At 42.4% G+C, this 144,179-nt stretch overlaps 5 protein-coding genes across 6 annotated transcripts; 2 read left to right on the top strand and 3 right to left on the bottom strand.

Moving 5' to 3' along the window:
- Positions 1–3,115: 3,115 nt before the first annotated feature.
- MACO1 (macoilin 1) lies at positions 3,116–53,278 on the bottom strand. The gene is made up of 11 exons (XM_054011882.1): positions 53,085–53,278; positions 38,617–38,758; positions 36,388–36,514; positions 33,801–33,924; positions 32,320–32,498; positions 28,450–28,948; positions 13,770–13,928; positions 12,195–12,377; positions 8,826–8,946; positions 6,489–6,663; positions 3,116–5,024 (listed from the first exon to the last, which is right to left on the bottom strand). Exons 1-11 carry the CDS (start codon positions 53,162–53,164, stop codon positions 4,822–4,824), a joined length of 1,992 nt encoding a protein of 663 aa, XP_053867857.1. The 5' UTR covers positions 53,165–53,278; the 3' UTR covers positions 3,116–4,821.
- Positions 53,279–60,538: 7,260 nt separating this feature from the next.
- On the top strand, positions 60,539–85,224 carry LOC128827651 (RH-like protein). 2 transcript variants are annotated; one of them, XM_054011614.1, is made up of 11 exons: positions 60,539–60,821; positions 64,498–64,684; positions 65,965–66,093; positions 68,475–68,625; positions 69,525–69,672; positions 74,402–74,568; positions 74,922–75,059; positions 75,287–75,417; positions 76,566–76,645; positions 78,472–78,545; positions 79,120–85,224. In XM_054011614.1, the coding sequence occupies exons 1-11, from the start codon at positions 60,680–60,682 to the stop codon at positions 79,144–79,146; spliced, it is 1,374 nt and encodes a 457-aa protein (XP_053867589.1). In that variant the 5' UTR covers positions 60,539–60,679; the 3' UTR covers positions 79,147–85,224. The 2 variants fall into 2 exon arrangements, with proteins under 2 accessions (XP_053867589.1, XP_053867590.1); XM_054011615.1 differs by lacking the exon at positions 65,965–66,093.
- TMEM50A (transmembrane protein 50A) lies at positions 84,793–92,828 on the bottom strand. Its single transcript, XM_054011617.1, has 7 exons — positions 92,624–92,828; positions 91,214–91,325; positions 90,303–90,415; positions 89,660–89,727; positions 88,048–88,140; positions 86,076–86,136; positions 84,793–85,222 (listed from the first exon to the last, which is right to left on the bottom strand). Exons 2-7 carry the CDS (start codon positions 91,304–91,306, stop codon positions 85,177–85,179), a joined length of 474 nt encoding a protein of 157 aa, XP_053867592.1. The 5' UTR covers positions 91,307–91,325; positions 92,624–92,828; the 3' UTR covers positions 84,793–85,176.
- Positions 92,829–93,099: 271 nt separating this feature from the next.
- Positions 93,100–99,711, top strand: RSRP1 (arginine and serine rich protein 1). The gene is made up of 6 exons (XM_054011618.1): positions 93,100–93,464; positions 93,739–93,797; positions 95,074–95,715; positions 96,090–96,244; positions 97,483–97,566; positions 98,437–99,711. Exons 1-6 carry the CDS (start codon positions 93,376–93,378, stop codon positions 98,611–98,613), a joined length of 1,206 nt encoding a protein of 401 aa, XP_053867593.1. The 5' UTR covers positions 93,100–93,375; the 3' UTR covers positions 98,614–99,711.
- Positions 99,712–102,343: 2,632 nt separating this feature from the next.
- Positions 102,344–106,959, bottom strand: SYF2 (SYF2 pre-mRNA splicing factor). The gene is made up of 7 exons (XM_054011616.1): positions 106,861–106,959; positions 106,449–106,559; positions 105,169–105,294; positions 104,658–104,775; positions 104,432–104,522; positions 103,983–104,081; positions 102,344–102,854 (listed from the first exon to the last, which is right to left on the bottom strand). Exons 1-7 carry the CDS (start codon positions 106,894–106,896, stop codon positions 102,689–102,691), a joined length of 747 nt encoding a protein of 248 aa, XP_053867591.1. The 5' UTR covers positions 106,897–106,959; the 3' UTR covers positions 102,344–102,688.
- Positions 106,960–144,179: the final 37,220 nt, after the last annotated feature.

A 144,179-nucleotide genomic window follows, 5' to 3' on the forward strand; every position in this document is an offset into this window, starting at 1 on the left:
ACAAGAGAATTAATCTGGATCTTTCTGTGAGACCAAGGCAGTTGATCATGTCAAAGTCGGTTTGTTGGGTAAGAAAGATACGCTTATTAGACACAAGAGGCTTAGGTTTATACTTCAGGGTACTACATGGACACCTGAATTCATGGTAAAAAAATAATATTCTTGGAGCATTTCCAGATACCTAAAGGGAGAAGAAAGCATTTATCTACCTGAAGCTTTTATTTTGTGTAATAGAGCCATCATTATCCAAACCCAGATAAATTGTAAGGGAAGTAACTGTATTTTAATTATACAAGAAGGATCGTAGACACAACTTAAAGAGAAAAGGAATTTTCTGTAAGCAGTAATGAGGATTTCCAGAACATGACAACATGCCCCTATAACTGAGTCCAAGTGCCACACACAGGGAAAATTATACATAAACGAGCCACTTAACTTCCAATTTGATTGGATAGAGTTCTCTCCTTCCCCCTCCTTTATTAGAAATGATTTGCTTGAATGCTTTTGTGGCATTGCTACAGTATATTATAGCAGCTCTGATTCAATTAAGATCTAAGACATCTCAGATTCCCTTTTTGTAATCTATTATACATTAATTAGTATTACAATTTGCTTAAGTTCTCTCTCTTTTTTTTTGGCTTTGATTCTAGAAATACTAATAAAAAGCAAGTGCAGTCTTAAAGGAAAAGAGCCGCTTCCTCTCCCACGCACTAGGCAAGAAGCACTTCTAGGTGATAACTCTGACACTGTTTTGATAATGAACTTCAGCAGTCGGTTCATACCTGCTAGTCATAGTCCTGAAGGTATGAAGCTACGTGCTGCCAGGCTATGCCACTGGAATGCTGGCAGTATGCAAGCCCACACGGGCGATGTCAAATGAGGAGGGGGTTTTTGGTGTAAGAACGTCTTCCACCCTATAGTGACTCCCTATAAAGTTTAAGGGTGCTAGTCCTAATCTTGGAAAGTCTCATTCTCCAGAGCAATCACAATAAAATAATAATAATAAAAGGCACTACAGTATTGAGTACAGGAACCTTGGGTTAAACTTCGAGGCCAGTGGAAGGCCTTCTGGGGAACTCCTTACTAACTGAGATCTGAATGAGCCCAACTCTTATCATCTTGAAGCCAAAAGCCCCATCTCCGCATGCACCTTTCACCAATAGTGGGAAATATAGGAGAGCCTGCTGCCAGAGATGATCAACAACAATGCCATTGCAGAAAGCAGTTTAATGAGGAATGGTTGGAAAGTATGGTCCTTTTGGCTTTAAAAACTGTCTTGAACCTAGATATTAATGTGATTGGCCCCTTAGAATTGCCCAGATCAAGTGTCAGAGACTAAGCAACTTTCCAACCTGCTTTGACCATCAGAAGGAACCCCCGTTTTTTTAACATTAAATATTTTCATTGAGGCACTGACATCAAGTTGGATAGAAAAGTTTGCTTACAGCCATACACTGAAGTTCCATACTGCCAGGCTCACAAATTAAGTCCCATTTTCAGCTGCCCATAAACGGTGGTTCAGCCGAACCAATAGCTTTTATTCCTCATATTCCTCAGGGTAAGCTGTTTAATGCAGTAAACTGGAATTCACTATGCCTAATTCCAAAAGAGTTTTAAAAAGGGAGCTATAATTTATCTTAATAAAATTAGTACAATGGCATCTATGAATCAAGGAGGATAATTTCTTTCAATATACAGTATAAAATTATGTATGTTGTTCAGATTTCATTTAAAAATTCAATCAATGAGGTGCTCATCCAATCCTGAAGTACTTAATTAAATGTTACAAATAAAGGTTGATAGTGATTCTTTCTTCACATGATTTGGTTTCCAAGTACAGGTAAAGTTTTGTTTGGAAGTGGTTAGTGGTTTTGGAGAAATATTACATTTTACTTTGGTAAATAAATTTAAAGAGATCTGCTAAGTGCAATTTCCAACTGACTTGTCAGAATCTAAGCCCCTTCTCTAGTCTTAGTTTCTTAAATCCACTGCACATTAGCACGTTGGTCTTACAAATACAATTTATGATCAACCATTAAGCTATTCTCCACTTCAAGCAGTTAAATATTTACAGCTCAAAGGCTGGTCAATGTAAGTTTTGACTGTTTAAATGATCTCATTCCACTCACATCGCTTATCTTGGTTAAATGATATAGCTGGCAGACTTCTGCAAACAATTTCACCTTTCTTAAGTAATTGGAACAATGCAAATTATCCTTCCCAATCATCCAGAGAGAGATAGTGGAGAATTCAACTTCCACTGCAGTGCAATGTGATTTTTATCATCACAAGTTTATCTAGAGTTTATTTATAAACTTATTTTCTTTGCACACTTTGGTGGAAAAAGCCCTAAAGGAATGACACATCCCCTAGCAGATGAAAAGGAAAATGGATCAGAATTCCCCCCCCGGAATAAGGGGGGTGTATTGGCATTGCAGAATGTAAAGGAGCAAGGCAAGTCTCTCTGAGGAGACCTAACTGCTGAGAATCAAAATGGGACCAAGAGCGGGAGCTCAAAGTTTAAGGGGCCTAAGAAGAATTTCCAAACTAGGACCACCTACAACAGCAGCCAAAACAAGAAGATGTACTTGACAGGCAGCTAGCTTTCCTAAAAGAAACTAACAAAGGCAGATGAAGAGGTCCTCAGTATAGAAGAAGCTAATCTATGGGTGAAAGCAACTGAAGATCCAATAGTAAAGGAACCCCTCAAGCAGATACAGCCAAAAGCTGGTTGTCTTTCATATCTTGTCCTAGACAAGGACGATGATTATACTTCAAAGTTTTCTCCATGTGTTTGAGGTCAGGGAAGGAAAAGGACTATAACAGCAAGGGCTTGGATCTGCCACCCAACCTCACAGAACATGTTGTTATGATTCTAAAAAGAGATAATGGTAAAAAACCCTCCACACACAGAAATGACCTGCTGGGTTTATACAGCATATCAGGATATAAGAAACATATGCTCTTCTTTCTGCTTCATAAGAGTGAAGTCATACTGCCCAGATGACTTCTTACCTGGAGTAGCAGAGAAATAATGTGCAAAAAGATTAATCTAAAATTGGTAACAAAATGCACTCCTCATATCCAGCTAATCAGGTCAGTTAAAAAGGCAAAGTTTTTTGTTTTATCTGCAAGAAAATGTTTATTCTTTGTAAACCCCACAGAAAAAATAATGCAGCCAAGACCAAGTATTTAACGAAAGTAGTGCCAAAAAGGCAGCAAAATGGGGGAACCTCAACACAAAAAGGCAGTGACAATATTTCATGTTTTGCACAAAGATGAAAAACCTATGACATTTCTGAGTAACACTTTCATGGTGACAATTACACAAGATGATTCAAAAATGCAAATGACAGCAACATGCACACCTGGCTAAAGCTAGAAGTTTTATCCCAAAATAATATCTGTGATTAAAATGATGAATCTTTAATACTTCTATTTGATTGATTTTCTTGTCCTACTTCATTTTTTAAATGAGGCATACATGCCAATTAATATGAAACCTTTAATTTTTTTTTTAATTTTTTTTTTAAATAGAAGAACTTTGTCCTTCCAGAGTCCACTGCAGGTTTGCAAAATCATGTTTGGTTTGTAATTTTGCTAGTTTCCAATACAATTTTTCTTCCTCCCCCCACCCTCCTCAATCTTAAACACTTCAGAAGTTGCCAGTGCAAACACTTTCTACCAATGTATAATATACATTTTTACTTAAATCTTTGTGCAATTTATGAGTTGCTTTTAAAAACTCTTAAAAACTCCTTGGCACAACAGCTGAGAAATATTCAACTCCATTTAAATTGTCAAATACAAGATGTTGTAAATATAAATCACAGCTGAATAAAATAAAAAAACCCAGAACTGCAGATTTATTAGCCAGCTTTGCAGTCTCTTGTATACAATACATTGCACAATTCCGCCTTCACAATAACGCTTCCTATATTAATATTGTGCCTTCTCTGATGTATTATAATCAAGGCAAGTTACAGAACACTGCTGATTTTGTATCAAAATAAACAGAAGATGTAACCGTGGTTTGTAATGAACATCCAAATTACCATGAACAATTTGCAGTAGACTCTGTAATGAGCTTGATATATAAGCTAGATGACAGCGAAGGGGGAAAAAATAGTTTAACTATCAAGTTTCCTCTTGAAATGTCTTCTCCCAAGGCACTGTGAACAAGACTGTTAGCAATTCTCAATGACTAAAAACACCAATGGGAATATTTATATTTCACACAACAACCACCATCACATCATCTATTCTCGTTACTTATCCTTTTCCTTAAATGATGCCCCTTAAATTTGTTTGGTCCTTTGAGGGGTAATTAAATTATTTTCTGCAACACTACATACCTTTATTTAATATAGCTATAAATCAAAGCTTTGTTAGATTATTTAACCCTTTCACTCTAAAAACGAAAGATTTTCATCATTATCCCTTATGACTCCGATTTGCAATTTTAGCTTGATTATTTAAAAAAAAAGAAAGGGTTCAGAATCAAGCAAAGCCCTGTGTTTTTCAAGAGGAAACCATGCAAGAGTACATAAAAAGGCAAAATCGGCTACTTGAAAACCAAGAGTTGTTTTTAATGCATTGGCCAAGAAAAATAAATTGCAAAGTTTTGTGAGGTTTTCTAAAAATTTAGAAGAAAAACCGATGGGCAGTTCTAGTCAAATATTGATGTTCTTTTTTTCCCCCCTTTCTGTTTTAAATGACAAATACAGTCTCACACAATACAATTTTATCTTGACTGCAAGAGATACTCCTGTGCGATGCCTTCGGTCGGACAAAACTGTTGGGCAAAAAGAAAGTTGGCATTCATTTTTTCAAGGGTTGATAAACGGAGGCATTGGGATCAAGTCCAGAAGGGCTGGTCTCCACAAATTTGGAAGAGTAATGTGGGGAAACAGGACTCAGGGTGCTGGTGGCTGCATTGTATGTTATGCTGGGCATCACTGCCATAACTTCTGCTATCCTCTGTTTTAGGTCCTTGATTTCCTGGTCTTTTTGAATGATTTGCCCTGGAACAGCAAGGAGTGTCACTTAGAACAAGCAGCACATTTTCATCCACCACTGGCAGTCCCCCCCAGGCTATAGTTTGAGAAAAGCTGAGACAGAGAAACTGACCGAGCAAAACAGTCAAAGGAAATTCACAGTTCTAACACCATATCTTGGCAATCCACACAAATACTGGTTTATTACAATTGAACAAAAGTTAATGTAGATTTGTACTCCTCCATAACTACTGTCAGAGTTTAAACTCTATTAGAATTCAGTAGCAGAAATAATCTTTCAGCACAACGTTATTATCATCTTGATGTCCACACTTCCTAATTTGCACTTCATTAGCACCCAGATGGAACAAAAGTATCTACCTATTAAGACTGTATTTTATTTTTTTTTTAAAAAACACTTTCCTATTTCCACTCTCCATTTTTATAAATCCATTTGAGAAATGCGAAGGTATTGTTTTTCCTATTTGAAGTGTAGAATATGTTTATGGATCCTTGCAAGACCATTCTGACTATTTATAAGCCCAGGCAAAAAAATAAACCCATGACAGAAACCTGACAAATATCTACCTTACTAGTTTAAAACAAATTTGCTGCAGGCAAGTAAACTTCTTCAAGGATGCTCTGAAGAATATTAAATGAAAAATCCTATTAATTTTTCTTCCTTGTTTGCACAGTAGAGACAAGTAGCTATTAGCACAGGTCTGGGAATGGGTTGGTTAGTGTTTTGCTCCCTCTTCTGGCTGCAGGGGCAGACTACAACAGTGCACACATCCTAAAAAGTCTGTGTTCTTTCCCACTCCTCAAAGATATCATGGTGGCCTTTTTTTTTTTTTTTAAATAACTAGAGAATATTTGCCACAGAGTTATTAAAATATTAGGGTAATTAAGATGTGAGAACTGGGTATTAAAGTATTTGTTTATATTATAAAATTCATTTATACTTTCTGTTTTTTGTTTTTGTTTTTGTTTTTTTTTTTTACGAGAGAAGGTGGGCGAGCTCTCTTTCATTGGAGCAACTTCCGTTCATGAGAAGGAGAAGCTTTCGAGCCACACAGAGCTCTTCTTCAGGTTTGGGTAATGACTTCTTTCGAAGAGTTCTGGGGTGCTCGAAAGTTCGTCTCTTTCGCCAATGGAAGTTGCTCCAATAAAAGATATTAGCTCACCCACCTTGTCTCTCTAGTATCCTGGGACTGACATGACTACAACGACTCTGCATATAACTTTTTTCAAAGCTTTTCGTTGCTCTGGGTAGAGAGATTTCTACAGTATGAGGAACGTATGCATTCAGATATAACTAACAAACACCACTAACAGAGGATTTTATTGTCTTTGATCCATCAGTAGGGTGAAATCAGGTGAATCCTCTAGGACATCTAATCCATCCCTACAGTAACACAGGGTAATCCCTACAGTATACTTTTTTACTGTTTCAGTTAATAGTAGTAGGTGAATAAAACTACTGTACTTTACCTTGGGCAATCTCAAGCTGCCGTTTTGCATCTCCTAATGCAGAGAACAGATCCAACTTAATTCTTGTCTCTGCACTCAGGCTGTTCTCTAAGTGCTGTGTTTTATCTTGCATGGCTGAAAGTGCTGACATTAACACCTCAGTATCCTTCTCATTTTCCTTGTATTTCCGCAGTTCCTGCAGAAGTAATTAAGACAAAAACGTTAGTCATGCAAACTTTAAGTATGAGATGTATAGACAGGTCTTTCTTTTTTCCCCTCAGCACACCACTGGGCCTAGTATGCTGGCAAATGGTAGTTAATTACTGCATGTGATATTATGATATTATGTACCCTTAATTACACATGGCTTTGTACAAGTGAATAATAATACTGTACAAATAATTCAATGATGTGAGAAAAACCCATTTACTTGCCCCACCCAATCCCTCAGCTCTATGTTACTGCAACCCTTGCTCTCTCTGGAGCTCACCACCACCCTTGGAGTGCCAGCTGAGGAAGTATGAGTTGCTGACTGTGGAACACGAACAACTGATGTTTGGGATGGGGAAACAGAACCCCCAAAATTGAATTTTATGTAAAGAACTTTAGATTGTTATCTTAACTGATGTAGTATAAATGGACAAGAGATCTGCTCCAACTGTATATCGTTTAAAGCAGTGGTTCTGTACACAGAGATCTTCCAGGGGTACATCAACTCATCTAGATATTTGCCTAGTTTTACAACTGACTAGTAAAGCAAGTACAAACTAAAATTTTATACAGACAATAACTTGTTTATACTGCTCTGTATACTATACACTGAAATGTATGTACAATATTTATATTCCAATTGATTTGTTTTATAATTATATGGTAAAAATGAGAAGGTAAGCAATTTTTCCCTAATAGTGTGCTGTTACACTTTTGTATTTTTATGTCTGATTTTGTAAGCAAGTTGTTTAAGTGAGGTGAAATTTGGGGGCATAAGACAAATCAGACTCCTGAAAGGGGTACAGTCATCTGAAAACCATGGGTTTAAAGTGACAATGAGTAAATGTGAAACACTGAGCTATTACAGTTGCTCAGGAAGAACCAAGATGTAACCACATTTCTAAATTCAGCTGGGGAGTGTTCTGGGCTTTCTAACTATTCCACAAATCCAGAACTCATTTAAAAGAAAAAAATAGTTACTTCGCACAAAGACAACCAACCAATAAGGCTGGAAATACAAATATTAATATTTCACAATTAAAAAAATATTAAACTAGTATTTTTAAACAGAGAAATGTGTAAAATAAAATATAGTGAAGAAAGGCTCTGCAGAAAAGGTATTAATGCGACAACAAAACGAACATAGAGGTAACAGTTTGAAAAATGCAAAAAACACCAAACCCCAGTCATGATTGGTAATGACAACCTATTTTCGAAACAAACATTCTTGTAAAACAGACTGTACTTGTTTTCAGAATACCTATTTTGGCAATCCCATGGAAAGCTGGGATATATGCGCTATTTGTAAAAACTCTCAGTCAGATCATGAAGATTAGAAAACGTGTCAGAAGACAGTACACAGTAAAAAATATCCACATATCGAAGTTAAGGATCAGACATACAAAATTCTCTGTTCACTATCTGACTGTGCCCTTAGAAACGTGTTTTAAAGAAAAAAACCTCACTCATTTGAATTTTACTACCTACTCTTGTTACAAGCAAGATAAATGAGCGTAATGAAAATGAAAAAAAAGATATTATTTCAGTTTTACTTTGGCTGTACTGTGTCTAATCAGTGCAGTTTCACGGCTTCCCCTCTATAATCCATTTCTGTTTATGTGGGGCTTTCAAGCAGCGACAGGGGAGAGGAAAACATTTAAAAAATGGGAAACCATTAACTGCAAAACAGAAATACCAGGTAGGTTCAGGGACAGATGTAGCCTCAGGCTCTGCTTTCAAAGTTTTTTAAAACTGAGTTGCTTTCAATCTGTTCCTTTCAACTTTTCCACTTTTACCAAAAGTTATTTAATGTTAGTAAGAACCTTATTCCTTATCAGGGAAGAGGAATCTTACAAGGGTTGACAATGTATTCCTACACAGGGACATGCAGGGTTAGAGTTTTGAGTTAACTTATCTGGATCAGATAGTTTAGGGGAAAAAAACCTACAAGTAAACAACAAGGTGGTGAGGATGTAAGAAACTATTAATCTTCCTCACCCGCAAACCCGAATGTTAGATGTGCACGACACATGTGAAGGGCTCAATTGTGCAAGATGCTAAAAGTCCCCTAGGAAGGTCCACCAACTTAACTGAGGGTTGAAACACTCAACACATTGCAGGTCTGAGCCTTGAGTGCCTTCTCATTACCTGAACTTTCATTTCTAGTTCCCGTATCTGGTCTTCTTTCAGCTTTATGTCAATTGTTAGCTTCTTGCATTCTGTCTCCAGCTCTCTGATACGATTCCGTAAAGTTTCAGTGCATTCTCCTCTGTGAAGGAAGCGTTATCAGAAAAGGGAGTGAAACAAAAATGACTTCTGTTATTGTCCCTGAAAGGTTCAGATCAGTCAAGTTACTATGAATATTGCTGAATAAAATGAGAAAGGAGAGTAATGGGTTTTTTTAAATTAGAGACTTTCCCTCATGAAGTTAAGACAAAAGGATGTAAAAACATTACCCAAGGTTATGCCTTAAACATTAGGAAGTTTGAGACATTTGTGAGCCATGTAGAAAAGAAACAGTAGGAATTAGTATTTCAGATATTTGGGGGTTTAATGGATTAAAGCCATCCTATGTTTATGCAGTGCCTTTCATTCTGAAGACTCCCCAAATGCTTTCCAACTATTAATCTATAGCATCACCAAAATGCAGTCACCTCTGGGCTGGAGAGTGGTAACCAGCCAGGGTACAACAATGGAGCTCTGAGGTAGAGAAGAAATTTTGTCCAAGGTTGCTGGGTCAAACCTTGATTCATATAAAAAGTACTCTGGTGTCTAATATCCATGCAGAACAACAGGTAGGGCCTTTGTTTTTTAAGGATGCACATAACACAACTAGTACAATGACTCTGCCTGAACCTGATCAATGTAAAGCATATACATGATCAGGATTCACCATCTTGTGAATTTACTATAGGTGGGTGCTAAGACTCAACACCCAGAACTACGGGAGGAAACATTTCCTACTTCCTCCCACTGCTTTTATGCAAAAAATTACATAAACTAAGATTCTATCCTGTGATAGGTCTTTGATTCCCCTCCCACACAAAACCGAAGTCAGCTCCCTGCAAACTCCCCCTTTATGTAGAAAAGAAGAAAGGCATTGCAGTGGCAACAGCTATAACTCAACTATATTCTACAATATATCATTAACAGGGCTCGTTTTCAAGCCTTAGATAGTTTGATTAATTCTCTAGAATCATGAAAAATGTAGACTTTAAAGGCTGTTTCCTAGTATGGGTGAAGACAAATTACATAGAGGATGCCAATATAACTGCTTTGTCTTAAAATTTTATTTCACCCATTAAAACGTTAGCTTTGTGTTAGGGATGAAAGTCAAAGTTACTGTGAGAAGGATTTTTATGATACCCATTTTCATATGCTTATACCGCACACAAAGTAATTTATTTCTAGACACTTGAATTCACTAAGACATGTCTATTGGATAGTTACCAGAATGATAAAAACAGAGTTGCTGAAATTTATGATTCTGTTTTATGGTACAAACTAATAATTTTGTGCTAGTAGCTCATGTCAGTACCAGAAACTTAAATTAAGGCAAAACTCCTCTTGTGGAGTCCCCCAGATTTGCCTTTTGCCTCTAAAGAGTCTCTTGTATCAATGATCTTTCAGGTATACCCAGTTGCCCTGAAGCACTTCACTAACTTCAGGATTCTCCTTGCAGGTAGCCTGGAAGGAGTAGACCAGGTGGCCGCTCTCAAAGATGCTATTAATACCATTTCATGGCAGCAAATGGTTATATGATACTGTCAGCACCTCCCTTGACAACATAATCCAGCGCTGGACACCTAAATCCTTCAGTGGGCCCTACAGGATCAGGCCCTTAGAGACTAAGTGCATTATCTCAGTGACTCACTCAATTGCCACCAACCCAGAGAGCAGAAGTCCCAAGTGATCAAAGATTTACTTTTAGCTCATATCAAAGAATCTGCCAATATACTACCACTTCTTTCCTCCCACTCATCCATCCCTACATGACAGATCACTACACATTTTCTATATTTTAAGTGAAGATGGAGTAGCCCATGCAATTACAGTCAATTGCTTTGGGAATTACCCTATTCACACCAAACTTTTCTTGGACATTTAGCAAGCTAGAGGCCAGTTTCTATTTAGCAAGATAGTTCTTCAAAAAACTAATGGGAGCACAAGTAGAGCACCACTGAACCCCTGAGCAATGGTGCGTTCTTGAATGTGTGCCACAATTCCCTTTGCTTTTTTTCTGAAGGTAAAAAAAAACAAACAAAAAACCCCCACAATTTCCCAATTAAATACTCTATTAACGTATGCCAAAGGTCAATATGTAAATTACTTTTAAAATACAAACCAAAACTCATAAGAGTTATATTAAGATAGTACGTTTTATAGGTGTTTAGAGTACTAAGATGAAAATAAGTGAAAACACGGTGGAGTTTACTGAAAATATTTTAATTATTTTCAGAATCCATTTACAAAAACAAATATTCTTCCTTTCATAAACTATATAAATCCTAAAACAAAATATGTTCCCTTCAAAGAAAATATAATGATAAGCTAGCAAGTTTGTTATGTTTTGCAACTTAAAGGGGCACCATCAACAAGAAATCTGGTCTATTTAAAAACAGCTAAAAAAGTCAGTTTTTACATCCGTCATCACACATGCCAAGTCCCCTGGTCATCTTCTGTCACATCACATTTTCCTATTTTTAATTATGTATTTCTCTTCCCTTTTGCTGTGTGAAAGGGCCCACAACTGACAGGGCAAACTGTATATTCAGAGAAAACTGTAAAAATGCTCACACGCAAGTGCTGTTCAATGCACCACATAAACAAAACAAATAAATCAGGTGAAATATTTTGCTCTTTAATCTTGCAATTGTAGGAATCTTTGGCCCCAATCTTGCAAGTCGCTCTACATGGGTGGACCCCTGTGCCTACATAGAGGCTCACTGATTTCATTCTCCATGTATTTGCAGGGATCTGCTGTGCAAACCAGTTGCAGGATTGGGGCCTTAGACATTACTTTTAACTTTAGCCACTGCTGAAAAAAAGCACACAAAGTGAGATCTTTAAGTTGATGGTGTCTCTTTAATATTTGTCTGACTCTCTATCAAAGGACAACACCTTGCTTTTGCAAGTGGAATAGATAATGATCGAAAGCCATTTCAGTTTCTACAATCCCAAAGAAAAGGCTATTAAAGCAAAAATGTAGGGCAGGTCTACACTACGAGGCTAAGTCGACCTAAATTATGCAACTCCAGCTACGTGAATAACATAGCTGGATTCAACGTACCTTAGGTCGAATTATTGCAGTGGCTACACTGTGCTGGGTTTCTCCCGTCGACTTACCTTATACTTCTTGTTCCGGTGGAGTACCGGAGTCAACGGGAGAACGATCTGCAATCGATTTAGTGGGTCTTCTCTAGACCCACTAAAAATCGACCCCCAATGGATCAATCGCCGCAGTGTAGATCCAAAGTAAGTGGAGACAAGCCCAGAGAATAAAACCGAGGTAAGTACCTGGTAGCAGCAGCAAATGCAACAGCACGTGCAGCAGTTGCTTCTTCCAACTTCTTTCTTTTCTTTTCCTCCATCAACTGTTTTTCTACAAAGGCTCGTGCCTCTTGCTCTGCCTTCAGTTTTTTCTCCAACTGGCTGATGGTTTGCTTGTCTTTCTGTTTCATTTGTACGGCGTTATGTAATCTGAGGAGTAATAGGGACACGCTTTTTTAATAGCTTCTGGACACTTTTATTTTAAAGTGTGAAAAGATTCTTCCATCGTTTAGGCCACAAATTTGCCTTTCTGGACCTACTGGACCGTGCTCTCCAGACTTCAAATGGTCTTTTAAAAACAATATAGCCCTTTACCAAAATGTAATGAAACAGCACCTGAAGATTCCCAAGGCAACACCACAGTGCTGAGAACGATCTCCATGGTCTCTGTGGCAGCATACATTGGGCCCTATCTTAGGGGGTGCTCTGTGTCTGTCGGCAGATCCTGAGCATCCTAAACTCCTATTGGCGGGAGTGCTGGAATAATTTTTTATAGTGGAGCGCTGAAAGCATAAACTATGTATTTGGTTGTTATTACTACTTCAGTAAAAGGGCTGCTGCTGCCAAACTTGTCAATGACAAAATTTCCATTGACTTGAATAGATGCATGATTGGACCCAATAATAGCAGTACAAAAATCAAGGAAGAAAAAGGTCTGTTTGATTTCATCACCCGGGGGGTGGGGGAGGAGGAGAATTCTTATTTGATAAATAAAGATATCATCTGTATGGAAAAGTTTTCAGACTTCTAAGAGGCTATTACAAAAGAGGAAGTAAAATGAGTTGTATGACCTTTAAAGCAATCTCTTAAGACATTTTTATACATATATTTTCAATGGTGAAGGCAAAATTAAGCTCTAATTCTTGCAAAGAGCTTGAAATACCCTTTAAGGTGAGGGCAAGAAATGTTCATATGATGGCCAATTTTGAACAGTATAAAAACTTGACTTCTTGGTTGAGTGTGGGTTTTTTTTTTTTTTTTTTTTTTTAAACTTACTTTATGTTGAAAGGTTTCAGAGTAACAGCCGTGTTAGTCTGTATCCGCAAAAAGAAGAACAGGAGTACTTGTGGCACCTTAGAGATTATTATGCTCTAATAAATTTGTTAGTCTCTAAGGTGCCACAAGTACTCCTGTTCTTCTTTTTATGTTGAAAGACTATTTTAACATGAGGGGGCACAGCAGGGAAGACAGGTCACCAATTTCACTGAGGAAAAAGTTTTGATAGAGAGTTTATAGGAGTTTTAGAAATGTGTCACCTTCAACTAGAATTGAAAATGATTAGGCTACATTTGGAAAGCCACATTTCAACTTACTAATAAAATTGCCCTATGATTATTTAATCAGATGCCTTGAAGGTAAAAGGGACAAATCCTGCTTGCCTTATTCTGAATCATATATGAACCATGGGACCACCTGTGAGAAAGTGAGGTAAATAGGATTGGCCCCAGCATCCAGGTTAGCATGCTGCCAGCCTTTAATAAAACAAAACATGCTGCATTTGCTCAGTTCATAGTCTATACACAGTTCTGTGGCAAAACATACTTGTTCTGAAGCAGCTCATTTTCTTGTCGGAGCTGTCCAATTTCAGATCGAATTCCCCGCTCCGTGCTAGTCAGAGAACTGATCTGACTACGTAGCTCCTGTTCAGTTTGCCTGCTTGCCTGCAGGTCAGCCTTTAACTTTTTAATATCTTGTTCCAACCTAAGATAAGGAGAAGCATTTAAAAAAAAAGAAAAGAATTTCAACTGTAACTCCCCAACCTTCCCAAGGCCCAAATTTTTATATTAAAAGTTTTTTACACATTTTAAAAAAAAAAGGAAAAAAAAAGAAACACAGTAAACATACCTCCTGATATTCCATTGTGTGAAACCCTTGTCCCGCCATACCCTCTCTTCCCTATCCTTTGTCATCCCTTGCTATTTTATGTGTAATTTAGGTTGCAAGCAAGAATCTGTCAATTTTATTTTCCTATAAACCACCATTTCACACCTATGATACCGAACAAAAATATAAGTATCCTTATTAAGTATAGTCCACATACTACATTACAGGGGTATTGTATGACATTTTTACATTGATAGATACAGAGGACCATGCTCAGGAATTACATCTTCAAAATGCACTGTAATAAATAAACCTATTTTTTTCAAAATAAACAAATCTCCTTTTCCCTTCCCAAACAGTATAAACATTCATAACTTTTTCAATTTTATATTTATCCTGCAAAAAAAGTAGCATGTATATTCTAGTTTCCTCATATTACGTATTGTGACGCTGTAACACAAATCTTATGGAATTATGATTTCTCACAGCAGAACTGAAACATACAAGTTTGAAAAGTTTAAACACTGAGATGTACAAATAAACCAATGTTTAACCTTTTTGCCAAGGTAAGAGTTCGCTTTGAAGTTACCAATGGCTCAAACTATGGCATATTAGTACTTTTCATCGAAAAAATAATTTCTTCTTAAATCATGTAATCTGTAGAACCAAAATACAAGATGTATTTAATAAAGGCTTTACACAAAGAATAGTTTCACATCCCAACTGTTCCATTAGAAAGAGTGCCTGGAATATCTACTCGAAATCTGGTAAAGGATAAAAATACTAATCTGCATTCCAGATAAAGTAATTCAGCTTTATATTTTTCTGTGCATGTAATCACTGAAAATACACACAAAGATATACAGGGGTTGTGAAATCAGAAATTTACTTTTAATCCTTCCTGACCAGAGACCTTCTGCTATACATTTTATGTTTATAAATAGTATTTGATAAGGAATTGCCCAAACTGTAATTAAAGCATTTGAAACAAAATTAAAAATTGTCTAATAATCACACACATTAGGTTAATATGAATGAAGCATCAGATTATGGATTTAAATTTATTCAGATTTAAAAAAATCCTTTGTGTTTAAGACAATAGCAGCATATTGCATAGATAAATAAAAGATCATCTCTTACAAGTATAAGCATTACATACCAGTTAAGATGGAGCCAAATATGATTTTTAGTTACACACATGTAATTTCCATGTGCTCGGTGACACTCCATGGCTAGTTTAAAAAAAACTTTAAACAAGGCCGATCAAAACAGTGTATTATAGGTGGTTTCAATAAAAGTTGTGTGCAGAATTAATGGAAGTTCAAGTATTTAGAGGTAGAAAAGTCAATAACTTGTTAAATGAAAACTGAAGCAAACAGACCCACTATACAGACTAAAAGTAATAATAGCCATTTGTTTTCATGTTTTCATTTGAACCCTTTGGGGCAATAAGTGTTCAAAAAATCCAGACCTAAGTGCCAATGCAAAATTTACTGGTGGGAAGCATAAGAAGAGATTGATTCAAGGTGTTAGGAGGCTAATGGAGAATCCTGAAATGTATTCATGGAAAGTTATAAAAAATGTTAACAAAGGCTGAAACTGAGCCCAAGCGGTTTGTTGGTAAATTAATAGCAAATCACATGCTACAAGAAAGTGTGGGATCTACCGTACACATGTATTCATTTCAGAGATAATCCATTCAAAGACTCAGCCCCCCCACTTTTTTTAGATGCACTGAGCTAAACTCCTGGCTGCATTTGGTATTGTACTAAGACGAACTTACTTGTTGATTAAATCAACCCAATCATAGTTTAACAACAAAGAACAAAAACAACCCCCCCCCCCAGATAAACACATGCGCACACACTCCCCAATCTGACCTGCCTGCTTACTACCAGCCTATCACAAACCCACACAGTATTAAATGGACAGGACGTTCGCATTGGAGACCACAAATTATTTCAGCATCCTGTACTGGTTTAAAAAACAAAACCAAACCTCAAACATAGAAACTGAAAGATTGGCCAATTAATGGCTTATTCAGTGCAGGATTGTTATTTAAAGCACAGTTAAAGTCAGACTGGACAAAACACTACAAAATGGTTTTGTTACATGGGCATTTTTATTATGTCTAATATAATATTAGCTAGTAGACTTGAACTGTGGCACTGGTATTTCACCCTCCTCCTCTGCTGTCCTATGATCAGCTTTGGATTTAACTATCAGAGATGAACAATGTGACAAGCAGGAGACAACAGAGATTAACAGGCTATAGTATACCAACACTTAACTGGTTTTGACAGATGTTTTATTTTAACCTGAACAGTGGCTGATGGAGTAAGGTATGGGAAGAGATTGCGTATATAATGAATCAAATTCACAGGCTTTACATTGATAAGTACCCAAAGTAATTCCATTAGAGCTCTCAAAAGCAAGCAATAATCATGAAAACAATACTTGGTCAGGGACTGCTTTAATCTGCATACAAGTATTTTCAGAAAGATTTTTTTCATAAATGAAACTCCTCTGCTTAACTTGTTCCAACAAGATAGACTGTACTGTCTCCTCTTTTAGGAGTTTGTAATAAGTACACATTTTTTTTTGTAAATATCCAAGAGAGAAAGTGAAAATAGAGCACATAAATCCTGAATAAGGACCCCAGAGCCATTCCAAATATGATAACTTTAGAGACATTAAGCCATTCCTATTAGTTTCCTAAAATCATATGCATTGAGAATGCCTCAACTGAGTTGTATTAAGTTTGTGTGTGTTTACTATGGTTGCTTAGGAAGGTGAAAACATCCAAAAATAAACACGCTGCACTGATTACTTGATAAAACTGTATTACAAAGTCCCTTCTATCACTCTCCCATAATTTGTTAAACTACAAAATGCAAACAAGTTATTTTTAACCAATGAAAAGAGTAAATTAGAAGTGAAAGACATTTCAAGACTTCCATCTTATTTTCTCAGCCGATCTTTTGATGCCTATACTAAACTAGATATCTAAATATATCCAGGATTTTTAACTGAAGATGTGAAATGAATGATGCAGACAAATTAATGGTTGGGTAAATCCGGTAAATCCCACTTGGAAAACACCTTAATGATTGGATAATTATTAGAGCAGAAAAAAATTCAGTAAAAATTCTGATCAGCCATCTTCCTCTATTACTGCTTTGAAGTTATTAGAGGAACAGACTGGTATGCAATACACCAGCCTCTAAAAGCAACAATTATGAACCCTGAAATAATCTCACTGTCTTTACTTCGTATACATTTGTAAGCAAATTTGTTCATTATACCAGAACAACATTAAGAGTTCATCTTAACCACAACTGTATTAAAAATCAAGAAATTCATAGCAAATATGAAATCCCATCTTTAACACCTCTTGGACTAGTAATAGGGTATACCAACTCTCCCCAAGAACTGATGATATAGCACTTCACTTATTCAAAGCACTAACATTAAGCTTCACAATGCCCTCGTAAGGTAGGGTGACCAGATGTCCTGATTTTATAGGGACAGTCCCGATTTTGGGGTCTTTTTCTTATATAGGCTCCTATTACCCCCCACCCACTGTCCCAGTTTTTCACACTTGCTGTCTGGTCACCCTATCGTAAGGTGAAGCATTAATACACCCCATTTTACAGATAGCTTTGTTGTGAAAGGTTAACTGACTTATCCAATGACACAAATGGAATCAAAGTCACAACTGGGATTAGAACTTGAAATTTTTAACTTTCTGTTGGGTCCTCAGACCATGCCTTAAATCTGGAATGCCTCCTTAACTGTGGATTTCTTGGTTTTCGCATGCTTTTTGTGTGTGTGTGTGTGTGTGTGGGGGGGGGGGGGGGGGGGGGGGAGGAGTACTTCATCCATCAACTATTCCAAATGCCCACAGGAGTGTGTCTGTAACCTTGATTCTCAGATAGATAGGACTAGTCTGGTTAAGTGTGAATGAACAAGAGGTCACAGTACTTTAGTTTTACAGCGACAGAGTATTGACATTAGGCCCAATTCCTAAAGCGGTCTATAAATGGAAAGCCCCCTGGCTGCAATGGAAGTTCCACATGTGGAGAGCTTGCAGGGCTGGGTCCAAATTGAGCTGTAAAGAAAGCTGTAGGCTGCAGGACCACTACAGAACACATACAAAGTGGGCCAAAAAGAAGGAAGGGAGAGAATGTAAACAGATCTGAGGACTTCCTGTTTAGGAGATGGTGAGTGTGTCAGTTTTTCAAGCCCCATGACCTTTAATATCTAAGCCTATTAACTGGAACCGTTCTATTATTGACAGAGGTAGAAGTGTCCATCCAGAGATGGAACCACATTCATGGACTCCTGTGGGAATTTATTTTTTTTTTAAATTGGGAGTATGAACCAGAGTTCCACATATACACACCCGTGAGTCAAGCTCTTACTTCAAACTGGACACAAGGACATACCCATAAAGATCTCATCACTTGTGTGTGTTTCAGGAGGAGGATGTTTGTAGCATAACCTTTTTGGAGCCAGGAACTTAACAGTTAAGTTTTACAAGTGGGCTCCAAAGTCTCAAAAACAGTTCCTTTTATCCTGAAGGAGCTTAAAGGTCTTGGGGTAATTCTTGAGATCTGACAGAAGTCTGCCCTTCATTAAGCTATTCATTATCAGCCACCAAGCTGGTGAGCTTAAGCTTCAGAGAAACAAAATTTTGATCCAACTCTGGGAGTCCCCATTGCCTAAGAAAGGTCTGTAAGGCCCACTGAGGTGAAACAGAGTCCAATGAACTACGCTCCAGCAGAATATTAGTGTTTAAAAGCGGATGGTGCTGCTTGGATTCACTATATTTATAGAATTGAGTTTCTTACTCGGCAAAATTGCTTCCTCTCTCAGCAATCACAAAACCCAGCCTACTCAGAAACCTTACTGCTACTGAGAATCTGAAGGAGCCAAGAACTTTTGACCATGAAACCTTTCCATATGAAAACTCAAACCATTAGTGATGTGTCAGTGGATAAGGTTAAATCTTTCACCAGAAGGGTGACCAAATAATCAGATTAGATGATTGACCTCCCCCACTCTGATGGAGTCAAATTAAAATATTTTTATTGTCTTGAGCGCCCACCATCTGTGATTCAAACAGTTTAAACAACTAAGTCATGTAAATTCCATGTAAGCCAATTAGATTATTAAACCCATTTTACAGTTGGAAAGTTGAAGCACAAAGGGTTCAATGACTTGCCAGACATAGCTCATTGAGCCTATGGTATTGTCAGGAATAGAATCTAGGAGTCCTAAACTCTCAGTTTCTACTCTAACCAAGAGACTTAAAATGCGTCTGAAAAATGGCCTCATTATGTGTTTTTAATGTAATGGATTGCCATGTAATGGCAACCTCTGAGCGCAAATTAGGGCTTCCAGAAAGCTATGGAGAGTATTCATTCATGAAACAGAATTATCAATATTGAAAACATTACTCTGATCAAAGCATCCAAAGGTCATGGCCACAGACTTGAAACATGGCAGATAAAAATCAGTAATGCAGGAACCTGGAATGGTTAGAACAAAACAGTACAAAGAGGAATGCAAGCTTCTTTAAAAATCAATGGCTGATAAAATCCCAGGGGAATGCATCTATTGCAAAAAAAATTGATTGAAAAAATATTTAAAAAAATAATCTGGGCAACATTTTAAAAAACAGATTTCAATGATCCCCTTTCATTATACTGTTTTTTTTTTTTTGTAACCTCAGCTCTAGTTTTAAAAACTAAGAAAACTCTATTAATGCAATTTATAGAGAAAATAAAAACTTGCTATAGCAGTCCCAATAGCATCTAAAACGTACAATTACAAAAATCTCCTTACAATGGAAAGTTAATATCTTGTCACAATGTGACAAAACCACCATACTAAAATCTGGATACCACATTTCCTGAAATATTAAAACCAACATCAGTATAAAAGAAAAACGGTTTCATTTTTAAAAATTATCAGTTGAATATTTAGCTACCAGATCACCTCCCTCCCCCCCCCACATATATATTCCTTGTTTTCACTGCATCAGCTGTGGGCCTATCCATCTTACAAAAGTTTAGTCAAACAAACATTTCTAGCTTAGAGATTTTCTCATGTAGAGAGCCAGTATATAAAGCTCTTCCCTATGTACAGGGGGAATAAAACATTTTCAGGGGAATACAAGATTTTAAAAATTCTCCCTCCGCTACCCCATCCCCAAAATAAAACACATTATCAAGGTAAACCAGGGCAATAGCAGAGAGGTATTTTTGCTGTTAGACGTGCGACTTGTGCTCTGTCTCTATTCCCCAAAGTACTTTGTATTATTGTTACAATGATGAATGACCCAATAAGGCAACATTATTTTTCCTACTACACTAGTTTCTGCTTAGGTCCCCTGCACTTTTCCCCCCTCTACTGTGTTTTCCCAGTAAACCAGGAAATCAACAAGAAAAAAAAAAAAAAAAAAAGAGAGCACAATTCCTTTTGTTGCTGTACAAGCAGCAAATAGTCTTGAAACATAATTACTTTTAAAATAAGGGCTTAATTGAAGATTGTTTACCACTCTGGGTTCCTTGTCTGAGGCCTGATCCTGCAAGATACAATTTCTTGATCCCACAGACTAAAACAAGATTGGATATATCTTTCCATACTTATTTCAAATAAAAGAGGATGATCTGAAAAATAACACTGTTTCAGACAAAGGCTCCTGGATATTTACACCCATTTAGTGCATAAAATCCCTCCTTGCTTAGTTTATTTACTCGCTTTACACATTACCAAAATCTCCAAGCACCTGGGCATCTTACCCTAATTAACACTATGTAAAAAATAAAGTCTTCAAAACAACAAAAAAAACCTCTGAAATGCTCTTCTAGCTAATGTTACGAGACTTCATTCTGTTCCTTTTCTTGCCTAACCTGTCGTCATAAATATCCCCTGCAGTGATACTATCACTTGAAAACAACCAAATGTGATTACACTAAATTGAAGTTCCCCCACTACAAGTAATACGCTGTCATAAGTGGTTTCTTTGAGCATTTTCTATATGCCAAAAAGTTCCAGAGATAGAAACCTTAGTTCTGACAACCTTTTGAATTGCTGACCACTTAGAGCAATTCTGTTTTGAACAAAAGGTGTGTTGTTTTTGAATAGTCCAAGGGCTGCACTGACCCTAAGAAATGGTTTGGCAGAAGGAGCGTCAAGGAAGTTGTATAAAGGATCCTAGGAATACCTTTAATAAAAAAAAACCCCTCAGCTAGTCAGCCAAGCTAAGATATTATGCATAAAATGTAATCCAAAAGTGAAATTTGTTACCAAACCATCTTTGGACTGTTAAATGGATTTTTTAAATTAAATATTTAAATGTAATATTTATGAACAAATACAAACAGATTTTTTTAACTGTGTTGTATGTTAGCCAAAAGGTTGAAATTACTATCAAGAATCTGTCAGGTTTCTTGATGTGGAACAGTCTACTAGGATCTGTCTTCCTTTCCCAAATGGTGTGTGAAAACACACACACACACACACACACACACACACACACACACACAGACACACCGACCTTTAACTTCATCATGGCTTATTCCCTGCCTAACTCTTTAAGACTGACAAATCCGGAGTAAGTGCAAATGATCAAGTATTCAAAATGTCGGGCAAGAATGACAACACTTCAGCACTATACTGTGTATTTAATATATTAAGATGTGGAAAGAAGTTCCCTCATGCCTTCCTATCTATCTATTCCCTCCCACCCCTACTCTTTTCTGCCTCTGTATGAACTCACACAGCTGTCTCCCATTCCCATATTTGTCTTCTCAAAATGTGGAAGAATTCTATTTCTGATCTAACACAGACCATCCATTAGCACTGAACCCATCTGTTTCCCCAAACCTACAAAACCTAAAGTCTTTTTGTAAATCTATTTGTCAAATTCGAGTTTAGTCTTCAACGGAATCTTCTTCAGGATTTCTCACAACTGAGAATCTGTATTATCAGTAAAAGCTCCGCTCCAATACCAGTTTGAGTAAAGGAGGTCATTAAAAAAAGAGAGAGGAAGAGGCAATGATAGCCCTCTTCCTTTACCTATGGCAGGGATTCTCAAACTGCGGGTCGGGACCCCAAAGTGGGTCAGGACCCCATTTTAATGGGGTCGCCAAGGCTGGTGTTGGCCCTGGGTCCCAGCAAGTCTGAAGCCCAAGCCCAACCTCCTGGGGCTGAAGCCGAAGCCCGAGTCCCACCACCCAGGGCTAAGATTACGTGCCCCCGCCCAGGGCAGAAGCCCTTGGGCTTCAGCTTTGGCCCCCGCCCAGGGAAGTAGGGCTCAGTCTTTGATCCCCCCTACTGTAGTCATGTAGTAAATTTTGTTATCAGAAGGGAGTCACGGTGCAATGAAGTTTGAGAACTGCGGACCTATGGCATTGTTAGATGGTTTTGATCTATTTTATTTATGTTAGGACAGTCCACTCCCAAATATAAAAAGACTACAGGACCAAGTGGGTCAAATCCCATTTTGGGGGGAGAAACTGTGCATATTGCAGTAACTTGTAAAAATGGAAAGGCAGGAAGGCAACGTTAGGTGGATAAACACAGTTTTAGGTCCATCACAGGATCCACACCATCCCTCTGGCTACAACATTTGAACATATGGGAGTTGAAAGGAAAGGGTGACACAGCTGTAAACAGCTTGTGTGTCAGCCAGCACCTGGCTCCACAAATGCGGCTACCTAACACTCGGACCCCTTCTTTATGTTGCCCCCGACTCTACTCCCAGCTATGAACTCTTCAGCTTATTCCAGATCGAATTACCTCCTTCCATTCCCTGATTTCCGATGTATGTTCCCAGAGCTTCTGAGCCGGTTTATTTTTCTTGCCTGCCTTAGTCCTATTATACCTCAGTAGGCTTTGAGGATGTCCCCTACTGTAACTGATGGGATAAAAGCCTCCTGGGTTACGTTAAAGCTACTTCAGACAGGCAGCAGATTGCAAAAATAGGCTCCGGTGCTCTGGGGACATTAGTGTGCTATAGAAAATGGAAAATAACTAGAGCTAAAATACAGGAAAATATATTTACCGTAACACTTTCAAGTTTTGCTCTGAAAGTAACCCCAAGTCTTGTGAGAGCAGGGAGGAAGAAAGGGCATGAGCCATGCCCTGCTCCACAAATATTCCCCTATGTACAAATGTAGCCCAATTCCTGAAGAATTCAAAGATATCCACAAGGATAACTAACGCAAGAGTAAGCTGCTTCTCTGGGTCAATACTCCATAAGCCAGGAAACGGCACTTCGGTGGATGTCAACACTTTTGTCAAGCTGTGCTTTTAGATGCTCTTTTGGCATGCAAATAGCCAACAGCAAGTTGGGATCATTACAAAGCGGCATCTTGCTGTGGGAAAACCCAGCTTTTCTGGTACTTTTTGCACTACAGAAGAACGAAAGCTTTATGATCGTGATTTGTACTTGTAACACAGTCCAAATCCATAAAATGGAAAGAAAACCTGCCAGTCCCCTAGAATGGATAGTGAGATGATACAGGATGCTAAACTAGCTTGCTCTGGTAGCCGTTAGGAAATGATCCGAGTCTATGATGTGTAAAGAGGTACCAGATTCGGTCTCTCCATTGGCCTGATGAATATAACGATGTAAAATGAACAGTCTGGATGAAAGTTGCTACAGAAATACAAACATCTCAAATGCTTTTACAAACAGAAAACAGGTCTCACAACATCCATGAGAGGTTGGGAATATCTCCATTTTACTAATGGAGGCAGAGAGAGGTCTGTATCGCAGAGCTGACAATTGCCACTGCCAGGATTAAACCCCCAGAATCCCTCTGCTGTAGCCAGCTGAACCACAACCACTCCCTTTCATTAGCCAAGAAAATGTTAATTGCAACACCCAATGACACATTTTTAAGAAAAGGGAACAACTCTAACTCCTTATCCAGAAAATTACAAGTATTGAAATAGTTAACAGTGAAGACCACCATGTCTGTAGTCTCATACAATAAGTTTCACATACATAAATTAAAACTGAAAACCTTCCTTATAAGAACAAAACACAACCACCATTTTTGGAAGATGGACATTAGGTTCTACATTTCAGTATTGTATTTGAGCTTTGGCTTGCTTATGTACTAAAGTGAATTATTTGAAATCAAGTTGTTTCTTTGGGAACAAGAACTGAAGTGTTAACAAATCCATTAGTTATTTTTGTCAGTTTTCAGAGAAGTTAGGGCAAACTGTCTTTAAGAGAAGTGAAACTCTCCTTTTTTAAGTAATGTGACACTTTCAGTTCCATGTCAACACATGACCTACTTAAACATTATTTTAACTAGATAAAATCTTCCAAATTTATTAACTGCTTTCCCCACATCTTTTTATTAACTTAAGACACCACAGAATAAAAAAAATGTCCTGCCTTCAGAGAGGGGTAACAATATGCATAAAAAAATGAGCTACTAAAAAAATTACTTTTAAATATTGTAGCATACTATGGAATATCAACTTAGAGAAAATATTAAAGAGCATGTGGTAGTTGTTTTACTCTGAAAAGTAAATCTAAAAATGGCATTTTAGGGATTCATATTTATTGTATCTGAATAACCACCAATAATTAATAGCCACCATAAGAGGAACTTTAACTCCATCTAATACTGCTTAGTTAGTTCAGGGCCATATTTGTGAACAAAAAAGAACACAACCTGGCTTAGAGATCCCAGGGTGAGTTTGAAAGTTATGAAAAGCATCTTTTTATTTGAAAACAGAACAGAGCAGTCATTGAGACAAACAGGGACAAAAAAAACTGCATTTTTTTTATAGTTGCTTTTAGACTAGAGTCACAATTTAACCACAAAAGTTAGAAGTTTAGTCATTAATGCCACTTAAAGTGGAGAAAACAATGAATAAAAGCTTTACAATATAGGAACAAGGGCAAGGTCAAGAGAAAATAAACAGCTTGACTAATTTAAATTAAACTATCCCTCAACATGGAAATGTTTTTCAAAACAGATTTTTTTATATATATTTAAAGACACACATTACATTGGGTCTCTGACTAAACTAGGAGTTACACACGGATAGTCTAAACAGAAGCAATAACTGATGCATTGTTCCAGTTATTTACATTGGTAATAAATAATATCAAGCAGCAGCAGCAGACAGGAAATTAGTATTTTAAAACCTCAATGTAATCACAATGACAACTTGACGCAAACTAACATCTGTGGCCCTGTATATAAGAGTCTCAACATATATTTAAGCACACTAAAGTATTTTGGATCTTAAATCTGGTCCCTCATGGACACATACAGAATAAAATATTTTCATACACAGGCTGAAAGGCCATATTATAATGTGGAGAATTGGTACCACTCTTTTTTCTTGGTCCCTATGATCAGTTCATTGGTGAATTGTGACTAGAGCCGGGCAACATTTTTTCAGCAAATACCACCTCTACCCAGATATAACGCGACCCAATATAACACGAATTCAGATATAACGCGGTAAAACAGCGCTCCGGCGGATCAAAACAAGTTCAATATAGCGCGGTTTCACTGTAACACGGTAAGATTTTTTGGCTCCAGAGGACAGCGTTATATAGGGGGTAGAGGTGTAGTAAATATGCAAAAAAAAAAAAAAACCTGCATTTTTGTGGCATTGAAATTATTTGCAAATTTGGGTTGAATTTTGGCCAACCTCTCTCCCAGAAAAATAACAATTTCAGAAGCGTCAAAGTGAAATGTTTCAAAACAGTTCAAATCAACATTTGAAATGTTTCATTTGACCCTAGCAAATTTTTTTCAGTGTTTTTAATTCAGCAAGGAAAAAAACAAACGATTATTCACTCAACTCTAATTGTGACATTCGGGACACTGACCAGCTCTCTTCTTTTCCTCAGAGAGCAGAAGAGGAATCTTATCTTTGTCTGGACTATATAGGCACAACTTCTACTGATGGCATTGCCATCTGCATCCCATTAACACAGGGCTGAATTTGGTTTCCAGGTAAGGTTAAGCAAGTAGAAGCTAGCTAGTTCATTCAGTTATTCTGCGGATACTATAAGTGAGAATTGAACTGAATATTTCAAGTAAAGAAATGAGAAGAAGCCATATGAATTGGCAGAAGGTATGCCAATTAGTGGATATAATCATTATCAGAAGTGAAAAGGGTATTTTCATAGAAGTAATTGTATCCACATTCAGTGTATCTTCAGAGACAAACTAGAGTCAAAATTCCAATTACCTAAAGGTTCCTGCAGCGAAAGTATGAGCCTGACTTGCCAATTAAATTACCCAACAAGGACTTGCTGAAGTTAGACCAGTGAACATGCAACACTACAGAAAAGAAAAAGGAGATGCTAATAGTGAGACGGGGGGGGGGAGGGGGTGGGGAGGGCAAGGGAGAAGGCATAAAGGTGCTACAGACTTATTCTAACAGGTCCCTATCCCTGTTCCATCCCAATTACATGCTGTTTTCCTTCCTTCAGATGGATCTGCAGTGGCACACAGAGCTCGCACAAGGAACTTTGATTTTCTTATTTGCTAACAAGGCAGCAACAATATGATATTTAGATGGATTTCCTACAGAAGCTACATAGAGAGGGTCTTCTGGTACTAATCTTTTACCACAAAGCATTCAGTGTTTGAAGAGGAGTCACTTACTACTCTTTTGCCTACTACAGGATACCAAATTTGCTGCTCTCTGCTTGTTTTGGCTTAATTACAACTGACAGTTATTCTAGGCCTCGATGCTTAAACATGATATGGAAAGAGTTTGCAGCAGGTGTTATCTTTACATTAGGTTTTGGTCTTTTTCTTTTTGTTTATTTTTTAAGGGGAAGAAGGTCTTTGTTGTTCAATAGTAGGATATCACTTTTTACAGATCAACAGTAAACATGGACCTCTTGCTGTTTTTTTCCCCTAGAAGTGTTCTGATAAACAGCACAAAAGAAGTAATTGATATGTCTGCAAATATAGCAACAACATGACTCAGCTATGGTTGATATCAAATAGGCAGTGTGTGTAGCAGTGGGACCCAACTGTAGCAGTTCACTTTTTTTAACATTCACTTTTTCCATTATATTTTACAGCAGCGATTCCTGAACTGTGCTCCATGGATCACCAGTGGTTTGCAAGGCACTTGCTGTCTTTCCTTGTTCCAGCTGTTAAATCGCATTAAAAACTAAAAATACATTAAATGCTCTCCTAATATTACTTTTCCATGTTGACAACTGTCAGAGATGTTATTCGACTGCAAATCGGAGGTAAGAAACACAAAGGAACAGTCTATCCATGAGACAATTACTGTATTCAAATATACTTCATGCTATGAAAGTCTGAGAACCCCTGTAGTATGGTTAGACTTAGTTATTTCCCCAGACTGTTAGTCAGGTGGGTGGAAACAGAAAACATCAGTGAAAACATACACACGGGCAAAACACAACTTCAGTTCTGTTATTAGCTTGTATCACTGTGTAGTAAAATAGAATCTTTGATCAAAGACAGCATTATGCCATTTACCATGCACATTCTTGAAAGGTACACACAGATACTCCAGTAGAAAATACCACCACCAGGCTGCACAATGTTAACTGCTGAAGAGCCATTTTTCCCCTTTGAGGCAGGAATTTAAGAGGTTCACTTTCATTTTCTATGAAGTTTGCAACTTCCCATTTCTACCCCAACTGACAGCACTGTAAGTACCCAACAGCTTTCCATCTTTATTTAACTCTCAGATTAGCAACCATAAGGACATGTGACTTTTCAAATCATTATAGTCCATAACACAGTGAAATTAAATTTCTGTGTACTATATCCAGACCAACAAGGTAAAACAGACTTGCAGGTGGAGTGTGAATATATTCCTTCGATAATGTAGCAGCTCATGACTTGCATTCAAACCTGTGAACTGAAGATTATTATTTTTTTTTTAAAAGCATTTCCAATATTAGACTTTCAAGTACCATGCCACCCTTTCTGCACTGGAGAAGTAAAAGACATATGGGGCAGAACTTGATTAAAAGTGTTCAATACATTTGTAATGTTACTTTGTACTTCTATAGTGCCTTTAATCAAAGGATTGTTAAAACACTTTATTATGCCTCACAACAACCCTGTGAGGTAGGTAAGTATACCCATTTTACAGATGGATAAACTGAGGCATGGCACAGTAAAGTGATTTGCTTACGCTCACATAGGAAATCTGCAGCAGAATTAGCAACAGAAACAAGATACCCACCTCCCAGTCCATTCTTCTAATCACTAGGCCATGCTGCCTTTCTAACAAAGCCATAAATTGGTTTGTTAATGGTACCTAAAAAAAGGATTCCTAATCTACTGAAAAACAAGCATGATGAGAGAAAGAGGTTGTTATGCAATGAACATATCAAACTTACCTTACCAGTGCATCTGGTTTGCTTAGCTGGTTATTAGGAATACAGTTTTCCATTAAGTCCTTGTGTGTGCTTGGGCTCTTGCTAGTGCATTTCTGTTTTTTCTCATTTTTAGTAGATGAGGAAGGGATGCTCCCATTAGTTGCACTGTGACTGCGAGGTGAGGAGTTCACAACTCCACTTGCATTTTTGTAATTTTTGGATGAGGCAGTGCATGAGTCCTCTTTTAAGAGATTTTCTGTACTTCCAACAAGATCATTATTTAATCTTTTACTATTGATATGGTTTTCCATATATTCAATTTCTTGTATTTTAGAGTCTACTGGTTGTAAAATATTGTTATTTATTCCAAGGTTGTGTTTCTTGGCATCCTTGTCCTTTTCTTTCCCCTTTTCTCTATATTCTAGCTCCGGCAATGTTGTGGATAATTTTTTATTGGCTGGAATGCCTCCATTGTGTTGCAAAAGTACTGAGGAATCCATATCAGGTAATCCTTTGGCTGCTGCAATAGCAAGAAACCGAGATTATTAAATCAATCTGTTCTGTGGCTTCAAGAAACTGGGTATCTATTTTTTAAATAAATAAATGGCAAACCGGTTTAGGGACAACCACCATCAAGATTATATTTAGGAAAAAACATATCAAATACACTTAGATATTTAAAAGTGTAATTTTAACAAACTCACTAATTTTTGGGTACAAACATAATTCTATAAGAACAAGTTCAATTGTAGATACTTACTCTAAAGGGTAAAGAATAAGGGCTTGGCTACACTCGAAACTCCAAAGCACTGCTGCGGGAGCGCTCCCGAGGCAGCGCTTTGAAGTGCGAGTGTGGTCGTGGTGCCAGCGCTGGGAGAGAGCTCTCCAGCGCTGGGGCACTGTTTACACTGGTGCTTTACAGTGCTGTAACTTGGTGTGTGTGTGTGTGTGTGTGTGTGTGTGTGTGTGTGTGTGTGTGTGTGTGTGTCTTTTTTCACACCCCTGAGCAAGAAAGTTGTAGTGCTGTAAAGTGCCAGTGTAGCCAAGGTCTAAATACTACTAACTGAGCAGATTATAAAAGTTGCTAATTAATTGATGAACGTTAAGAGGCTATATTTAGAGAGATCATTAACTTGAAATCTAATCAATTTTAAAAGACCTGTGGTATCTAACACTACGGTACTTTTAATTCCTCTGCCTTCAAATCCCCTCCAACCCCTGCTACTTTGTGTGGTTTTACAAAATTTTTATAATTTTAAAGTATTTCTGTCCTTTGTTACTGTGTGAAAGACCTACACAATCAACTGGGGAAACAGCAAAACAGACTACACATAAAGTGCTGTCAAAAGCACAAAGATTTCCCCCCAATTTTACTTGTTACTCGTAATGATGCCAGGTAAAAAAAAAAAAAAAAAAAAAAAAAAGAGTCAGACAGGAGTCTGAAAGTTAATAGACTTGTTTTTAAAAAGAGGACAAGATTTTAATCTTTATCTAGGAAAAGGGGGATTTTACCAACATATTTTAAGAATATGAAATGTCTACAGATCTCCAGAGCTTTAAGATGAATGTTTATGGTCATATCCAAGTCTAACATTCCCAGTAAGTATACTGGTCTAATTGATCTCCATTTTATTACAGCAGTTAGACAGCCCAGGAAGTGTATTTCAGCATGATATAGTTATTCTTGGTGGTTAGAAACTCTGTTCTACTTCATACCCAATACCATCAACAGAGTCAGGTAATGTATACTCACTAATGTAATACACCTTTTGTACATAAAGCTTCTAGACCAATATACAAAACACAAAATAAAAAAGGTGAAACTTCATGTGGAGGCTTTCTTAAAAAAATTGTTATAAAATTGTTTTTTCCATTTTGTAAAATTAGTTTCACATTGTTTTTGGTAAAGGTTAGGGCCCTACCAAATTCCTGGCCATGAAAAACGCATCATGGACCGTGAAATCTGGCCTTTTGTGTGCTTTTACCCTATACTATACAGATTTACAGGGGGACACCAGTGTTTCTTAAAACTGGGGGTCCTGACCCAAAAGGGAATTGCAGGGGGGTTGCAAGGATATATTAGGGGGGGTCACAGTATTTCCACCCTTACTTCTGCGCTGCCTTCAGAGCTGGGTGGCTGGAGAGTGGCGGCTGTCGGTGAGGCGCCCAGCTCTGAAGGCAGCGCCCCATCAGCAGCAGTGCAAAAGTAAGGGTGGCAATACCATACCATGCCATCCTTGCTTCTGCACTGCTGCTGACAGTGGTGCTACCTTCAGAGCTGGGCAGCTGGAGAGCGGCGGCTGCTGGCCAGAATCCCAGCTCTGAAGGCAAAGCTGCTGCCAGCAGCAGTGCAGAAGTAAGGCTAGAGGTACTACAACCCCCCCCCACAATAACCTTCCGACCCCTCCACAACTTCTTTTTGGGTCAAGACGCTTACAATTACAACACCGTGAAATTTCAGATTTAGATAGCTGAAATCATAGGATCTAAATTATAAATTTTATGACCATGAAATTGACCAAAATGGACCGTGAATTTGTTACATTTCACCTGGTGTTTTGTCATGAACATTTATGTTTAAAAACATAATAAAAAAGTAACTGTTGCCATTGTAAGGTTATTCTAAGCAAGCTAATCAGAGAGGAAAGGCCAAGTTTTAAACGTCTACATTTACCAGAAGAGAAAAGACCAGGTATATGAGAAATATTATTTAACTATTTCTAAAATTGAGACCCTTTTTTCTCTACTAGGCAATGATGCAAGTGTTTTAAATAAACACAGAAAGACTTTGCTAATTCTGATTAATGTCAGAGACCTTTTTTTTTTTTTTTTAAATCTTTGGGGAATTAGCAAGTAAATTAAAAGAGCAAGGATAATTATCACAAAATGTACTTTATTTCACCATTTTTTCCAATTGTAATTAATAGCTCTTCATATTGTACTAGTACTTCTATTATAGTCTATTTGGTAAAAATAATGAAATCTGAGTAATACACTCACTATAGCATATTGTTATTAAATCTGAAGTGGGAAGAGTCTGGGATTTTTGGTGTGAATTATAGAAATTATGTGGACTAGTGAAGGTCTGCTTTAGCGTGCACAATGTAATAGAAAGAGAGCCTGAGACATATGGGGCCTAAGGCCCAAACTAAAATCAGGCCCTGCTGATACAAAGCAGAGTCAACAAGAGTCAGGCTATGAGCAAAAGTCAGGCCCGGTTACAAAACAAATGCCTGCTTGCAGGTTCACTGCCCAGTATATAAACTTGGCAAGAACATGCTGGTGTTGCAAAAACACAGACACTTGTAACAGGTACTAGGCATTATGTATTCACATAAGCAGATTCCAGAAGACCCCGATACGAAGTTATGGTATAAACACACTGCCCAAAGATGGTACAGGGACACACTGACCCCTCCTAGATAAGGTCAGGAAGATAGGATCATGGATGGAGAGGTTTCGATCAAACCAGCAGTTATAAGGTATAGGTATATAACCACGTCAGAGGGGTAATACATAACTTGTTTGTAGCAGTGTATAAAGGAGGAGTGAGCAGGATGAGTGTCTTTTTCTGGCCGGGAGAACGGAAAGTCCCACCACTCACTGAGCTGATCCATTGTCACAGGCATACATGTATTAAGCGTACAAGTAGCACATATAGGGGACTAATACTGTACTTTATTGGCAGGAAACCTGGCCAAGTGCCTTAGCCACTAAACTGAGTCTGTGGTCTTCTTGGGAAGTTCGATCGAAGTCTGCTGTACGGGCTATCTGGCCGAGCCAGTGCAACATACAGAGAGCATACACACGCAGCCAACAACTGACAACACACAGTATTTCTTTTAATTACTGATGGTGGCAGCAAAATACTATGTAGTCAGTATAACCTACCTTCCTCTGCCTCTCTCTCTTGCCTTTGTAGCATCTGTTGCTCTGGGGGTAGAGCTTGCTGGAGAAGCTGCATGTAAAATTCATTCTCTTTCTGCACTTCTTTTTGTTTTCTTAATCGCATTTTGTAGCTGACATAACTTTTGAAGCCAAAGCCCAAAGTCACAACAGGATAGCCAATACTAGAAAGAAGACCATGTTACCAAGTTAATAAGTTGTCCAGCATGCTATAAATATATCTGGATTACACCTGTTACAAAAGACGTGATCTACAATAGTAAAAAGTCTTTTGTCATACTGATATTCATCATTAAAGATGTAATGACTTATTTATTTAGGTAGGCAAAGACACCTTTTAGACAGCTGTCAGACAGGGCAACATACATCACTTAAGGAGATAAGAGAGAACATGATCTAGAGGATTGAGCCTGGGGCTATGAGCCAGGAACTTCAGATTTCTAAACCTAGCTCTCCACTTATTTTATATATGGGCTTTGGCACATTATTTCATGCTTCAGTGCACACACTGGTAAAATGGAGATACTACTACTTACATATCCTTGGGGTAAAGCATGCAAGACCTAAATATTGTCATTAGCTAACAGGAATTTGAGCAATACAGAACGCTAGCAGATCATGCCATTAACTGTGCTAACAAGACACTTAACCAGTGGGAAATTGTCCATTGGCACGACTATACGCCAAATGTGTTCATTTTAATTTGAGAATGGAAAAAAAGTCTCATCCACTAGCAAAAAAAGGAACCTGCTAGCAAATAAAACCGTATTAAATTGATTTAGGCTAATACTCTGCCAAAGAGGTCTTGACGAATGTGTAGACGCATGCCCATATCTATAACTGGGCTGATCAAGGCTGATAAACTAGATCCATACAAGTTTTTATATTTACAGGATTTCTAATATTTGTTTTAGGCTTCCCATCAATTTCTTTATCCCAGTGTAAGTACTTAACAGACCCTGAAATAGAACTACCAGCAATGATATGGCACTGATGACTTCCTAGGATTAAACATATATTCACTAGAAACTCAGCTTTTTACATGCTTCAGGTGTCCTAGATCAGAAAAAAATTCAGTTGCAGCAGGTGACTTAACCATTATACAATATTTTCATTTTCTGCTTAGTAATGACACACTATGTAAATAAATTTGAGTTGCAAACATACTGCCAGAATGCATTGATTATTTGCATAAGTATCTGATGTCATCTTTGCTAATGTTTCTTTTGTGATACTGTGTAAATCTATCTGTAGCTACATTTCTAAAATTCTGATGACAAGCTGGAATGTTTTAATCCAGTTCACAAGGGGGAAAAAACCTCTCAAGAACTTCTGTAACCCAGGAGCAGTGGAAGCTCCCTAAAAGTGTGGGGGGGGCAGAAGGGGAGGGCCCACCAGCACTTGAATCATGGCCCCCACCCCCGTGCTGCTCCTTCCTCCTGAGGCCCCATCCTCTGCATCCTTACCAGTGTGCAGCAAAAGGACGACAAAGGTCTACATGGAAGTTTTTGAGATCTTTAAATCGAATTGCTGCTTCAATATAAACAAAAAGTATCCACAGCGATACTGTTGGCAAACACACACCCCTCTCTATGGAGAAAAGACAAATACAAGCATCAGCAATACATTAAAGGCAGCAAGTACTTTAAGTTATTCTTTTAGAAGACTCAAACAAAAGGAAGTTAGTCAAGTCAGGGGTAAATATGGAATGAAATAAATACTAGCTCTTGGAAAACAAAAAAAACTAAAGATGTTTTAATTAAGAGTTTAGCTCTAAAGCTCTGCTTTATCATCTAGACTCAAATGCTAGGTATCTCAGAAAAATAAAACAGAAAGAGACATATCTGATGAGATACCTTTGCCCAAACCTCTACAATATGGATGAGCCCAAGCGAGAGAAACTGCAGAACTTTGGGGCCACGTTATAGTTTATGATCTTTGTATCAAGGAAAGGTTATTAAATTAGATTGAACTAGTAATACCCATTTAGGTACCTCTTAGTACCTGATGTGAATATGGCCAAAATAATACGAGTGGGTAAGCAGAACACTGGTTACCCAATAGACCAAACTCCTTCCCCAAATGCAGGCAACAGTCTCCTCGACATCCGAAGAAGTGAGGTTTTTACTCACGAAAGCTTATGCCCAAATAAATCTGTTAGTCTTTAAGGTGCCACCAGACTCCTTGTTGTTTTTGTAGATACAGACTAACACGGCTACCCCCTGATACTAGTCTCCTTGACACACATTTTAGATTAGTTGAGCATTTGGGAGCCCATGCAGACTTTTTTCTGCACTATTCTCATACTCTTTCATTTGTGCAATTAGGAGTCATACAAAGGGAGGGAGAGAACTTTCCTTGGACAGCAGAAAACAGAATTGGCCACTTGTCAATGTTATTAATCTGATATGTAGTAATTATATTATAGGCCAATTTAAGTTGTAATCGGTTACCTTAAATAATAGCTTTGTTCTTTGTCGTCCATCCATATCATCCAGCAGTAGTTTACTACACAACTTTCCATCTACATGAATGCAACTTTAGGGCATGGATTCTCAACCTGGCGGTCATGAACTTCCAGGGAGTTGTCACCACCCTGCCTGCCCACACTGCTAAATGTGAAGGGAATTCCAGCTAGATTTCAACAGCGAAGAGCCACTACTTTAGGGTTATCCAGACCTGCTGAATACAGCAGTATTTGATGGACGGTCTGACTCAGCAATCACCAGTAGGAATGCTAATGATTTATTCTGCTGCATGGGATTTAACCACAGAACTCCCATTGACTTTGCGAGTGTTTTTTGAATTAATTCCACACAACTCTCGGAACATTTTAAGTGATCTCAATAGGGAAAGCTAACACTATCCTTTAAGTTACTGCTTTAGGGTTCCCAAGTCTGCTGGCAGAGGCAACCATCTTCCTGAAAAGTGACATCATTTGACAAGAAAAACTTTGGGCAATCATTTTAAATCCTAGAGTTATTTTAGGATTGTTTAAAACATTATTAAAAATGAGCAGCAACTGATTCTCAGTTTCTTCCACTGTGCTCCCACATGCTACATTAGCTAATTACAAATGATTAAAACTGTTGGCAAGATGCTGCCTCCACCAGTGGGCTGAGAAATGCTCATTGCAGTGTTGCTAACTTGTGATTTTATGACATCTTGTGCTATTTGGTGTTTTTCTTAAAGCCCCAGCTTTTTGAGGTATGTGATTAGGTGAGAATCTCCACTTTCATTAAAAAAAAAGTGTCTAGCCCTCATGGTTGTAGAGAAAATTTTGAAAACATAACTTGAGTGCACCCTAAAGGATTAGAAGCCAAATACCCCCTCCCCCCCAAAATGTATTTTTAAAATATTCTTAGGATTTTTAAACCAAATCATGATTTTTTTCAGTCTGACACTTTTTTAAACGCTGGGAGTCAGCAACACTGTCCTTGCAATAAAAATAGTTATTGTGACAAGTGCTTTAACCTGTAAATATCCATGATGCTAGCTAAAGTAATCTTTTAAATAAAGAGGTACACAGCATGTTCTGGTAAGCATTTTTTTTTTAAAACCAGTGGAAGGGGGGAAAAAAACATTTGCTTCATCATTAATCTCTCAGTTAAACAACTCTAACCCAAATAGAAAGAACAGTGCTAGTATTGTGTCACAAAACTCCAGTTCTTTTTGTATTAGTGCTCCAAATTTCCTGATTTAAAAACAGTTATGCAGCAAGGTCAGGCATTCATAGCTAGTTTTTGCTGTTCTGGGGAGTCCCCTAGATACACTTTTCATGCCACTAGTTAAGGTGTCTTACTGTTTACAAAAAAAGTGCATACAAAGAAATCTCAAATACAAATCATTGGGTTAAGGTTATCTTGAAACTACATTAATTCATTCCCATAAAAAAGGGACCACAAAACAGATCTGTGAAACAAACGGAAGGCACAACTCTAGCTGAAAAAACAAGTTTTAATAAATCACAGAAACTATATTTCTGAATTTTGCTATGCAATGGTAAGATTTATATTTAACTAATAAGTTGTAACTAAAAGAATGTTGACCTACCTGTGTGCCAGACATACTGTACCCATACATACGTGCTGGCAGCAAAAAATAGCCATTGTATTGGTATGAAGAGCAGACATATTATATTGGATGTGAATGCTACACAAACAAAAAATACTGAAAAGGCCTGAGAAAAGGGAAAAAAGAAAGCATCTTAATGGTTCAATTATATTCCAGAGGAAACTACCGCTTTATATGCTAAATATGAAGTACAGCGTAGATGACATCAGGGTTATTTCAACATTAAAAGGTTACTACTATTTATAACAATTTGATTGGCTAATGAAGGTTCTAACCGATACATTTACGTGACAAACAGCACACAACTCAGAACTGTGCAGGTTCTATCCACTCTGCCAGCAGGTCTTCCAACAAAATCACTGTGTGTGAACACAGCTGCAGGTAAGACTTCAGCTGTACTGTTGACAGGCCTTGGCATTACTATATTATCCTCTTGATGTCAACAATGCCATTTTGTGATAACACACTTACAAAAAAGGATTAGATATGTAAACGGATGAGAACATCCAGATTATATTAATGGGATAAAAATATATAAGGATATAAATCCTGATGCTTCAGCACATAAGCCAAATCACTGACAGCAGTTCTGAAGAAACTTTCCTTGTTTCCACTGCTAGATAGGACACTGGCCTAGATGGACCACTAGTCTGATATTGGTATGATGCTTCCCATGTTCCGGGGCTCAGAATTGTGAGATCATTCCTATTCTGAGGTGCTGGAGACACTTGGCTTTTGACTTCATGCCTCATTACAGTTGAGGTGTGCAGTTATTTGACTACAACTGCAAGGCCAGCAAGATTTTGTTTCTCACATGAACTAGCAAAAACCCTTGTTAGTACTTTGGGAAAGAAAGATGTTAAAGTCATTAAGTGATTTATAAATACCAAATTATAATTTAAAGGAATATATTCTCTTCCCATGGGCATAACTGCCCCTTTAACAGGTGCTGTGGGCATTTAAAAAGGTGAAATATACGCCTAAGATTTTTGAGATAAAGATTAACCAGTGTTGAGTAACAATCTGCATTAAAAGAATAGTTTTCAGCTACTTTTAAAATATATAATCCTTAGTAAAAAACCCCACCAATCTTTATAACTTTTGTTCACATAAAAACATATTATACTTCATAATTATTTCCCTTACTTTCAACTATGAGTTAATGTTATTAGTGGGTGGCTATTACTTATTTTTAATAATTGTGATTAAAATCCTTCATATTGTTATACTTTTCCTGTTAGGGAAGGTCAAGTAAAGTAAAACCTGGATTTTGAGCCAATTTAATTTAAAGGGACAGTGTCAAGTTAGGAGCCATGTCTGGGATTTCCCAGGGAGTTAGCGCCCAAATTTTATTGGAATTCATTAGCGCTGGGCACTTAACTCCCTAAGGCGTCTTGTAAAACCCTAGCCCATATTTTTAAACACCACATTCCTTACACAAGGAACATCCCAGATTATTTAAACAAAGAATTTAGGTTTCAGTATTTATTTTCAATTTTTAAATGGCTGCCAGATTCCTACAACAAAGGAATAAACTTGAGGCAGTTGCAGCACAACTACAAGGCCTGCAACTTTTCAGGTAGGGGATAGGGAGGAGGAGGAGTGAGAGAGAGACAGAAAGTACAAAACAAAAGACTAGCCACACAATCTAAATACTGTATCATTTTAACATAAAGCTAACTTTCACTCTACTACCAGTATCTAAAAGCTATTTCCAATAAACTGAGCTTCTTTGTTGTTTTCTTGTTGGCACCCACCAGTATTACTAATTTAAAAGACAAGAGGATCATTTTCTTTTTTTTGGTATTGGCCCCCATTACCACGGTACCTGAGGGCCTCACAATCTTTTTAATGCACTTACACTTGCAACACCCCTGTGAGGTAGGAAAGCACTATTATTCTCATTTTACTGATGGGAAACTGAGGCACTGAGAGGCTAACTGATTTGCCCAAGGCCAAATATAAAGTCTGTGGCAAAGAAGGAACCTGAATTCAGGTCTCTGAAGTCCTATGCTCGTGCCCTACCGGCTGGACCATTGTTTCTCTCAAAAGCAAGGATCAGTAAACACATGCTGAATTGGTTGTATGAGGGTACTATAAACCCTGGAACTTTTCCATTGCTATGAGCCCTAGAACTCCGCCACTGTTACAGGTATTTACTATCACAACCAGAAAAATCAGTTTTCAAGTGTTTTCTTTTATACTTACCAAACCCTGGTATCTGAACGAATCGTAAACGCTCCTGATGAAAAGCCAAAACGGCCACAGATATTCAAATCTGAACTCCAGGACAAAGTCTGCCAGCAATACTAGTGCCCACACCACCAAGAATTTCAGGTACAGAAATGTACTGGAAAGAAAAAAAAAGACAACTGACATCAATTTCAACGCTTCTGGTGAAGAGAGGGATGCCAACAAGAGAACAGATTGTTCTGATCAAAAGAAATGTACCATATGCTTTTTTCTTATAATGGTTTTCCTGTAATGAGATTGATCACCTATAACACAAAATAGAGGCTTGTTCAAACACAAGCTGGCTTGGGCTAATGGAATCTTTAAAATTACACAAAATGCTTTTGAATTTTTGTTTTTACGAAGTGGCGGAAAAGGAAACTTTTATTGCTGTTACAAAATGCTTTAGGCCAACCTCTTTCTTTATCACTCTATCATATTTTTTATAAAGTAAAGTTTTGTAAGCAGCTCATTTATCATTCAAATATATGTTGTCATGGCTGAAAGGCTCCAGATTTTTTCTTTTTCTCTCTCTCTCTCTCATATATTTGCTTGCAAAGGCCATGTAGTTTTCTGTGTTTTCCCCAAGAAAGTGCTGCAGAAGTTTGGTTCTCTCTTTCTCTCACGCACACACACAGTTATAATGTTAGCAACTTAGAACTCACATGGCATCATACAAATTAAAGACAGGCAACCAATAAGGAAGTCTGTTGCAATTTCAAACTGCCGAAGTGCTGTTTTTCATAATACTCTTTAAAGTAAAAATGTCCATTTTAAAAATGGGAATATGGAGGCACAATCATACAGGATCTGGAAGAGCCAGAAAAAGAAACCATATTTCCTGACTCTCAGTCCAACACTTTAAGTACTGGACAACACAGGTCTCAAAATATTGAGACAAACACTGAGTGAGCTCTCAAGTGCTTACTTAGGTCATTCTTACAAGTGTTACCATGTTAATTAATATGTTCTGCTACATCAATGAAGCTGGCAGAAGGAAAGGTGAAGAGTACCAGAGGCAAAGAAAATCAGAGCTCCATTATCTTGCTTCATTACCTCAAAATATGACCTCTTACTGCATTATGTTAACTTGTGTAATTATTTTATGTATATTTATACAAACAACGTAACCATTTTTTTAAACCAAGGGCTGCTCCACCATGATATCCTCAAGCAGTCACTTTCTCTGTATCACACGGTCAACAAGCTCAATGGAACTTTGCCCTGGGATGTCTACTGACAAATTGCCAAGAATTAACATGTGCAATGTTGTGTAGCACTGTCTGTCTCAAGTTTCTGTACTGTGCATAGCCATCCATATTATCTGGGAAGTTACATAAGTCTTGATAAAAGATACAGAGAAGAAAGCTTCTGCGAAGAACAAATTTACACATAAGCAGTGGGTTACAAGCAACTGAATACCGGTTAGCCCTGAAGAGTTAGTGGTGGAAATTACTAAGCTTGTTGCCTATCAGATAGATCACTTCATTCCATTTCATTAAAATTCAACAATGTTCTTATCTCAGGGTGATGAAGCAAATTATCACAGAAAGAGAAGCCATTATCGCTTACCAATTCTCTGAGAATTATTCTTTTCTAGAGCAAGGCACCACCTACGGTTTTTACTGGGCGAATTACTGAGCAATTGCACACCTTTTTGCTACGTACATCAAAGAGGATGATGCTCTGGACGCCCTCTATTAGCAACTATTTTAAACAAGACAGTCCTCCATGCATCTCGGAAACCTCCAACCTGAAACCATTTCAGTAATTCTTTAAATAGCAACGCTGAAGTTTCAGATGTATGCAGCCGCGGAATGACTGTGGTGTGGAGGCAGAGTGGCACTTTATTTTTAATCTACTAACCACAACAAAAATGCTAATGTATTTTGGAAGTGATTATAGTAGTACTGGTAGGAAATGCTAGCTTGCAAACAGGTATGCAGTAATCACATTCCCACATCCATACACTCACATTTGTCTGTAAAGTGCCTAGTACTCAACTGGTACTATACAAAGAAATACATGATGTAATTCATCCCCTTTATATGAATGAAGAGATGGATTCTCTGCACTATGAATGAGTGTAAAGATACTCCAGTAGTAAGTTAGTGCAAGTTACAAGAGGAATACTCCCTTTTGTACCCATGGGGTCCAAATGAGTTAAAGCGGGGATGGGCAACCTACGGCTCGTTGGCCACATCCAGCCCATCAGACCTTTTAATCCGGCCCTCGAGCGCCATTGCCCTGGTCTGGCGCTCCCACCAGGGAGCAGAGTTAGGGGCTTGCCCTGCTCCACCCAGTGCTCCCGCGTGTTCAGGACCTGTGTGATGGGCGTGAAGGCATGCATGTTACTCCAGCTGCATAACCCAAACGCGCCTCACACGTCATCAGAGCCTGGAACATCCTAGTCTGGAAAGGGGGTTAATTTGGTTTAATTATTGTAATACATTGTTATGATGGTATATTTATAATAGTAAGTAAGGTTTTATGTTTAATTCCACTAAAATGTATCTTTATTAAATACATTTTTGGGGAATATCTCTGAATTGTTAATTTCATGAGCACTCGTGGCCTGCCATACAATTTTCATGCCCAGATGTGGCCCTCAGGCCAAAAAGTTTTCCCACCCCTGAGTTGAAGTGAAAGATGTCAGGAACGGATACGTACATTGTGCATTCCTGTGAAAAATCATACAATCTATCTATACAATTAGGTCAGATTCCAAGATTTAAGACTAGGAAAACCCCATACTTCCACCTTAATTTCTTGTCATGGTTGGGTTCATATGGTTAAATCAAATCACTATATGGGATGAGAAAGTGACATTTGTGGACCCTCACGGTCTTTTCTGTTTCACTCCACTGTCCTTGGAGAGCAGAGAACAGTGGATATTCCCTTCTCACCTAATGTGTTACTAGATTACCTACTAAAAGTCCAGTTCTGCAACCCTTACTCACTGTGACTAGTCCCATTCAAGCGAATTAACAAGAGATTTATAAACAAGGTATATAAGAAATCTAATAGGCAATGAGGTAAGAAGCTTCATGACCTGAAACACTGTCTACCCCGGACTAAGTCAATTTGCAATGCGACTTTGCTTTTAAAATATTGTTTTTATAATACAATTTCAAAAACATTTTCCCGTATCTATGGTTGAAGTGTTTACACAACAGAATTAAAATATTTGCATACATTTAAATACAACTATAAAAAGATCCTAATAAAGTAATCAGAAATGCTAGTGCATGAGCCTAGGAGATTAACATTTCTTAGGTGATTGCAGCATTGCCAATAGCCTTGCACTCAAATAATGCCCTCAGAGGATAGCAAAACAGCAGCATGACCGTAAAAATCTTAACTTCAACTTAAAAAAAAAAAAAAAAGTATTTGGTAAAATGGGTTTTGGTTGTATACTATGTTTTATTCTTTTGGGGTTAAATTCAGCCTTTGAGATAGGACCTGTACAAAGACCCTCCATGACATAGAACCTCTGCAATACTGAGGTATGAGGGGGGACAGGTGTTGTGGTTGTGTAGTAGAACCTCTAAACTTTACGTGGCAGGGAAGCAGATTCCATCCATGTCAGTTCTGAATACACCAATGGATTTGTACATAAGCAGATCCAACATCCAGATGCTATTATAGTTATTAGGCTGGAAAAACAGCTGTGGCAGGTGTGTGTGTGTGTGTGTGTGTGTGTGTGTGTGTGTTAATTGCTCAGGTTAAGTGTGTTATTTGAGAATTCCATCCCTGAATACTTTTATTTTTCCGTCAAGAAAAATAATGATATACAAAAATATCCATTGCCAATCCACATGTACCTGACTGCCCCATCATAGCATTGTTTGGGAAACAAAGACATTTGAACCAGTCTGTACTTTTCTGCAGCTGAAGTCCATAATAACGGACATGTTCTCTAACAAATTAGTTTTGCCAAATGTAATGCAAATCTAATAATTATTTAGTGTCTCTTCTAAAAAGGGAACACTATACACTTGTATGGGCCTCAAGAAGTACCTGCCTAATCCTATTTTTGACACTGGTGATTTCTTCCAGTTAGTAGGCCAGATGGCAGTGATTCTTAGGAGTAAGAAGAGAGTACCTGACCCCTTGCATGCCCTTGTTCCACCCAGATATGGTGTACTGATGTTTGCTATTCCTGACAAATTCTATTGTCTATGTAACAGTTTTTGTCACCCAAATCAGAGGGGCTAAATAGACAAACAGTGCTCTCCCCTATGCTGATGTGCCCGTACTCTTTAAACATTTCAAATAGCTATGGATGTACATGTAAAATTAAGCTCCATTAGAAAAAAATATGCGATGACCTCTTGTTCTGGTAGGCGAATCACAATTCTGTTCGCTTGTTCTTTATGACAAAAATAATATTCCATGACGGCGTTATTAACAATATTTCTCAATTGCTCTTTTCTTTTCCTTGGCTTTGTACTATTTCCCTCTACTGCCTTAACGTTTGTACTCTTCAAGCTCTGATATTTTCTGGACACTATTCTTCTTTACATTCTCTCACTATCCCTACTGTGCCCCACCTCCAATATGCTCATCCTGCAATGCAAACAGCTGGTATTCCTTTGGTGTCTAGCACCAGCCATTTATTATCCATGACCCTCTCATATTCATTGATCTTTCTAAGCACATCCACACGTCTCTCCAATTTTGATAGCTGTGTCAGTATCCTCGCTTACAGATAATATTTATCACACAGAAAAATGCTCTCTCACCTTAGACTCAAATGCATCGCCCTGCACCCATTTTAATTCCCCAAGTTAGTTCTTAATATAGAAGAGAAAAACCCTCATGCTCAAATTGGTTGTAGATAATTACCCTGCATTTTAGATATTCAATTTTCTGGTCTGTTATATCATACAAAAAATCTGAAATCAGTGATTTGCCCAAGAACTGACATGGGCAGGACTTTCCCTATAAAAGTGACATAGGGTCTAATTATACAGTGGAAGGCCGGAGGGAGTAAAGACAAAAGATGGAAGTGTTGACCAGAAAGGACCAGTGACTTGATCCAGTATAGCAAACCCAATAAAAAAGGTTGATTACTAGTATACTCATACAATGAACATGCAATTTTACTCCAAACCCCATATTCATTGTCTCTCCCCCTTTGGATTTTTGAAAGGAAAAAAATGCAGAAAAATTAACCTAAGTGCCAGAGCTGCTCCCTTATTTGCTCATTCTTTATTTTCTTCTTACTACTCTACACCACTGCATTGTGTGGGTGCTGCAAGGTAAAAAATGTCCAAAATAATTGGTGAGAATTATATTACAATCTGCAGTGCACACAAAGTCCAAACCAGTAGCAAGCTACACTGGTACTCTATTCCTTCATGATCTGAGAGTCCCAAAGGCGGCAAAGTGAATCTTACCAGAATTGATGGCATGTTTCATTTTGCAGTCTGACACACAACACAATGGACTGGAAGGCATCTTGAGACTGGCAAAGTGCCAAATGTAGAGGTAGGCTTCAGAGAGGTGAAGTGTAGCACCTATGCAGAATTACTACAGAGCTCAGAGTCAATCAGCAAGATCTCAAGCCTGTCTAGCTGAGTCCAGCCAAAATATTTTGCATAGTTAGAGAATATGAATGGAGATTCTCAGATGAAAAAGGTGCTTTATATGTGCAAAGGTGATTTGGGGAGAGAAAGGATACAGAATGGGGAGGGACAAGATGTGTATAAGGAGAACAGCAGGTAAACAAGAATACAGGACAGAATACATATAAATGACATGAAGTAAACAGAATGAGGCGAATATGGAAAATATTTTACAATAAGGAAGAGATATTTGAAGAATCCAGAGAGATTTGCCCTGGTACTAAATCAGTGCATCATATGGAGAAAGTCTGTGTATAACAAGAATTAGAGTAAGGGAAGATGAAATGGAAAAGTTACATATATTTTACAGAAATTCTGGAAGCAAATGTTATACAATGGCTTAACTGGAAGCATGCATTCAGCAATGAGTATGATCTTATTGGAAAAACAGGTACAGTCAGACCCACAAAATAACTTAGCTGAAAATACCAAAGTACAGAACAGGTAAAAGTAAAGCAGGCAGAGGAACGGCAATGTGTGCAGAATGAGACACATATGCAGAGGGAAGTAATATTACCTGTAGTATTGGGGATGACAAAGTAGAACATTTAAATTTAAGCCAAATTATATTTGAGACCTGGATTTGAGTTAAGTAAAAAAAGGTAGTACTGTTGGTTTGTTACAGACCTCCAGGGCAGCTGGAGAAGGGTGAGCAGAAAATGTTTTTCCTGTTAAAAGAAGACGATTAAAAAGTGCTAGATTAAATCATCATTGGGAAGCATCTTTATGGATTTAAAAAGAGACCATATTCCTTGAGTTAGAATGTACCATTTTTCCTTATAGTTTATTGAGCTGTCAGCATAGTCAAAGGCTTAACACTTGGATATAAGCCAAATCAGAAGTTAGGTAGAACACAGAATCTAGTGACTATTTTATCAAAAAGTGATCATACCACCAAGAAAAGCAGCACAAAAGTATTGGACAATCAGAGGCACATACTGTCCTCACTCCACATGTGGAGCTCTCAATACTCACTTGAAGATTTCAGACATATACACATCCTCCTAAGCATTCCTTTGGCTGGCGGCCCAGGGAAATGCCTGTGATTGAGGGCAATATATGGTGTTAAAAAAAGCCAACACTGAATGCAAACAAAATGCTTTAGGGAAAGTTGTTTTGAATTCCATTATATGTAAGGAAAGTCAACTGAAGAGGAAGTTAAACCAGTCGTAGAGTGCATTTGGAATTCATCTCAAATCTTAACCAGCTATAAAACTGGCATCAAGCGTCAACATGATTAAGTAGGGATATAATGAGCAGTATCAGCAATAAAGCTGAAAGATCTTAAACAGATCAAGTAAGAATGAGACTTGGGAGGACTACTAAAAACCAAGAAACAGCAAGCTACAGAAAAAAACTTGAGAGGTAAAAAGAGTTAATTTCAAATTGCAATGAGTACTTTGATTAATAAAGAAGATTTTAATATATGCATGGTACAAAGGGTAAAAGACCTGATCTATTCAAGAAAGATTGTGAAATAGGGAATAGGTAATTTAAAAAAATGGAAATGCAGACTTTTGACTGTATTTCATAGAATAATAAAAGAGCAAGTGCTTCTCTAAAAAGTTGACTGGAAGATTTAGGGGAAACACAGTACACTTAAATTGTAGTGAAGTTCTTTTAAAATGTACAGTAAATCCTGCAATACAGCACAGAACTATCACACTTGCACATAGTACTGACGGAGTCCTAGCCTATCCAGGTAATCACAATACTTCAGACGCAATGATCATTTTAGACTGTGAGATTGCACCATTGGCATCTGAAGCTTCACTTGCAGTACACAAGCACAAAGCTGCCAGCAACTGTGCCAGCACGCCACGCTACACAGCACTTAATCATAGCCTGAAGTAGCTTCAAATCGGACATGAGGAACCAAACTAAATGGGAGAAAAAGGGAAAAAGAAGGAAAATAAAAAGGAAGAAGCAGGAGAGCAACTGCTGAAAATTGGGGAGAGGGAAAAAACAAGAGGAGACCAGCTCAAAGACCGAGAGTTTAATGGCCCTTTCTTGAAGGCCTGAGGCACAAATAGCTGATTTAATGCATGGAATGAACACTAGAAAAAGCACTGTATGTAGTACAGTTATATATCACTAATTCCATATTTTAAAGGCCTTAAACATTGAAATTAATTAGTTAAGTAAAAGAATATTGCACAAGTTTTAGAGTGCAAACATAGTATTCAGTCAATGAGACAGGAAGTTTACATTTTCACATGTAAGTTACAATTTGACAGTTCTGATGGTCTGTTCTACAAGGTAATTATGCAGAAATAAATTCCTTTCCTGTTGCCTAAAATATATTGATTGTGGGGCTCCACAACATCTGTAAAACTGAGAAACAGTCAGTGCGGAGAGATGAGAGACTCACTAAATTTTAATTGTTCCAACTGTCTAGCATGTACTCACTAAACTTTACAGCTTCCAATCAGTACCTTAAACTACCTGAAATTTAGGTACGTATAAGTACTAACCACCATGTCCTCTTCAGAAATTTGGAAGGATAAATAGCATCATTTCATGTTAAATCTTTAACAAAAATTCAAATGCATTCCAGATGAAATTTCATATTGAAATCTAATACCTGTCTGAGTGTTATCATAAAAGGTATGGTTTATCTGAATATCTTTATAAAAACAAACATAGGGACCATTGTACCCATCTCCTCAAAACTAGCTTACAGTCCTTCCTTTGATGTATTCAAAACTTTCCATTTGACCATTACTTAATTTTACTTTTAGTTTAGACTTCTCCAATTTCATCCCAGATATTTAACAGTTAGGTATTATTATTAATGTTCAACCACCAAATCCAGGAATAACCATAGGCTATCATTGTTTGTTTTTGGTAACGTCTAGCACCGAGGGGTCCTGACCCTGGCGGGGAGCCTTCAGATGCCACTGGTACAATAAATTAAAAAATAGTCCAAGGCACATTCCAAACTACCAAGATAGAATACTGTCTCAAATAACTCAGTCTAACAGATACAGACAGTGGTTAGTGAAAGGGGAACAACAAATAGAGATTTTTAATAAAAGTCAACTAGATTCAGTATAGGCAGCAGGGCAGAAGTGGGTCTTTAAGGGGAACTTAAGTGTGAACACAGTAAGGGGCTTTGCCAATGAGCTCAGAGAGGTTAAACCACGAACAGGAGCCAAATGGAGAAATATTCATAGTGTGCAACAATTGCTAAATTCATTAATCATTTTGCAAAATCTTGGGTTGGTGAATTGGTGTAGACATAGTCAAACAGATTAAAAGCAACAATTTTTCCTTTTCAACAGTAATGGCCTCTCTTCTTCCTTTGTGTATGTTCTCTTTGCATACAAGGGTAAACTTCACTTTACCAAAAATGCTGCTCTGAGCACTTAGGTGAGCAGGAGTCTCATAAACGTCACTTGGTTGCCATACAAAATTGAGGAGACAACATTGCATTATGGAGGTTTTTTGTTTTTAATAGAGTCAGGATGCATTCAGTGGTCTGTTTGTTTCACCTATCGGCTTTGGGGGCTTCATTTCATCAAACACAAAACCTACTAAGTTATCATCCGGATATTATAAAATGATTATTGCCATTTTTTAGGTGGGTCACAGATATTGCTTATCAATCTTGAAAGTTTAAGAACCCTGTCAAATCACATCAGAGACTACTTACATAATATCATGATATACTGAACTATGAGTGAAAATGGTAACAGGGAAGGGAGACAAGAGAAGGGATGAGGAAAAAGGAAAGACATTCCATATAAAGCACCTCTTGCTGATTAGGTTACCAAAGAAGCAAATCCCCCACACTAGCTTACCCTACCTCTTCCTGGAATAGCACATTGAAGCTGTCTGAATTTTCAGAACAGAAAATGTCAATATGAAATGAAAACCCTAAGTGTAAAACAAAGAATTCCACGAGAAACAATTACTACAAGAAATGTGATGCTCCGTATTGGAGATATACCTACAGCTAGCATAGCTGTGTACGATTCTTTGGAAAAGGAACCACCCACCTAATAATCCATCCCACCTCCCCTGCCCCAAATCTGTTCAGATGTCAGAGAAGGTATATAATGTTGAATCTCTATTTAAAAGCAACTGATCGTAGGATTCCAGAAGGGTCTGCCGACATATAACTATTTTCCAAGCGACTGTGCTCCCTAAATATTATCTTATAAACAGAAGATGAAATTACTTTGTAACTTCCAAATGGTATTTTGCTTAAGAATAGACACTCTGAAACAATTAATAAATATTTTGTTATTCTACTACATTTAACATTGTCCTTAGATTTTCCATCAATTTGACATGAACAAGAGACTAAACAGAGAAGTAAGCAGTAACAAATCTATATTTTTCTGAAAAATTTGTTTAAGAAATTATTAAATTAGCAAACAAGTGCCAGTATATTATTTGTAAATAAGATTTATAGGTAAGGGATTTCAGATATCAGCCAAATATAGAAATACAAAGGAAGCCTTTTCTAGTTACACTATTTCTCACAGAACAACTTTATTTTAAGCAGAGGGTCACTATAATCAGAATCACAATTTGCATATTGAAATTAAGTAAAACTCTGTGGGAATTTCATTATATCAGAGTTCACTATGAATTGATTCCCTTTTGTAAAGCTAATGTTAATATTATGCACGTTTTCTCAGATCTTCAACCTACTGCATATACAGACCTCAACTGAACTAGAAATAGAAGTGAGATATTATCACAGCTCATGATTTTCAACAATCAGTGTTTCAAGACTATCAATTTCTCTCTTACTCAAGAATTGTATAATTACTGTGTACCTGAATTTGACAGCCCTCTCTTACTAGCTCAAAAACGTTGTTTTCTCCTAATTGTTTAGGGCTTTAGTTGACAGTCTCTTGTCCACTAAGGAAGCTACCAAGTTTAATACTCAAATAAAGTATACCTTAAATTAACTGTGCTCTTTAAAATACTCTTAAGATTAAAACATGTTTTTACAAAACAGCTGTTCAAAAAGATGATCTATGGTGTTTTGATGTGTACCATATATGGAACATGTCAATGAATGCAGTTATTTCACACAACATAAAAGTCAGGTACCTTTTGCCATCTAAGTAGTACAGATATTCTTGTAATTTCCATCTTTATAAATGAATTATTATTTAAAGTTAAAGTTTAAAATAAAACTACTGCCATTTATTTAACAAGTCAAGACTCATACCATTATATGGAATGCAAGCATATTCAGAACCATTCTTGACCAAATTATCTACCTTTATTTGTTTAGCAAGTCTTTTTCTTAGAGTTTCTCACTGTTTCAGCTCCACAGTCAGAAGTTCTAATGTGGACAAGGTGCTGGCAGCTGCTGGCATTTTTTACCACCAAGTCATCTAGATTTACTCTGAGCAGTAATTACATCACTCCATATGAAAAACGTTCCAATCTTTTCTACTAGTGGTGCAGCTCCACAATTTTAATAAAAATTTCAATATAAAAGTTCTGTGCAGACACAGCTCTTTAGTATATATGGGTTATGCCAAAGGAGGGCAAACGCACACTTATCAGGGAGGAAGGGGGACCAATACATAATTTGTGGGGGAGGAGGAAGTACCATGGGCAAAAAATACCTCCTGACAACCCCCTCACCCTCAAAAAGGAGTGTCCAGCAGTTACTCCAAACCACCAAAATATCTAATACTCTAACCAAATTCTCCGGTCATTTAATTTTTGCCCAAATATATTGATAGTACTTGACTCTATCTCAAGTGGAAACCCATTCTACCTATTCACCATTCTCTCTGTAAAATCATATTTCTAGCACGCACACACACACACACAAATGAATAAAAGCCAAGATATGCTACTGTTTACAGTAAAACACCATCAACTGGTCTCTCAATCTGAGATTTTCTTGCTCTTGTTTTAATATATGACCCATGTTTATCACCAAAAAACTCTAGGAGTTTAAAGGGACACATGAACTTGCAATCTAGTAAATTTTTAAAAAATGAGTTAAAAGTCAGTGTCATGGACTGTACCTGAGGCTGCTGCCATTTTTTTTTAATTTACCCAAGCATACCTTCTTATATTTTAAAAATGTCTATTTACCCTGTTGTGAAAAAAAACCCACACAAACAGAAGAAACAGTGAAACTGACTATAAAAGCTTATCAAAAGCACAAATAAGCTGAAAAAGAAAAATATTTCTCATCTTTTTAGTTACACTAAACTTAGGTGTTTCTTATAAGATTTCATACAGAATTATGTTTTTAAATTGACAGTCACTTTAAAGAAAACAATTTGCACTAATTCTGATTAAAATAAGCCAATTTACTCTTCAAAATGCTTCTTTAAAAGTTCTATAAACTTCTGAGTATAAGATTATCATAGTAGGTGATATGTCAATTTCACTTCTTTCTAGCTGAGGTTTTATACCCTACATAAAAACCTAACTCCTTAACCTTGCTAACGTGTTAGATGCTGCTGTCCGCCAAAACTTTGCATCCACAATGCCACTTATGCAAATTCATGCTGTCAAATCGCTATGGCAAGTTATCTACAATGTTACACTTCTTGAAGTCACATTATTCTGCTCTGTTTGAGGTATGTGGAGAACTCTCCCAAATTGTTATTTCTGAACCTGGAAGTCCTCAAGATAGGCACATTATGCTAAGCCCCTCACTACATCATGTAATGCAGGAGTTCTCAAATTGGAGGTTGGGACCCCTCAGGGTGTTGCGAGCTGTCAGCCTCCACCCCAATCCCTGCTTTGCCTTCAGCATTTATAATGGTGTTAAATATATAAAAATGTGTTTTTAATTTATAAGGGGGGGGGGTCACACTCAGAGGCTTGCTATGTGAAAGGGGTCACCAGTACAAAAGTTTGAGAACCACGGATGTAATGTTCTGGAAGGATAAATGTGAGGGAAAGGAGTGGAGATTTGTTCAGAGTTTTTCCTTCCCCAAGTTGCTTCCTTCAATTAGCACCAACAGGACCTTGGCCAGCAGCTCCCACCCACCCTCACCCCGGTTTATACAAAAAGGATAGGGTGTGGGGAACCACTACACAGAAACAAAACAGCATCTCAACTAAGTCTGTAGAAGGACAGGGGGAGGGTAAAGGTCTCAGGCAGCTGTTGAGGAAGGGAAAAGGGGTCAGGCCCTGAACAGGAAGAAGAGGCAATACAAGGGGGACTTCGAGGGGAAGTGAACCTCTGAAAGGAAGCATTGGGGGTGCTCTAACAAGGGTCTATGTGTGAGGGTGGAGGGGAGTTATGAGAGGTAAGGGGACAATGTGAGTAGAGAGAAAGGCCCTGAAGGGAGGAGCGTGGCTCTGAGAGGAGACAATGTGTGAGAGGGGTGGGCATGAAGAGACAATGTGTGAGAGGGGTGGGCATGAAGAGACAATGTGTATGTGTGGGGGCTGGGAGGAGGTGAAGTATGAAAACCCCTGAAAGGAGGCAATGGGGAGGGCTGGGAGGAGGCGGGGGGGGGGCCTGAAGGGAGGCGATGGGGGAGGGCTGGGAGGAGGCAGTGGGGGGGGAGGGCTGAAGGGAGGCGATGGGGGAGGCCTGGGGGGGAAGGCAGTGGGGGGGCCCTGAAGGGAGGCCGGGAGGGGGCAGTGGGGGGGGAAGGCAGTGGGGGGGGCCCTGAAGGGAGGCGATGGGGGGGAGGGGGCAGTGGGGGGGGGCCCTGAAGGGAGGCGATGGGGGGGAGGGGGCAGTGGGGGGGGGCCCTGAAGGGAGGCGATGGGGGGAGGGGACAGTGGGGGGGGGGCCCTGAAGGGAGGCGATGGGGGGGAGGGGACAGTGGGGGGGGGGCCCTGAAGGGAGGCGATGGGGGGGAGGGGGCAGAGGGGGGGGGCTGAAGGGAGGCGATGGGGGGGAGGGGGCAGAGGGGGGGGGGCTGAAGGGAGGCGATGGGGGGGAGGGGGGGCCCTGAAGGGAGGCGATGGGGGGAGGAGGCGATGGGGGGGGGGGCCCTGAAGGGAGGCGATGGGGGGGAGGAGGCGATGGGGGGGGGCCCCTGAAGGGAGGCGATGGGGGGGGAGGGGGCAGTGAGGGGGGGGCCCTGAAGGGAGGCGATGGGGGGGGAGGGGGCAGTGGGGGGGGCCCTGAATGGAGGCGATGGGGGGGGAGGGGGCAGTGGGGGGGGGGCCTGAAGGGAGGCGATGGGGGGGGAGGGGGCAGTGGGGGGGGGGCCCTGAAGGGAGGCGATGGGGGGGAGGGGGCAGTGGGGGGGGCCCTGAAGGGAGGCGATGGGGGGGAGGGGACAGTGGGGGGGGGGCCCTGAAGGGAGGCGATGGGGGGGAGGGGGCAGAGGGGGGGGGCTGAAGGGAGGCGATGGGGGGGAGGGGGCAGAGGGGGGGGGCTGAAGGGAGGCGATGGGGGGAGGGGGCCCTGAAGGGAGGCGATGGGGGGGAGGGGGGGCCCTGAAGGGAGGCGATGGGGGGCTCGCAGGAGACACTGGGCGGGAGGGCTCAGCGGTGGGATGCGAGGCGGAGTCATTGGGGCTCGGCATGGGGCAGGAGCGCCAGGAAACCAACCGGCCGGGCCCCGCGTGCGGCCTAGCGGCGGTTGCCGAGCCGGCCGGGCCCCAGCTGCCCGCGCTGAGGCCGGGGGGTGCGAGGCGCCGCTGACAGGCCGCGTCCCTCGGGTGGGTGGGGAGCGAGCTGCCAGGGGGAGGGGCGGACACTGACAGGCCGGGAATGGGGATCCCGAGGGGCGGGGGGAGCGAGCGAGCGGCGCTGGGGCCGGAGCAGCCGGGCCGGGCGAAGGGTCCGGCCGGGGCTAGCCGGCGCGGGGCGGGAGGGGCCGTGAAGGGGCGGCGGGGATCCGGCCGGTACCTGCCGTAGATGCCCTCGGTGATGCGGTTCCGCTTTAGCGGCCGCCGGAGTTTACTGCAGTCCGCGCTCCGCCGCTTCATCCTCCCGCCGCCGCCGCCGCGCGCGCGCCCCGGCCCCGCTCGCTCGGACCCGCCTGGCTCACGGCGCCACCATTCGAGGCCGGGGAGATTTTTTTTTTTTTCCGCTTCGCTCCCCCCCCTCCCCTTGGAAACAAAGAAATAAAAATAATTTCAGGGCCGTCCCTCCCCGCCGCGTCCCCGCGCGCTGACGCCTCGCCCCCGCCCCGCCTCTTCCGACCCCATCCAATCCGAGGATGACCGAATGGGATCGACGGGAGGTCAAACCAATCAACGACAGCGAGGGTCGGACGGACGGGCAAGAGAGCCGATCAAAAAGTTTGTCCCGCCCCCTCCCACGACGTTCTGGTCGCAGGCCCGCCCCCAACTCTGAGTGACGTCTCGCGGAGAGAAAGAAGGGTGAATTGACAGCACACCCTCCAATGACTTGAAGAGATTTGGTTCTCACCCCACCCACCCGGGCGTTCGCACCAGGCACGCGCCCCACATTATGAGTAATAGCAAGGTTGACCAATCAGAGATAGAAACAAGAGTGGGCGGGACATTATCCGTTCGGAAACGGACAAAAAGAGGGATTATTCTATCTTTGACTGACATTATAGCCCCACCCCCACACGTTTTGATTGACAGCCTCACTGACTACTAGGCTATCAGGAACGCGAGAGCGAAATCCCAGCGTCCAAAAGTAAGAGGACACAAGGGCCTTTGTCCCGCTCCGTCTGTCTCATAACGCAGCCGCCCAGGACGCCGCGTAGCCCTGCCTCTAGAGTGACTGACCGACAGCTTGACCAATCAGCGAGAAGATAAATCACTGGCGAATGGCAGCTGAGCCGCCCAATCCCTGAGCAGGGAACGGGGCCCATCCAGCCCTTCCAACCGTTGGACCAAAGAGGGGACCGTGGCTTATAACAGGCCAATCAAAAAGGGACGGGGACCAGGGCCTGGCCAATCAGAGGTTACCTCTCTAGGCTTGTTGGGCCATAGGACGAGCCTTGAAAGGGTGGCAATTGTCTGGCCAATGGGAGGTCGGCAGGAGTAGGCCTGGCACTAGGGTGATCTCATAGGCCTGCCCGGCCAGTAGAGCCACCAGTGCCAGGTGTCAGCTGCTCCTGGGCACCCAGGGGAGCCCGATGCCGCTGCTGAGGGACCCCACCAGCCTGGGGAAGCAGATCAAGGGGGGGCTCTTGCTCAGTGGTTTGAGCATTGGCCTGCTCAACCCAGGGTTGGGAGTTCAATCCTTGAGGGGGCCACTTGGGGATCTGGGGCAAAATCAGTACTTGGTCCTGGTAGTGAAGGCAGGGGGCTGGACTTGATGACTTATCAAGGTCCCTTCCAGTTCTAGAAGATAGGATATCTCCATTTATTTAAAACCCCCGGGAGACCGTCCCCTTTCCATTTGTTTGTCTCTTTTTTGAGCCTCCTTTCTCTGTCCGGGCAGATTTACAATATCCAGAAGAACCAGACGTGTGGTAACCCTATCCATGGATGCGCCAGGAGCTGAGGGAACCCCCCTTTGGGGGCACTGGGCGTGGCAGAGTCAGGCTCGCGCTGAGGCTGGAGATACTGCGATAATGGTGACAGGCCAAGCGAATGGAGCAATATGGTGTCCCCTGGGATGGGTCTGGCCCACATACTCCTGTTATCTATACGGAGACAAGGTGGGGTAATTACCTTGCCTGTTTTATCTCTCTAATATTCTGGGACTGGCACGGCTACACCTTATTTGTACAAGTGTTTCTAGCGCTCCCTAACGGTAACATCTGTGCGCCACAATACCCTGATTTCTCTGCAGGATTTGGAAATCACCGGGACTTTCCCAGGATTTACACTGGGCTGCTGGCATATTTTGACAGGATGTGGGGAGTTCACTAGCAGCTTGGGTCGTATGTCTATATTGAATAAAGCTGATAAGAATGAGATGAGAAGGAAGTTATACCAGCATGTAGGATGTGATGCATTAATTTTCAGATGGGTAAATTCCCAGTCCCCTTTGCTTAGTGCATATGCCTTTCCCTCTTGGCCATTCCATTGTTAACTAGTGTCAAAGATACTAGCAAATGTCTTTTTGCTCTAACCAAACAGACTGGGAGTTGGGATTACTGGGTTCTGTTCCTTGGTCTGGGTCCAATTCTAAGGCCTTGACTGTGAAGTAAGAATGGACTTAAATTCAATTGATACAAAAGACTTCTAAAGCGAAATAAGTGTCCACGCAAGCGGGTGTATCAATTTAACTAAATCAGTCTCTAATCTCACAACTTTCTCGTGCAGTCAAGACCTAATTGAAGTCCAGATGCTGCCCTGAGATCTGTCTGGGCAGGTGGCTGGGTGAAGGCGGCTCTCTCTATGGAGCTGCTTGCAGGACTGGGGCTGTACTGTGCATTTTGGGTGAATCTCTTAAAGGTTGTGCCTCCGTTTCTCCATCACTAAAATGGAGATGATAATAACATTTGCCTAAGCACTCAAGCATGTTGAGAGAAGTGCAAAGTATCACCTTCCCTGTGAGCCTTTCAGTGATCAGTATACAATGTGAGCTCAGTCTGCAGAGAGACTGTCCCCTCCTTCTCCTTTGAGCTGGGAACATTTTCACATAATAGCCAAATCCATTTTAAATCATACATTCAAAATGTTGCCTTTCCTTCCCCCTTGCTTGTCTTTCCCTTCCTGTTCTTCACTTTTACATTCTAGATACTTTACTTTTCTGATTTGACCTCCCCCCATCTTTTTCTCTTCACTGTTTTGTTTTGTTTTTTGTATTCTTTGTCCTTTCTTCTCATCTCTCCCTGCTGCCACTTCTACTCCCATTCTGTTTTGGTGGGTCTAGAGTGTGCATGGATCCTCTGTCCTGCTAAAGGTGGCTGATGAGAGGGAGGATTTGTGGATGTCAGTGAATTTGCCTGGCTCACCTGCCAAATGTGGGTCAGGTGGTGGCTCTACCCCTGCTATTTCCTAGTATTTACAATAAGAAGAACAGGATTACTTGTGGCACCTTAGAGACTAACAAATTTATTAGAGCATAAGCTTTCGTGGACTACAGCCCACTTCTTCGGATCCATATAGAGTGGAATAAATATTGAGGAGATATATATACACACACACATACAGAGAGCATAAACAGGTGGGAGTTGTCTTACCAACTCTGAGAGGCCAATTAATTAAGAGAAAAAAAACTTTTGAAGTGATAATCAAGCTAGCCGAGTACAGACAGTGTGATAAGAAGTGTGAGAGTACTTACAAGGGGAGATAGAGTCAACGTTTGTAATGGCTCAGCCATTCCCAGTCCTTATTCAAACCGGAGTTGATTGTGTCTAGTTTGCATATCAATTCTAGCTCTGCAGTCTCTCTTTGGAGTCTGTTTTTGAAGTTTTTCTGTTGTAATATAGCCACCCGCAGGTCTGTCACTGAATGACCAGACAGGTTAAAGTGTTCTCCCACTGGTTTTTGAGTATTTTGATTCCTGATGTCAGATTTGTGTCCATTAATTCTTTTGCGTAGAGACTGTCCGGTTTGGCCAATGTACATGGCAGAGGGGCATTGCTGGCACATGATGGCATATATCACATTGGTAGATGTGCAGGTGAACGAGCCCCTGATGGTATGGCTGATGTGATTAGGTCCTATGATGATGTCACTTGAATAGATATGTGGACAGAGTTGGCATCGGGGTTTGTTACAAGGATAGGTTCCTGGGTTAGTGGTTTTGTTCAGTGATATGTGGTTGCTGGTGAGTATTTGCTTTAGGTTGGGGGGTTGTCTGTAAGCGAGGACAGGTCTGTCTCCCAAGATCTGTGAGAGTAAAGGATCATCTTTCAGGATAGGTTGAAACTTAGTATTTACAATGTACATTTGCCTGCCTGGTATTTTTTTCTTTGCCAGTAGGTGGCTTTCTCCCCATTCATATACACTGCTTCTGTCTCTTGGGCATAGGTATGCAATATGATCACCTGCACCAATTTCACCAAAGAAGAACTTTACACACCTCCAAAATACCCTCAAGCTGCACACTTCCACTGCCCTTCGGAGATGCTATTCCAAGCTGATCTTCTCAGAAATTTTGCAGATTCCATTTTTGTGCGGCTTTTCAGTCTCTTTCAGCACCTCATGTGTAGCAATGAGATGCATAGAGTCTGATCTTGCAAGGTTCTGAGGGCTCTCAGTTCCTGGTGAAGTTTCAGTTTCTCTGATAGCTACTTCTCAAGGAATTGGGTCAAGTGTTAATGAAATTGTAAGATCTTTGTGGCAGGGACCATGTTTTTGTTCTGGGTTTGTACAGTGCGTAGCACAATAGGGTCCTAGTCTGGTCATCCTAATTATGTGGCTAAGAGGCATTGTCTGCTTAACTTTGATTGTAAAATCCTTGAGGTAGGGTCCATCTCATCCACCTCATTCTACAGCACTGAGCGCGTTGATGGCACTCAGTACATAATGTTGCTCCCCTGTTTGACCTGAGCAGTTAGCCAATATTAGGGGGTCTTGCAAGTGGTTTCTGTTGGGAGAAGAAATTGATGAGAGTTAGTATTTTTTTTTATGCACTCCTGATTATTTGTAAAGAGTGTACACTAAGTCCTATTTTCCTGATCAGAGTAAGAATCAAACAGGGAACCATTTCTTTGCTCACAGTTCCAAGCCCCTTTTCAGCAAGCACTTAACCTCAAAGCTCTCTTATCTTTATCTCAGGGTCATGCTACAAGTGCTTCACTGCTGCCTTCTTTGGTGTTTCAGCTGCCTCTGTTACTCTCACACCTCTCCAGCAAACAATATCTAGTCACCAGTGAAAAACTTCCACTCAGATAATTCACATTCCTCACTGGTTTTGCAGGTCATCTGTGTTTTGGGTAGTGGCGCCTATTGTTTCAACTATTCCATATGGGAGCTTAATTAATTAATTGTTGCTACCCACCAGCTTCAACATAGTTTCACCCAACCCCCAGCATAAGAGGTGTTAGCTCAGCCAAACTCCAACTTGGATAATTATCATGTTAAGTCTCCTTACATTCCCCTGCAGGACCATTGACTACTAGTATTGTTCTTCGCTTCCCACCCTAAGCTCTTGTGTAACATTGCTGTGCTCTGTTCAACGGTGGCCGTGTTTCTTCCTAGAGGTGGCTGCATTTTAGTGGTGGGAGAATTGATTTGCGTATGTGTGCCACTAGATTCTTAAGCAGTGTGTAAACCATGGTGGGATCATTTAGGATGAATGACAGTCAGTGGACTCACACCTGGGGAAGTCGTTATTTCACGGTGCATTATTACTATTGGCTCTTGGATTACTGCATAATAAGGTGCAGGTTACTGAAAGATGTGAAAAGCATGTTGCGATTCCAGACTAGTCGATTTGTCCATCCATCACACCCAAACAGTCTTCAACCAAGCAAGGTACAGTGCTTCTTTGTGAAAAGGAATATATTTAAAGTCGGTCGAGAGCTTATAGAAATTTTATTTCTAAAATAGGCAATAATGACCCTCATTTCTATAGTATTCCTCTTTCCATAATAAATAAAAATAATTAATGGAGATATCCCATCTCCTAGAACTGGAAGGGACCTTGGAAGGTCATTGAGTCCAGCCCCCTGCCTTCACTAGCAGGACCAAGTACTGATTTTGCCCCAGATCCCCAAGTGGCCCCCTCAAGGATTGAACTCACTTAGGTTTAGCAGACCAACGCTCAAACCACTGAGCTATCCCTCCCCCTGATACTCCAATACTAACAGTGGCTTGTTGGTCTAGGGAAGGCAGTAAGCAAGTCCCTGGATGGAATCGGATCACAAAGCATAAGCATTCTGGTAGTGACATGTCCTGCCTTTCAGCCAGCTGGTAAACACATCAATCAGGAGTGGTGTTTCGGGAGCAGAGGCTGAACAGATCTCGACATCTGGAGTCTGGCAAGCTTCCTCGTTCTGCTTATCTGAGCCGAACTGCAGCGGGCAGAGGTAGAGCAACAACAGTGTGTTGCTTTTGGAATGCCCTAGATTGCATAAAATGCTGTCTGCTAACCCTGGTGTTCGCCACCTGGGGGCCACTTTTCCTTGATATATTGCTAAAAGCGAAGGGGGTCCCAGCTAGATGGGAATGCAGGGGCTTTGAGGTGGTCCCACTGTGGAAAAGCAGTTGCAATATGAGAAACGTTACTCGGGTTGTAAGCATTTGGGGGCAGCAACCCTCTGTTTGTTCTGTGCCTCGCCCAATGAGATCCTGGTCCATGATGGGCTCCTAGGCACAATGGTCATAAAATAATAATGATCATAACAAAAGGCTGACAAGCACTGTATTAGCCCATCTTTTCCCCAGGATAGGGTTTTATATCTCCTGTGAAGGGAGGGTGCATTTCATCTCTTTCCTAACTGTTTTTTTAATGGCCTAATTTTTGTAAGGTTTCATGTAAAGCTTTGTATGTGGGAATTTAGCAGTCGAGCCCTGAAGTCCTTCATGTATCTATCCCCAGAGAGGGGTACTTCATAAACAACATCGGGGGAAGCTTCCCCCACGTGGCCCTGCCAATATGCCTTTAAAGACCACTCTCTTCCTCTAGGGACAGAAAGAGAGCTAGGAATCCAAGACCTCTTTTCTACGACTACATCAGGCCCAGTCGTGCAAGGCATTGAGCACTCCTGCCTTGAGGCGTATTTAAGCCAATTCGCATCTAGCGCTGGATCCAGACTGAATCTGAATTTCCAAAAGGTCCGTCGTGTTTGGATCTGGGATTTGGACCTAGATCTGAGGTCAGATTCTCAGCTGCGCCCTAGGCTACAGCTGTGGGAGGGTGGCGGGGGTAGTTCGGGGCTGGCCTGATTCCTGGCATAGATTACATAGGCACATGACTGCTCTAAATGATGCTAGCTCTGCAAAAGGCTTCCAGCAGCTGGGGATCACCAGGGTTTAGAGATGCTCCAGGCATGTCCCCCTTTCCACAGCTACGCTCTGTACGTTCCAGGAGAGGAGGATGGCATAAGAGGCGCTATGGTACCTCTATACCACCAGAGATTCCCATTCGCTGGTTAGATCCACCAGCTTTTAAGGAGGCTGTTTGCTGGAATATTGGCACAAAGCAATCCTAACTGACTCACAAACTAGGCTCCTGGATCAGAATACTTCCTTCCTCAATATGGGGAGGGGTTCAGATTCAAGGTGACATCCTGGCTCCATTGAAATCAATGGCAAAACTCCCATGTTCCAGTTCATGCCTGTCTTTAATTATAACCCAGCTAACCGATAAGGCCCACCAGCAGTTGGTGTAGCTGGTGAAGAGGGCTCTGACACGCCAGAATTTTACCATTTAAATATACATACTCTTGCACGTCACAGATCTACTTGACTTAACTGATGTTCGTCGCTGCGGGCTTGCACTCCTGACCTGCCTTAGATAAGGAGCTATTCCTTGCTAACGCCTCTTGGGCTTTCTTATCGCATTGAAGTTTTTATTCCCTCCTCACCCTCCACCTTCTTTTGGTTTGAGGTTGGTGGAACGTTCTTATAGAAGAAAAATATTCATGTGTGTGTGTTTAACACTAGAACTAACGTACAATGGGTTCTGACTATCCTCCCAGTCTCCGATGTGGTCTGCCGGGGCTCATACTCTCTTTGGAAACTGCCTTTATCCTCATATTTTGGTTTTGCTTTTCAAACGAAAGTGGAAGTACGCCAAAAGACCTTGACATCTATCCTGGTAAGTTTGCAAGCCTGTTGTTAAAGGTAGGGTTCAGGGTGTGCTTTTATTTGGGTGCATTTGAGCTTGTTTTGAACAGTGCTGTACATCTGACAAATATTATGGGTACTTCCCTTTAAATACTCTGTTGGTTTGCACCTTCTGCAGTCATTTACAGCAGGCCAAAGTGGGTGTCAAACACTACTAAATTGTGTCCTTGTGCTCCCTCACTGGTCTGTATCCACTGTTGTGTCTCATCTTATACGTACATTGTAAGCTCTTTGAGGGGAAAAGACCATCCTGTTCTGTGTTAGTACAGTGCCTAGCACAATGGGTTCAGGTGCAAGACTGGGGATCTTGGAACTATGATCATACAAAAATCATACAAAATGGGGGAGGGATAGCTCAGTGGTTTGAGCATTGGCCTGCTAAACCCAGGGTTGTGAGTTCAATCCTTGAGGGGGCCATTTAGGGATCTGGGGGAAAAAAATAGTTGTGGATTAGTCCTGCTTTGAGCAGGGGGTTGGACTAGATGATCTTCTGAGGTCCCTTCCAATCCGGGGGGGCGGAATTGGGCTGGATGAAAGCCTGGGACAAATGAATGCACAATGTGCAGGGCAACAAATAATCAGGCTTAAGGGTTACCTAGGGAGGTGGTGGAATCTCCTTCCTTAGAGGTTTTTAAGGGCAGGCTTGACACCCTGACTGGGATGATTTAGTTGGGGTTGGTCCTGCTTTGAGCAGGGGGTTGGACTAGATACCTCCTGAGGTCCCTTCCAACCCTGATAGTCTATGATTCTATGATTGAAATAGTGGGGCAGCTAGTAGGAATGGATTAAAATTAGTGGTGAGTCTGAGCAGTGAAGTTCAGAACTTAGATCCAACCTTCCCCAAGGATCTTGGGCTGTTCTAAGCTGGGTCTTGGTTTCTGCCCCTTACTAGCTGAAACTATTAAATAATGGGCTCCGTATTAGGCCTTAGATTTGTTATCAAATGTGTACTGGCAGGCAAAAGTAGCCCTTTTTCTTATTTAATAATACGCTGGGGATTGTCTTATGGTACCAGACTTTGCTTCTATGTTGTAAGCATTGAATCTTTTGTACACAATCCTGCATCTGAGAAATGTGTTTTTCTACATTTACTGAAGATCTATATTAGCAATTATGATAAAACATATATAGCATGTAACCTGTCTAAAGTGGTGTACAAATATTAACCCATTAATCCTCATGACTTCCTTGTAAGGTAGATAGGTAAGTCTAACTACTCCCATTTTACAGATGGGGAAAACTGAAGTGCAGAAAGGGGATGTGACTTGCCCATGGTCATGCACTGAGTTGGGTTTATTTAATATTTTGTATGTGAGTTGATCAAAAGCCAGAAACTTGCATCCCTCCCTATACATTTGCTTTAATCCTTGCTATGAAGTGTAGAAACCTGTACATCGACATAAGAATATACCTATTAGCACATACGCTGGGGCTACCAGGCCTAGGGATACAGAGATTTATACACCGGAGATCTCCTTCCACTTCTCCAGTGGTTCCAGCCTCAGTGTTCATTCTCTTTTCTAGCCATCCTACACATGGCCCATGCCCTTCACCAAACTACCACCTTCTGCTCATTCACAGTCCTTATGACTCACTTCTTCCCTGGTGTTCACAATAAGCGAGTCAATAATCATTAATAATTATTCGTTAAAAAAACATACACTTTCAGTTCACTGCCCAGAAGATGCACATGCCATGTGATCTTACTGCTGTTAGCTGTGACGCTCTGAGTACCTTTCCCAGGCCTGAAGAAGACCTCTCTGTCATTTGAAAGCTCGTCTCTTTCCTCAACAGAAGTTGGTCCAATAAGATATTACCTCACCCACCTTGTCTCTCTAATATCTTGGGGCCAACACAGCCACAAACGCTTTTGTAACCCTAGTCCTTTTTCCCTTCCATGTTTGCTTCTCTCATTCACTGCGTCCCATCTAAAATCACATTGTAAGTTCTTCAGAGTAGGCACCATGTCTTTCTGGTGAAGTGCCTAGAAGGTTTTTGGATGCTGTAAAATTATGGCACAGACAGAGCAATCTAAGGCCCAGGGGCGGCTATATGTTCTTTGCCGCCCCAAGCACGGCAGTCAGGCTGCCTTCGGTGGCGTTTCTGTGGGAGGGCCACCGGTCACGTGGATTCGATGGCAGTTCTGCGGGTGATGTGCTGGTCCTGCGCCTTCGGCGTATCCGCCGCCGAAATACCGCCGAAGCCGTGGGACCAGCAGATCTTCTGGCGTCCTCACAGTGACCGGCTTGCCACCCCAGGCACGCACTTGCTGCGCTGGTGCCTGGAGCCGCCGCTGCTAAGGCCTGATGCAGCAAACATTTATGTGTCTGAGTAATTCGATGTATTGGCTTCGATGAAACTACTCATTTGTGTAAGTGTCTGCAGAATCAAGGGTTTCAGATCTTTTTGTTTCAGAGCGGTAGCCATGTTAGTCTGTATCAGCAAAAACGAGTCCTTGGGGCACCTTAGAGACTAACCCATCTTTTTTGTGAGGACCTTTCACCGGACTATTACAAATTCTATGGCATAACGTTTGGCCCCTTTTAGTAGTCACTTTGAATTTGTACATCAAAAAACAGGCTTGAGATGTTTCAGGGAAGATGAAGGGGGCTGGCTGTGTGTGGTTGGTGTGTGTATGTGTAAGGTGGGGTTTAAAATCAACAAGGAGCAGACACACTGCCTGTGCCTTGATAAGGGAACTCTGTTCCAAAGAAACATTTCTTAGCAGACAGAGTTGCAGTAGAGAGAAGTTCTGCTTAGCTGACTATTATCTCAAATACAGCACTCCTCCTGTAATGGTGAAAATAGGGCAATCGGCCCACTTCGAAAAGGAGAGTGTCATTGTTTTCAAAATGAAGCAAGACAAGACTCTCTGCAGATCTCGGCCCAAATTGGTTCTCGGTTACTTCTGTGCCAATCCTGCTGATTTGGTTTTGTGTAACGGAGAACAGAATGTGGCCTTTTGGTTTTACTGACTGACTGCAAGGGATCATTTGAAAGCAATTACCAGTGCTCTCATAAACATATTACTGCCTCTGTCTTTCATTGTGCTTATAAACATCTTCACATTTTTGTAACACTTAGTTTGCAATCTAAATAGACAAGACAGAGAGAAGATGGGAGGGGAAACAGAGGCACAGAGCGGGGAAGTGGAAGCCTAAGGTCACACAGCAGGTCAAAGACAGTCAGGATTAAAACCCAGAACTCCCGAGTCCCAGTCCAGTGCCTCATTGTCTAGACCGTACTACCGCCCAGCCTCCGTTCCCAGCTCTTCTGATCTTGGGCAAGACACTAAACCTTCTTGTGCCTCACGTCCTCATTTGAAAAATTAGGATAAGACCTCCCTCACAGAGGGTGGGGAGCAGTCTGGATTAATATATAAAAGGCTTTGCCCCCTGATAAATAGTGCTCTTGAAATGCACTGTTATTATTTTATATCTCCTTTCCTGTCCCAACTTGATGGTCTCTCCTCTATCCTTCAGTCCAGCACGGTCTTGCACCACCCTCCTTTTCCACCAGAATGTATGCGGATAACTCTGAGACAGTTACTAATTGTCAGCAGGTTTATTGACCACTGCTGTGGTGTTAACCTGGAGTCTGGTCTGCATTGATAACTTGACTGATTTATCGGTTTCTCTGCCATGCAGCATTTCAAGATGTCAACGTCCTGGTGATTTTTGGATTTGGCTTCCTCCTGGCCTTCACGAAAAGATACGGATTTAGCAGCACTGGATTCAACCTGCTAATTGCCGCACTTGGAGTTCAGTGGGCCATGCTCGTGGAAGGATTTTTGTTCAGTTCCGCAGCAGGAAAAGTGAAAATCAGCCTGCACAGGTAATTCATACATCCTAGAATGGATCATTTACTCTTAATGTAGCATCTCTGAGTGCTGTGGCTAAGGTAATTTTTCCTGTTTTTTTGGTATATTTACCCAGCAGCACCGTCACACTGGCAGGACTTTTTGTTATTTCATGGTTGGCTTTGTAATTTTAACTGCATTTTGCCATCTGTTGATCTAGTTACCTTTCTTCTATGGCTCCATTACCATAGCATCTGAGTGCCTCAGCGTCTTTACCCTCACAACACCCCTGTGAGGTAGAGAGGTGTGGCTTTATCCCCATTTTATGGCTGGGGAACTGAAGCACAGAGTGAGTGTATCAAATCATAGACTATCAGGGTTGGAAGGGACCTCAGGAGGTCATCTAGTTCAACCCCCTGCTCAAAACAGGGCCAATCCCCAGACAGATTTTTGCCCCAGATCCCTAAATGGCCCCCTCAAGGATTGAGCTCACAACCCTGGGTTTAACAAGCCAATGCTCAAACCACCAAGCTATCCCTCTTCACTGGTCCAGCTGGCCTGTTATCCTACTTCCTGTCCTACCCATAAGCAATCACACAGCTTGTCCATATACTCCATTGTCTTACCTCTAGCAGTGGCCAATACCATCATACCGCACATTGTACATTCAAGGGAAATATTCCTCCCAGTTCCTTGAGGAGCTCAATTTATATTGCTATCATTGTTTTAACTTGTAGCTACATTTGTTGTTAATGGTCATAGAATTCATGACCTTTGCTCTTTTCTTAATGGATATCCTCTACCTTTTCCTCCCCCTCCCCTAAACAAAACAAAATCCTGTATACATTAGCTAGTTATTGAGCATTGATTGAATTGTGGAATACTACTGCTGTTTATAGTATATGGCAGGGGTTGCCAACCTGTGACTCTGGAGCCACGTGCGGCTCTTCAGAAGTTAATATGCGGCTCCTTGTATAGGCACCGACTGCGGGGCTGGAGGTACAGGTGCCAACTTTCCAATGTGCCGGGGGGCCCATCTGCTCAACCCCTGGCTCTGCCACAGGCCCTGCCCCCACTCCACCCCTTACCACGCCCTCCCCTGAGCCTGCAGTACCCTCGCTTCTCCCCCTCCCCTCAGTGCCTCCTGCATGCCACGAAACAGCAGATCAGGAGGTGCGGGGAGGGGCTGATCAGTGGGACTGCTGGTGGGCGGGAGGCGCTGGGAGTGGGGGGGGGGAAGCTGATGGTGGGGGCTGCTGACGTATTACTGTGGCTTTTTACCAATGTACGTTGCCAAATTCTGGCTCCTTCTCAGGCTGGCCACCCCGGTATATGGCAAAGGCATTTACAGTTCCAACATCTCATCTACTGTTAAGTGTAAGAAGACTCCACTGGCAATCACAACACATGGCCAGGATGCAAGCAAAATGTCAGCTACTAACTGGTACTGATTGGGTAGTATAACTATGGAACTACAGGTAGTTCCCTCTCTTCCTCTTTCCCTCTTTCCTAGACAGGAAAGGAATGGTTTTGTGCCCGAGTCACCCAATTGGGAGTCAGGAAATTTGTGGTTCATCCCCATTTCTGCCCCAACCATTCTGTGTGATCCCGAGCAAATCATTTAACCCCCCCGTGCCTCAGTTTCCCCATCTATACCCAACTCAGTTGGGAGGCTTAATTCATGAATGTTTGTAAAATGCTTTGCGGTCTTAAGATGGAATGTGCTGTAGAAGAGGCAAGCATAAATATATTCCTTCTGCTGCTGCAGCCAAATTCATTGAGTGTTGTTAGGACATCAGAGGTAAATCACCACCTCCATTCTGCTTTTTAAAAGCCTTGAAGTGTTCTTGTCATAGATTCATTTCTTGTTATATCCTTTACAGCCTTAATAATTTTGTTACGTGTATCTAAAAATGTGAAGGCACTGGGAGCAGCACAACAAACTGCCGAGACCTTTCCTAACTGTTCTCATTTGCTCAATGCCTTCGTCTTGATTTTTGGCTTTGTTGAATTACAGCCCCGTTATTAGATATGTAGCAATAACTACCGTGTGGCAGTACAGCAAGAGTTTCTGACAGGCGCTAACTAAAGTGGGATTTTGCGGGCTATGACCTGTTGGAAGATCTTGCAGGAAGTTGGCCAAAAGGTGTCATCACAAGACTCATGCTGATGGCTCAGGGGATTGGTTCACAAGATAAGGAATCCTGAAGTGCTAGGCTGGTGGGGAATTTTTCAACAATTGGGGGGGGAAGAGGGGGGGTTGGTGAAAAATGCAGATTTGTCAAAAACAAAGCTGTTTGCAAAACAGGGCTAAGTTGGATGAATTTTCTGACTTAAAAAAAGGTTGGGGAATTTTTTCCCTAAATCATCAAAATTTAAAAATTCTCGTTTTTTTTGCCCTGAAATGACTTTTTTCATTTAGAAATTCAAGCTAATTTGACTGAAAAAAAGAAGAAAATGTTCAAATGGAAACAAAATGTTTCACAATTATCACAACAAAATGTTCTGCTTGACCTGAAATGGAGCGGGGGGGGGAAGAAGGGGGTTTTTCAGTTCATGACTATCTTGAGCTTCTGACCTTGCCCCAGTTTGAGACAGGACATTTTTTTTTTAACTATTGAAAATATTTGCAGGATGAGAAAACCGTTTCCCAGCCAGCTCTGGCCTAGGTCTGTAGCGACTGAAGTTGTTATCATGTGACTGTCATTTTGGGGTCCCCAGGTGAAATGAGACGGGTAGTTTGAGAGGAGTCTACAGTCACAAAAGTCATCCTCACAAATTACAGCTTTAATGGCAGACCCAGAAGAGAGACCAAGGCCACAGAGACTGAATTCCCCATAATCCCTACAGGTGACCTCTTCTGGTCAGGGTTAAGACACGTTGGCAGGGCGATGTGAAAGCAACTGGATTGCTAGACAGTCTGGTCTGCGCAGCTCCCAGGCCAGTACCTTTCAGAAGCACTATGTTTCCTTAAATAAAAATCATCTCCTGCCCCAGCTGTGCGTGCTGCACACACAAGAAAATTGTCTGCAACTACAGAGCAATATGCTCGTAGATGATTTTCCCATCAGAAGTAAGACAAAATCTTTACCTTTGCAGGGACAATTTTTAGGATTTTCAGCACGTTCTTTCTCATGGCAAGAGGCAGGAGAAGCAGCTAATTGAAATTCCAGAATATTGTAAAGGTCAAGAACAGCCCAGAACACATCTATAAATTACAGTGTGTCTGAGTCATTAACATCCCTTGTTTCCTTGATAGAAACTGCAAGGAGGACAAAATGGTGGACAGCCTTTTAGGAAGTGGGGAAAGGGAAAGAATTCGTTCTGTGTGAGGACTGTAGGGACCTCAGAATGCCTTGTGCAGAGACCAGTGTGATCTAGTGGTTGGGGCACAGGTTGGGGAGCCAGAAATTCCAGAGCTCCAATCCTAGCTCTGATATTAGCTCCCTTTGTGGCTTTCAACAAGCCACTAAGGCCACATTTTCCAAAAGTGACTTCTGATGTAGGGTGTCTCAGTTCAGCTTGAGGCACCTTGGGGCTGGTGGTCAGTAGTGCTGAGCTTCTGTTGACTTCAGTCGGAGTTCTGTGTGCTTAGTACTTTTGAAAATTGGTTCCAGAGTATCTCATGTTGACACCCCAAATGGGAGGCCACTTTTGAAAATGCTGCCCTTCAATCTCTGTGTCTTGGTTTACCCAGCTGTAAAATGGGGATCTACCTCACAAGCGTGAGAATTCCATAATGAATGTCTGGAACAGTGCTGCCTACTAATGACTCTTGTTTGGTTCAATTAGTTTCACAATTAACTTTCTCCTTTTTTTTTAAAGCGTATTAAAGGCCAGTATAAGTGTAACTGCTGTTTTAATCTCAGCTGGAGCTCTTCTGGGCAAAGCTAACCCTATTCAGTTGATTTGGATGGCGATGGTGGAGGTGGCAGCTTTCAGTACGAGCAGATGGATCAATGTAAAATTCCTGAAGGTAGGTAACCACATTAGCATATGCGCGGGAAAAGGCTTTGGGGGGTTTAAACAAACCTTTGTTTTCCTTTGGAAACATTCCCCTTTGCTGGTCTGATATTGACGCTAGACTGATAGTCAGATCTAGGCTGGTTTGCTTTGGGCCTGATCCTGCAGTTTATTGCATGCATGCAGCTGCCACTGAAATGAATGGGAGTTTGCATGTGGAAGGGCTACGTGGCTGGGGATTCTACTGGTGTCTCACTCTGTTTACAGCACCTTCTCTCTGGCCTTCTGCACCTCACCTCTTCTCCTCTCTATCCCAGCCAACACGCTCCTGCTTTCTTTCCTGCTGCTCTGATCACATCTTCTTCCAGTCTCTTCAGTGGCTTCTTTCCTTTTGCATTAAGTTAAAGCTCCTTCAAGGCTCTGCCCCAACTTCCACGTGGCCCGTCTTACTCCCACTTCAGGTTCCTGCCTAGCCCTCCCTTTGGTTCCTTCACCCATCAAATAAATAATAGTAATCATAATAATGAATTGTCCCCTTTGCTCCCTCATTCATGCTGCCCACCATGCTTGGAGCAGCCTTCCACACCCCATCCACCAATCCCTTCTTCCTTCTAACCATCTGCTTCTGGGAAGCATTTTTCCAGCCTGAGGGTATCTACACATCTCCTTGCACTAGAACTGGTACCAGTGTATTTTATTTGTCTGAATTAGACTGCAGGTTCCTTGGAGCAGGGACCATGTCTTTTTCTGAGCTGCAAAAAGTACTGTGTGTACTAAGTTCTCATGAACATTATATATGAGGGTGCCTATGAAGGACACTATATAAGTAACTGAGCTACAAGTCTCTGTACGCATCAAGGGGACCCAATGACATCTTGATACCCAGGAATGGAATATCTTTGTTGTCTGCAGGTTGAGGAACACACAAGCTTGATGCACGTTCACATATTTGGAACCTACTTTGGCTTGGCAGTCTCCTGGTGGCTGTACCATTCTTCACTGAGTGAAAGGATTGAAAAGGAAAAGTCTAATCAGATATCTGATTTGTTTTCAATGCTGGGTAAGACATTTACTTGAACGTCTCAGTCAGTGGTGGCCAGTGGGATGAATGACTTTGGGGATTGGGAAAGGGGCATAGAATCTTTTACTGCAAAGTTGAAAGTTCGAATACAGCCCAGTGACCAAAAGTTGTTACCATCAGATGGTAATGAGTTGGTGAGTCTCAGTTCCGTTCTTAGGCTGATGGGCCCCATCATGTAAACCACCACTGCAGTGGCACTGAGCGGGTCTCTTCTTGGTAGATGCAGCAGAAAGGCCAAGGCAGGTAAACTGTTCTCTCACCACTACAGGTGGCCGTTTTGCACAGATTTAACCATATTGGCAGGGGCAGTGTCATTATTAATATTTGTATTGCCGCAGGGCCCAGAGGCCCAAGCAGGATCAAGGCCGCATTGTCCTAGGTACTGTATAAACACTTACAAAGACTAGAATCAAAAGAGAAGAAGCAGATAAAGGGTGGGGGGAAAAGATACATCACACATGCAAAATGCTCAGGGTAAGGAGCATTTTCTTCTTCTTTTTGTTTCCATATTATTTTGATTTATATTACAAAGCTGGTCCTGCCATGATCTGTGCTGTGCCCTTGTCTCCACGGAGAATGTAAGTTCCCAGGTCTGTCAATTTGGCATCTTGTGCCAGCACTAAATTAATTTAATAGTTAAAAGAAACAACATTGAAATAGAGGCATTGATTTCTGTGGCTAAAATCAAGTGAATACTTATCTAACCTATCACTGTGACGTGTGAGCGCCCGAGTCCTTTATTAGGAGCTATGTTCTGCCCGAATGGAGTGAATGATCTATGCCGAATGTCTCCTCTGATCCCAGTAGATGGCATTGGTTATAGCGCTCGCTACTTTTGGCTGTACACCCCAAGATCTGCTGTCAGTGGGAGGGGCTGATTCTGGGTGTTTGCTGGAACCTCACCAGGGCTCATTGGCACATGGCTAATGAAACCTGGCAGCCTTCACCCAATGTAAAAAAGGAAAAATTAAATGCTCATCTTGCCGTGTCCCCAGAGATCTTGCTCTGCTGTATAATTCAAAGCAATTGGTATTTTAATCTAACTCATCAAGACACTGTTAAGTCTTCATTATAATTTTAGTGCCAGCTCGCTACCCCCAAGTGCTTGCTATCTAAAGTAATTATGTCTTCATGAATAATTCCTGAAAGCAACTCGGAGGTAGTGCAGACGCTCACAAATGAACGACCAAACAAGCAATTTCATAATGTGTCCAAGGCTACCCAGTGCCTAGGTCCTCCCAGAAATTCAGGGCTGAATTATGAACACTTACAACTCATAAGAATAGCCTCATTGCAGTTACTGGGATTACTCTTGCAAGTAACTACTTTGCCAGTGGGAATAAGGGATTCACAATCTGGATCCTTCTTTCCAGCCCCACTCCTGCCATAGACCATGAATTGCCATAGTGCAAAATACCTCTAGTCCTGTGTCTTGTCTATCACAGTGACTTGTGATAGATCCGTCTAAGGAAGATGTAAAACCTCCTATTGCGCAACATTGCGCCGTGCTGGAAAAGGACGTTTGTTTCTTCCTGAGCCCCAGCTGGTGGTTAATTTATACCCTGAAGCATGAAGACTAATAATCTTTATCCTTGACAGTGTATCTGCAGATATGATTCGTATATGAATGAAATTCAACCCTCCATAAGACCTCTACACCACCTAAGTTTCACATAAGCTTTCAAAATAGAGCTTAAGTGGGACATAAACGTTGTAGGTTGTGTGCTGCACAAGAGTGAATGTCACACACATGTGATTTGCTTCTGTAATAATACAGTACTTTGGTTAATATTTCTACTGTGTTTTGAAAACATAATCTCCTGCAGTTGTGAGTTCCATAGGTAAATGATATGAGTATTGCCACCTAGGGTGGCATGGGGAGAATGGAGGGGGCAGCCTTGAAGGCGTAAGATCCCTCTAAACATTTACGTTATTTACTGTTGCCTGGAGAACAGAAAAGTGGAAAGGGGGAAAGATACAAATGGGAGGAGAGAGGGAGGAAATGGGAAAAGGGATAAATAATTGGGACGGAGGAACTTGGGACCTTTTGGACACAGACTATCCAATAGCAACCTTGAGCGAGACTCTAGTTATTTCATGGGCATAAGGGTGACTGTTGCCTAGTCTCTGCTGACTTCACTTCAGAGATAATCTTGCCAGTCTTTTGCATGCAGGCTGTAGCAGATTATAAGTGCCCCAGCACCTGTCGTCTCTGAGAAATCGAGTACTGGGCTGTGAGATAAAGTAACGCATCCACTTGACTCCAAATGTTAGTTACCAGTGGGTGATTGACGGCATCCCAAATGTGTTTTTAGGGATGTGCTCAAAGCACAGACTGTAACAAACTGCAACCATCATCTGCCTTGCCGCTTGTACAAGGGGAAGGTTCCAGGGCTCAAGATTAAGGGCAAAAAGTCATCCTGCAACTGACAGCCCGTGCTGTCATTTTCTTCCAGAAAATGAAAGAAACATGTCCTGACTCTACAGAATAGACTAGACCAGGAGGTCTCCGTAGGGATGAACTCTGTGATAAGTGCAGCTTATGTCAGTTTCCCAAGGGATATGCCAAATGGAAATTATACTGCGCTTATGGAAAAGAAGCAGCTTGGAACATGATCTGCCCAGATAATATCACTTGTTGGGAAGCCTGTTAGTTTTTCAGAGCATATCAAGGTCACTGTGCCTGAAATCCTCTGTGTGCGCCATGGGATCATCCTTTCAGTCATTCAACAGGCAGGAGGACCTAAAGTGAGCAGCAAAAGCATCTAGGGACTTTAAAGAGCTTCAACCCTGGAGACCCAAGCTCATGCCAAGGTCACTGCTGTCAGCAGAGACTAACTAGCGTGTTTTCATAGGGACATACCGCACCCTGGAAACCTGCGTGTTTTAGTTATTGATTTTAATGAGAGCGCTTGAAGTTTTGCTATGAGGTGAATAGCATGTGGAATTAACTCTATATAATTCAAGCACACAGTAGAACATTAATTATCGAGTCTGCCTCAGAGTCCCCTCGGCAGTAGAGGTGGGGGAAGAGAAGATAAATCATAGCTTATCTTTAATACAGCCTATATCCCTAAATAGTCCAGCATAGATACAAAATTCCTGGGAGCAAAGCTGTGCCCTGAAATGTTCAATATATAAACTAGTGTGAATGCACCTGCTGCCCTCTACTGGATGGATTCAGATCTGTATGTGTATGAGAGAGAGAGAGGTTATGTTGTCCTCTGGTGGCTGGCTCACAGAGGGTAAGAGCCTTATTTGCTGGTGACTGGGGCCTGTTATTTACTCCTGGGGGAATTCTGCACCAGAATTTAAAAATTCTGCACACAATATTTTAAAGTTCTGCAAAATTCAGTATATTTTGTCAAAATGACACAATATAATCATGCTCCTGCTGAGAGCCGCAGCTGCCCGGGGCTGACGGTGGGAGCCCCAGTTGCCCGTGCCAGGCGTGGGCTGGAATGCTGGGGGAAATCACAAATTCTGCAGGGAAAAAAATAAAATTCTGTGGGAAACATTAATTCTGCATTGCGCACCAGCACAGAATTCCCGCAGGAGTAGTTTATTGGAGCAGAAGGACCCAATGTTTAGCCTCACTATTTACTGAAAAGTCTGTGGCCATGGTATTTTTCCAGGTCCACACTGTTTAACAGGAATGCTAATTGCTCTACTAGATCCACTTACTAGAATGGTGGATATTCAAAAAAAAATAAGTCTCAAGTCTTTTATATAAAACAAAACAGAAACCCCATTTCTCCACCAAGCGGACAAAGCAAGACAACAGAAGTGCAAGCTTCTTTGTGCTAGCCTGGAAGAACCACCACCACTGGGGGGAGAGGGGAGTTCAGGTTCCATGGTTCAGGTAGTTCTCGGCATCTCTGCTGAACCTGTCAGGAAGGGAGCCAGCTAGTATCAGTTGTGCTGGTGTTCTGATACCCCTACATGAAAGACATTCTGAACATAGCCATGTTCTTTATTTTGGTCAGTACCACATCAGCTGTGTGACCAGCATGCAGTACAGCAGTAAGAGGACTTGGGAGGTTTTGGCCAAGGACATCAGTGCAAATCCCTGCTGTTTCAGCAAAGGCCCTGGATCCTTTTGGGCCTCATGTTCAGAGGTGCTGAATGCTCCCATTGACTTCACTGTAGTTGTGGTTACTGTGTACTTCAGAAACCAGGCCCCTAATGCCCATGCAAAACAGACAGGGTGTTGGTTTTAAAGGTCTCATCTGAAAGGACCACGCACAGTAAATTGCCTGCTGCACAAACATACTTCTTCCGGATGAAAGGCAGAATCATTCCCATTGATATTTGAATCTGTGTTTCCAGGGAGCACAGGTATTGCAAAGCTGATGCTTAAGGACCATGAGAGATGATGAGCATCTCCTGCATTGAGGGCCCTCAGCTCTTCTCAGGAGGCTCTTGGCTCTTTGAAGGATCAGGCCCTTCCCAGCTAAGTCACCCTTCTGGGTGCATGTTTATTCTATGGTTACTGTTGAGATGTGCAATGCAGGACTGCTGGGGAGGCTCCAACTGTAGTGACGGTTGGGGGCTGTCAGAATGGTGGAGTCCCATCAGCTGGTTCCCAATGTGGGTATTGCAGTGGATGCACTCTGTGTGATTTAGAACCCGCCAGCAGAAACAGCATGGGATGGACCCACTGGGTTTGTGAGCATTCTAATGAGGACTGCGTCTCTTTGTCTGCCAGGCACTCTCTTTCTGTGGATGTTCTGGCCAAGTTTCAACTCTGTGCTAATCGTGGATCTGATGGAAAAGCGGAACGCGATCTGCAACACGTACTATGCCATCGCTGTGAGTGCTGTGGCTGCTTTTGCACTGTCATCCTTGAGCAGCAGGAATGGAAAAATCAGGATGGTAAGAGGAGAGCAAAGATCGCTTTGCTGAGAGACCTAGATTTTTGTTAATCTCTTTAGCAATATATTGAAAGTAAAACGGCTAATAAGCTAAAACAACACTAGCTCCTCAACAGGTTGATGATCTCTTGTCCCCGAGCAAATAGTATTGAAGATGTTAACTGGCTATCGTGCTGCAAGGGTGAAATTCACCCCCTACGCAGAGGGCCAGTTATACTCCAATTAGATCCCACTTAAGCCCTCAAAGTAGGTCTTAAGTAGTGCATGGATGTTCTGTTGCAGCAGGGTGAATTTAATCCAGTGGGTGCCATATCACTGTGTGTGTGAATTGACTTTGGTGATGTTAATCCACAGATCCACATCCATCATGCAGCACTAGCAGGAGGGGTTGCTCTTGGTTTCTCAGCTCCCATTATTCCACATCCTTGGATTGCCATGATTTTGGGTCTGCTTGCCAGCATGGTCGCAGTACTGGGATCTCACTGTTTCGAGGTAATGTCCGAAACCCCAAATCCTGTCACGCACATTTGTGTGAGGTTTTACACGCTAAGAAATAGCACATGTAGAGAATTTATAGCTAGGACTCCTGGGTTCTGTTGCCTAGTATGTGGGACTGAGAGCGAGGAGACCCGCATTCTATTTTGGGATGTGTGGCTGAAGAACTTTTCTGCTCAGTAAATACGTTCATCTCTGTATTTCTAAAACGTTTCCCTCCCCAGACATATTTGAACTCGGTGCTCAAGATTCATGACACCTGTGGCGTCCATTACACTTTTGGGTTGCCTGGATTGCTTGGAGCGATAGTCCATGTCATTCTCTTCATAATAATCAAGTGGGCCAGTTTATCAAGGTAGGTTGATCCTTTTTAGTAAGTATCATGTTTAGCTAATTGTTAATGTATTGTGCTAGAACTCAGTTTTAGAACACACATGCAGTATGCAGATAGCTCTGCATGGCCACTGTAGATTAACCCCCTTAATAACAATCAAGGACCAGATCCCAAAGCCCATTAAAGTCAATGGAAAGGCTCTCGTTGACTTCGGTGGGCTTTGGCTCAGGCCCTCAACAATTAATTTTGAGTGCTGGATTGCTAAGTGGGTGATGTAGACTGCATTGGGGGCGCGGAAATGAGAGCAGAGATTAAGTGGAAGTGAGACTGAACTGGGATCTGAAGGTGAGCCAGGAACAGCTTTGAATTGATGATAAAGACAGGAAGCCATTGAAGAGGTCTGAGGGTTCAGGTGATGTGAATCCTTCCAAATGGCGACTTTTGATTGACATTGCATATGTCAGGGAATCTTGCATATTAAAACTGTCAGTAAAAGGCAAAATATTTTTTTAAAGAGGTAATACATATATATGGGTGCTCAGCACCTCTCCGGATCAGGCTGTGACTGCTGTGTAGTAGACCCACATCAGAGGAGAGGGTGCCAATTCAGGGGTAAAACTAGACAGGACAGAGTGCTGGAGAACGTACTTGGTGGACCACTTTGCACTAGTAGGGGGAGTGAGGGAAGAACTAAATGTCCCAGTAGCTCTTTTAGATCTGATCCACAATTGATCCAGTCAGACAGACCTTTATTCCTTCAGAGTCCACTGACTTCATTAGGACGCTGTGTGGGTAGATCAGATTATAGGATTGGGGTTGTACATGGTCAAATTCTGCCCTCTCATGTACGCACTCAACTTCTATTCAAGTTGCTGGGCTTTGCAAGCATGTAGCAGGCAAAATTTGGCCTTAGGTTTCTGTATTAGTCTTTGGTCCGGTAGGGTGTGTTGAACCTTTCAAATGAAACTGTACAATAATGTAATGATTAAAAATAAGTTTGAATTATGTGATTCTTCAGTTAGCGAAAAGTTGCCATGATGCATATATTCAAGCAGACACATGCATAACCTTACTGTGTAACTCGGAGTCTGTAAGTGGCAAAAATTCTAGGAATATTTTTCACTACAGTCCTTTGCTTTGTGTGAAAGGTTTTTGTTTTTCATTTTCAGCCTGGGTTATCTAGCCTTGATTGAAGTTGGCTCTTTCATGTTGACGACTGCTATAGGTTTGGGAACAGGTTTTGTTACAGGTCAGTATGGGAAAGCTCTTTGCAATAGCTTCGTTCTGATCTTTTTAAGAGTAGGTGGTATGCATCAGCTGTCACATCAGTGTTCACTGGCTTATTGCATCTCTTGGCACCTAGATACTGTGGTGACTGATGTACTAAAAATATACATGTAGGTATATGACTTGCTACTGTAGAAAAAGCTGTAGGAAATACTGAGTGCATTTCTTTCAGTTGCAGCAGAAAGGGGTATGTTCAGCAGGGCCAAAACAATAGCATCATTCCTATGCTTGCCAGGGTTATTTTTAACTGATGCTTCACCAGCAGCCTCCAGGTTTCAGATAGGAGAAGGGCTAGGATGGACATCTTTATATGCGGAATATTGCCTTAGCGACAGTAAAAATATATGGAGACTGTTTTCCACTCACTGAGTAAGATGCTGATTTACAGCAGCTGAGGATAGCTCCCCTGAAGGCAATAGTAGATTTTTACACCAGTTGAGGATCTAGTCATCTGGTTCTAGATCCTGGATCATCTCTCTCTCTGGTGGGATTATGGCAGTTGCAATATTTTCTACAGCTATTAGCTCCTGCTTCAGTTCAGTGAAAGAAACTGCATATTGGAACCTCTGTTCCAATACCGTTCTCTAAAATGAGTGTTTCAGCCTATAATTAATATGTAACTCCTGTGCATGCTCAAATGTAATTACGAGGTTGGGCTAATCAAGCAAACTTTTAAGTATCTACTTCATCTCACTGAAAGACATGGGGAAAAAACATAAACAAACATTCTGTGTTGATCCAATCATTTAATGAGCTGGGTGTTTACATCTGAAATCTCAAGTTAACAGTGCTCATAAGCCTGTTTGCTTAATGTGTCTGGGTAGCTTTTCATATGAAAAGTTAATGATCATTTAGTTTATCCTGAAAATCTGGCACGCTGTTCACTTGGCTTTAATACATAAGTGTTAATTTTTAATAATTAAGGCCTCACTTCTGCGGGCAGAATCTTTTGCCCCCATGGAGGCCGCCTGAAATTCAAAGGGGCTCTGTATTTGTAGGGTTGGCCCAGACTAATCAGCTTGCAGGATCGGGACCTAAGACAATTTTTACATGCTTTGCTTTGGATCTCATGCGTTCACTGTTTGAAGATAACTGAAGGCTGGGGAAGGGTCCAGGTAATCCTACAGAGAGAAGATAATAGCTGGCTTTTCTGGAAACATGGTTTTCTCCCCAAATTATGTCAGTCTTAAAGTATCTGCTGGCTAAACCACAATGCTGCATGATGGATTTAGAATCAAATATATTGCTTGTGAGGAACATTGTCTCACTTCCATGTGCTAAAGAGCGAAAAATATTCTGCGGAACATTTTATAATTTGTACAGGATTAGGAAAACTTTCTAGATTGTTTGGAATTGTGTATCAAATTATTCTGAACCGGGTATGTCCTGTATAGAGATGCACACGAACCCCACATTCAAATCCAGACCTGAGTATCTCCAAAGTTTGTAGGTTGGTTTCCAACCCAAGGTTTTGGTTAGGCCCATTATATGTATTAGAGACAGCAGCAAGGCTGGAGGACAATCCAGATAATTCTATTTTGCCAATATATTTTAGTCTATTAATTAGCAACATAAAGGGGTTCAAAAGCGTTTAAAAAGAAGACAAGTGGTATTGTCTTTATCTGACATTCACCCCTGCAGAAAGATTTCCACACAGGAAAGATTTGTGGGGGCATGGTTGTGATTCTGATTTCATATTTAGCTCTGCATTATATTGTGATATGTGGCTAATAAATATAATATTTAGAAACAGCCCCTCCCACCCACATGTATCATTTTTAAACCCAGGTTTCGTTTTAACTTTCAAACTATGGAAGACGCTGCCTGCATCAAAGTACTTTGATGACCAAGCTTTTTGGGAGGTAAGTTTTCAATTTAAAGTTGAGAGAGAGAGAGAGTGTGTGAGTGTGTACGTACAGCCCATGCCATCATGAAGCTCCGATCTTGGTATGGATTTCTAGGTGCTAAAACAATACGAAGAATAACCATATTTCATGATAGTTTTTGAATGTCCTGGTCTAAATAGATTAACTATTTTGAGACTGGACGGTATAAATATATACCGACTTTGGATAGAATTTCAAAGTTCCTAAGGAAACTGGGTGTCCAAATAGCCTAGGTGGCTTTGAAAATCCTACCCTTTGCTTATGTGCAGAACTCCCAGAGTGCAATGAGAGCAGGGTCAGCTCCTATATGCGTTTGGTATTAAATAAGAAAAGCTCTTAAGCATATGCTTACATCAATCCCTATTCAGGACAGCACCTAAACATATGACCAACTTTAAGCATGTGGTTAAATGCCGTCCGGAATAAAAATGCTTTCCTGAATCTGGGTCCTAAAGGAGAGCTGGCTAGAATATGGTTTCACATTGTTTTATATAGCTTTTTTTTTTTTTGCGTAAGATGTTCTGTTACAGAAGTATTTCTGCATTCACAGTTTCCCCATTTGGCTTACGGATTTTGAACAGAGGGACCAGACCAAAATTACAGAAGATTAGACCAAGATAAAGAAAACATTTCTTATTCTCTGCTATAGAAAATTAATTGGCATGAGGGGGAAGAAAAGGTTAAATATCACTCCTGAATTTCAAAATGAAGAAACATTATTGCATTAGGCTGCTTTCAAGTCTTATTAAACAATACAGTATGTAAAGTCACAGGTAAAATAGTTCATTCAGCTTTTCTGCAAAGTCTTGCCTTCAACATTTTCTTTGGTAAATTACTTACAATGGATCCATCCAGCTTTGACAGTTTATCCTTTTAAGATGCTTCCCAATTTTAATGAAGGGAGATATTTGTAACTCCTATTTTGAAAGTCAAAAAATAATCACGAACATTTAAGGGCTTGATTCTGCAGGCGCTGAGCATGCTGGTTCTGATCCAGCAAAACACTTCAGCATGCGCGTATTTTTAAGCACAAGGAATCCCACTGAGGTTCATGTTCAGGAGATGCTTGAGTGCTTTGCTGGATTGGGGCCAGTGTACTCAGCACCTTGCAGGCTCAAAACCTCAATTAGTTGATTAGTTAAAGAAAATCCGTAGCTGCTTTGGTTTAGGCCAGCTGCTCTGACAATTCAAATGGTAAGAAACTGAAGTGTGAAGTGGAATTGAAAATAAAAGGCTTGACCCTGCAACTCCAACTCATGTGAGCAGTGCCCCTGAAGCCAATGGCATTACTTGTGCAGGGTTGCAGCAGCTGACCCAGAGTATTCAATCCTGAGAAGTGGGGAGTGCCTGGGAGTTTTAAGTACTCAGCTCTTCAAAGGGTCGGGTCCACCGTGGATATTTGAGCAGCACTCTTTACTGTACTGAAGTGACTAAGTGCCTCTTGTTCACGTTAGTAATCCCGTTGAGCTGAATGGGGCTAATTATGTGAGTAAGGGGCTTGAAACATAGTGCCCATAATGTGTAACACAGACAGGATTGGTCACAGGCTTAATTAATTATAAACCAGTTTCTAAATGGCTTTATCCTGGTTGAATGTTATTTAAATCTTACTATTTGAATAATGTTTTACCTTTAAACACTTGTTTAAGGAAACAATGTAAAAAACCTGGCGCTGTGGGAGTGAATATTAATGAACAAACTTTATTTTGTATTTTAAAGGGCCACAGTCAATATGAAAAAAATCAGTTGGTCTGAAAATGTTGTATATACGATCATTAAAAGTAATGCTTAATAGTATTGCCATCTGATGGCATTTAAAGCCCTAGTTCTGCATAGACTTCAGTAGGTCACCACAAGGGCCTGCCTGCATGGAACTCAGGATCAGGGTCTTAGTAGATAGTTAGCCCTAATGCTGTAATGGACTCTGTGGAATCAGATTCCTGTACCCACATGGAGCTCCTTGTAGGATTGAGGCCTTAGTCACTGATCTCTAGATCCTCAGAAGGTGTTTAGGCATGTGCCCACCCTGGATTTCAAGGAGTGAGGCAACTAGATACCTTTTAAGCATCTGGGTAGAGTTTCTCCTTCATTTCAGAATGTTTGTCTCACTCACAGCTTTTCAATTGCCTACGTTAATAAAGAAATTGCAAGTATCGGTTGTCTTTAATCAGAGTACACTTGCTTGAAAATAAAGCAAACTGGCAATAATCTGCCATAACAGATGATCTTCTTTGATACAAGAAGAAACTTATCCTGTCCTTGATCCATTAGTTCTAAAGGGAAATGGAGTGTTATTTTTCTCATTACTCCATTGGCAGTATCAAAAGAGTTTCTGGGAGAGGAAGTGCTATTGTTCTATATTTCTGAGTCACGAGATGATCGCTGACCTGCTTATTTCTAGAGCCCGGCACACCTACAGAAATTTGGCTCTGGATCTGAGCTGCAATCTGCAAAGATGGTAAACAATACAGCCACATCTGTGTCTCTGCATGTAGTTAGCTGTGGATATTTGCAGGGTTCTAATTCCATCAAATGTTCACAGACCTCCCCTTAAAACAGAGAGGAGCTGAATCTATGCAATTACTTGAGTCCATGAAGCTTAGTATGGGACCAGAACATAGGGCATGTATAGAATATAACCAATATAGTTGCCTCATCTCAGTGTTACTTAGCAGCAGTTATACTTATTTCCCTCCTAATAAGTGTCCAAGATTCCAGTTTAAGCGCACTCTGTTTTTAATTTTCCAGCAGTGGGTTGAACCTGGTGCAGTCAGTATTAATTTTTTTTTAAGTGACACTTTTTAAAATGTTACTTCACATCTTACACTAACCCAAATTTTCAGATGTTTTCCCCCATTGCTCAACCAATAGTCCTAACCTTAAATACTGAAGGGAAAAGGGCTGCTCGTATATCTGCATGCGTCATGACTTGAGCCGTGAATAGTTATGAAATAAAAGTTCTACATGTGGTCGACCGTTCCAGGAGAATGGAAAGCATAGCCAGAGAGCCAGGGGCTGAATCTGAAGGGGATGCTTGAAAGAAAGAGGAGCCATTTAAGTGGCTTCTGCTATGCAGTAAGTGCTGGGAGGAATCACTTAACCTAGTTCTGTGCCTGAGACTAGTGTACAGCACAAGGTAACATAGGGGCCATAGCAGTAAGTGGGGGGGCAAATGGGCAGAATTTGCAGTCTAGCCCTCAAAGGATTTTGACTCCCCCAGCTAAAGGCACATTCAAACCAAAATTACTTAGACTGTCCTGATTTATGCAGAGGGCTTGTCTGGTTCCCCTACATATATGGTTCTGGTGGAGAGGAGCGAGAATAGAGCTCACTAAAGGGAAGAGTAGATTTTAGAACTGTGGAAAATACAAAGGGGCCAAATTCATCCTTACTACAGCTACATGAACTTTAAAACTTGGCCTGTTGTCTTTAAGTATTCAATAAAACTAAACCTTTTAAAGAGCCATTAGAGTATAAGATCAAGCAGTTATCTTTTTACAAGATAAATACATTAGTTCACCATTTCAATGATAATCTTAATTCTTGATTAAATTTGGATTATAACCTAAATCCATTTATAAAAATGTTTCTCATCTCTGAAGGAATTAAGGTTAACAGACTTAGTCCTATACAGACAGGGCATTTAATTCTCTCAGTGCTTCTAATAGATATTAGGAGCCATAGGAGGTATTGAGGAACCACTGAGAAGTTAGCTTAGTGACAAATTAACAGTCTTTGTACAGTAGAGTTAGGGGAGAGAACTATATACACTCTTACTCAATGGAGTAACTTAACCGAGTACAACTTTGTTAGTGGATGGAGAACTGCTAAGGCTTCCTTTTACACCATAAAGAAAAATGTGGCAGTTTCTTTCCTTGAAAGCCTCTGTTAGTGTAGCCCAGGGGTAGGTAACCTATGGTGAGCTGATTTTCAGTGGCACTCACACTGTCTGGATCCTGGCCACCGGTCCGGGGGGCTCTGCATTTTAATTTAATTTTAAATGAAACTTCTTAAACATTTTAAAAAACGTATTTACTTTACATAGTATAGTTTAGTTATATATTATAGACTTATAGAAAGAGACCTTCTTAAAATGTATTACTGACACGCAAAACCTTAAATTAGAGTGAATAAATGAAGACTCGGCACACCACTTCTGAAAGGTTGCCGACCGCTGGTGTAGCCTATTTCTTCCAGCCTCCCGCCTCTTCAACCTCACAGCTGCACTAGATCAGCATTTCTCAGTTATTCCTTGGGGCATTGCTTCTGTTTGGTTTATTGATAGTGGATTAAGAATACATGAATACTCATGGCTCAAAGCATTTGACAGCCTCCATCCTGATTCACTCAGGAACATTATGAAGTGTAATGATATGCCAACAAAAATAGCATCATCAGGGCTTTATGTCAAGGTATGACCTGTCCAGCTAAAGTAAATGCAGACTTGAGTGAATGGTTTAACAAACACTCATGTTAAACAAGAATGCATTCTCTCACCTGTTTGGCATTGTAATTATGAGGAAAAAGTATTAAACTAAGTGATGCCTGACTGACTATAGCAGTATACTAGAAGAATTAGATTTTGTTGATAATATTGCATCAGTTGAGCTATCATTTCAAAAAGCTAAGACCAAAAGATTGTTCAGCATTATAAGGAAGTGAAGGTAAAAAAATCAGGTCATGAAAAAATAAATTAGAACCCCAGAAAAACTCTGGTATTACATTAGAAGGCAAAGGAATACAAGAGGTGAGTCAGTTCACATACCTTGACAGGAACTAAGACTCAAACTGGCAAGGCAGCAGGTACATTTACCAACTTTAATCATAGATTTTTGATGACCAAATCTTGTTTAAGACCAAACTATGTGAATATTCAACTGAAATGTTATTTTCACCTTAACATATATATGTGAAAGCTAGAAAACCACTAGAACTATAGGCAGATATCTAAATGTTTGACTCATGAAAATAGTAGGTATTAAATGGAACGAATTTATAACAAATGCTGAGATTCATCAGAAAGTTCAACAACCTGTTAGCCCAGAATTCTATAGAAAGGAAGATGGAAGCATCTGGTATAGGTGGTAAAAATCAAGCCAGAGCATTTGCCACAGCAGGCCTGCCCCTGGGCAGCTGGAGGAACATGTCATAGGGACCAACCACTAGAATCCCTTGATCAAACAATACTTAAAAGGGAGAATTTATGGTACTTAACACAGAAAACACACAAAGGTAGCTTAGGATAGACAGGGATGGTGGAGCCTTGTTTGTGCCCTAAACAACATCTGAGGGCACCAGAAAGGATTCAGAAACACCTGCACAGCCTAAGGGAACCATAAAGCAAGAATTGGGTCAGATAATGGGTTCCCTACTGCTTGACAAACCTCCCCCTGAAGGACGTGCTTGGGCTGTTTGAAAAGCTATTGTGTTTGAGAGTACTAGCAGGCATTTTACTGTACTTCCTTGCATGGTAAATTGTATCTTATATTGTGTTTCATGGACTAGTTATGCATCACTTAACAGCGCTAGGCAAAATTTCAAATATTTGCCAAAAAAAATGCAGTGTGTAGCCCTGAAACTATTTGTGAATTTGACACAAATTTGCCAAATAAATAGTTTTGGCCAAAAGGAAAGTTGAGGAAGTGGTTGCAGCTGCCTCCCTTGTAACTTTTAGCTCAAGTTTTAGGCTACTCACCTGGAATGTCGGCGATGTAGGTTCATTTCCCCCTTAAGTGGAGCAGGAATTTGAACTTCTCTCCCACCTATCAGGAGAGTGTCCTGGCCAAGCCCCTGGATACGGATATCCTGGGGCAAGTCTCGCCTGTTGGAGCTGTTGTACTTTTTATAAATAAATAGTCATAGGAGCAGGGACTTAAAACTGAGGTCTCTCCAGTCTCAGGTGCCTGTCCTAATCACCCAGATACAGAGTCATTCACTCTCTTCTTTCCCTATCCCAAAGACATTTTGATTTTTCAGAAGTGACCTTGAACCAAACCCAGCCCCCCCAACCACTTATTGGTCCAGCTCCTGTTTAACACGAGGACTTAAAAAGCAAGTATCAATATTAACTATAACAGCACAGAGAGTACTGCTGCTAGAATAACGTGCATCTCTATGAACTCTTACACACCCATAACTTTTTATTGTAAATTTTTGAACAGTCTCCGTATGACTAGTCCAATATTTTCATATAAAAACAAATTGTAATAAATAAGTATAAAAATGTTTTAAAGTACTTTTTATTGCAGTTTTAGAGCTCAGATACAGTGCAGAACACTGGGTTAAATGCAGCCATTATTCCTCTATATTATTTATTTGTAACAATCATTCCACAAGAGTGTCTTCCATTGTTACACTTTCCCTATTAGTTTTACATTTCAGTCAAATACGCTTGAATACAAAGTCAACATCTAAGAACAGTAAAAAAAAGTTTAACAGAACAGAAAATGGAAATTTTATTGCCTCCTGATTTTATATTTTACTTTTTATCCTCAGAAATAATTCAAGAGCTAGCATTTACAAAATCGTATTACCAAAAAAAAATAAAATAAAATCAGGTGTGTGTCGTAAAAAAATCATAGGGCTTGACTCACTTCTGCGGACACATTCACTGCCACAAGTCTTCAGTGCGGCCAAATTTAAAGACCAGCCCTCTGTTTAAAAATAAACCAAACAGGAATAAATACATAAGCTTATTGCAAAGAATACAAGGGCCATCAACTTCAAAGAAAGCAGGCTCAGATTTCCCAGTTTTGGGAGATAAAATTTCAGCTAAACCAGACTTTTGTAGTCAGTAAATTTTGGTTCTGATCCTGCAAGCAGATCCCTATAGGCAGATCCCTGATCCCCACTGACTTCACTGGAGGTCTGTCCATATGCGCATCATTAAAAGATTTGAGGGTGGGGGTTGTCTTAGAAATAACAGGGAATTATGAATAGATTAATTTTATATCTAATGTTCAATATGGGCCATTAAAACTAACTAGATTTAGTTTAAAGCAGTTGTTTTAAAACTTTTTAGGCTGCATGCCCCTTTCCCAATAATGTAGTTTACTGCATAACTCCATGTGAGATAGGCAGAGGCGACACGTGAGGGGTGGAGTGCACATGGGGTTATGTGACACCCCCCCAGATTTCTGCCCTCCATTTAGTAACAGCGTCTAGGTTTTCAAACGGGGGGGTGGGGGTGCAAAAGAATGTTCAGGGGGGAGAGTGCGGGAAGGGAGTGCCACCTCTACTCCCACTGCGCAGGGATGGCATCACCGCTCACCCTCCCGAACGTTCCTGCGTGCCCCACAGTTTGAAAACCTCTGATTCTGAGTCACACAACAGAAAGGAAATGTATACCAATGCGGCTGCAGTTTTAATTGAAAGGAGATTATAAATTGATTAGATTGCCAAATCTTACTAAATAGAATGTGTTGTCCACTGTTACAGGATTGTTCTCACATACCACAGTTTGAAAACCACAAGTTTAGAAGGATAAACAAAGGAAAACAGGCTTACCCAAAAAAGATAAATGCATTCTGGAAAAAGACAGCTATTCCTGGGTACACTAGTGGTTTTTCTGACAAAAGAAAAGAATTTCCATCAGATTTTCAGAACTATTTTCTCAACAAAATCCTTTTTCTCTCTTTCTGATTTTTCAGAGACACCCAACTCCAGTATCATGTTCACAAACATTATCAGTTCAGTGCAGGAAATGCATGTTTGGAGAGACCTGGATTAGGTTTTGTCAAATAACTTTAAGGAACCAGTTGAGTTTGATAGGAAAGCACTTATTAGAACTGAACACTAAAATACACACTAGATGATGCAAACTAACAGGAAAAGAAATATATTTGGGGGAAAATTAATAAGGACTGCAAAATTATAATGTGGCAGTTAACATTGTAAATACCTGGAAAAAATAGTTGGAAAAAAAGGTGTAGAAAATATTTTATAGCTTAATAGCAGTAGGATGAACAGGATTCCACATCCAAGCCAACAGAGCACAGTGTGGTCTTGATGGCATTGTTGTCATTGCAGTCTCACTTAGGCATGTTTGCTATTATCTCATGACATTAGATGGAAGTTTGTCTCAGTGTATCCATTTCTATCTTTGCTAACATGATGAACCTCCACCCACCATCTGTCAGTTGCATGCAACAGAAGAGAAAGCATAAGGTCCAACCCACTGGCAACTTCACACAAGATATACAATAGCCTTCTGTTCAGAAAAAACATTTCGTTTACCAGCTCAGACGTACCTCGCTTTCTAGACCAAAACATGTATCACAAATACAATGACCCCATGGGACTATCGTCAACTGATTATTCATCACCTTAAATGTATACAGTGGCATACAAAAATGGCACTGTGCTGAACAAATAACATTGTCCCTGCCTCAAATACCTTAGAGGAATAAATCAGTACAATACACAGAAATACACAACAGAACCAAAAGAGTTAGGAATGGTCTTACAGCTTAAGGCTGAGTTTTCAAATGTGCTTAAGGAAGTTGGCTAGCTAACTCCCCTAGGCTCCTTCAGAAATCCCAGCCTAAATGATTCATGGAGCAGATGGGTGACCACTTCCATAGAAGAAGAGAATATAAAGGTTCACTTAACAGAAGATCACTCATCTGTTGTTACTCTAACTACTGTGATGCTGAAGTTTGGAATTACCTTCACCTCTGCTATTCCTGCCTGAAACTGGCTCATGCTTTTATTTGTTTATATTTTATAAAATGATCTTTTCTCCATATAAGACCCAAACAGTATCATTTTCCAATTCCCACAGGTTTCTCTACATGAGAAGTTATATCAAGTAAAGTGTAAATTTAAAATGATCATAGTTATACTGGTATAACTCCCTGTGCAGACACACCTATTCTGGCATAAGAGTGCCTTTTTCTAGTTTCATTTATGTCACTTTGGAAGTGGTTTAAGCTATGCTGGAAAAAGCTACTCTTACACTGGAATAAGAGTATCCTCACAGGGAGTTATACCAGCATGACTACACCAGTATAACTTCCTTTGTAGACACGCCCTCAGTTCTTAATGATGCCAATTGAAGGCTTAATGACACAGAAGACATTTTAACAGTAACATACACTTTAAAAAAAAAACCCCAAAAACTAGAACTGACTCTTTGAAAAGGTTATCTCCTAAAATATTACCATTGGGAAAAGTTGAGTGAAAAAGGAAGAGAAATAGAGTTGCAAGAGGAAAAAGGAATTCAGAAAAGAGAAAAATAGAATAGGATAAATACTGAAAGAAACACGGATGATAAGGAGGAGGAGCGAGAAAGAGGATAAAGTACAGATAGTATGGGATGGGCCTGTTCCAGTTAGTCTGCTTAGGGCACCAAATAGACCTTCTTGGAGCTGATCCAGAAAGAAGTCACTCACTCACCCATTCATTCATTATCCATTTAAAATATTATTACAGTAAACCATCAAAGCAAGAGGATATTAAGATCTGTATTGTAGCTTACCTTTAACAACATAGCCTCCAAAGAGGATCCACATGGAAGCAATCAGAGATCCAAAAGCCATCATAAAACCAATGAACAGCCAGATGCGAGCACCTTATAAATACACATGTATATTATGTGACTTTCAATCTGCTCTTGTTTCAAAACACTTTATACAGTATATATCTATGAAGACAGACTAGCATTGTGTACAATATACAAATATACATCTTAAATCCATATTAAAAAAGAGGTTGCATGCAACAATTCTATCTGCTCTCATGCACGAGACAGCATAAATTACTACCACTGACATTTCAAAGAGCTATTAACATTATCTATAAAAATCTCATCTCTAAACTAAACTCTAATGGCAAGATACTCCCACCACTGCACAACCTGACCTAACAGGCTTTGTGACAGAGAGGTCCTAGTTACCCAGGGTTGGCGATGTAAAGAAATCCTCCCTGCAGACTGCAGAATAGCAGTGGAATCACACTGAGACCACTATTGTATCTCCAGGGCTGCACGTACTCATATGAGTGCTGTGCTCCCCTCCACAGGAAATATTTGATCAGTGGTGCCAGGGCCTGGTGCTTATCCTCTACAACGGGTGAAATTCACTCACAATGCATATACAGAATGTTAGAATAGCTGTTTATGGCATCGAGAGTATTTTAATTTGGATGCCATGTAAACTTACACTAAAGTCCTAGGTGGCAGGAGTCAAGAATTACACAGTGATCATTTGGAAAATAGCCAATTATTAACTTGTACACCAGAGCCAAAATAATTACTGTTTGGTTATAAATGATTATTGGATTGTGTCAGCTGGCAGAAGAATGAAACCAAACACTATTACCATTCCTGCAAATTGTGTGGTAAAGATACAGTTATGTGAGTGACAGGCAAAACCAGTTGTGGAAACCAAGAGTACAGATTTAACAGGATCATGTAAAAAAGGCTAGTTGTTCTCACACATCTCAAAAAATAAGTTCACTGAAGTTTACACCTGGTAAAAATGCTTACCAGTAGCACAAGAAACAGACAAATGTTACACTTTTAAATTTGCATTATAAATTAAACTATATCAATGCAGGTTTCAGAGTAGTAGCCGTGTTAGTCTGTATCCACAAAAAGAACAGGAGTACTTGTGGCACCTTAGAGACTAACAAATTTATTAGAGCATAAGCTTTCGTGGGCTACAGCCCACTTCTTCGGATGCATATAGAGTGGAATAAATATTGAGGAGATATATATACACACACACATACAGAGAGCATAAACAGGTGGGAGTTGTCTTACCAACTCTGAGAGGCCAGTACTGGGCTATCTTGATTATCACTTCAAAAGTTTTTTTTCCTCTTACTTAACTGGCCTCTCAGAGTTGGTAAGACAACTCCCACCTGTTTATGCTCTCTGTATGTGTGTGTGTATATATATCTCCTCAATATTTATTCCACTCTATATGCATCCGAAGAAGTGGGCTGTAGCCCACGAAAGCTTATGCTCTAATAAATTTGTTAGTCTCTAAGGTGCCACAAGTACTCCTGTTCTTATATCAATGCATTGTATTATTGCACAGACTATACAGCTATAGCTCTATGTATAATGCTATTTATAACATTTTTACCTGTTTGCCCAAGACAGCCTTCACTGTAACTGTCACCACGGACTTGTCCATTGGATACTGCATTGATCCTGCATGAATAAAACAGAATACAATTGACAAATACAGGTGAAACTATACAGAAAATTCACACTTCTGAGTAATTTCTTCTATTTTCATGTACGGAAATGGTGACATCTTATTACTCTATAAATATTTTCTCCAACTGTTGCTCTGAAAAGGAGCGATAGTTAATTTAGCAGTTCAAAGTTGAAAAAAGAATGAAAGCATTTTTCAAAATATGAAGAATAATTAAATCTACCCAATTAAAAAAAGCCATACCATTTAAAAAGAGGTCAACAGGGTCCCATGTGAATATGGGGATCTTCCTATGTGTAAATTTATATCTGGTTGGTTCTCAATGTTGATTTGTGGTCTAACTCACTTGAAATGGCTAAAAAATACTCCACACTGTAATCCATAACAACCTCTCACCCTTCAACACAGCAGAGATAATGTTCAATTAACTGCGGAACATAGTCCTATTTTATAGTCATAGGCCTATGGCAGTTTAGAATAAAAGTCTGCACTTAAAAAAAAAAAATTAACTGCATGATGCAAGTTCTATAAAGTATGTTGGTTGTACTGGTAAAGAAATTACACCTACATTAGGAATGCAATAGTTGCTATAACTCCACAAGCATGGTATGAATGGTTGAAGTCTTCCATCTGAGGATATTTAACAGCTGCATCTATGATAATCCACCAGCCTGTAAAAAACTATTTAAAATACAACTTAAAATACAGACATGATTACGTGCAACATCATTACAACGTTGTCTAGCAAAAATTAACATTAGTACCCTATATGAAAACTATATGGGGCCAATTTAGTTTTCATTAAAGTCAGTGGTGGTCATCTTATTATACATGCAGCACTAAATTGGAAGAAACTGAAAAAACTGAAGTAGCACATACTTACAATTTCAACAGAAAGATCATTTCAAAATAGCCTCTTTAAAATGTGGGGTGGTCTGATATATCAGCTAGTCGAAAGTAAGTCATTGTAATTCACTTAAATGAAGCCCTGCTGTAAACTAGCTTTGTGGTGCATCAGAAGTTCCTTGCATGGGGTAGATAAAGGATGAAGTATGACACAGCAGTGACTAAAGACCAGCATATTGTGATAAGGCATCTTCTAACTGATCAGCTCGTAGGGCTTTCTACAGTACCAAGAACTACTGAAAAATTGTGTTTTATACTGTCGGATGGTGTTACAAAATGGTCTTACATATGTAGAAGAGACCAAACTGAATTTTATCATTGATCTTCACAGGACTGTAACATTATTTGGTCCTGCAGACCATTTCCTTAAGTAAACTAATCCTCTTCAGGATAACTTACTTTGAAGACAATCACACAATATCCAATATGAGCTGCCAGTGTGTAATACATTCACAATGTGCCCTAACAGGTTGTTCTTTTTGTGTCCTAAGCAGTGATTTTCAGTGCAGTACTGACTTGTTGCATACAGGCCAAAAGCACATATGAAATATAAAAATGGTTAGTTATACACACCAGCACACCAGCAGCAACTGAAGCAATTGTATTTCGCTTTTCTCCCCAGTCAACACACTCTGAGCATCTCATGGTCTCAAGAAATCCAGACATTTTTCAGCTCTCTGAAAAACTAGAAGATGAAGCAATTTTTATTTTGTCCCCCACAAAGAGCATCTTCTCATATGTCTATGAAACAAATGCATGCAACATGGAATTGCTATAAAGATTATGAAGATTGTTAAAAGAGCTAGAAATCATCAGCATGTCAAAAACTGTCTTCTCACTAACCATGGCAATGGCCCTAAACACAGTTGAACAAGGCAGGAGACACAATGCAACTCTTCAGGGCAAAAGAGCAATTGCCCAAAATTGCATTCTAGGGTCTTTCTGAGGGATAAGAATGAAACCACTATCAGGCAGACCAGTCTACTCCTTCAAGGGTTTGCAGTCAGGTTAACAAAACCTAACTATCAACTGTATCAGAGACAGCTGACAAAATTCAGCATGGATCCCTGGATCCTTATCCATTGACAGAAGATCATCTACCAATACAAACATTTGTACTGTCCCTGAACTGATAGAAGACAGGGATCTGACACACCTCTAGATAGGCAGAGCTTGCCACACATTCTTAGATACTGGATGGGAAGATCATCAGTAATTATTTTAGATTCTCAGCAACAAGTGATGTTTTTCTGAGTGATGACTGTGCCTCAGCGTCCTTTGTTCACCAGGAAATACTTGACTCCCAGGCGCAGGCTGCATGCAGCATGGTGCTTTCTGCATTCTGTGGATGCCCATCGCTTTAGGAACTGGGGGCTAAACTGTCCCTAGACAGTGCTCTCACCCTCCTTCTGCAGCTGTGGTAGGACCTGCTGGCTCTCCTCACCTTCCCCTGCACAGCTGGAGAGAGGTAGCACCGACCTGGGGCATTGGCTCACATGGCCACAAAGCTCTGAGCCACAATGACAACCCTTCCCCCGCCCCAAGTTAACGTAGAGAATCATGCCAGTGTCAATGGTGGCCAGCTGCCCCAGGCAGACCCAGTGTCCATCAGCATCGCTCCTGATGCAGCCAATGGATGATAGTACAATATGCCAGTGTCTGGTGACAGAATATGGTTCCCCCCCCACTCCTGCCAACCACTAGCTGCATGGGGATGACCAATGGCCAGCGCCAGCACCCCTCTGGCAGCCAATAGGATGAGAAGGCCAGTGACGTATAACCCCCAGGGAGCCAATGGCTAATGACATGCGGGGGGCAGCCAGTGGCTTGCCGCCCCCAAGTAGTCAATGACCAACAGCACAGCCCTTAGAGTAGCCAATGGCGAGCAAGCAGCCTATGGCTCCCCCAGGACTCCCTCTCAGCCCCCCGGCTCCCAGCCCCGGGGGAGGGGTGTCTATGGGGCTCTCTGCGGCCCCCACTTACCTCAGCGCGTGGGCAGGAAGAAGGTGCAGCCGTTGGCTTAGCGGCTGGCAGCGCGCGCTCTTGTCTCCCTCAGCGGAGACCCGCCGCCGCCCCCCTCAGCGCAATAAACAAACAACCCGAAGGACCCGGATGGAGGAGAACCTAGAAAGACGTCACAGCGCCCCGACCGCCATCACACCGCGCATGCGTACCCGCCAGCCCCGATCAGCTGTGTGACCATCACAAGCTCAGCAGGGGGAGGAACAGGAACTCCGTGTGCGGCCCCGCCCTCCACTCCCCGCATGCGCTGTCAAAGCTAGCAAGGCGAGGAGATTTTTCTTGCGCATGCGCCCCCAGGATATGGTACGTAGAAGGGTCGGGGAAGGCTGCCCTCCCAATGCGCGGGCGTTTCTAGTTGGCGCATGCGCTTCAGGTTCTTCTGGCCTGGGTGGGGGAGAAAGTTCTCGTCCTGCCCGCGCATGCGCCCCACTCTCCAGGTTACATAACTGGGTGGTGGTTCTCGAACCTTCTCAGTGTGGGTTAGGCTGGTAGTTCGTTAGTTGCTGTTGAGACTCCCGCGCGCGGGGTGACTGGTCCGGAGCGGCTCGCGCTCTCTCCGTGTGTGCTCGAGCTGAGAGGCGGCTGAAAGTGGGTCGGGTTTGTGCCCCTGAGGGGAGGCTGCGCCGCGAAAAGCAGTTCGGGTGCCCAGCTCCCGGTGTGGGGAGGCGGCTCGGTGGCTGCTGTGCCGGTCCGGCGACCGCTCTACTCCCGCTATGGCGGTGACCCATGAGACAGGGCTGTCCCCACAGGCGCCGCCACAGGCCCAGGGTCCGTGTGCGGGAGACCAGGCCACCTGGAGCCAGTGAGTTACCGAAGGAGGGGCGGCGTTGAAGGGATGTTTGTGCCGGGGGGCGGCGGGGGTGGTGGTGGTGGTGGGGGAATGGGACGGGGGCGGCGGCAGCAGGAGAAGGGGGCTCGGCTCGCGGCGGGAATGGGGGGGGGAGAGTCGGGTCGGCTCGCGGCGGGGGGGCGGGGTGGGTATAGGGGGGTGTGTGTTGGGAGGGCGGGGGGGGGCTCGGCCCGCGCCGGGGGATGACGAATGTCCGTGTGTCCGTTGACACTCCCGTCTCTTGCAGGAGCCCCCGGGTGGTGCCCCAGAGGAGCCAGGAGCAGGGGAGTCCCGCGGCCCCCAGCGGTAAGTGTCTGTGGATGGCGTCTTCAGGAAATGGTCTCCTTTCACCTCGTAGTTAGGTTTGTTTCCTGGTCCGTAATGTCTTTGTTCTCTCTACGCACCAGCGTCTGTCGTTTCACCGACTGTGACTGTGCCCAGTTTGGGACAGCGCTGGTACCTTGCTCCTTGCCAATGGACGCACCCAAGTCAGGCAGTGGAGCAGGTCCGCTTTTCTGGCAGGTGCGCTGTGCCTGTGTTCTGTACAATGCAGAGAACTTGTTGGCACTTGAAAGATACGCCGTTCTCTGTAGACAGCACTCAGCACAGTGAGCTTAGCTGTCGTTGCAGGCTTCCTGTTTTAGGTGTGTCCTGTTCTGGGACTTGTGAGCTTGGCATTTATTTAAAGGTAAGGTGGGATATGCAAACTCATTTTTTCCTCTCTATATTGACAGTAAAGGAAATAAATGTAATTGCCATTAAAAATTTCATGCTTATCTGTAGTGTGTTCCAGAAAGTCCTAAGATTTGCTGGATAACTTCTGTATTCAGTGAACACTAAATACAAATGCCAGGCTTGAATGGAGTTCCTTTAATCAGAAGACTGTGGCACAGTCATAGCAAAGCCAAGAGGGGATTTGAAAGGTGGCGATAGGGAAGTATTTATTCCCTAGAATGCAGTACCATTTTAATAACTAGAACTAAAATGGCTGCTGGTATATGATGGCGGCCATCTTAGCTATTCGTATTTAGTATTTTAAATTTTCAAATACAAATACGTTAAAATTTCTGGTATTTGGCATATGAATTGATCTGTTCCCTGGCATTACATTCATGATAGTACAATTCACTGTAGTCAACTTTCTTACAGAGGAAACTGCTATTTCACAACAGAAATGCTTTTCTTTCATTTAAAATGATCCCTTGTAAACTGAAAATAGTTTGTTGGAACATCTGTACAAGTCATACAGTGAAAATCTACACTTCATTAGCCTTAATGCCATGTAATTGTCTGCATGTGCAAATATATCTGCATATTAGCAGTATGCTTTTGAGAGAGAATTTGGCCACATTCTGAAACCATTAATTTATGGGAAATGTGTTTGATAAAGCCAGGAAGAAATTAACTAAAGAGAAAAAGTTAAAGCAGTAAATAGAACTGCCTAGGGCAGAAGGTAAAACTGCAAAATAGCTCTTGACCTTTTCACTTGTAGCTACCGTAAGTTTTGTGAGTATAGTAGACTCAAGTTGACCTTGGTTTGTTGGCAAAGAATAAATCTTAAACCAATTTTTTTTCTAAACAGGAACTGAAACTGGATGTTCTAGAGCATCATTCAAAACAGATACAATTTCTAAAGGCACTGTCACAGAAAAACTGCAGGCAAACAAAAAGACAGAGGATATGACAAATTACATGGATGATTTAACTCTAAGCTCACCAAAAGAGAGAGATTCTCGCTCAAAGTCCAAAACTAGTCGGGGCAGATCATCTTCAAGATCATCTAGCAGATCATCTTGCAGTTCACGATCTAGTTCAAGCACTTCAACTTCCTCAAGGAGTTGGAGCAGGTCTAGAAGCAGATCAAGATCACGAGCTAGAAGAAATGGTTCCAGAAGGTATAGAAGATATTCAAGATCATATTCCAGAAGTCGGTCAAGATCACGTAGCCTTCGATACAGAGCAAGGTACCATCCTAGAACCTACAGGAGATACCGCCGTTCTCCTCCAAGGTATAGATCACGCAGCAGGTCCCAGTCTCATGGAAGATCATGGTCTCGTGGAAGACCATATTATAGAAGATCCTTCTCAAAAAGCAGATCACGATCAAGAGGCCGAAGATACTATGGATTTGGGAGAACCATATATCCTGAGGCTTACAGAAGTTGGAGAAGCAGATCACGAACAAGATCTCGTAGCAGAACACCTCTGCGCTTAAGTGAAAAAGGTATTTGCGTTCAGCGAGTAGCAGCATACCTGCTTCATAACATGGGTGGGAAGGAATAGAATTCAAGACTGTCATTTGTAGACTTTTCCTGTTGCTAGATTTATATAGAATTTTAATATTTGGGGCTGTAGTTCTGTCCTAGAACGTCAACTGAAAATCTGATTTGGATTGCTTACCCCTGTTCTATGTTCTTTGGAATTGCCATCTTTATAAACACTACAGTTTAAAGGGGGTGGTATCTATAAATTTACACTAGTTTGGGAACATACTTTTTCCAGGGTAAACTGACTTTGCACTGGACTCAGTGTTTCTTTTTGGGTGAGTCAGTATGCCATGATTACCCTTACAGAAGATGTTTCTGCTTTCTTATGTAGATAGGAGGGAACTCTTAGAAATTGCAAAGGCTAATGCTGCAAAAGCCCTGGGAACAGATAACATAGTCTTGCCAGCTAGCTTGAGAGTCTACAGCCTATCCAAAGAGACAAATGGTGGAAAATGCAGAAGTGAAGATTCTGTGGAGTCCACTGAGGTAATTATAAACTGGAGTAATCTTGATTTTAAAGGTAAACTTTTTTCAAAACTACACTACTGATATGACATGCCTGAAAAGCTGTGCTAGTCTTAATTTTTCATTGCGAAGTACCTTTAAATTTTTGAAAATTAATTTTATTATGAAATGAAACATCCAAGTTTTTAAAATTATCAAGATGTTGAAAACCTTTGTAGGCTTGTTAAAGCTGGAAGAGTACCTTGGAATCTTAGATGGTTGCTCTCATTATTTGTCTACCGACTTTCCACTAGTGATATGTGAGGAAGGAGAGAGAATTTTCAAACCCAATAGGGAAGTGCCCATTATGTTGGCTGATTTGTTTTTTTGCCCAAAAACAATTAAAGGCTTATTTGCCATAGCCTATTTAATAGGCGTTTGTAAAGATTAATTTTTGTGCTTGATAACGGTCATATAGCCTTTTCATATGCATCAGATTGTTCCCAGAAATCCCATGCCCAGACCCCAAATGCATTTTACATACTGTATTTCTGTCTTATAGAAATCATGAATATGGTCTCCAGACATTGATGAAGAAAATCTGGTGGTAATTAAGGAACTTGTGGGCTCTAGCTGCTGTGAATTAGGGGAGGGAAAAGAGAACTTAATCAAGTTAAACTAGTTTTGCACTAGAAAGCTGTTAATGTTTGTTGCATCTGGTCAGATGCACACCTACAATAGTAACTACGTAGCAGTAGCTTATACCAAACTTGTATTTCAAAATTAAAGAAAGTAAACTTAGTAAGGGTTTCTTGGACAACTAAATAAATGGCACAGGTGTCCCTTTCATAATGTGTGTAATATATTCCAGATGTTGAGAGATTACAGAAGAAGAGGCCTGCATCACTTGCAGATAAGTTTATTGTCCTTCTCCAAAGCTCTGCAGGGTGGATATGCAGAGTTTATGCACAACTTGCTGTAACATTCCATTTCAATTTATGAAGTCCATGCTTACTAGTAAATTCCCTAGTTAAAGCTAAAACATGAGCATGGATATAAGGTTGTACATTGACACAATTATGTTGATAGAAATACTAAACATTTCCCATTTGAGTTTTCAACACTGATCTGTATGTGCATTCTAATACTTTACAGTTTAAAGCCACTATTGATCTCAGTAGTTGAGACAAAACTTACACTAGAATATTCATACTCTAGTGAGTTTCCTTAATTCACATAGAATATGTGACCCTGTTTAAACTCTGTGCCTTCTCCTTTAGCAATCCAGAAGACTAACAGAAGATGTAACCAAAAGTGGAACTGAGAGCTCTCCCGCAATGAAAGGCTTATCTTTCAGCCCTAATGTAAGTGCATATTTCTAAGATAGGAAATATTGATTTCCAGCTTATTCTTTCACATATGTAGTACATTCGATCTAACCTTGGAAGTCAGTTGGGTTCAACTTATTACCCTCTTTAATAGCCCTCCATGTATAATATAGTTGGGTAATTCAAGAGAAATGTGGAGTGTAGGGATATAATTACTGAGGCCTGGCCTACACTAAGGAGGGGGATTGACCTAAGATACTTCGACTTCAGCTGTGCTATTCTCATAGCTGAAGTTGCATGTCTTAAGTCGACTTACCTCGTGTCCTCATGGCACGCGGTCGACTGCCACCGCTCCCGCCTCTCGCCACAGTGGAGTACAGGAGTCGATGGTAGAGTGATCGGGGATTGATTTATCGCTTATACACTAGATGTGATAAATCAATCCCTGATAGATCAATCACTACCCGCCAATCTGGCGGGTAGGGAGACTGAGATTAGGCTCTCCAGAGGCAAAAGCATTTAGATTTGTAAGCTGTAGTGTTGTGGACCTTCCAACTTGTACAACTGGTCACTCAAGTTAACCAGAAGTTAGGGAAAAGCAAATTTGGCTTCGTTAAATCTGGATTATATAGCAAGCATCATTCTCATCTTCATAAATACAAAGTTGTGCTATGGCAATTTAAAATTACAAATGCAAACTTCAGTGAAGCTTTTATTTTTCATTTCTTTACCTGTGTGTATTGAGTTCAGTATTCCTGGATTCATTCTAAAAAAAAAAAAAACTGGCTTTCATAAACTACAAATAGTCGTCTAAAGCTGTAGGTAACAATTGTGGACACTTTTGACCTTTTTTCTTTTCTTAAAAAAAAAAAAAATATTCTAACAACTTTTTTTTTTCTCCTCCAGAACACAATGGCAAAGCCAGTACTCCAGAAACCAGCAAGTCTCTCTGTTAAAGAGACAGCAGTATCCTTGGGAAAAGAAGATACAAAGAGAAATCCCTATGGGCAATGGGCTCCAATGAAGGAGGAAAACAGCTTATTTAACCTTTCACCTAAAAGCGCACCCTTCCGAGCACGCTAGCCCCTTTCACTCACTGCCCTGTGAACTATTGGCATTATGCATTACTTCCAGAAGCGAGGTCTGAAATTCTCTTATCCGGTTGAATATTTTTAAGTATTTAAAGAGGTTAATTTTGACATGTTAGATTTTTTTTTTCCAGATCTGAAAACACAGCACAATGACCCAGAAACTACAAGTGGGAATCTTAGGTATATATTTGTAAATACTTTTTTGTATCACTAGAATGGAGTAGAAATTACAGGTGGGTAACTTCTTCTCAATGTTACTGTAGCAGTCACTGTTCTAAACATTTGTAATGCATTATTTAATTAAAACGTCTGTTTTGTTCTTTAGGGCCCATGTAATAATTCAGTTGAACTGTGAAGTTGCCCTCTTTGTTTCTAGTCTGAGCTCTGTAGGTGGAAATTGGCCTTATGTAATTAGCTTTGAGTGAATGGTGAAGTACTAAAGAGCAAATAGGAAATAATCAGATGGTCTCAATAGACTTCAGATGTTGGAGCAACTTGATTACAAGTTGAAAATGTTAAATACGTATCCTGCTGTGAGTGATTCTCTGGAATACACTTTCTTAAATCTCTCTGCAGATGTTTGCATTATGATTGTATGATTGTCGTGCAGGAATCCTTACTCAGTTATGGCCCAGTTGTGCATGTTTAATCTTAAGGAATCAGAGTCCCACTATATGTTGCTTTCTATTTGGACTTCTAAAATTGACACTTAAAACTTATCACCAACAAGAAGAACTGTGATTAAGTCTTAAAAACAAGCCCTGAACTAAATCACCATTACTCAGATCTAAAATAGTAATCATAAAATTTACTCAGATCCCCTGGACTTCAAAGCAGTAAGGATATATTGATGTGAGGAAGCTTACATTATCCTAATTTGTTTCCAGTCCTGATCCTATACCAGTGATCTACACATGCCAGCTTGACATTTGAAGCATTGATGTAGAAAGTGTGAGATCAAGTAATACTTCCTTAGGGCTTCATAACATTTACTGTGATTTTTTTTTGGGGGGGGGGGAGGGGGAAGAGATGAGACTGACTAAACTTGAATTCATGTAAAGGGTTTGCACAATAAAACTTTTATTGAATATTCTGGTGTGGAAACTTTTTTAAAAAGTGTAATGTACTCTTTCCCTAACTAGTAGTAGCTGTTGCTTTATCGAGGCAGTGCAAACAAGTTGTAGTCTTAGTTGCATTTCCCTTGGCTCACCAACTCTTAGTCTGTGGGGGAAAACTAGTGTTATACAAGGAGAAATATCCCAGTGCTGTTGTCTTGGTTGGGGAAGAAGTATCTTCAGCAAAAAATACCAGTTCAATATGGAATAAAACAAGATGCTGTCACTCACATTCTACAATGAATAGCCAGAGGAAAGAATGCTTAACTTCTGAATACAGTGTGGGGAGGAGCAGCTTTACTGCACCTCCCACCTGTGGAAGCCACAGAAATAGAAAATTCATAATGTAGAACAATGGCAAAATCAGTCATTGCTTTAAAGTAGTGCAACTTAATACAGGCTATAATCTTTTCTAGGAGGTCAGACTAAGTAATTTTGGCCTCCAGTCTGAATTTTTAAAGCAAGCAAAAGTAGTAAGGTGAATGGCAAAAAGGCAGGTTAACTTCTTGTTCAGCCTACCTACTGCTGTGAAGGCAGAACTAATCATTTAAAAAAAAAAAAGCATGCTTAGCCAGTGCTGCAGTGTAACAATGTATTGTTTACACAGGGGCAACTTAAAGGTCCCTGTAAGTTCACATCTTTAGTGTCCACAGGGGGGATTTGAGCATAGTACTAGTGAGCACTGCAGTGTAACCTAAAGCTTGTATGACTAGCAGTGCTCACTAAAGTGCTGAACTGTAACTCCCCCTGTGAGTGCTAAAGATGTGAACTTAAAGTGACCTTCAAATTCATACCTCCATTGTTTGTGCAGGGGCGGGGGGGTTAGTGCAGCAGTTGGGGGAGCACTGCTATTCACACCTCTTAGGCCAGGGGTAGTCTATTTTTTGGTAAGGTCCAAATTCCAGAGAAACTACTACAGCACTGTGTAGATGTGTCCATGATCTACTCTGTAGGTATGTGCAAAAAAAAAAAAAAAAACCCCTCAAGAGCACCACTTAAACAGAGGCTGCTGTTCTATAGGTATGTTTTCACTGATCACCCTCAAACTTTAAGGGTTCCTCTCCCCCCCCTTGTGGGAACTGTAGTCAGGAGCTTTTGCCAACTATTATAGAACAGTGAAAAGCAAAGAGGAAAGGCTGTCAAAGTGGGTGGATTGCTCAACTGCTGTTGTGTAGTAGCAAGTTTATAATGATAAATGATACTGCATCTGGAAACAAAGTCCAGTTCCTCATAAGGGTTACTGTAGTCATACTCCACTTCCCTTTATTTTTTGGGGGGGTGTGTGAAGAGAAGCTAGGGTCTCCTGTGATTGCAGCTAGAGGTATAAGGTCTGCAGCTGATGCTCTGCCCTAGAAGCATCCACTGAGGAATGTAGCAGCTGCAAGTGACCCAGGCACCCACAGGCCTTGTCTAGACTAGAAAGGTATTGCCTGCTTATACCAACAGTTATTTTTGCTCCATAACTTAAACCAGTTCCTTGTACAAAACAAGCTGTGTAAGCAAAAGGTCTTTCTGGGATATAACTGCACAGAAAGGGGCGATAGTAAAACTTTAAGCACAGAGCAACCATAAGGGCTCAATCAGCCTTTTGCCAATTAATGCAGGTATTTTCTCAAGCCCTCTGTTCCATCTTCCACTACAAGTTCCTCAACACTAAGGTTAGAGTTTAGGTTCTCACAAGCCTACAGAGGTGAATTGGACCCTGATATTTTCCCATACCATGGACCCACATTCCCCAAACTTTGCCCCTTCATGTTTGCAAGAACAGCATCCAAAAGGTAATTTGAGTGTAAATCAGCATCTCAGTTTACAGACCACTTGAGACTGGTCAAACCTGCAACATATTGAAACAAACATTACTGTACAATTGCTTTTATACAATACAAACTTAAAATGGAGTTTTGTCTGAAACAGCCACTCTGTCAAATAGTAGATTTCCAGTATCTTGTTGCAGAGTAGTCTTACCTTGAGAGTTGCCCTCCCCTTATCAAATTCTTTCCAAGGAGAATTGGACAAGAAGTTCTGTCTGTTGAGCCAACAAGTCAAAAGAAACAGCCATCTCCCCCATAAAGATGTGAAGTCTTGCTGCTTTTGCAGCCTGCAGAGGTTTATACCTAGCTGAAGAGCTTTCTATATACACAGCACATGCTCCCACGTTTTAGTTATAGCACGGTAGGTGAGACGATACAATTGTAATTAGCTTTGCTCTTATAAAGATGGGGAAAATTGCAGCAAAGTTAAACTTGCCCAGTGTCTCACAGGGAACATCTCAATTTTAATGCAACTCTGAGTAAAAAGAACAGGAGTACATGTGGCACCTTAGACACTAACATTTATTTGAGCGTAAGCTTTCGTGGGCTACATCCCATTTCTGATGCCACAAGTACTCCTGTTGGTTTTGCGGATACAGACTAACACAGCTGCTACTCTGAAATCTTTTCAGTAAGACTACCAAAATTCAAGGTTACATATTTGCTCCACAATAAGGATATCAGTCATCTGGTTTTTACTCTCCGCCCACTTCTCCATCCCCCCCCAAAACAAAACCACCAAACAAACTTCCACACATTTACTACTAGTGTGGAAGAAACAAAAAAAAGTCAGGCATGTAGTTCTGTGTTTAATACTCACAACTACTTTACAAAATCTGAATCAAACAAAACATACATTTATGTAACTGCAGGGTATGATCTGAGTACCAACCCTTTTGAGGTTTGCTAAATGTACAAAAACTAGCCACCATTGGAAGGGCAAGCTATGTACAGCTGATACCCAATGTCATTCAAGCATTTGTGCAATACACATTATTGGATTTAAAAAAAAAAAAAGTATGGCAAAGTTTATATTTGCACAATTAGCATATTGATACAATTTAAGCCTTTCTGCAAAACATGCCTAGTTTGTACTGAACAATTTAGTTGTAGAACTGTGCCTCTCTTGGGATGTGAAAGATTAGACAGCTGTTCCTCTCTCCAAGTTCTGTTTAATTTCTGCTGTATATTTCCCATAGAACCTTTCTGCCTTCTTATTGAATTTGGCATTTCTCTCATTAATGTAATCAATATCCGCATCATCATTATAAGCACGTCGTCGACTGTATTTTTCACGTTTTTCAATTCTGTAAGAGAATTACATTAATATTTTCAGACCCCTGATGTACAGAAAACTAGTTATTAGAATGAATACATTCCTATATCTACAGTAAAACCCATCACTATTAAAACTAAGTGGAAATTACATCCAGTGGTGTATGTATTTCTTCAGTGAAACTGATTGGTATTTGTATTGATTGCCTGTTTTGGTTACATTGGAAACTGCAGGTTAATAGCAGAATGGGGGTTAGATGTTGCTTATGCCTGTACATTAAATTTTTCCCCTTTGGGGTCTAATCCTGCAGGATGCTGAACACCCTCAACTCCTATTGAGGAGGGCACTCAGCACCTAACAGAATTGGGCCATGAATATCTATCCTTGAATTTTTACACTTGCAAAGCTATATACCCACACAATGTGAAATCGAAGCATAAGTACTCAAAAAAATTAAAACTTAAATTGCAGTTCTTAAAGTGAAATGAAGAGGAGAGTGCCTACTTCAGTCAGTCAATCTTACAAGAAATTTTAGAGGGTATCTTCAGATGAATTTTAGGTAGTTGGTCAGAGAATATTAAAGTTGCTGTAGTTTTAAAGGAAATAAGCGGGGACACTGCTTTTTTCTATGATTAAGAGATGACAGGAGAAAAGTTAATGGGAAATAGCACTATTTTTTGTTCCCATTATGATGAGAAAAAACACATTTTCATTACATTTTATTGGAATCTGATGTCCAGTAATTAGGATAAATATACCAAGGCATTCCATTATCTTTTTAGTCTTATAAAGTACGATTATTGGACATCATTGATATTTTCTAACTGGCTACTGATTGGTGCCAGGATTTTGCTTCAAAATACTTTCTGATGTACCCAATGAAAATCAACATGTAAAATAAAATAGGCATGGGCATCTATTGTGCAGCAACAAGTTCTTTCAATGTGTACAGAATTGCATAAAAATCCTGTATCTAGAGACTAGTGTACAGATTCATAAAAAGGGCAGGCTATACTGACCGTATACTTAAATACATGGCTTTATGCAGAAGCTACCAGACACAACAAGTTATGCTTGTACTACAGCAAACAAAATAGCAAAAGCACCGCATGTTATGAATGCAATGGTTTGATATAATTAGGACCATCTTATTACTTACTGTTTTTCAAGATCTGTAACCATTCTATCAACCCCTTCTTTACATGGTACATGAGTTCCATGAAGAAGACTGTTTGCTGTTGGATACAATTCTTCTCCACTGAATGAGAAAGAGGTAAACAGTAAAAAACAAACTTTGTCAAATTAGTAATTTTTTGTACGTAACAACTGTTTTATCAAAAAAAAACAGGGACAAGATAGAGAACACGAACTAGCATATTACAAGTTACACATCTACAGTATCATCCAGGATATAACTCGTATGGGACCTTGACAGAAGGCCATTTGTATTGCAATGCACATAAAAGAATAGACAAGATGAAATATGTTTGAATTACATGAACTAAAAAGAATTTTCAGCCTTTTTAGACACTAGTTCATCAAAACAATTCATATTTACAGGTAATGTCATTTAAAAAATACATGGGTCTGCCAAAAAGAGAAACTTACTTTTCTTCTCTTAGCTTTTCGTATTTTTCCATGTCAGGTTTGATCTGCTTGGTTAACCTCTGATACTGGCGCAACTGAGCAGCTGCATAATCTTTAGAATAAAATGGATTGCAATTAACAGAAGGACTTTTCTGTGTGGCTCAAGTTTTAGTGAAAACATATTTAAAAAGATTAAATATTTGTATCCCCCTAGCCAAGCCCTGAAAAATAAAATTAAGTTGCTTACCTGAAAATCCTAGGTCTGGATTTTTTCTCTTCTTTTTCCTTTCCCATCTTTCTGCATCCTCAGCACTGATTTCTAACAACTTCACCCGCTCGTAATCTTCTCCTTTAGAGGCACATTCCTAATATAAAAATACAAGCAATTCTTAAATTTTTAAAGCATAACAAAAAAGCAGTAGACAAGACTAGTAGATTAGAGATATTTTTCCTAATTTTATTTACACTGTAAATTTGATAATACCAGACAATCTCACCAAGGATCCTAGTCTGATGCTGGATGATTTTTTTTTTTTTAATTTTTATATATAGCTACACACATCTAAGAAGATACAGTCCCTACCCAGGGGTACTAAACTGATCCTGCAGAGACTTATGGACATGCTTAATGTAATGTACTACTGGTAGTTGTACTGAAGTCAATGCAACTATTCACAGCACATAGTGTTAAAATCTTTGCAGGATAGTGTCCTAAAATGGAAGGTTATGGTTGCAATCAACATTTACATGTGTTATACCTTCTTCTTTTCCTCAACCTTCAGTTCCCATTCCAGTCGAGCCTTTTTTGCTTCCCAGTTTGCAGGCAACTTGAGTCTTTTATCTTCTTCCACAACTTCCTGGTGATTTAGCTTGCGAGCTTCGTTCTAGGAGTAAAAGTTTGTCACTGAACTCACAGAAAATGGCAATATACAATCATAAAAGTCAGAAAGCAGAAGAAGCCTATTAAATAATTTAGTCCACCCACTTGCAGCAGCACGTTCTCATATTCCCCCCCCCCCCACCGAAAATGCCTCAGTTATTAAAGTTAATGTTTAAAGCCAAATTTACACAAGTTAAAAGAGAGGGTACTGTACACCTGGGGTCAGACTTGGGTTATGAGGGATTAGAAGTTTCGGTTACAAGGTTCACAAACATACAAGGCACATAACCATCATAGACCCAGACTAGGGTGCGGGAGTTTTTAAAACATCAGTGGATAAGTGGGCTCGGGTACGCCACCCATGGAATGTATTTAGAGTCCAAGTCAGTAGTGGTGTAGTGCATAAGTACATGCGTGGGGTGCGTCCCTTGGTTCGTCAGGGAAGGAAGTGGGTTATTTCCCTGGCTGGCGGTTTAGATTACTTGACCCGGTACTGGCCGTGTATATGTCTGTGGACCATCTGATGGTGTCGGACACCATGAGCTGTCTCATGAGCTGGGTGTAGCATCGACTGACTCCGCACGCTCTCAGTACTCAGTACTCATGGGGGTCTACTGCACATGATTTTAGCCAAAAGGCTGGTAAGAGATTAATCTAAACATTGTGATTTCCACCCACTGATATTTAAATTAAATCAAAGCAGTTATTTTAGGGGAGTTTGAAATTACTTTCATCCCCCCCCCCCCAGTGAATTTTGTATAACAGAAAGTGACAAGATAAGTGTCCCATTGACCTTCTTGGCACACAGAAAAGGAACATTTAGAACATTTTGTAAAACTGTCTTAGGGTAGACAAAAAGGCTTTTGTCAGAGGACCTGAGAAAACCCTTATTGTCTCCCCCAATATATGATTTCCCAGGTGAGAATTCAGAGGAATTAAATGCTAGAATTTATTTTTGTTTGTGGAATTTTGCATGGGGATGATTAGGATTCCCCCTCCCCTTTAAGGACCTGTTACCTTTTTTGGTTTTAAAGGTACCTTCAAATAATTGCTGCAAAAAGAAGTCTGTGGCTCAGTTACCCCAAACCGCAAACAAAACCTGGCTATGAGCACGACTGGCCTACCGTCCTGGCCATTTGGCAGCACAGGCTATATTACCCTTTTCATATGGAGCTCTCTGAACTTCCTCAACCTCTCCTCCCTCTTCTGGGCAGCCAACTCCTCAGCCGCAGTGGGCGCAGATTCTTCGTCGGAGCTGGCAGAAGAGGCCTAGAACAACAAACGTGAAATGATTGTATTGGATTTAAAAGAGGGAGGTTTGCATCCCTGGCTCGAGAGCACAATGTTTTGAACCAGGGTATTAGAGACGGTGCCACCATCTCCCTCCAACCTACCCCCAGACTCTATCCCACACCTACCCTGCCCCTTCACCATCCCACTCATCTCCCCAATACAGCCCCGACCCACAACAGCCTCCATCTCCAAAGATACCCCCCTCCTTCTCCAGACCCCTTCCCTCTCCGCCCAGCCCAGCTCTCTAGCCCCTAGGAAGCGCTGCCAGGCGCCTCACCCCTCCGTGCGGGGCTCCATCCCCCTCCGCCGCCATCCCCCTCGACGTAGTCAACACAAGCGGGCAGCCACTGCTTAACTTCCGGCTTTCTCAAGTCGCTTCCGGCCCACGCACCACCCACGGAGGAAGTGACGTTGATGCCCTGCCCGAGGGCTGCGTTAGAGCCCCCTGTCTGCGGCCAGAGCGCCCTCTGCAGCCAGGAGGGATTAAGGGCAGGGCAGGGGCTGGGAGGGCAGAGAAAGGCAGGGCCTGAAGCCAGGGATGGGAGGAGAGGAGATGGTGGGAAGGGAAAACACACAGAGAAGGGGGGAGGGGAGGAGGCAGAGCAGGAAAGAACCTAGGGACGGGTGGGTGGGAGAATCCCTCCCATGCTGTTCATAATGGCTGGAAGAGCCGTCCCCTGTTGGAGGGGGTGACCCTGGCACTCCCAAACCAACCAGGGCGAGCCCCCCACACGTACGGGGGAAACACGCTGCCATTCAATCCCACGGGGCCCTGCGCTGCCCTTTGAAGCTGGGCGCACCTCAACGGCGGCCGTTGGAACCACAGGCCACGCTTGGAAGTTTGGGCCTAGGAGACTTGTCCAAGGTCGCACAGCAAGGGAATGTGGGAGATCCAGGGCCAGAACTTGGCAATTCCTGCTCCAGCCCATTAGAGATGGAGTCTTGCTCGCAAGAGATGCAATCAGCTGCCCAGACACGTCACACGTGAGGTCCTGCTGCCTTCTTGGGGAACAGTGACTTTTGCATCTCATCAGCGGGTTTCTTGCGGGCAGGTCCCTGTTGGAGATGGCAAATTGGATGTAGTGCTGCACACACCTGTCAGACAGCCTGATTTGAATACGCAGCACGTTTGCAGTTGGGTAACACTTTACAAACAAACAAGATGACCAGCCTTCTCTTCTGTGCAAGCTTTATCCAGGACAAATGACTTGAAACAACCTAAGTGACCTAATGAAAAAGTACTATTAAAATAGAATTGAATTCCACTTTGAACCATAAAAATGTCATTTCCAATAGTACCGAGAAAGCATCCATCCTTATAACTGCCTGCCTGATATTCTGAAGAGACTTTAAGTCCTGTAGCTTTTAAGGCTGTGAGGGAATCCATCAGCAAGCTTCCCCTTGACAGTACTCTACCAGGTATTAGTGACTAATTGATGTATTACAACTATAGACTTGCCCACAGGGGACAGTTGAGCAGACTGGTTGCACGGGATGAATTCTCTGCATGCCTCTGGAACCTTATGCATTTAGAGAGGGAGAATCAAGAGCCAGTTTCTGGAAATGACCTGTTTATTCAGGTTGATGAACATGCAGATGTGGGTGATATTATGGAAAAATCAGTGGTGTTGGTTTTCCAACCTAAGGATTTTGCTGGAGACTGAAAACCATTATTAAACATTTTTCCCCATGCAAATTTTAATGCTCCTGAATAGTACTGGCTGAAAGTCTTGGAGAATGCAATCCTCTGTTTACCCATAGATCAGATACGGCAGTAATGCAAGTTTGCACTGTCCTGCCTTTGTGCCTTAACCCAACTATAGAAGTATCATATCTAAAGGTAAGCATTTGTTTTCAGTCTTCATAGCCCATTCATTGGCCTTTCCCCTAAGAGTGCTAACAAGGGCACTAATCAATGCCAGTAGCAGAGGTGGATTCTGTGGCATAGACACTTGTCTGCCTGAGACTAGGCTGAAGCCCATCAGCTCATTAGACCCACAGAACAGCCACCACATAGTACCTACTTTTGTACCGGCAGCTCCAGTGAATGCCTCTATCCCATTACAAACACTGCCTAACCCATCCCGGCTGTAAACATAAACAACACTGGATATAGTTACTCCGGCTTGTTTTGGCTTGCAACTCATCTAAAATGTAAACCTCTATTAAATACAGAGGGCAAGATCCTCAACTGGTGGAGATCAATGTAGCTTCATTGATTTATAGCAACTGAGACTCTGGCCCATAAATGCAAGACACTTTATGAGAAGTAGTCAATAACTTAGAGAACTGTGCCAGTTTATAGAAAACGGAGAATAACCAGCACAAAGTTCGGGAGGAGAGAATGGTAGCTTAGATACGACAGTGATCAGCACAGTTATAAGAACCTAAAGAGAGAAATGGCCCATGTGAAAAAATATCGTAATATTCATAGTAATTGTTCCAGGTTATCATTGCTAGAACAATACTTAGTTCTTACAAAGGAGCTATATACTACTGTGAACTGTAGTGCTTATTGCAATCTGTAGATTAGCTTTATCAGGGAGGGGAGAAATGGACTCTAAAGCCAAGGTACAGGGTGAAGGAGGGAGTAGGGTGACCAGACAGCAAGTGTGAAAAATCGGGACAGTGGGGCGGGGGTAATAGGAGCCTATATAAGAAAAAGCCCCAAATATTAGGACTGTCCCATAAAATCAGGATATCTGGTCACCTTAGGAGGGATAGCTCAGTGATTTGAGCATTGGCCCACTACAGGCAGGGTTGTGAGTTCAATCCTTGAGGGGGCCATTTAGGGATCTGGGGCAAAAAAAAAAAAAAAGGAAATAGTTGGGGATTGGCCCTGCTTTGAGCTGGGGGTTGGACTAGATGACCTCCTGAGGTCCCTTCCAATCCTATGATTCTATGAAAAGATGGGTCATGGCAGTAGAAAGATGACAAAGTTGGGTACTGGCTAGGGTTACCATATTAAAACATTTAAAAGAGAGGACACTCCACAGGGCTCTGCCCCTTCCCCAGCCCCCATTCCAACCCCTTCCCCAAAGTCTCCGCCCCCTCGCCTGAGCGCCCCGCATTCCCCCTCCTCCTCCCTCCCAGCCATGCGAAACAGCTGCCCGAGCGCTACTGGCTTCACGGTTTGCCGGGCAGCCCCCATACCTCTGGACCCTGTGCCCCCATCCGGGCACTTCCCCTCCGGGGGCGCAGGGTCTGGAGGTTGCCTGACAAACCGTGAAGCTGGTAGCACTCGGGCAGCTCGGCTCTTACAGAGCTGAGGAGTCAGGGAGCAGTTGCCGGAGCCCGCTCGAAGGTAAGCCAGGGATGCCGGCAAAGCTGGGAGTATTTTTCCCAAGACATGTTTGGCTTTTTGGAAATTCCCCCCGGACGGGGGTTTGATTACCAGAAAGCCGGACACGTCTGGGAAAAAACGGACGTATGGTAACCCTAGTACTGGCAAGCAAAGAGAAATCCTTCAATTTCCCCACTGGTTTTAACAGACTTGTACAGTATTACTATTTAACAGCTGTTTTAGGCCCCTCTAGTGGTGGTTAGAGGCAAAAGCCACTTTCCAAGTCCCTGGTGGGGGAAAGTGACAAAAACTCACAGCCGCCTTTAATGCTAATTTTTATACAATGGCCTGACCTCGGCTATTCTGGAAGTGGTTGCTTCTTGTTAGTCTCCAGGTGCTGGCAATATTTTAACTCTGAAAATACAGCCCCAAAGAGATGTATTAACTCCTCTAGGGAACGGTTCTGCCCCAGAGAAAACTGTGCAAAAAGCTTTTCAAAATCAGCTGGCTCATCCAATCAGCTCCACCTTCCTAAGGACTAGCAATGACTTGGTGCTGTATCAGCAGGGTCCAGACCCACAATCTGCTCAGCAGACATAGGCTTCAGACCAGCAGAGCCGGTTAATACCTAGCTACCCTTTATCTTTAGATAAACATCCTAGGCAACCCTTTAAGCAGCCAGCTTGCCAACTCCAGCACCCGCAAACAGCAATACGATAAATCAGCATGCACTGAAGAGTCTCACCACCAGTCAATGAGTGCATGCAGCTCACACAGAACTCTACAAAAGCCCAACATGCACAGCCCAGCGTTCAGGAGTAACCCTACAAAAACAAATGAGTGTTACCCAACCAAAGGAGGGCAACGCTTAGCAAGGAAATAAGTGTCCATTTAAAAATTCCCCAGGCAACACATAAAGTGATCTTAAAAAAGCCACCTCTCCCTGGGGAGTGATCTCTCACTGGGAGTTTGTTCAAAGTTGTGTGATAGTGAAGACTTTTCTCTCCACCATGTAAGCTCTTAGGAAAATAACTGAGTTTTAATAACTCACCTCTGTTGGTGTAGTTATTGCTCCAATCACAGCAGGGAAGGCTTAAAAATACATTTCAATACTACTTAGCTTAGGTATAGTGCTTTACAACCACTCCATGAAACCCCTACTGCACTTGCTGGTGTGGGAAGCAAGCAATAGCATTTATCTCTATTTTACAGGTGGGGAAAGTCCAGGTACAGTTGGTAAAAGGCCAGTTTTTCAAAGGTATTTAAGCACCTAAAGATGCAAAGTGGTACCTAGTGGGATTTACAAAAGTGTTTAAGCACCTAAATCCTATTAGTTCCAATAGGAATTAGGCATCTACCCTCCTTAGGTAGATTTGAAAATCCAGATCAGCACCTGAATACTTTCGAAACTGGCCCAAAGTGCCCAGCCCAAGACCACACATCAAGTTAGCCCCAGCCCACTTACTCCCTTCACAAATCCTGTTAAATGAGCTGTGCCATGAGGTCTTCTATGCAGTAAATCACAGAAGACCTGCCTGGTGCCAGAAAACCACTACAGCAGTTGCATCTCTTCCTGGAACAAGCCCCCTTGGAAAGTAAGTGATTGCAGCACGAGGTAGGCCTGAGAGAGAATGAAGGATTTGCTACAGGTGATTCCTGTTTGAGATGGATTGCTTTGGTCATGCTGTAATCAGAGAGCCACACGTCTCCTGGAAGATGACCACTAAGAATCATCCTCATGGAGGTGAGTAGCATAAAACAAGGACTGGGTGGAGAGGCTTGGCCTTACTGGATAGAAATATTAGTCTGCTTAATTTAATATTGGTGCCTGTGTGCTGTAGAGCCTATGGTGATAGGCTTATTAGGAATGCATGGCTAGATTGGGGGTAACTCTTCAGCTAGTGTAAATTGGTATTGCTTCATTGTCTTCAATGGGTCTGAACAGCTCCATAGTACCCGGGGAAGGTGTTCCCATATGTGGGTCCAGTTTAGCCTGTTATAGAGACCGGCCTGAGAAGAGAAGTTTAGACTCTTGTGAACATTCTCAACATCCAGGGGCATTGGTCAGGTTTGGGCCCATTTCTGTTCAAACCAGGACAATGCTGTCTCCCCCCCCCCCCACTATGGCTATGGTGAAGCTTACTTCATTTTTGTCAAGTGCTTTGTGATCCTTTGATGAAAAGTGCCAGTTAGTTTGTGAAATAGAGGGTATGTTTTCACTGCAGGGTGTACATGGGCACCTGTGCGTGTCGGGGAGTCTATCCCATGGTGCTTTGGGTTGAGAGGCTCTAGGATTCTTTCTCAGTCAGTTGTGGGAAAACTCACTGGCCTTTGGGGGAGTGGGAATTGTGGGAAGGTATTGGAGGTCTGAGTCCTCACTGCAAAGGGGGTGGGTCCCAGCCCAAGTTAAAGCAGATCCTGGGTTCGAAGCCAGATTCCCAGGTGAGTACGCTAGCCTAGGTTTAAAGCACTTCCAACTGAGGTTAAAGGTTTTTGTGTGTGGACAGGAGCAGGTGTGGGTAAGAGCCCAGGTTAACTTTGCAGTGAAGACGTACCTAATTATATACACATTAAGCCTCACAACACCCCAGTGAATCTCCCTTAGCAGGCTAAGCGGAGCAGTTCTAAGTCTGTCCAATAGTGGGCAGTGTAACACATCCACAGTGGCCAGTCCTTAACAGAAAACTGTGTATATAATATGGGGATTCTGGATGTTTGGATGCAAACGCTTAGCTTATTGGAAGCTAGAACTGTATGCCACATGGTATGTCATTGCCTGGCTTGCTGGCTGGGGAGCCCCCTCTCCTCTGAGCATGCTACAAAGGGTGACCACATTTCTAAATACCTCTCCTCTTTTTGGCACAGTTCTTGTGTCCGTACTTGGTGTGAAAGCTTTTTCCATTACAAGGACAGTCCATATTTTACTGTACCACAATTCCAGAGGAGGCACTGTCACATATTTCCAGTAATGCGCAATGCGAAGTCTAGCTGCTGACAATACAAAGTAAATTAATTTGTTGCTCTGTTTAAAATGTAGATGATTTAATGCTTCAGTAAATGAACAGGTCCGGGGGATCTCTAGGAAGCTGGCATTTTGTCCTCAAATGAATGTCTTAAATAATTTCCTCTCAAAACCATCTAATTCCTGGACTCAACCACCACATGTGCAAGTATGTTCCCTCTTCCCTTCAACTCCTCCAGCAGAGCATCTCCTTAGTAGCAAAAATGCGATAGATCTTAACTGGAGTCAAAAGCCATCTATCCAGTAATTTATAAAAAATGTCTTTGATCTACACAAATAGAAGATGTATAGTCCCTTTCCTGTATAGAGACCCACTCATCCAGTTCAATTCATTTGTCCAGATCCCTCTCCCATCTTTTAATCTGGGTTGTTTTCTTATCAACATCTTTTCCAGTCACAATTGTACATATTGGAGAAATCTTTTGTATGAGCTCGCTCCTGGGTCAACTCCTCAAATGTGGTTAAACGTCTAGCTAGAGCTGCCTTGTATCCATCTTTCACAATCAGGTGTTTGACTTGTAAATACTGAAAGTACGGGAACATGATGTTATTTACATCAGTGGTTCTCAAGCAGGGGTACACACAGGTCTTCCAGGGGTGCATCAACTCATTGAGATATTTGCCTAGTTTTATAGCAGGCTACATAAAGCTCACTAGCAAAGTCAGTACAAGTTAAAACTTCATACAGACAATGACTTGTTTATACTGCTCTATGCACTGAAATGTAAGTACATGATTAATATTCCAATTTAATTATTTTATGATGATATGGTAAAAATGAGAAAGTCAGCAATTGTTCAGTAATAACGTGCTGTGACACTTGTGTAGTTTTATGTCTGATTTTATAAGCAAGTAGTTTTTGAAGTGAGGTGAAACTTGGGAGTATGGAAGACAAATCAGACTCCTGAAAGGGGTACAGTCTGGAAAGCTTGAGAGCCACGGATTTACATTCTTTCCTAGCTCTTGGCATAATTTCAAATCAAGACCCAGGAACGACTGTCCAAATTGAGTAATCACAGGTCTCACCCGCAACAAATAGCCACTTTGATATCCCTAGGGATAAGCTCCTGATTATTACTGAAAGTAGCTAAGGGAGAGGGCCTAGGTGAGAGGAATTTAAAAAACATGCCCAGAGCTGCTAAGTTGACCGTTCATCCAGACCAATTTTTATTTTTGGTGGACCTAAATTTCTTTTTAACTCGGCATTTACTCTGAATAGCTCTTTTTGGGCTCCGGTCTTGTTGGTGTTTCCCCCAGTGTTTGGACGGTCTGTTGTTAATCCAGTTGATCACATTGTTTAATTGTGATGCATAATAATAGGAAGTGCAGCCTTGCACAGAACTTTAGGACTCGCCTTTTGTTGCAGAGGAGATTCTACAGCAGAACCCTCGTTATCCAAAAGTCTCCCAGGGAGACTTGAAACCTTCATTAATCAGGGACAGCCAGCCTGCAGCCTCTCTCCACCCCTTCCCTGGTGGTGGCTGGACATGGGGTCGCCAGGGGGCGGTAAAGCCTTGGGGAATATAACCAGGGTTTGGTTAGGGAGGTTGCACCATCTACTTGTCTTTAAAAAAGCACCGCGTCCAGCGAGCAGGCCCACTTTCATGGTGTCTGAATAGCTGAATAATACTATGACCATTTTATTAGCAGCTCTTATTATTATTTGGTCTCTTACTGGAGCACATAGTTGGACTGATGTGGGAGAGGAGTTGTGTTTGAGGGACACCCATGCAGCCTGGCGTGAGGGAACTTGTGAGTGTGTTTGTGTGAGTGACTCGGCTGTTCTTGTGGGCACATCCAGCTCCATCGGTGCCGTTGCCAATACCCCTAATGCGCTGCATACGTTCCAGATGTTCCAGATGTGCTGGGAGCCAAGAGAGGCCGATCTCAGTGTGGAGATTGGATTACTGCACACAAATCACATTTTCTAAAGTCTGCTGCTTGCATGGAAAATAAATAGGGCACATGAACTGTGGATGCTGCGCCCAGGGGCAACGTCACGGGGAGATTGGGGGTGGGATTGTTCGCCTCTGACACGGTTCAAGGTTTTTGAACCCGTCCAGTGTGTTCTCCCCGGGATCAAATGGATTAAAGGAGAGTCGGGGGTGGGGGATCTCCCCACAAAAGATGGTGCACATTGGAAGGGCATCAGCATATCCCTTTGACACCCCATCTATGACTAGCACCTGGGATCAGTGACCTAATGCCCTATAGCTGCATCTCCAGTACCAGCCTCAGAGTTCATGGTCCATACAGTGTCTAAGCATGAAGTTCTACAGCTGATCAGAGTCTTGTGCACAGCAAGGAAAAAGAGAGAAATCCTTTAATTATTAGACACTAGTGTGGGGTTCACTGATTTTCGTTAGAGACATTATTTCACAAGCCAGTTAAAGAATATCCAGTCATTTCAGCAGAGCCACGTGTTGGCTGATTAGGGGAGATTCCCTGGCTGGGGACGAAAGAGATGCATTTTTGAACCACAGCACAGAGGGGAAAAAAGAGGCCCGCTAAGATCTGACAGACTAATTAGCTGTCAGCTGCATCACATCTGGAGATCAAATGTAAAATGCTAGTTTATAAAATAATTAAATTTCCTTAATTATGATGCCTGTCATTCCCATTTTCCAGTCACAAAGTCGTTAATGATAATAACTTGCACTTATGAGGGGCCTTTGGAATCAAAGGCCCCTCAAGTACTTTACAATCTGTGTGGGGCTAGGATCTTTTCACCCTACTACAGCAATGGAGCCACCTCTGGGGTTAAACACAGTAGATGTTGAATGTAATATATATTAGAAGAATCACACACTAAACCCCTGCATCCCCAGGGCTGGTGAATCTGCTCAGGGAATCTAGGCAGAAAGGAGGTGTCCTTTTAAGGAGAACACATCTCAGTCTTTAAATAATGACCTCGCAGCAATATTTGCTCATTATTATGTTTCAAGTCATAAGAATTAAGGACCAGGAGAGCAATTATAAAAACGCTGCTACTAGATTAAGATCAATTCAACTACACGAGTAAGCAGGGGACAGATTGGAAACACCATCTACTCAAACTCCAATGTGGCTATTGGGTCATAAGCATTACATCATCAGAACTGATTCTGATTGGCTAATTATGCTTCCAGGGCAGGGCTCTGTAACTAGAACAGGGGTTCTCAAACTGACTCGGGACCCCTCGGGGGTCGTGAGGTTATTAGATAGGGGGTCACAAGCTGTCAGCCTCCACCCCAAACTCCGCTTTGCATCCAGCATTTATAATGGTGTTAAATATATAAAAAAGAGTTTTTATAAGGGGGGGGGGGTCACACTTAGATGCTTGCTATGGGAAAGGGGTCACCAGTACAAAAGTTTGAAAACCACCGAACTAGAAACTTCTGGGGGGTTGATTGACCCTTTTATGCTGCTTAAATTGTGCCAGTGTCACATTTCTGATGTGAATTACACACTGGGGGAAAAAGTGAGATACCAATGGCAGCTCTGTGTGAGATGGAGGAGGGGTGATCTCATGGTTCAAGCGCAGGACTGGAAACCAGGGAAACTAGATAATATTCCTGGCTTTTGCTATTTAATCTTGGATAAGATACGGACTCTCAGTATGCCTCAGTCATCCCAGTTGTAAAATGGGGTTAATTATTGCAACTTTCCAGTGGTGGTATGAAGTGAGTTCCTTTTTTGTCACATATTGTGAGATCCTAGGATGAAACCTGCTATGGTACTTTGGTGTCAATTTGGGTCTCATTTTTCGATGCACCTCTTAATCAGAGCCAGTTGGGAGCAGAGATTTTGCTATCAATTTAAAACATATTGCACTTGCAATCTGTTTCCTTTTGAAGTAGGAGCATTTCCAAGGTCACGTTTTAAAAAGATAATGGGATCCACATTACTGAAATTCACAAAAACATCAACGCTAGTTTAGGGGTATATATGGGATTAGTGATTTTACAGTGGGGATTCTTGTTCACTTTCACTAAGATGAACCAATCTCCAGATCAGGGAGGAATTTTCCCCCAGGGCGTGTTAGCAAGAACCTTGGGTGTCTTCTTCCCTTTCTAGTCCTTCTGCACCATCCAAAAATGATCTGGGTGGTGGACATTTCCCAGCCACTCGATCGCCTGTGGTTGCTGGGGAGGAGACACTGGAGAGTTTTGCTATTTGTTTGTGTCATATTTTAGGTTTCTCTTACCAAAATACAGTGGATTCAAATGCAGTTTCTCAGTGAATCAAAATGGGAATGAACTAGATAACTTGGGACTTCTAAAATTTGTGAGAAAATGTAACTGTCAACTCATTGCACGTGTTTGATTTAGCCAGCAGATGGCAGTATATATCCAGAGTCTTTTTTTTCCCCATTTGTACTTACTCAAGTGCGTGCAACTGAGTATAAAGATTGAACCCCAGTGAGCAGTTTTCCTCCTCGTTAGAAAGTTAAAGTTCGACTTGAATACAGGCCCAAATTTACACCGATGCGCCACCACCGAGGAACCTGTCAATATTAAAGAAAGTGTCTGGGTCTCTCGGGAGCCTTGATCCACTGGGATTTGGGCGCGGTGCTTGGATTCCAGTAAAGGAGGACGCCTCTAAGGCCCATTCCATTTGGGTCAAGTTCCTTGAGATTTGTAAGGCCACAAAGGAGACTGTTGCTCACCCTGTCTTTGATGCACTCCTGGGCTGCTTGTGTCTTATTCACTGGTCTGCTTTGCTTGTGTAACTCAAGCTGACATCGTGCTGCTCTCTGTCACCCTCTAGTGGCAAGGCCACATATAGAGATTTATGGGTCTAACGGTGGGTGAGCTCTGGAACCTGGGTTCTTTAGCTCAGCCAATAGAGGCTGATGCTTTTATATCCAGAGGTCCTAGATTCAGTTGGTGCCTGGATTGATTCATCTCATCGGTGCATTATTTTCGTCCTCTTCAGTCTCTCCCGTGATACTGCCGTTCATTTTAATGCTACCCCTTTTGCATTTTTCATCTAAGGAACTTAAAGTCCTGCCTGGTTGCCTCGCAACAGCCTTGCATGTTTGGTGCGTATCATCATCTCCATCTTACACAGTGGGAACTGATGCACAGAGTGACTTGAGCGAGGTCAAAGGCAGTGTGTGGAGTAGAATCTAGGAGTCGCTGCTTTACCTGTTCATCTCAACACCGTTGGCTTTGTGCGAGCATGATGTCGCTCTCATGACTGGTCCACAGAGAGGATAAGGGATCTACTATAATTGCCACAAGCTAAGCAGGATCTCCTTAGCTCAAGTGATAGTGGCCTGAGTTTTCTGGAGCTGAAGGTGTGTGTGTGGTTCCTCTAGTAATTGTGGGTTTTGTCTGCAGTGCCTGGGTTTGGCACAGTGGCCTCTTGTCTTCTCCTCCCCTTTTGTGTTTTCCGATTTTAAAAGGCACTCTGGATCACAATAGGCTATTGTTACAGAGGCGCAGACATGGGCTGGAAAATCCAGTAGCTGTCACTCTCCCAAACTCTGGAGTCAGTGTTCTGCATGTGTGGTTTTGACTTTATAGTCTAACTTTTTCTGCCAAGGGAAGAAAATAGATGAAAAGACGTGACTCCCCCTTTTCTCTTTGGAGACAGATTTAAAGCCTCATTACTTTGCTGTGGATTTGTCAATAAAGTGCTTTTTAAAGTCTCTGTTACCCAGTCATAAACATCTTGGTGGACAAGCTGCCGAGGGCCTGAAATAGGTGCCGGGGCTCACAAGCACTGTTTATCAAATCTCTTTTTCCAACCAGTCTGGTTGGGTGGCTGGGCCCATCTTTGCAAAGTGACAGCACATTAACTAGTACTTTAACTGAGTACACTGTGTTGTCCCTGTGTACACTGTGTTGTCCCTGTGTACTCAGGGTTTATGTCCTGGGAGGCGTTTGCTAAAAGATCGCAGTAGAAATCCAATTCAGGATTAGATGGCAAACACCACCAAGTCTTTCTGAGTTATAATAGACCATGCCAAGCAGCTGTGCAGGGTTGTTGCATCCCAGAGGTGGTTGGTTGCCTTCCAGTGATGGGTAAAGAGATCCTTTATGTCCCTTACATACCGCAGAGGAGATCTAATCAAAAACCTATTGAAGTCAATGGAAAAAAAAAACATTGACTTTAACGGGCTTTGGATCAGGTCCGACGATGCTGTGTGTGGACAGACACATATGTGTGAAAGCTTTGAGCTCTCCATGTATGGTCCATAGACCCATCACACCAACCCCTGTTGAGCCTTACTGTCCCTACTCTGCTCTGTGTGTTAGGCAGCCCCGTCTCTGCTTTTGCATCACATACAGCCCGGACATAATTTCCTCCTCCTTTTGTTCCTTTTCTGTCCACCGACCCTGTGTTGTAACCAAGTACCGTACACTGGCAGGAGGTAATGTGTGACCTCGCACATGAGGATGGGTGGCTGGAAAGTTATGGTGAGGCACAGAAACGGGCGGTGACGTGGCCCAGCGATATGAGCAGGGGACTGTGAGGCTGCAGCCGGGGGAGGATATCTCAGCTGGGGATTTGCCACCTAGGTTCTCTTCCAGCTCTGATTTCTCTGTGCCAATCACTTCATCTGTTGGAGCAGTCATACTTTACCTCTGTTTGGCAAGCACATGGAGGCCCTTGCACAGAAGCTGGTATGTGGCATAAATGCAGTGTTGTTATTAGTCAATTCAGCTAACCTTAAACACAAAACAAAACACCTTAAGACTTATTTTTCCTACACATTGTGCCAAAATTTTGGCAAGGAGAACTGTTACAGCCAGTCTCCAGATCTCACAGGGCTGGACCCGCTGCACATGCCTAGATAGAGGGACTGGGCACCTAGACCAGTGATGTGCAAACTTTTCCAGTCGCGCCCACCCTTCCCTGTAACGGAATCTGTCTGCGCCCCCTTCCATCGCTGCACGGCCTTGCAGCCAGGCTGCCCCGCTAGGGCATGGCCAATACTCGCCCCTTTGCCCCTCCCACTAGGGTTTTGAGGGTGGGGGAAGTCGCGTGCGATGGTCGTTGGGGGCAGAGCTAGCGCTGGCAGGAGCGGAAATCGGCACCATACACTGACCTGCAGGCTGCGTGGCCTGCTGAGGTGAGTCAAGGGTGGAGGTGGTGCTCCCTCCCAATCCCGGTGGGGGCTGGCCCGAGCTGCCTGCCACCTGGCGTTGCCACTCGCCCCCCTGAATGTTCTTCCACGTCCCCCGAAGGGGGCACGCCCCACGATTTGCACCCCACAGGTCTAAACCCATGTTTCTCAACAGCAGGGTCATGAAAGGCAATCGGGGGGGGGGGGGTGGGTGGGTTGTGAGATGTTGAAAGTGCTATTGCATTTCTTCAGGAAAGAAAATACAATTTCCAGGCTCGCTTTGGCCGGCCGTAATCATCCAAGTTTGGGAGGTCAAATACAGCAGTTATTGTAGTGATACCGGCTTAGCATTGACACCGTTTTTGCTCTTTTACAGTAAACGTAAAGAGGCGGTAAATTTTATTTTTTGACTTTGAATAAGCGGGTCGCCAGCTTGAAAAGACTGAGACTCACTGACCCAAAGGCATTTATTTTTTATTGACCTTGTCAGTTTTCAATTGTGAATTGCCAGAGGAGGGAGATTCAGAGCAAGCGATGAGAGTTTGTGGAAATGGCAGGCAGCCGTGGCAAACACAAACTATCTCTGTTCTCTTTTAACTTTACTTTATTCCCCTGCCAAGTCCTGATGCTCACTGAGCGATTAAAAATATCAAATAGTCCTCAAGTTTCAATGTTCCACAAGCTGGCTTCATGTCTGAAGAACCAAGCCCTGTAATATAGATCAGCTTTGGGCAGAGGATTGGAGATTCGTTGGTTTGACATAGCTCAGTCTATATACGGCATCCCGAGGAAAAGGGAAGGGTTTGCTCATTTGTCCGGAAATGGTTTGCTTTATGGGATTTCATCTGGCTCCTGCCTCCTTTGACTTCCCATGGCTTGGCAGGGAAAGAAGGAATCTGTATGCACTCAGAATATGCGTTACATTGTGCAGGGACAGTCGCTGGTTGTACTGGAGCAGTGGTACTTATCGAAACAAGCGACACATGAAACCCTAAGGGACCATCGCTCTGATGCTGGTCTTGCCCTGGTGTCAATCAGGAGGGACAAGTCAAGGAAGCAGAGGCGCTGACTTCCAGGGGGGTGCTCGATCCCCACTTCGCCCCAGGCCCTGCCCCCACTCCACCCCTTCCCCCAAACATCCATCCTGCTCCGCCTCTTCCTGCCCCTGCTCCACCCCCTTCCGCCCTCTCCCCCCACCTTCTCCTTCCCCCATTCTTCCTTCTCCCCTCCCAGTGCCTCCTGCATGCCACTGAACAGCTGATCCGTGGGGGGCCGGAGGCACTGGGAGTGAGTGGGAGAGGCTGATTGGCAGGACCCACCAGCAGGTGGGGGGGAATGGGGAGGAGCTGATCTGCGAGGCTGCCAGTGGGTGCTGAGCACCCACTGTTTTTTTTTTTCCATGGGTGCTCTAGCCCCGGAGCACCCACAGATTCGGCACCTATGCAAGGAAGTTACATGATGTAAAACTGGGGTGAGGATCAGACCCCAGTTATCTTCCAGGCATCATCTTCTCCTCACCAATAATTCCTTCCTGCCCCCTTTCCAGGGCCATCTTTCTGAGCCTTGGCTTTTGTCCTGTCTGATTTTTGACTCCGCTCTTTGGGGCAGTGGCGGTACACGGTGGCATGCAAACGTCCAGCACGGCGTAATGGATTTTTAGGGGTCATTTGTACCAAAGGGTCTTCGTGGTCATCATGGTGATGAAGACAAACTGACAGAAACCTCTTGCTGCTTCTGCAGCTTCTGTCCTAGGGCCCTACTTTGCCAGCCCTAATCTCAGCAAAATTTCCAGGCAAGCCGCTAGGAGTCTGGTGTGACTGGATTTTACAGAATCAGGCCTTTGTTCACACACTGTGTCCTGAGAGGGCACTTCAGTGTGGGACCTGCCTCTCACTGGCACCCGAGGAGACTGATCACCACATCCGGGCTCTGGAATGAGTTAACGGGACTGGAAGTGAGGGAGTTTGACTTTGAAAGGTGCAGCACACCCGCGTGATCAGCTGATGTACATGGGAGCTGTGGTGCTCCACGCCTTTCCAAATCTGTCGGTTGGTTTCCTCCGCCGTTCTCGTTTCTCTGGGGCATCGAGCTGGGGCTTATGGGAGGAGGTCTCCTAGGACTGCAGAGCAGTGGGTGAGCTCAGTCCTTCTCCAAACTCAAGAGTAAAAGAGCAGAATAGAGGGCAGAATAAATAGAGAGGCAGGACGGGCTTTTGGCTGAGTAAGGTGGTGGAGTGGGATGCCGGACATCTGGGTTCAGTTCCTGGTTCTGTTACAGATTTCTGAAGTGACCTCAGGCGGGTCAGTTTGCCCCCTGTGCCTCAGTTTTCCTTTGGTAAAATGGGGCTACCAGCCATTCGTTGGCCTGTCTTGTCTGTTTAGATTAGATTGTAAGCTCTTTGGAGCTTGGACTGATTGTACAGTGCCTAGCACCGTGGGCCTGTGATCTCAGTTGTGGCTTCTTGTTTAGCAACACAATTATAAATAGTAAAATAAACCCAGGAGATTTCATGCCGGCCTGACAGGCTGATGAACCCTCTTCCCAGTACATGCACCCTGGTCACCCTCACACACATCCTGACACTATTGCGAGTGACATCTTGTCCTCAAAAGAGCAAGAAGTAGATGAGCAACGCAGGATCGGTCCCTTTGTGTATAAACGGTGAGCGCTTGTGAATCCTGCTGCCTTTTACAGTGAACTGTTGGGTTTAGAGAAAAATGGATTTATTTCTCATCTGCACCCACAATGGGCACCACTTTGTTTGCTTTTTGTCCCCCTCTAGTGGCACCTAGACTACCTAGAGCAGGGGTGGCCAACCTCTGGCTCCGGACCCACACTCTTCAGAAGTTAATATGCGGCTCCTTGTATAGGCCCTGACTCCGGGGCTGGAGCTACAGGCGCCAAATTTCCAATGTGCCGGGGGGGTGCTCACTGCTCAACCCCTGCCCCCACTCCACCCCTTCCCGCCCCCTCCCCTGAGCCTGAAGTGCCCTCATTCCTCCCCCACTCCTCCCAGAGCCTCCTGCATGCCACAAAACAGCTGATTGGGAGGCGCAGGGAGGGAGGAGGAGGCGCTGATTGGTGGGGTTGCCAGTAGGTGGCAGGCGCTGGAAGTGGGGTGGGGGAGCTGATGGGGGGCTGCTGACCTATTACTGTGGCTCTTTGACAATGTACATTGGTAAATTCTTGCTCCTTCTCAGGCTCAGGTTGGCCACCCCTGCAGTAGAAGTTCATGCATTTAGCTCTAGAGGCCCCAGGTTGGATCCCGCCCGCTGATGGCTGGGGTCGGCATTACACGCACTGGTAGGCAGCTTGGAGGAACTGACTCATCTTGGTTATCGTTGTCCTTTTCCAATGGGTTGACCCAGGGAGTGGCGGGAACATGGCATTGGTCATCCCAGATCCAGCGCGGGAAACGTAATGCATTTATCGAACGCCAGCGATGTGCTCGGCACTACGTGCCCATTTGAGAAGACGCGGGCCTGCCTGCTATGAAAATCTCACAGGTTAGCTCTGGCAATGTCTGAGCAGTGGAGCAGAATTAAGACTGGTGTGGCAGTGAACGGAGTTTGTGCATTAAATGGAAAAAACAGTAATGATTCCCCGGGCATAGAGGACATTATGGTCATCAGCTGTTTCACGCATGGTGCATGCGTGGTCTTGTCAGCTGACTCTGGGGATAGAATTCACCACCTTCTATTCCAACACCACAGGTCTCCACTACTGGAACAAAAGGAGAATCTCCATTTACTGCAGCAGTAGCAGGATTTCTATCCTTGGCAGGCAGCAGCCACTGCGAGATGACATAATATTGGGCTTGTAAACCGATCAGTGATTCCATTTAGAGGTGCTTCTATCCATCAGCCAGTCCATTGCAATGGGCTGCCCCAGTTCGTGAAGCCCATGGCACTTTCATATGATGCTGTAGAATGAAAGAAATGCTGTTTCTGAAACAAGTTAGGTATTCAGAACCAGGGAGAATGGGAGACCACAACGCAGCCCTGCTGACTTTGTTGGGGACTTCCTGTCTCCACTAGCAAACTGCTCTCATGATCAAAACAGTGCTAACGGCACCAGGATCGCTATAAACTGTGTCCTGCTGTGTTTAGGGAGAACTACACACGCTGTGCTTTTATTAATGCTCGCACTTTAAGAAGTGCTTTCCCTCATGCCTGACAAGTACTGTCTTTCCCACTTCACACAAGGGGCAACTGGGGCCGAGAGGTTAAGCGACTTGCGAACCCACACACTGTCCGAGATAGGATTAGCGTTTAGGAATGCCTGACCCCCTGGCTTATGCTGAGACCACCCCTCCTCCTATGGTTACAAGCACTGCTGCAGGCAGGGCCTCGGACCAGGCGTGAAACCCAGCTCATAAGAACATAAGAACGGCCCTACAGGGTCAGACCAAAGGTCCATCCTGTCCAGTATCCTGTCTGCCGACAGTGGCCAGTGCCAGGTGCCCCAGAGGGAATGAACAGAACAGGGAATCATGCAGTGATCCACCCCTAAAATGATTAGGGGTTTGGAACGGGTCCCATATGAGGAGAGATTAAAGAGGCTAGGACTTTTCAGCTTGGAAAAGAGGAGACTAAGGGGGGATATGATATAGGTCTATACAATCATGAGTGGTGTGGGGAAAGTGAATAAGGAAAAGTTATTTACTTGTTCCCATAATATAAGAACTAGGGGCCACCAAATGAAATTAATGGGCAGCAGGTTTAAAACAAATAAAAGGAAGTTCTTCTTCACACAGCACACAGTGAACCTGTGAAACTCCTTGCCGGAGGAGGTTGTGAAGGCTAGGACTATAACAGGGTTTAAAAGAGAACTGGATAAATTCATGGAGGTTAAGTCCATTAATGGCTATTAGCCCGGACTGGTAAGGAATGGTGTCCCTAGCCTCTGTTTGTCAGAGGGTGGAGATGGATGGCAGGAGAGAGATCACTTGATCATTACCTGTTAGGTTCACTCCCTCTGGGGTACCTGGCATTGGTCACTGTCGGAAGACAGGATACTGGGCTGGATGGACCTTTGGTCTGACCCAGTACGGCCGTTCTTATGTTCTTATCCCCATCACTCACTCCCAGCTTCTGGCAAACAGAGGCTAGGGACACCATCCCTGCCTCTGTCCTGCCTCATCATGCCGACATTGCAGTGACTGGCATGGGGTGTGTGTGTGTGTGTATGTGTGACATGCATAAAGGCTGATTTATATTTGGTCACCGTGAAGCCAGACCTTTTACAGCAAGCAGTGGGCTATGTGGGTAGCCCCAGTGAGTGAAACTGATGTGTGAAGGTGCACAAGTCACACGGGAGACCTTTGGAGACGGCGAGAGGACGAGTCTGACTGGGAGCAGAGAGCGTTTGATATATGGTGGGTTAGCTCAGAAATGAGCTCGGCCTGTTTTGAGCCGTGCTGGTAATTAGTAGGTTGGATTACAGGGCCTACTGCACCAAAGGGAAAAAAGCTGACTGCATTTCTGCCCACGCTGCTTGGAGTTTGGTAAGAAAAATGCTGTGGCGAGGTGGTAACAATAGCGCGAGCAATAATTATATCACATTTAATCCAGATGGAGCCCCCAAGCTCCCCCTGCTAGCTACGTAAACTAGGTGTATACAGGGTTCACTTCGCACACCGCAGTGCAGTCACCTCTGGCGTGAAACCTCACGGTGTTTAATAACTCAGCTGTTTAGGACAGGAAGCGAAGGGTCCCACGAATTCAAACTACAGGCGAATTTCAGGTAGGAAGAATGAAGCCAAGTTGGAATTTGAGTAAAGCTGTAGATCAGTGGTTCTCAAAGCCAGTCCATTGCTAGTTCAGGGAAAGCCCCTGGCGGGCCGGGCTGGTTTGTTTACCTGCCGCATCCGTAGGTTCGGCCGATCGCGGCTCCCACTGGCTGCGGTTCGCCGTTCTAGGCCAATGGGGGCTGCGGGAAGCGGTGTGGGCCGAGGGATGTGCTGGCCGCCGCTTCTTGCAGCCCCCATTGGCCTGGAGTGGCGAACTGCGACCAGTGGGAGCCGCGATCGGCCAAACCTGCAGACGCGGCAGGTACACAAACCAGCTTGGCCCGCCAGGGGCTTTCCCTGAACAAGCGGCAGACCGGCTTTGAGAACCACTGCTGTAGATAACCAAGCCTGCTCTTGCTGAAAGTGCCGTGGGATCCTTAATGACTACAAATGGCAAAGACCAAAACCTCTAGCTGCATGGAGGTTCCCCAGCACCACACTGGGGCACTGCTCTGGTCATGACTCTGAGGGAAGAGTGGTGTCTATGGGATCATCAGCGTCCCTTCCCGAAGCACCAGCCAAGGATTGGCCCTGTGAGATCTAACAAGGCCTCAGCACGAGATGACGCTGGTGCAGCGTTTCCCGCATCCTGCCCTTCACTGCCGCTTAGCGCCGCTCTGCGCCCTCCGACGGCTGTTGCGGTCCCGCCTGTCTCATGATGAAAGGTGCTTTGTTAGCGGAAGAACATGATTGTTATTACAACGGGAATTAACGTACAGTCAGGGCTGGATGAATGCAATCAGCACCCTAGGCAATCGCAGCACAATTCCTGCACCATCACACAATCCCTGCACCCTGATCCTGCCACCCCACATGGAGTGGCAGGGTCCCCCCTTGCTCCTCCCAGAGAAGCAATGATAAGGGGCCTCTTTCTTTCCCCCAGGAACAACAGCAAGGCCCCTCTGTCTCTGAGGAGCATTCGTGTGCCCCGTGCACCCCTGCAGAGAGGCAGTGGTGGTAGCAAGGCCCCACCATGGTACTTACACCCTGGCTGCAGAGGTATCTGCCTGAGTGGGTAGCTGAGAGCTGGACTTGTTGCACTTGTCTCTTTCTGCTGCACAGTATTCTCTCCTGGGGAAGGGTTGTCCGGGCCTCCCATAGCAGTGAGTTTGGGCGTTAACACTGCATTGACACGCCTGGGGAAGTTCACCCTTTGTTTCAGGCTCTCAGCAGACTCAGGCAAGATGTCACAGCTTCGGTGACATTTCGAAGGGCGAGAAACCTGTTTCTTTTTTAAGTGCAAGCTGAGACTCTGAGGTCATAATCCCATAACTCCAGGAGCTGGGGCCTAGGTATGGGTCTGCAACGTCTGCGCCTTAACCCAGCTCTGCATGCCGCTCACGGGGCCTCCGTAGTCATCTGCACTTGTGTAGAACGTACAGAATCAGAATGGAAACACTCAGCATTTCGTTTGCAGAGCAGTAAGTGACTTCGCAAGGGACAAAGTCAGGGAGAGATTTTCCCAGCCTTCCCTAGCAGAACACTGTAGCTTCCAGGGCTCCAGAACAATGGCCACACCATTCACATGTAACCCCCACACCGCCTGGGTGTGCTGTTCTGTCCCATCTAGTGGCACCAAGACCACTTAGAAAGAGAGAGTTAAATGAGTTTGCTCTACGGCTTTAGCTAAGAGGCAGTTGGCTTTTAGCTCACGCAGTAGAGGCTGATGCACTGAGCTCCAGAGGTCCCCGGTTCAATCCCGACCGGGATCTGTTGGCGTTACAAGTGGGGGCTCGAGCTGGTTTTGTGTTGTATTGTTGAAAAGGAACCCCTAGATACTAAACCTGGCCCTTGTTGCTGTTGGCTCTACCTGGTGGAAGGGTAACACACATTAAATAAATAGGGCCCAATTCTCCTCTCCCCATCAGATTTACACTGGGATTAGTGTAAGTGAGAGGAAAACTGGACCCCTGAACTCACATGGGACCAAATTCAGACTTGGAGTAAGGAGGTGCAACTCCTGGGAGATGGAAAAATTGTTGGCCTGTTGAAAGATAATCAAGAATTACCAGACCCAGTAGCAGCGTATTTACCTATTAGATCAGATCTATTACAGGCCTTTATTCCTCTCATTGCCCTCATTAATCACAAGGAAATTTTCAGGGGAAAAAAGTGAAGTTTTGTAGTATTCCAGGTAGGAGAAAAGATGATTTTCTTTCGGTAATATCTCTTTAAATCATAGACTATCGTTTGTGTCCTGTTGGGTTGCAATTATAATCTTTCAGTTCAGACACATAATCATTGGACTGGAGAGCAGAGAGTACCTGAGTAATGTGCTTAACAGAAATTAACCTGGTTAAGTTCTTACTCTATTGAAAATGAGAAAGTGCTGATGGTCAAAATCAATTCCTCCACAGCCAAATTACTCTAGGGCTGGCTTTGAATTTCAGCTAAATGGTCAAACCCTCAAACAATGATCCTAATTGTATTAAATTAGGCCCCTGATCATATAGTTCAGATGATGGTAACATTTTGTCTTTGATGCTCACAATGAGTGGGTGAACGAAATGGAAAATGCATCCACATATCGCCTCGGAGGTGTTTACAGGCCAGAACCAGAATTGCTTATCCAAACATCCCTCCACTACTCCCAACTTTAGGAGAAAGCGGATCAGACCATCTATGGTTGCCAGTTTTGGCTGGAGGTATTCCTGGAGGTTTCATCACATGACATAATATTTAATGAAAGATTAATCTTTAATTCCTGGAGACTCCAGGACAATCCTGAAGGGTTGTCAACCCTAGAACCAACCCTTGGTTTTGCAAAACAAAACACAGACAGGGTCCTGCAGAAGAACTTTCTTTACATTTTAAACTCCTTACGACGGGGACCTCTAGGTCAAATTCTGATCTCAGTTACAATGTTGTAAATCCAGAGTAACTCCATGGCATCCAGTGTGGTAGTTCTGGATTTATATCAGTATAAATTAGAATAGAAACTGGTTTCCTAGGGCCTGATTTGTCCCTCACTTACTCCCATCTTGTAACTCCATTGGCTCCTAGTTATGGACCCACCACAACAGCCCTTGAAGTCAATGGAAATACATCTGTTGACTTCTGGTGCTCACAGCAGTGTGAGAAGAGAATCAGGCCCAGACTCTCTATTTATGCCTAAAAAGCACCATGTGCCTATGGGACCATAGAAATTATAACAAGACCAATAACTAATAAGCAGCCCCACCCCTTTTTGCCCCATCTGTATGTTTTTCATACTTATTTGTCTGTGAGCAAAAGAGCCTGGATTTGATCAACTCCTTCTTCCTTGTATCTCCTTTTGGCCATCCCAGCCCCCTCTCTGCTGATAAATTATGACATTTTAAAGGTATTCTTGAAATTTCTCTTGGAGACTTAAGTGGTTTGAGAGCAGGATTATACTTTGCAATACTTGTCATCTTCTGGCTGGTAAATTCTTCTCCTTTAAAAGCCGGAACCTCGCAGAGTTTCCTGAATAAGAGGGACTAAGTCATTAACTCTGAATTTCAAATGAAGCAGATTTACAGTATATATCACAGAAATATGTCGGTGCTAGACAGCAACGGCCGACAGACCCACAGTCTCTCCCCCCGAGTGAGGCGATCAAAGGATTCAAAGCATGGTGAAGGGTGGGTGAAGAGGACGGTCATTTTCATCACAGGTGCATCTCTGCAGGCCTGTCTGATCACTAACGGGAGCTGAAACAACTCAGTCACATTTGGTTTAAAGTCACCTTTAATTATTTTCGGGTAACTTAGTGGGTGGAATCCCTTGTTAAGAAGGCCCCACTTTGGTTGAATTTAGATGGTTTGTTTGGATTTAAATACATCCAGTAAAATCAAATGGAACACTCTTAATCTGAAATAACAGTCTGATTCCGAAATATCTAAAGGTGTGAACTACAACTGAGTTAGTCATTAGGTTTCAGTTTCCAAGTAGATAGGTTCTGAGTCTTTTCCCTTTAAAAACACTAGCTTAGCTTTAGATTAGAGACCTGGGGATGTATTTACTTCTTCCCTCCCTCCTGCCCAAATCTTGTCTTGGAATGCTGATAACTGGCTGGATCTGGTCCGTCTCTCCAGTATAAATCAGAATAGCTCTCTCTTCAATGCCGTAATGCTCGATTTACACCGGCGTAACTCAGAGCAGAACTGGGCCCATTCAGCCGACCTTTCCCCCAGCAATCCCTCTTTGTGAGTGCCCAGTTTGATACTAATCCCTTAGAAGTGCTTTGAGAACTGCTGAGCGCTCACAATTCTAGCAGAAGCCAATGAGAGCTGTGGGTGTCCACCCAAGCCCACCTGAGAATCCGGCTATAGCTGGCACGTGAAATCAGTGACCATGTTTGTGTTAGTCCTGTACAGAACACCTTCCATCTGAGGATCTCAAAGCACTTTACAAATGGAAATGTATTAAGCCTCAAAATCCACACCCTGCGAGGGAAGGAGGGAAGTTTTGCAGATGGGAGAGAAAGTGAGGCAATGATGGCCCGATTTTCAGGCGTGGGCAGCATTCCCAGCTCCGACTGAGAGCTGCTGAAGTTGTTCAGAAGCTCTAACTATCCCCCTCTATTTCTAGTGCTACGATGGGCAAAGGATACATTTTTCTAAAGCACCTAAGTCATTTAAGAGCCTAAATCCCATTGTCTGTCAATGAGACCCCGGTCCCTAAACGCCTGGGTGACTTTAGGAAATGTGACTTGGGTAACATTTTCAAAAGCACTCGATGACTTAGGAACCTGAGTTCCTTTGCCTTTCCCGTGCTCTGAATGCAGACACAGACTCCCAGTTAAGTCAGTGACCTTTGCTTGGTTTAGGAGTAGAGGATGCGGTTGTGATAATGTCATTGTGCCACACCTAAGGAACTGCAGTAGATCAAACCCCACAAATCCTGATGCCAGATGGTGGCACTGACATGAAGCGTGCCTAATTTTAAAAGGGTTGAGTAGGCAGCAGGTTTAAAACAAACATAAGGCAGTACTTCTTCACACAGCGCACTGTCAACCTGTGGAACTCATTGCCAGGGGATGTTGTGAAGGCCAAAAGTATAAGTGGGTTCAAAAGAGAATGATATACTTCATGGAGGATAGATCCATCAATGGCTATTAGCCAAGATGATCAGAGACACAGCCCTATGCTCTGGGTGTCCCTAAACCTCCAGCGGCCAGAAGCTGGGACTGGATTACAGGTGGTGGATCACTTGAAAATACACATTTCTGTTCATTCCCTGTAAAGCACCTGGCATTGGCCAATGTTAAAGACAGGATACTGGGCTAGATGGACCACTGGTTTGACCCAGTATGCTCGTTCTTATTAGTTTAGTGTTCAACACAATACTGCAAGAGACTCCAGCGCCGTGAACAGATCAAGGATCCAGGTGTTGGGAAATAGACTGGATGTGACCTAATCTGCATTTTTTCCATCTCAGACTTTTTATGATCTTGTCATTGTCTGAGAACCCAGGCTTGGGAAATAGCCCTGAATTCCAGTTGGTGTGTAGATAGACCCCTCCACCTCTTTAAATAATCTTGACGGAATCCACGTGATCAAAACTTCCTCCCCTCTGAGAGCAGCCACTCACGGGCCCTCCCAGCGGGGGGCATCATGCCACAGGAAATGAGCGAGAGGGGAACAAACTCTCCAGGCGCATGCGGGAAGGATAACATAACATTTCCCTTGGATCAATGTGGATTTTGGTTTGTGAGTTATTAGGCCAGTGTCATAAACTATCTCTGAAACCACAAAAGTAAAATAAAATAATAAATCTCCCTGTTTACCTCCTGTGCACTTTTTTTTTTTTTTTTTTTTAAAGTACCAAAGCATCATTGGGCATCTGTTAAATATTGCATATGCCAAAGCTCTTATGCAAATTATGGTGAGGCTGCTGGAATTTTGTGAATACCGATAAGCCTTATTATGCGGTGGTTTTTACTGCACCCCAAATTGCATGAGGTGCCTTGCAGTGAATTGCACGAGGTCACTGTCTGGAAGAGTTTACTGCCTCAGGCCCCAGTCCTGCCATATATTGCAGAATTGCTGCACCTTTCTGGAGCCCCGCTGAAGTCACCACAGTCCAGTGCAGTACAACAACAAATTATAGGATCAGGGCCTAATTTCACACCAGTGCAGTGGAAGGGCAACCAACCAGGAGAGTAGGGACGGGTGGCAGTTGTGGAGTGAGTGAAGTTACGCGTCTGTTCAGCAAAGATGAGCCCGTGGCTGGCTGAACATCCTTGCTTTTAGTTTTGAATAAACAAATGTGCATGGACATGTTATGCACTCCACATCCCCCCCCATCACCCAGCCTTCGTGCCTGGCTAAGCAGCAGTTCTGCAGAAAAGGGCCTGGGGATTACAGTGGATGAGAAGCTGGATATGAGTGAGCAGTGGGCCCTTGTTGCCCTCTGATCTGCAGTCTGCTGGGAATGGTACCGAGAGTTTGCAGGGGGACGGAGTGGTGTAATAGTTCTGTCCATCTCAGACCTTTCCCTGATCTTGCCCGTATAAACGCTTGCATCCTGTGGCACCTGTTTATATGGACGTGAATGACACATTTTTCTGTTATGTCTTTGGAGAAATGTGGATGTTCAAAGGACCAACCGCTGCCTGTTGGAATAAACAGTGCTTCAGCACCAACCTTTAGATCGCTGCATTCTTCAAGGGCAGCAGAAATTCCCCCAGCTTGGTTCCTTTTGTCTTAGCACCTGGGGAGAGTTTGCTGACTTACATGCCACAAGTATGTGGTTATTCAGTGACCGTAGTCTCTTCTCACCCCACTGTAAATTAAGAGCAAGTCCCCTGACATAATGCTGGTGTCAAACGATTTGAGAGGAGAATTGGGCCTATGTGTTCAGTCTGTAACTAACCTGCCCTGGAGTTAAATTTAAAGCATTATCCTTCCTTCAGGGTGCCTTGTTCTGGTATGAAAACACAGAGCGGGATCTCTAGTGATTTGCTAACCCAAAGGCCGCCTGCTGCCTTCAATTCCTTCCTTAAAACCCACTTCTTTCACCTAGCTTTTCCATGCTGGTCACCGCCCTGAGGGCCAGATCCCTAGAGCTCCAGTGAAGTAGGCAGGCCGTTCGTCCGGTTTGAAGCCAGACAGTCCGGTTTTTAACCATTTGTCATGAGACAAAACCGGACATGGTTTTGTCCAGTTTTGTGCACGGAGGATGCCATTGTGAAAATCTGGCATGAGGTGTTGGTGTGACCTCGCACGCATTCTATGTGCAAAGTAATGCCACGTGGGACGAGGGACTCTTCAAGGTGGCGTCCTCTGTGTGGCGTGACCTTACGTGCACCGTGTGAGGTCACACTGGCAGGGGCGGGGCCATGCTGCTCCTGGAAATACTGGAATGTCCAGTATTCTGGAGCTACATCACTGGCCACCCTCCATTGACGTCGATGGAATATTGCCGGTTTACGCCAGCTGAGCATCTGGCCCTGAACATAGGCCTGATATTCCACTGCTTTGCATGTGGTGTCACTTACAAGAGGGCATATGCCGGGGATGGGGTTGGAGGGGCACATCTGGGCAGTGCTGAAACCCATAGGGCAGTCCCAGGAAGGCTGCCAGACCTTAGACAGGCCCCCAGAGCTGTCTGTGCCAGGGGCTGAAAAGCAGTTCTGAATTGGGAGGGCACATAACCCCCTTCCTTCCCAAAAATACAGCTTGTGTGAGGGAGCTGGGTTGAAATGTGAAACTGAGTCCTCCTTTAGTTATTGAGTAACTCCCTCCCCCCCATGTCTTTCAGACATTGACTAATTTGTGGTGGGGAGAGGACTGGCTGGGCACAGTGCCACCAATGGGTCACTGAGGAGGCCCACACACATTGTGCGGTGGGCCCACGTTTCAGGGTCTTGTTTCTTGGTGGTGCAGAGCTGGGTTTCATGACGGCCGTGCGGAATCCGCCCCTTGCCTGGGAGCTAAGATCATGTGATTTACCTTCCCTCCAGGCCGCAGCCCAGACCTTACTGAAACTAGGGGAGAAAAGGGTAGAAAGTAGCAAAAAAAAAAAAAAAAAAATCATTTTAGTTGCCACAAGATTGAGCCTTCCAGTCCAATTATTGCTTTCTTGTAACCCCGGTGTTAGCCTCTCCTCCCGCTGCCTTCTGCTTGGGAAGCTCACTTTAGCAGTCATTAAATATTAAAGGAGAGCTGTGGGCTGGTAATCAGCAGGCATGTTACCTCTTTTTAAAAAAAGAAGCTAAATTGCTTCTAATTGGCAAGTGTTTCCAAACAGGGAGGAGAAACGGGGTCTGGCGTTTACCTGTGTTCTTCTTTGGCTCCTGCAGTTGCAGCCTCCAAGCACAGCCCCATCTCTCCACTAAGAATGTAGGAATTGCCAGACTAAATCAGCCACAGGGATTCATCTCTGCTATTATCCTGTCCCCAGCAGTTACCAGCCCCAGCATCTGACCCTGAACATTGGCCATGCTTCAGGGGAAGGCGACAGAGACTGCAGTGGGGGATACCTGCCCTTAAGGGAAATCTCCTCCTGACTCCCAATCATTAGAGACTGAGCATTTATGTGTCCAGTTTTATCTACCTAAGGCCCCTGTAAAAGAGGGGAATTTATCCCCCTTTTATAGATAGGTTAAAATGGAGGTACTTCTTTTCGTTCACCCTTCAACAGTCTTGTCTGTTTAGACTGTAAACTCTCTGGCAGTGTGACCCAAGAACCCCCTCAGTGTCCACTAGCGAGGGAGTGACAGGAAAGTCCTGATTCTGGGGTGTCCATTCTAGTGCACCAGAGAATGTCGTGGGAGGCCTTCCATGAAAACCGGCCATGAATGTTGTTGTGCTGCCTATGCACAGATACGTGTAAGGAGTTATGTACACATACTGAAAATCTGGTTTGTCGACTGCCTCAGTGCAGATTTGAAACCAGGTTTTCGGTCAGACACGAGATGTTCCTCCCCTGGCTCTGTGTTGAGATGGACACTGAGCATGATAAGCTAACACAGTGGATAGCCATTCACATGTGATGCCAATGGAGAGATGTGAAAGCAACAGACAGGAAAAATAAGCCGCGGGTACAGACAAGGCACTTTGGAGATTTAAGTAGATGAAGCAAAGAAGACGTCCCTTTGTCCTGCACGTCAGAAGTAAAGGGGCAATGTGTTTACATTCATGAGAACAGGCTCTCAACCAACCTTGGCTGAAATGTTGACAGTGTGGGTGTACAGCACCTAGCATGTTGGACTCTGATTCCAGAATGGACCTCAAAAATAAACAGTGGGGAACTGAGGGTTGGTCAAAGTCACAGAACCAGGAATTGAACTGGGGTCTTCTCGATCCAGCGCCGGAACCACCAGGCCAGTCTTTCTCCTCGCAAAGGATTTTTAAAAATTGTTATTTTCAAATGTTTTTGATGCAAAGAGTTTTTTTGATGCCCCTTTGGTTCTTAGAGGGTATAACCATGGAGCCTGACCTCTTCTCTTGCACCTCGGAGGGGTCCCTCCCGGTCCGTGCTGGAGAGGCAGCCTGGGGGAGGCTGGGGACTACCTGCGCTGTACCTGATCTGCAGATAAATAGAAAACTTCGTTTCCCGGGGCTGTCATGCCTGCTCCCTTGACAATCCCCCACAGCCCTCCCCGCCCCTAGTTTCTGTATGTATGTGCTCACATGTGCACAGCAGGGAAAAGAGAAGCCTTTGATTTGAGTTTTGTGTCTTCCCGATTCCTTCCTAACAGCTCTGCGCCTCCCACAAGCCGCACATTTTCTTTTTAAAGACACTTCTGGTCTCTCTTCCCAGTATTTTTGTCTCCTTGACTCAGCCGCTGTATCCTCCGTCATCATTAAATGACTGGGTTTGGTTTCTCAGTGGTTTTCCCCTAGTCCAACGGCCTCCCCCCAACTTCCCAGCTAGCTACCAGACTCAGCCTGACGAAATAGCCGGGTGCTTCCCTGACTGCAGCAGAGCTGGAGGTTTGTGAGTGTGTGTTTGGGACCAGAGGGTTCCCCTCGCCGAGGGAAAAATTCAATTGAAAAGAAAAATGAAAGTTAAAATACTGTTTTTTGTTTTGTTTTGTTTTCCCCCCCGTCTTTCTGTGGTGCCTGAAACTGCAGCAGGAAATGCAGTTGGTTCTATTATTATTATTTATTGAGGTATTTTTTTTATTATTGGCATTATCACAGCACCCAGGAGCCTCGACCGTGGACCCGAACCTCACTGTGCTAGCCTCTGTGGGGCTCTGCGGTGCAGCAGAAAGCAGATGGGGGGCCCCCCATCTGAGTGGGCATTAAAATACTTCAAGCAAAGCAGTTATCCCCGTGGAAAGGACTTGCACTGTGCTTGTCTAGACGGTGGTGCGAATCTAGAGTCCCAGTGACCACGAGAAAGGTGCAAAGGAGAAGGGCCTGATCCTGCCAGGTGGGGAGCATCCAGGACTCCCTCTGATTTCAGTGGGGATAGAGAATGCTCTGTGTTTGGGATTATGTCCGGTTAAACCCTCATCTGGAGGTGGGACCTGACTTTCCCTGCACCTCATTGGACCGTCGAGGAGGGTGTTGCATAAAAGGGATCTCAGAGCTGAACTGCACCAGGAGTTTGGGGTTTGCAAAATTAGAGCCTGACGGATGGGATTTTGCCCAAGCATGTCTAGGGTTTTTTTGCCCATCTCTGGCCATAAGGCTTCAGGGAGCTTGGAAATTTTCTGACCTGTTCATGAGGCTTGCGAAGAACTTGGGAGGAGAAAGTCAATATGAAGCTGGCTTTTGATGGCCAGTTGTTTGAATGCAGGAGGGGCTCATTCCAGTGGGTTAAATACCACAAGGGGAAAGAATGCCAGAAACCAAGCTTGCATTTTGGTTGCAAAGCAATCGGGCTTGAGGTTTGCCAGCTTTTATGAAGCTCAAAGAGGAAAGATGGAGCCATTTACCTGCCTTTTCCAGGGAAACGTGGGCAGCATTTTACTGCCCACCATAGAAAAGCAAAGGGAGCTTTGAGAGACAGGTTATTGCAGCCTGGGGTTTCAGCAACTGGTAAACTCTCAGGCCCTGATTCCTGACTGATTTATCCTGGGGTAACACTGGAGTAACACAGTGGTGACAGACACTAATGTTACAGCAAAATCCATATTGTACTGTCCAAGGGGCTTGTCTCTGCTGGGAAAGTCTCCAGGGGGTTAGAACTACAGCTGGGTGAATAACTGATTTTTTTGATTCGGTGGCAGTTCTGAAAAAAATAAAATTCAGTTCAGGTTTAATCAAATCTGAATTTTTTCAGCTCTGTTCCAGTGCAAGGACTCAAACCTGGGTCTTCTACCTCCTAGGTGACTGTCATAACCACTGGTTTAAAGGTTTTGGAGGTGATGGTAGGGGGCGGCACCTCCTCCTTTTATGAATGGCCAAAACCGCATTTTCCACGGAATAAACTATTAATCCAGAAATCCCATGGCCCAGCCCAGCCCGGCCCGGCCCGGCCCAGCCCTAGTTAGAACACGTTAACTAACACAGCACTAAACATGACTTCGGTGGACCCACAACGCTAACCACAACTAGCTGGCAGGATGTCAAGCACAACATTCTTTGTCTGCCCTGAGTGTGATTAACATCATGTGAATTAACATGTTCGAACACAATGTTGGTTTCCAGTGTAGACAAGCTGATCGTGAATGGTGCAGGGTGAAGAGTGTGATTTCTCTCCCCACCGTTCTGCCTCAAAATTTAGTAGAAATGTTTCCTTGTTTTGTTCCAGGCTTAGCCAGTGTTCAGGAAATGGCTGCTTTCACGTCAGAACACCTGGCATTTGTCAATCGAGGTGCATTTCAACACAGAAACCATCTTCTTAGGCAAAACTTTCACTGAAGTCTTTTTTTCTTTCCCGAGTAAAACCAGAGTAGGGACTCTAGGAGTTGGCCCTGGGTGTGAAGTGAGGGAGCAACTGAGATTGTCTGCTAGGGGCATCAGAGCATATCTTGCCTAATCAATTCCTTGCCTTCGCAGGGGCTGTGGGCATTGGTGCTTTAGTCTAACCGAAACTATTGGATACAACAGTGGGGTATTTGGGTGAAATAGAATGGCTAGATAATCTAATGGTCCCCTCTGGCTTTAAACTCTGTGAAACGATGAGATATTCGCTTCTGAGTATCCCTAAGTGAAATCATAAGGCTGAATTCTTTCCTCATCTAGGGCCTGAAGTCAATGGGATCGCCCAATGGCTTTTGGATCTGGCCTTTACAGTGCTGTAACTCCATCGACTTCACTGGCGTAAATGAGAATAGAATCTGCCCCTTAATCTTCATCTTGTCCCATCTGGACAGCAGCCCCTCTGGTTAGTCCTCCCAGTCTCGTGCACCATTGTGGCTATGCCACTGGGAACATTTTCTTTAAGATTCCAGACCCCCACCCCCAGCCCTTCATTTATGGCTGGAGAAAGGTCTTGTTCCAGGTCTCTGGCTTTCTCAGAAGACCTCCAGGGCAAGCAGGGAAAACAAGGCTTGATATTTTTAGGGTAAAACACAAGCAGGGGGGAAAAAAACAAAAAAACCCTTTAAAAACAAACCCACCCAAAGCCTTACAGGCTGTTTTTATTCATCAAACAGAATGTCAAAAAGGGCAGAAAATCAATTCCTTTTCTCCTTTGCAGGCCCCCGCTAACAGGATGTTGTCAGGTTTTTCCTCCACTTAAGAAGTGGACTTCAGGTGGACAATTTGGTCAGATTTTCAAACGAGCATCCAACGTACCGTGTTGCCTTGAAAATCCGGTTCCGACTGTGGGTCCTTCCTGGGTTCTCTTGAAAATCTGTCCCTAGGTGTCCCAACAGGAGCCCCTGAGAGCTGAGAACTTTGAAGATCTGTCCTCGTTTTTGGGGGTTGAAATGAGAGCTGAATTCTCTTGCAAACTGGGCCCTACATGGCTGCCTACGCCATTCGTCTGCCGTCTAGAGGATTGTTCACCAAATGCCTCTAAAACTCACCTAGCACGGTTAAGCAGCAACCTGGTAGGAACCATCTGTAGTGCTGGAAAAATAGAGCTGCACCCAAGACATACACATCAAGCTGCTCAGAGAGTGGGAGAGAGGAAAAAGGCTGGTGGATTCCCATGTCATCTCCGGTCTACCTGAGGAGGAGTATTCACTATGCTCCCCCTCCATCCTCATCCGTTCAGTGACTCTTTTTTGTGGGCTGTTTTCATCTTCAGAAGCAGCGTGTGATGTGGCTGAATGGATTAATTGCAGAGCAAGCTGGATTAATCACTCCCCAAACCCTCCACGACTTCATCGGCATTTCCCAGTTAGATAAAAGTGTAGTGCTGCCTGTCAAGAAAGAGACGGGTCAATTAGTTATCTACGCAGCATCTCACTGACAAGCCCTGTTAAATATCCTGTAGGAATCCATCCATGCTTCCCGCAGAAATAATTGGCTAATTGCACAAGGTCTTTAACACCGTGGGCCGGATTCTGATCTTGGCTACATCAATGTAAATCTGGAGTAACTCCTGTAGAGTTACAGCAATGTAAACCTCCAGCAAGGGGGAACAGAATCAGAGTTACTCTGGATTCATACCAGTGTAACTGAAATCAGAATCTTCCCCTATTATATCAGCTCTTCAAATAATAAAGCAATACAATTAAAAATAAATAAAGAAGAATTCTGGAATGGTTATAAATGCTCCTGCCTCAGGGAGCTTAAGATGACCTCTAACTAGTGGGATCTGGAGGAACTTTTCTCTGGAGGCCGATTATCCCATAACTACCTACTGCAGGGTTTTTTGCACCTTCCTCTGGAGCAGGTGGTACTAGCAACTGTGGGAGGTTGGATGTTGGATTAGATGGGCCCACAATGGCAATTCCTATGCTCCTAGATGAGTTAGTTTTTTTTTCTAGCAAGAGAGTCAAATTCAAATCTGGTCTAAGCGGATGCATCTCCCCAATAGATTTATACTAAGAGCTTTATTAGACCTGTAAAGTGTTACGTGAGTGCTAAGTATTTTTGTCCTATAAAATTACCCGTTCAGTTACTATTTCTGTGTATAAGATTTCAGCACTTAGATAGGCCTAGACATCTCATGAAGTAAATGTCTATTCTGATTTGTAACATTTATTATTAACGGGGGTGGGAAATCGCCCAGAACTCTTAATTGAAGGACTATTGTGCTGTGGTAACTGCTATTAAATTAATCTGCTGCATTCCTTTCCACCCACCCACTTTAAAACTTCCTGATTATAATTAGAACCATTTTTAACGGCTTTTGACACAGTTCTGCTGCTCAATATGGCAGAGCTCTGGTGAAAGGGACAGACAGACGGCTGCAGCATTGCAGGAAAGCTGGGTTTGTCTAAGACATTCGGGGACCAAATCCTGAAGTCTTTACTCACACAGAACTCCCATTGAGTCCAAGGAAGGCAGGAGTAAAGCTGGGTAAGGGCTACAGGATTTGACCCAAGATAAATATCCTCCTCATGTACCATAATCTCCCCTCCCAGAGCCTGACTGTTTCGTTATCTAAAGGCTTTCTGTGCACCTCCACGTAATGCTCCGAGGCACCCTGATGCTGGATCGCAGTTTGTCTAAGAAGATATCTCAGCTTTACAACATTTTGACTTTGCTGTTATCTCCAAGGGGATTGTCTGGCGACGGTGGAACCATCCAGGGTTTGTTACTTTCAGAGAGAAAGGATGGTCTTGCGGCTAAGGCATAGGAGTAGGAGCCAAGACATTTCTGTCCTATTCATGACTTGGGCACAGACTTCCTGGGTGGGCCTGGACCAGTCGCTTCTCCTCTCTGTGTCTCGGGGTCTTCTTCTGGAGAATGAGGATACCTACCAAATTGTCAGGCTTTATTCATGGACACATGTAAAACTCAGACCCCCCCAGAGGGAAGATGCAAGAGCAAAGTGTTGTGTTATTAGGAACAACTAGCAAAGCTCTGCACTAAAGCACGTCTGTATAAATGCTGTAAATTGCCGCAAAAGTATGGACCAGATCCTCCGCAGCTGTAAATCTGCACAGCTCCGTTGGCTTCACTGAACCTACATTGGCACACAGCAGCTGGGGCTCTGGCCCTGTGCACTGATCTCGAAATGCCCACTCAAGTCAAAGCCTCATGTCCGCCTTAGGAAGGCATCGAGCTGTGTGGTGATGCAGGGAAAAGTCACAGGGAATGTCTCTCAGCTGTACTGGGTTCATCCACCCATCTCAGGCTAGCTGTTTGGGGCTGCAGTCCAGCACTTCGATGTCTGACCATAATAAAATGGAGGTATAGTTATTCGCTGGTGATAACAAAAAAAAAAAAAAAAACAGAACAAAACCCATAATGCGTAGGTGAAAATCTGGCAGGAGGTGTCAGCCAGGAGTGAAGCGCAGAGAGGGAGTGTGGTACTTTAAAAGCTCTGTTCCTACTCTGTTGTCTTTATCTGTCACTGTCTTAAACACCCGTGTGGTATCTGGCTTTCTGTATCTGTGAGGTCTTTGTGTAACCCCCTATCACATCCCTTTAACCACCTCAATACAAAGCCAGTTCCTTTAACTGCTCTGTAGGAGCCTTTTAGTCACAGTATCGTTACTGTCACCTTCTGTTTCCTTCTCCATTTGGTTTTCAGTTTTGTGACATGTGCTAACCAGGACTGCACATAGGATTCCAAATATGGCCTCACACAACTTCCTCACCCAGCATTAGAACAATTTCCTCTCCCTCGGCCTGCAGCCACTTAGGCCACCTTGGGCTGTGATCTCATCAGAACTCACAAGGCGAGCTGGGTGGGGGACCTCCAAGGAACGCTGCTGCTTCTGACTCACGGCTAGGGGGTACTGTGTCTTTTGGATGATCTTTCACTTGTGGTCATGGCGTATCTGAGGGACCTTTTTATAATGGTGGGATGGTAATCAAATTCCTGCTCAGGTAATTCTGCTGACCTAAACTTCCTAATGCAATTTCTACTGGATATGAAGCTCTTAAATTCTTGACCTGAAGTTTGGGATCAAAGCTATGAGTCTTTTGTGGCTTATTTTTAAAATTCCTTTTTATTTCTATGTAACAGAATGTTGTTTGCTTTTCCTTCAGTTACGTGCTTAGCTGAAAGTCTCACCGTTGGACCAGTTAGCCACCACTTCCTCGAGTTTTATCCCTATCTACTTGACCTTATTTTTCTCTACACACCTTGGCCTCATGCCCTAGTCCTTTGGGGTCTGATCTTTTTCAGACATGTTGGGCACCCACAATTTCAGCTAGAGTTAGTGGGTGCTACGAGTGCTCTGCAAATCAGGCCCTTGGCGTTTCACTGTCTTCCTTTCTGTTGATGGAGGCCCGTGTCTGACAGAGCTATGGTGATGTATTCTATGGAAAACACAAAGCTAGATTGTCGCCGTTTGGTATGGATATCTTTCTCTCCCTGGATAAATGGTATAAGCCAAAAGGGTCTTGAGTCAACCCTCTGTGGTTGTCCCTTTTGACATCACCAGGGGTTTTGCCTGAGTAAAGACTTCAGAATTTGGCTCAATAAACAGATTTTAAGGCCAGAAGGGATGGTAATGTTCATCTGGTCTGACTTCCTGTGTAACACAGGAAATGTCCTACTGCTTTGTCACACTGGTTGCATCCACTGTATTTGGAAATAAGGGACCATATTATTCCCCTTCCCCTTTGGGGCCAGATTCCTTCCATTCTCTTACCAACACCTATGCTTTTCTTATAATTTCCCCCAAAGCAGTTAGACTTCACCTTATATCAGATCCCTCGCTGTCACTGATGTTTTATGCCTCTCCTAGGTCTCTTTCTTGCCCTTAATTACTCTTTGTATTTCCTTGCTCATTGGCATTGATCTTTTGATTTACCCCTAGTGTATTTATTGCTAGGTAGCCTTGAGCATACATTAAGTTCTGGTTGAAAGTTTGCCTTTTCTCCTGGGTGTTCTGTCCTTCCGGTACTTTATCCCATCTGGTTTCACCGGTGGTTCTAGAAGTTTTCTTTTCAAAATTAGCTCAGGGAAACCGTGGCTGGGATATCCCCGTGACTGGATGCACCCCACTCTATTGTCATTTAAAATGGTAGCTGGTACTATAGGGGTTTAGGGTTCTGCAAGTGAGGTTAATGTTGTCTCTGGAATGATTAGTAACTATGGGCCATATCTTAGTTAAAATAAAAATTTCAACTTCAACTTTTTCTCCCCACCCCTGTATTTTTTAGCCAGAGTGGAATCAAATAAATACTTGCTTGTTTGTTTTTCCACTTTAACCTTTTCTCTTTGGTTACTTTGTAACTTCCCCCCCTCCCCCAAAACTTCTCCAACTTTGGAAGAGTTGCAGAGTGGCAAAAAGGGAAAGTGAAATGGTGTAATTCTGCTACTCTGTAACTTTGCAAAGATTTTGTGTGTTTGCGGTATCACTTTGTAGGGGGCTGGCCCATCGGAGGTCAGGGCCCCGTAGTGAGAGACAGTCCCTGCCCGAACGAGCTTACACTCTTAACAGACGTGACTTTATTAAAAAATTAAAACACTTTAATGTTATTGGATGATAATCAACTGGTTCTGCAGAGAGGATTCTACAGCTGCCTTTGGCATCTGAAATGGTGTATGTATTCTACATCTGTGATAACATTCTAAATGCCATCATGTTCTTCACGCTTTAATCTAGTGGTGAAAGGCATAACAAGAACCAATGGCTGGAAGTTAAAGCCAGACAAATTCAGATTAGAAATAAAGTATTGGTTTTTAACAGGGAGGGTGAGTCACTATTGGAGCAAACTCCCAAGAGAAGTAGTGGATTCTCCAGCTCTTGAAATGTTCAGATGAAGTGTGGATGCTTTTCTGGAAGATAGACTTTAGGCTAACACAAGTTATTGGACACAACACATAAGCAACTGGATGAAATTCCATAGACTGGATGTCAGATTAAATTAAATGATCTAAAGGTCCCTTCTGGCCTTAAAATCTATGAATTAAAATTGATATTACTTGTTCTCTTTCTTCAAATATGAAGTCAATATGAGGCTTTTCCTAGTAATGTCTTTTGTTCTTCTCCCTGTATTGGTTATACCCTGATTCTGTTTTGCTCTTCCTAAAACTGGAAGGAATCAGACCTTCGTTACGGGGTCTCGAATAATGAGAGCTTCTGATGGACAGGATCAATACATTTTGTTCCTGTGTCTACAGTATTTATCTATCTGGCTCCCATCCCCACAGTATCTGAGCACCTCACACTCTTTTTCATGTATTTATCCTCACACAGCTGTGTGAGGCCAGGCAGTGGTACTAGCCTCATTGTACAGACAGGGAACTGAGGCACCAAGAGGCTAAGTGACTTGCCCAAGGTCATGCAGGAAGACTGTGGCAGAGCAGGGAATTAAACCTGGGTCTCCCAAAGCCTCCGCTTGTGCCCAGAGCACCAAACCATCTCGTGTCTCATCTGTGTTGTAATGCAAACTTATTGGAAGGAGTGGCAGAGTAGATGGATGGCTTTGGATGGCTCTTGAACTAGACTGACTGGAGGCAACAGGAGACCATGCAGAGTTGATGGAATGGTTTGTCCT

Source organism: Malaclemys terrapin, chromosome 22, assembly GCF_027887155.1.
Source record: "Malaclemys terrapin pileata isolate rMalTer1 chromosome 22, rMalTer1.hap1, whole genome shotgun sequence".
Classification (NCBI taxonomy): Eukaryota; Metazoa; Chordata; order Testudines; family Emydidae; genus Malaclemys; species Malaclemys terrapin.

What these genes read in the sequence shown, in the direction of transcription:
- MACO1 (XM_054011882.1), bottom strand. Translation starts at nt 53,164, where the DNA reads ATGAAGCGGCGGAGCGCGGACTGCAGTAAACTCCGGCGGCCGCTAAAG. An exon ending in ACAGTATGTCTGGCACACAG is followed by an intron (nt 33,925 to 36,387) that starts GTAGGTCAACAT and finishes TTTTCTCCATAG; the next exon opens with AGAGGGGTGTGTGTTTGCCA. An exon ending in GCAGCTTGAGATTGCCCAAG is followed by an intron (nt 5,025 to 6,488) that starts GTAAAGTACAGT and finishes TTGCTGTTCCAG; the next exon opens with GGCAAATCATTCAAAAAGAC.
- LOC128827651 (XM_054011614.1), top strand. Translation starts at nt 60,680, where the DNA reads ATGGGTTCTGACTATCCTCCCAGTCTCCGATGTGGTCTGCCGGGGCTC. An exon ending in TGATTTGTTTTCAATGCTGG is followed by an intron (nt 69,673 to 74,401) that starts GTAAGACATTTA and finishes TTTGTCTGCCAG; the next exon opens with GCACTCTCTTTCTGTGGATG. An exon ending in ATGACCAAGCTTTTTGGGAG is followed by an intron (nt 78,546 to 79,119) that starts GTAAGTTTTCAA and finishes CTGCATTCACAG; the next exon opens with TTTCCCCATTTGGCTTACGG.
- TMEM50A (XM_054011617.1), bottom strand. Translation starts at nt 91,306, where the DNA reads ATGTCTGGATTTCTTGAGACCATGAGATGCTCAGAGTGTGTTGACTGG. An exon ending in CAGTTGCTGCTGGTGTGCTG is followed by an intron (nt 90,416 to 91,213) that starts GTGTGTATAACT and finishes TATTTTAAATAG; the next exon opens with TTTTTTACAGGCTGGTGGAT. An exon ending in TGGAGGCTATGTTGTTAAAG is followed by an intron (nt 86,137 to 88,047) that starts GTAAGCTACAAT and finishes TTCTTTTGTCAG; the next exon opens with AAAAACCACTAGTGTACCCA.
- RSRP1 (XM_054011618.1), top strand. Translation starts at nt 93,376, where the DNA reads ATGGCGGTGACCCATGAGACAGGGCTGTCCCCACAGGCGCCGCCACAG. An exon ending in GACCAGGCCACCTGGAGCCA is followed by an intron (nt 93,465 to 93,738) that starts GTGAGTTACCGA and finishes CGTCTCTTGCAG; the next exon opens with GAGCCCCCGGGTGGTGCCCC. An exon ending in TCTGCGCTTAAGTGAAAAAG is followed by an intron (nt 95,716 to 96,089) that starts GTATTTGCGTTC and finishes TTTCTTATGTAG; the next exon opens with ATAGGAGGGAACTCTTAGAA.
- SYF2 (XM_054011616.1), bottom strand. Translation starts at nt 106,896, where the DNA reads ATGGCGGCGGAGGGGGATGGAGCCCCGCACGGAGGG. An exon ending in ATGGAGCCCCGCACGGAGGG is followed by an intron (nt 106,560 to 106,860) that starts GTGAGGCGCCTG and finishes TTGTTGTTCTAG; the next exon opens with GCCTCTTCTGCCAGCTCCGA. An exon ending in TCCAGACCTAGGATTTTCAG is followed by an intron (nt 104,523 to 104,657) that starts GTAAGCAACTTA and finishes TTTATTCTAAAG; the next exon opens with ATTATGCAGCTGCTCAGTTG.